The 143,218-nt window shown below is 47.4% G+C and overlaps 1 protein-coding gene and 1 long non-coding RNA gene across 5 annotated transcripts; one reads left to right on the top strand and one right to left on the bottom strand.

Moving 5' to 3' along the window:
• Positions 1 to 27,975: 27,975 nt before the first annotated feature.
• Spry4 (sprouty RTK signaling antagonist 4) lies at positions 27,976 to 40,603 on the bottom strand. Of its 3 annotated transcripts, none has more exons than XM_041660484.1 (2): positions 40,349 to 40,603; positions 27,976 to 30,085 (listed from the first exon to the last, which is right to left on the bottom strand). In XM_041660484.1, the coding sequence occupies exon 2, from the start codon at positions 30,036 to 30,038 to the stop codon at positions 29,136 to 29,138; it is 903 nt and encodes a 300-aa protein (XP_041516418.1). In that variant the 5' UTR covers positions 30,039 to 30,085; positions 40,349 to 40,603; the 3' UTR covers positions 27,976 to 29,135. The 3 variants fall into 3 exon arrangements, with proteins under 3 accessions (XP_041516418.1, XP_041516419.1, XP_041516420.1); XM_041660485.1 differs by lacking the exon at positions 40,349 to 40,603 and adding an exon at positions 39,415 to 39,520; XM_041660486.1 differs by lacking the exon at positions 40,349 to 40,603 and adding an exon at positions 32,821 to 32,939.
• A 181-nt stretch (positions 40,604 to 40,784) lies between these two features.
• On the top strand, positions 40,785 to 140,342 carry LOC121453136. 2 transcript variants are annotated; one of them, XR_005974974.1, is made up of 4 exons: positions 40,785 to 40,879; positions 109,477 to 109,561; positions 112,014 to 112,087; positions 140,268 to 140,342. It is a non-coding gene; the product is annotated as an uncharacterized LOC121453136 (long non-coding RNA). The 2 variants fall into 2 exon arrangements; XR_005974973.1 differs by lacking the exon at positions 140,268 to 140,342 and adding an exon at positions 114,166 to 114,243.
• The last annotated feature ends 2,876 nt before the right edge of the window (positions 140,343 to 143,218 follow it).

Genomic DNA, 143,218 nt, shown 5'->3' with positions numbered 1-143,218 from the left:
ATATTTCCAGCTTCGTCTTCCTCTAACTTTCCATTCCTCATACAGTGTGTACTATCTATATAAAGCTGAAATTCCAAGCTGTAGACTTGGTTCTTCCCCAGGGTTCGCGTGTTTGAAGTTCCTAGTGTGATGTATGAATACGTGGGGTGACCTTTAAGGGGTGGGGCCTACTTGAAGTTCCTTGGGTTGCTGGGAGCATGGGTCTCAGGGACATAGGAGTTACTTCTCATGAGAAGGCTGCTATGAAAAACTGGGTTTAGACACTCCCAGCCTGTTTGACATTCTGCCTAGCAATGAGATCTGTCACTGTCACTTGTACCTCCGCCATTGTGCCAAATGGTGTGACATCTTCACTAGAGACAATGCAGGTGCTATGTCTTTCAGTCTCCAGGACTGTGAGTTAAATAAACTCCTTTCCTTTATAAAGCTACCCAGCCGTGAGCACGTTACTGAAGGAGAAAGGTTGTATGGGAGCCTCCTATTTAATTTCTTTATTAATCCAAAACTTCTCTTTAAAAAAAAATTCTAAGATGGGCATGGTTGTGCAGGTCTGTGATCCCAGCTATTTCAGAGGCCGAGGCAGGAGGATGGAAAGTTCAAGACCCATCTGAGCTACAAAATGAGTTCAAGGCCATCCTGAGCAAATTAGTAAAATTCTGTCCCAAAAAGTCAAAAGAGGGCTGGAGATAAAGGTCGGTGGTAGAGCTCTTGCTTAGTAAGTGCATGGTCCTGTGTTCAAACCCTACTTCTACAAAATAAATAAAACTGGACTGGTGAGCTGGCTCAGTGGGTAAAGGTGCTTGCTGACGAGCCTAAGGACCTAAGTTCAAGACTCACATGGTGGGAGGACAGAACTCCTCCTACAATTGTCCTCTGAGCACACGTCACACCTGCACCGGCACTCATATATGTTATATACCCACAACAACAACAATATAATAAGAAGCAAATCAAATTAGATTAAAGATAAAGTCTAATATAGACTAACAACAACAACCAAGAATGGAAACGTGGCAGGTTGATTACAAGATGGACTCCTGGGGAGCAGCCCCAGTGTCTTTGGGAATTTTACAATTCGTTGAACAATTCTATCTGTGGCAGAGGTATTCTACGAATATTGATGCTTTGGGAAAATATCCCCACCCTTCTGGCTTGAGGGTCCTGTCTGAAAGACCCGAGATGGCTTAGAGATCTATATTTTGAGTTCCTGTGAAGCGGAGGGAAGAAGGAAAGTCATGCGTGTTCGCAAGCGTTCTCGCCCTTCATCCCTTCCACTCCCATTTTTTAATTACCATTTTTATAATATTTTTATACACAGTCTGTGCCACGCAGCTCCAGAGACCCAAAGGAGACTGGAAGCTTGTTTGATAAAGACAGAATGAGTCATACTCAGTGAACGGGAGTCTTCGACAGAAAGGCATTGTTCAACACAGCCAGTGTTGCTACCCTAACTCCCACCTGACTCCGTGACTCACACGGTCACCTTCAGGTCACCTTCAGAGTGGAAGAACAGCCAAGGGCAACTAGCCCACAGAGGTTCCTGGGAAAGCAATCAGCCTGGCCACTAACCACTGCCACTGTCCCGTGTAAATCTCAGGGAGGAGTTAACCTGTTTCCTCAGACTGTTCCCCAGCATGTCACTCAGTACTTTAAGAATCTTATATGGCAGGAAGTGATGCCGCAAGGCTTTAATCTCAGCACTTGGGAGACAGAGGCAGGAGGATTTCTGTGAGTTGGAGGGCAGCCTGGTCTACAGAGTGAGTTCCAGGCCAGCCAGGGCTACATAGTAAGACCCTACTTAAAAACAAACAAACAAACTTATGAATGAAGAGTTCTCTGACAGGGTGAAGACTTTCGTGTTTAGTGGGCAGGCATCCGTGGTGATATAATGCCAGACACTGGGGATGAAGTAATAAAAGGGATCGTCACCATCGCCAAAGGCTGACACCTCCCTGACGAGCATCGGGATAACTGGAGTTCTAGAGATGGGATGCAAGGCGCAGGATTCAGTGCCGGGATGGTGGGCATTTTCTACTGTCTGAAGTATCCTTTCCCCTCACCATCTTCTGGCAGTCCCTGAGGTAGCCACATGCCTCTTCCACATTCAGGTTCTGAAACTGGCACTGAGCCTGCTTCCAGAGTGGTTGGGTCTCCTGAGTGACCAAAATCACCCAAAGTCATCCAGCCCACGGCTTCAGTCATTGCCTGGGGGAAGGGCATTTGTCCCCCCCCCACCCCCATCTGAACCAGCACTGGAGAGAAAATCTCAAACTGTGCAGGAGCCTCTGGAAAGACCTCTGTCTTCTAAAGTGGCACACTTGGATCTGTCTGCATAATTTGAAAACAGAGGCGAAAGCAGAGCCAAGTACAATGCAGCATGCCTTTAATTCTAGTACTCCAGAGGCAGAGGTGGACAGAACTCTGCATTTGAAGACAGCCTGATCCACAGACTGCGTTCCAGGACAGCCAGGGCTATATAGAGAAACTCTGTCTCAAAGAAAAAAAAAGAAAGAAAAAAAAAAAGAAAGAATGGAAGAAAGAACAAAGGGGAGGGAGAGAGGGAGAGAGGCGGGGAGGGAGAGAGGGAGGGAGGCAGGGATGGAGGGAGGGAAAGGAAGAGGTGATTATTAATGCTTTGACTTTAAACCGGGGCTGTCCCGGCCAGTAGAGTGCTTGCCACATGAGCTTGAGGACCTGAGTTTGGTCCTCAGAACTGACTTCATATAAACTAGGCATGCGGGGCATGGGTTAGGAAGCAGACATGGCAGACCTCTATGCTCCCTGGACAGCCAGTCTAACCTAATTGGTACCAGGCAGAGAGAGATCCTGTCTCCAAAAACAAGATGTGCGGCTGGTACCTGAGGAACAACACCCAAGGCTGACCTCTGGCCTACACAGGCAAACAGACAGAGGTGTGCATGTGCCTGATAAACACGAACACACATGTGCACGCACGCGCGCGCACTCACACACACATACACAAGTTCTCTTTATTTTTAAAAAAGATTTATGTGCCTGTTTTATGTGTATGTCGTCTGCCTGACCATGTGCCTGCAGGGGTCCTTGGAGGCCAGAAGGGGCGCTGGACCCCCTGGAAGTAGAGTTTCTGGCAATTATAAGTCATTCAGTGTGGTGCTCTTAACTACTGAGCCATCCCTTTAGTTCCTAGAGAGGACTCTTAAAATAATACCCCTCAATATTTCTTCCGGCCTAGCACCCACATATTTCCTGCCCTATTTCTTCCTTAAAACAGCCTCCACAGCCACCCCTGCCCCTGTTCCTGTCCACCAAGGCTCATATTATCAGCTGGAATACTCTTCCTGTCTCTACCCTCACCCACTTACTCCGTGCTGGGATGGACCAGGCAGGGCACCCACTAGTCAGCTGGGATTGCATCCTGCTACTCCACCTGTGCTGTCCTGTGACTACAGCTCCGCCCTCATGTCCCCTGTGAATGCTGTGACTGCCCCTGTGCCACTGGCCCCGCTTAGTCCCCATCTGGTCCCAGAGTGAGTAGCAGACCAACTCACTAACTATGGTCTCTTTAAAGGGTGAATTAGGAAATACCTTCAGAGACTTACCTAACTTTTTGCTAAAATGGTGACAGTAAAAAAGAAAAAAAAATCTTTCTTAGGGTTGGTTTAAAGATTAAGGAGCAGGGGCCTGGAGAGATGGCTCAGAGGTTAAGAGCATTGCCTGCTCTTCTAAAGGTCCTGAGTTCAATTCCCAGCAACCACATGGTGGCTCACAACCATCTGTAATGGGATCTGGTGCCCTCTGCTGGCCTGCAGGCATACACACAGATAGACTATTGTATACATAATAAATAAATAAATATTAAAAAAAAAGATAAAGGAGCAGAATTCTATAAGAGCCCCCATTGTTGAGACTGGAAAGATCTCTGCTGTTAAGAATATGTGCTATGTACTATGGCTGGGCATCATAGCACACACCTTTAATTCCAGCGCCTGGGAATTAAAGGCAGAGATCAGGCAGGCTGATCTCTGTGAGTTCAAGTACATCCTAGTCTACAGAGTGAGTTCCAGGCCATTCAGGGCTACACAGTAAGACCCTATCTCAAAAAACGAAATTCAATTATAGTTAAACATTTAAAAAGGGAATCTTTTGCAGAGGACTGAAGTTTAGTTCCTAGAACCCATGCATGCCACATAGCTCACAACCATCTGTAACACCGACTCCAGGGGGCCCAACACCCTTTTCTGAACACTGCAACCACCCACACTTACATGGACACAAACCCACATGCACACATACACACATAATTTTAAATCTTTTTTTTTTTTTTTTTTAAGTAGACCTGGGTGTGGGGAGATGACTCTGGTTCAGAGCACTTGCTGCTCTTGCAGAGGACTCAGCTCACACCCCAGCACCCAAATCAGGCAGCTCTCACCTGCTGGTAGCGCCAGCTCCAGGTGACACTGTGCTTCCCTCCAGCCTCTGCAGGCACTGTCGCTCGCGAGTACACACCTCCACAAGACGCATACACAGAATTAAAAATAAAATCTGTTAATGATTCATTTTTAATTTTACTTTATGTGCATTGATGTCTTGCCTGCATGTGTGTCTGTGTGAAGGTGTCAGATCCCCTGGAACTACAATTACAGACAGCTGTGAGCTGCCCTGTGTGGGTGCTGGAAACCAAACCCTGGTCCTCTGGAAGAGCAGTCAGCACTCTTAACCGCTGAGCCATCTCTCCAGCGCTAAAAGTCTCCGTTATAAGTGCTGAAGTAAATACTGAGCTGATAAGATTTTGATGATGATCATTACTAATAGAACTAAAGGCAAATAGTAGCTGGGACATTTTCCTCCCACCTAGAGTGCCCTTGCTCCCCTTGTCTGTCCCAAAGACACTTTTCCTTCTGCTTTAGTTCCACTTTCTTTCTTTCTTCTTCTTCTCTAGACTTAGAACTGTTTGGCACACACCTGTAGTGCCAGCACTAGGGGGGAAGAGGGAAGAGGATCAGGAGTTCAAGGCCAGCCTCAGCTACAGGAGGCCCTGTTTATAAAATAAAATAGAAGTTGCAGGTAGCCTGGAGCTCACAGTGGCATCTCTCTCCTGGAGGGCCAGGGAGAAACTCTCTAGGTTGGTTTTCCTTTGTCTTGTCAAAGAACAAAACTGGAGCCTTAGCACTGAGGAAGACGACTGGCTCACAGTGCACACAGTGCCGGGCATCTTTCAGCCGGGCCCCTTTTGGCCCCAATACCAAGGCACAGAGGGTCAGGAAGTACCACATCCTAGCTCCTCTGGAGACAGGAAGTGTTTGGGAATCTGTGAAAGTACCCTTTAGTCTAGGGCCTTCCTGTCTTCCCACACCCCTCGTGACCCTTCTGAAGCCTCTTCCCAGGCCTCCCTAGGGTCTCAGCCTTGGCAGCCCAGCCTCCAAAAGGCCTCTTCCTCCAACATTAAAACCTACTCACTTACTCCAGATGCTAATAGGTGATAATGGCACTTCCGAGGGCTGGAGCCAGGTGGTCCCTCAGGGTGGGAACAGCAGGGGCCAAATGGAGCCACCTTTTGGTTCCTCGGTCACCCCATCACCCTGGGAGGTGACTCTTTTTAGATGTGCGGTCTCTGTAGTGGGAAGGTTTCTTTTTTCCAAGTTTGTGGAGGAGATTGAGGCTGTGACAAGGTGGGACAAAGACAGTTCACCCTCTCGCTGCCTTCTGTCCGGGAAAGACCTCTGTTTACAGGGTCCTGGGTTTTCTGTCCATCACCAGAGATTCTTGGTCAGGATGGCCTTCTCATGGGCCTTGACCAGATGCACTTCTTGCAGGGAAGGTATGCACAGCCACCCAGGATTTGCTCGAGCCTCCTCTGGACCCTGCACTCAGCACTGACCCAAGACCTGGAGGGCCTGTCATACATCCCACTAGCAAAGTAGCTGAAGTCAAGAAGTCCCTGACTGGCCAGCCCTGGGGAGAAGCTTCGGGTGCATGGCCACTTAATCTTTCCCCTTGAGTTTGCCTAGTGTTTACCTCTGGTTTCCAGAAAGAAGAAATGGTGTCAACAGGTCCCAGGACACACATACACACACACAGACACACACACACAGACATACACACAGACACATACATGACACATACAGACATACTCAGACACACACACACAGAGACACACAGACACACATACACGACACACACAGACACACACACACACACAGCGGGGCCTTCATCCCACCATGACTCCTATGTCCACTTGCCTCCTGCCTTGTCACACCTGCATCTTCTTCTGTTCTCTTCACCACGCTCAGCTCTGTGACTAGCTGGCTGTGACCTGTATCTACCTCTCTAGCATATCCCATAAATGCCTAGTACATTAATTTCCCTAACAACAACTACCACCTTCACTAAGGACTTCATAATCACAGTTGGCATTTAGTGAGCAGGTTCTATGGCTCAAATGCCCTAGAAGATTACGTTAAGGTCTCTAGGATTATCACCACGTTGTACCTGAGGGAACAGGTTGAGGGATTTGCCCAAAGTCGTGCATTAATAAATGGCAGGATTTTAGCGCAGCCAGTCTGGGTTCTAAGTGTGCACACTTATCATTAACTGTACCTGAAACCCATTTTTTTTTTTTGATCACTGATTAGAAAGAAAACACAAGGCTGGACAGGAGGGCATTTGAACCAGAGAAGATGAACTCTCTCTCTGGCAGTACTGGCCTCAGCAAGGGTCATCTAGGAGGAGAGAGTAAGATAAATCCAGAAAAGACCCACGCAAGGAGAGGGCAGACTGCATGCCGCAGACAGCACAGGAAGAGATCGGGAGACTCCACAGTTGGCTTGGGAGAATCAGTTAAGAGATATCCCAAAGACAAATGGGTGCATTAGGGGAAAAGACAGGATTGATGGCAGGATCCTGGGGGGCAGGGTAGGGGGAGGCAGAAAGAAAACAAAGACAATGGCTCTGCTATCCAGAACCTTCAGAATAAAGGGAAGAGAGGAGTACCATGGCCAAAAGACCCTGACTGTGAGCCATCAGGGTGTCAGAGCTATGCAGAGTGGGTTCTGGCTGAGGATGGCGGTAACACTGGGGTGGGGATCAGGGATGACAAGATCTCTGAGCTTGAGGCCAGCTTTGTCTGTATAGTGAGTTCCAGGAGACACAGGATGCCCTGTCCTCAAACACCAACAAAAAAGTGGATTTATGGAGAATGAAAGGTAGCTCAGTGGTAGAACACAGGCCTAGAATGCTCAAGGTTCTGTGTTTGACATGTACTACTCCAAAAAAAAAAAAAAAAGAAGCACAATTTCAAAGTAATTAATAACTGGGTGCCTTTAATTCCAGCACTTGGGAGGCAGAGGCAGGCGGATCTCTGTAAATTCAAAGTTAGCCTGGTCTACAGAGTGAGTTCCAGGACAGCCAAGGCTATACAGGAAAAAAGCCTCAAACTCAAAAAAGCCAACAAACGAAATCAAAAAATATTTTAAAAAATGTAAACGTAATAGCTTTAGAAAATCAAAGCCAATGTAAAAAAACAAAACAACCCCCAAACACCAAAGAACTCATGATGAACAAAAACCCCAAAACTTTAAACGAATAAGAAGCCTTGTGGCTGTCATGGAAGGAAAGCTCAGCAACACTGACCCTGTCTCAGATAAGATAGGGCTCCCCGGTTCCCCAGAGGAGCAGATGAGAATGTGGGTTGAAAGTTTAGCACCACTATCTGGCAGGGGTGTGGGTGGGGATAGAGGGATAAGGGTAGGCGGTTTCTTTGAGGTCTGAGACCTGTGGTTTTGGCACGAGACAAGAGTTGTGTGTGAATACCTGCTTCACTAAGGCTTTGAGTCCCTGAGATCCAGCATGAGTGTCTTTATTTCCCCCAGTCGGTGATGGATCCCACGTATGCAGGGCCGGGTGAGGTGATGGGATGCCACGTATCCAGTACTGGGTGAGGTGATGGGCTCCCACGTATCCAGGGCCAGGTGAAGTGATGGATCCCACGTACCCAAACCTCAGGGCTGTTGACCTGAGTTGGTCTCTCCCCCAGAAACCAAGCTCTAGCAAGGCCTGTCCATCCTCGTACTTGTTACCCCAGTCCTTGTCTAAACGCCACCTTTTGAAGTCCCCCACCTTTTGAGGTCTCCCCCAGCCACCCTCTGACATTTGAAGATTGAAGAAGAGCCTTCCATGGGTTCTGGAGTTAAAGGTCCAATGGGTAATAGGAAGCCCAGCTCTCAGACAGTTGGAAGTCCTTTAAATAAAATAAAACTGAGAACCAGGGGGTGTGACTCAGTGCTTGGTGCCCTGGAATAAGGCCCTGGATTCCCCAGCATCAAAATTAAAACTGAGAAACGTGTGCTGAGGAACCAGGTGGTCAGGGGACCCTCCCAGGATGAAGTGACAGTTAAGACAGAACCAGGGAAGACATTGCCCAAGGCAGGAAGCAGGGACAGGAAAGGCAAAGCCTCAAGGAACACTAAACAGGGCTAGTCCCTCTGTCTTCTACTCTAAAGCAATCCTCAGGGTGGAGTTGACTGGGGAAGTACATGACACCCCCCCCCCCCCACACACACACACCTTTAAAGGAGGCTGGGAACACTTTACCCCAGTGGCTGAACCTGGCTGCAGGGCTCACTCTCCCAGCTGGGTGCAGTGGGCTCTGTTTGCACTCCTGATAGCAAGCCCGGTCATCCAAGTGAAGGCTATTGCCTCTTAAAGAGTTCAAAAGCCCAAGACTTCTTTTTGGAAATAACTTGTAGCCTTTCACCAGCCCTTAAGGCAGTGATTTATGGCCCATTTCCCCAAAGGCAGACAGACCTACAGACACTGTTACTTCCCTTGATGGCAGGTTCCTACAATGGCTGGACGCTCCTTTTCCTCTTTGCATTTTATGACCTCCTGACTGCTTAATCCTGAAATAGTCTCCGTTCTGGGAAGGAGTGAATTTTAAGACTGTGTAGCTTCAGCTGCCTGAGACTCAGGAAGGGGATGATGGGCAGCAGGCAGGGCAGGTAGCCTGGCAGTTTGACCATGGGGGCGCTCTTTGCTTTCCGGATCTCCCCCTAGCTAGATGTCTTGAGAGGTGGCTCTGTGTGAGGGGTCCAGCAAATTCACTTCTCTTCATACAGAACAGGCTTCTCATTTCCAGAGCCCATGCAGTTACCCCGGGTATGTGCAAGTCAGAAGACAACACGTGTTTGGGGGTATAGGGAGCGTTGACAAGATCTGGAACCACCTTGGAACTTGTGGAGTGGACCAGGCTACTGACTGAGCTGCAGGAATTGGCCTATTTCCTTTTTCCATACAGGGTTTCTCTGTGTAACCCTGGCTATCCTGGAACTCATACTGTAGACCAGGCTGGCCTCAAACTCAAAGAGATCCACCTGCCTCTGACTCCCAGGTGCTGGGTTTAAAGGTGTGTGTCACCACTGCCTGGCCTGCTTCTCTTTCTTCATCACAGCTTCTAGTCTGTCACTTGTCCGGGTCAAAATTAAACGTTGAGCTGGTAAAGGCACTTGTCACCAAGCCCGATAACCTGGGCTCAATCCCTGCAACACCCACCTGGAAGGAGAGAACCGGCTCCTGCAGGTTGTCCTCTGACATCAATTCACACTCCACGGTGCATGCACACACACGTACATACACACAAAATAAATGTGTGAGGGCGTTGTTTGTTGTTGTTGTTGTTTTAAAAAGGACTGTCATTTTGGTATTTTGATCCTTTAAGGCAGTGGTTTTCAATCTATGGGTCATAACCCCTTTGGGGTTGCGTATCAGATATTTACACTACAATTCATAACAGTAGCAAAATTACAGTTATGAAGTAGCAATGAAATAATTTTGTGGTCAGGGGGGTTCACCGCAGCATGGGGTACTTATTAAAGGGTCACAGCATTAAGAAGGTTGAGAACCACTGGTTTAAAGTCTGATCCCACAATTCCTCAGTTCTACCTCAGTTACCGTGCACAGTTCCTCAGAGGAAAGGAATAACTGGTGTTTACTCCCCACCCCACAGGGGGAAGAACACCAGCTCGGAGTCAGGAAGGGCAGTGTTTGAAGCCTGACTCCTACACTGAGTCTCAGCATTCCTGCCCAGAAGGTGGAGTCCCCCACGCTGTTGCTCTTCTGAGAGGCCTACACCAGGACAAGCTTCCCCTTCTGGGGCAGGGCTTTCTCACTTCCACAGATAATGTATGCTTATTCATGCCACCTCTATGCAGGTGACTCTGCGAAACCACCATCAGGGCTTGTCTTAGGTAATGAACATGAACACCTTACCTTCAGCCACACTTTTGTTTTGTCTTCCTAGCTCAAAGGCCAGGCTTTCCAAGGACAGTCTCCGGAGTCCTGGGCCTGAGGCCAAGCTCAGCGAGTACATCGTGAATGGATATAATATTGAAAGCCTGTGCTGCGTTCAGTGTGGGGACCAGTGGGAAACCACTCTGTAACCCCAAAAGGGCTTGGAAGTAACTTCTGCTCCCCAGAGTGTGGTAGCAAATTCGGATGGGTAGAGAAGCCACAGTCCATGACCTGGAGAACAGTGACTCAAGAAAAGGCTCCTATCAGAGAAGGAGGTGCCTTATTAAGGTAGCTCCCTCTCCAGGACCTTAGCTTTGGCCTCGTGCGGCCACCGTCCTCTCCATGCCAGCCCCAATCATGAAAGATGACAATGAAGGCTTCTTTTGCAGATGGGGGAAGTGAAGCAAAGTCCAGCAATGGGTCTAAGTGCAAGCAGGGTTCGAACCCACGGGGCAGGGCTGCCCCGAGAATCTATGTTCTTTGGACGACCCACACTTTCTTCATTGGCTAAGTAGTCCCCCCGTGTCTTTCCAAGGATCTGTTAAACTTCTTTTCAGTACCTGTCCTTGGCCAGCAGGGCCCCAATGGAAGGGTCAGGACGGCTGTTCAGGGTTGGTTTCCAAACCACTTCTTTTTTTTTTTTTTTTTTTTTTTTTGATTTTTCGAGACAGGGTTTCTCCGTAGCTTTTGGTTCCTGTCCTGGAACTAGCTCTTGTAGACCAGGCTGGCCTCGAACTCACAGAGATCCGCCTGCCTCTGCCTCCCGAGTGCTGGGATTAAAGGCGTGCGCCACCACCGCCCGGCTCCAAACCACTTCTTGCTGGGTGCTGTTAGCAGCAGGTTCCGTCCCCGAAGGAGGTTGAAACGCAGGGCAAGTGGAAACTTCCCCAGTGTGGAGTTCAGAGGTGGAATTTTTTTTTCTTTCTCTTTCCCTTCTAATTTTGAAATAACGGCGGGGTGACGGCCCAGGGAGAGCTCCTCGGGGCTTCATGATTTATTCAACAGGTGGCTTTTTGCTGTTGAACACGCACTGCTGGAATTTGCTGGAGTCGGAAGTGGAGACTCAAGGAAACCCGTGGGCTCTTATCTCCCACCCCCAACTTCACCCAGAAGTGAACAATGACAATCTCAGGAGGAAAATGAGGTTTGCTCCCCCACCCCAGGCCGGGTGCCTGATTGCCAAAGAGATAGAGTCCCAGCAGGAAACAATTAACTGCCATTGTATTATTTAGGCTGGAGCCAGGGGGAGGTGAGGATTGGGTGGGCGATTTGCAAGTTTATTAGCCCCCTCCTGCCCTTCTCCACACAAATGTACACTAATCCCCCTGAGCCCGGTGTCGGCTAAGGCAATAGTAAGGTCAAACCGATTGTTTCATTCCTTCCTTCCGGTAGTTCAGCTCCGATTCTAGCTTCAGCACTTACTTTTGGGTGGCAATAGGTCCATGCTTCAAAAGCCTCAGTTTATCTATAAACTGGCAACCCCCACCCCCACCCCCAACACTTCGTGGGTCTGTCGAGAGACTTTACCCTGTCAAGAGTTTGGTACCTGGCCTGACACGCACAAGGAACACAGTAGACGTGCTAGCGTACGCGGTCACTACGTCCGGCTCTGCAGACCGCCATTGCGCTAGGTGTCAGAGACCATCCTGCCATTTAGTAGCGGCAGACAGGGAGTGAGCTACTATGACCAAACACCCGAGAAGGTGATTTCTAAGCCACAGAAGCGTATTTCTTACGGCTCTGGAAGGGAGGTCCGAAATCCAAACTCAGGCTCAGCTTCTAAGACGGCACCTGGAGCTCCGAGGGGGGCAGAATCTATGGTCTCCCAGGTAGAAGGAAGCAAAGGGCAAAAAGAGCTGCGTGAAGCCTCTTTTATAAAAGCCTTAATCCCACTCTTGATGAAGGAGCCCTCAGGACTCAGCCATCTCCTAAAGGCCCCGTCTCTTACTTGTACTGTGCCGGAGATTAAGTTTCAGCATGAATTCGGGACCGGCCACTTAACATTTAAACCGCGGCAAAGGAGATGGAACGTTCAATAATCAGCTGCAACAACATGGTGAGTGCACAGCCCATAGTGCTGAGACTATGCAATGGGTCCCTGGGAAGCCAGGCTTGCTCCCTTCAGCTTCACTGCTTCTCCCAGGGAAGGAAGGAGCTTGTGTTTTCACAGATGCATATAGACCCATACAGAGGGACAAGGCGACCTCACCGTGGTACCCGGCTGCAGAAGATGAACCCCTTCCCTTTCGCTTGAACAGATGATGCCTGTGGGGGTGAAGGAGGCCACAGACAGGAAGACCATCAGGAAAGACGTAGGTGAGAGAGGATGAGTCATGGCTCGCTAACACACAGAATGCTGATCCGTTTTTTAACAGAGGTGCTGAGAGTAGACAGCATTCTGGACACACGTGAAAGCAGCCCATAGAATTCTCCGGTATAATTTTTGCTGCTAAGTCAGGTGTAAGTTGAAAAATAGAAAGGGCAAGAATAAATAAGCACAAGATTTTCTTTTTATTTTTTGAGATGGGAGCTGTGTTTTTGGCCTGGAACTCACAAAGATCCAGCCGCCTCTGCTTCCCAAATGCTGAGGTTAAAGGCGTTTGCCACCAGGACCAGCTTAAAACAAACAAACAAACAAACAAACAAAAAACCCAAAAAACTTGAGTTCAGCATGATAGGTCACACCTTTTAATCTCAGTACCAGAGAGGCAGAGGCAGGTGGATCTCTGTGAGTTCCAGGCCAGCCAGGGCTGTACAGTGAGATCTTGTCTCAAAAAAATATATATATTATTTTAACTGCATGTATATCAATACAGTCTATCACGTATATACGGCATGTATATCAGTGTACCACACACACACACAGTACCTGCAGAGGCCAGAGGAGGGTGTCAGATTCCCAGGGACTGAGGTTATATAGGCGATGGGAATCAAACCCAGGCCCTTAGCCAGAGTCAATCTCTCTCCTGCCCCAAGACTGAATTGTTTAAAAAAACAAGCAAGCAAACCAAGCCATGTTTCAAGAAGGGATGCATACAAATGGATGGAAATAGAAAACACTATCCTGAGTGAGGTAAGCCAGACCCAAAAAGAGGAACATGGGATGTACTCACTCATATTTGGTTTCTAGCCATAAATAAAGGACATTGAGCTTATAATTCATGTTCCTAGAGAAGCTAAATAAGAAGGTGAATCCAAAAGCAAAACACATAGGCATCCTCATGAATATTAACCTTCATCAGGCGATGAAAGGAGACAGAGACAGAGATCCACATGGGAGCACCGGACAGAAATCTCAAGGTCCAAATCAGGAGCAGAAGGAGACGGAGCACGAGCAAGGAACTCAGGACCACGAGGGGTGCACCCACACACTGAGACAATGGGGATGTTCTATCGGGAACTCACCAAGGCCAGCTGGCCTAGGTCTGAAAAAGCATGGGATAAATCCGGACTAGCTGAACATAGCAGACAATGAGGAATACTGAGAACTCAAGAACAATCGCAGTGGGTTTTTGATCCTACTGCACGTACTGGCTTTGGGGGAGCCTAGGCAGTTTGGAAGCTGACCTTACTAGACCTGGATAGAGGTGGGCGGTCCTTGGGCTTCCCACAGGTCAGGGAACCCTGATTGCTCTTCGAGCAGATGAGGGAGGGGGACTTGATCGGGGGAGGGGGAGGGAAATGGGAAGCGGTTGCGGGGAGGAGGCAGAAATCCTTAATAAATAAATAAATTTAAAAAAATCGAAAAAAAAAAAGAAGGGATGGAAGTGCCTGGAGAATGCTATGTACCTGTGTATCCCACATTCTCTGGGCAGGATCTCCCTCTGCAGCCCTGGCTAGCCTTGAATTGGGAATCCCCGGCTCTTCTCATATTCCTGTAACAGAACTTTCTAGCCAAGTCTACCTAACTCAGCCCTGGTTTCCTGAGAGAAGCCTTCGTGGTGTGACCTTCTCACTTTGTTTTTACACTTTAAACTTTGTTTTGGCAGCTTTGACCTAAAGACAAGCAGTTGCAATTGCCCTGGGTGCTCCGGGGTCAAGGGGAAGCTTCCTGCCTTGACCTTTCCGTCCAGCTCCCCTTGACCCCTCCCTACCTCAGGCATTTCTTTGTCTGTAGATTACCATCCTGGTGGTCCCTGAGGATATGGAAGCTGGGAGTGTTAAGTCTCCCCTGCAGTCAAAGGAAGCTCAGCTGAAGCAGGGAGCAGAGGCACTGTCATTAGGAAAGAAAACAACACTCACATTGAGATCTCTATCTGGGCCATTTGTCTGGTGCCCTCCCTTCTGAAGGGCTTCCCAGGAGCCTAGCAGTTTCTTCCTGCCCTGGCCTCTGCCCTAGAGGGAAGGTTTTTTTTTTGTTTAGTTTTTTGTTTTGTTTTGTTTTTTCTTTCAGTTCTGAGAAACCCTGGGCTTGTGGCTCTTGTTCACCCTAGCCATGAGTGTGTTTTAGGTGGTCCATTCCTACAGATTTGTTATTGAACACCTTTTATAGTGTGTGTGTGTGTGTGTGTGTGTGTGTGCGCGCGCGCGCGCGTTCCTGTGCAGTAGGAGATTGCCACACACACACACCGTCTGCGCTCTATGCGCTAGAATCCAGTTTGTGAGCTTCGGGCAAAGGGCTGGAGGTTGAGGAAACACACGCAGAGACAGACTGACACACAGACCTCCAATCACTGGTACAAAAGCCCTTCTTTAATAGCACCATGGAGGCTTAAATACACTGCAGTCAATGGCCAACAGGTGAAAATCCCAGCCTCTGATCCTCTAGGCAAGGCAAAGCTTTTAGTAACTTCAATTAGAAGGCTCTAGACAGGGAAGAGCAGCTGAAGGCCAGGACTCAATTGGTCCCAACGGGAAAGCATTTCTTTATTAGAAGGTTCAGATCTCAAACTTTTCCTCCTCCTCCTTTTCCCCCTCTCTCTTTCCCTTCTTTGCAAACTCCCTCCTTCCTCTTACAGCTCTGGGGAGCTAATCATGGGAATCCCATGGGCTATGCTAAGTGCCCCAGACTTTATATTTCTTTCAGGATTTCAATCCAAGCACCACTTTCTCAGAGAAGCCATCCCTGATCACCACTCAAAGCCATCCCCTCTGTCTTGTTGCTAAACCTAATGTCTCCGTGCTGCTTTTTACTCTAAAATTAGCCTGAGCATCTATTTCTTACCTTTTTGTTGTTGTTGTTTTTAAAGTTTTTCAGACAGGAGTTTGCTATGTAGCCCTGGCTGTCCTGAAACTCATTCTCTCACTCTGTAGACCAGGCTGGCCTCAAACTCACAGAGATCTGCCTCCCAAGCTCTGTGATTAAAGATGTGTACCACTACTTCCTGGATTACCTTTTAAAAAAAAAAAAAAGCCCTTGTGTTTAAAAATGTTTAATTATATGTATAAAGGTGTGGCTTTGTGTACATTCATGTAGGCCCTTGAAGGCCAGAAGGGGATGTCTGGTCCCCTGAAGTCGTAGTTACAGGGGACTGTGAACAGCCTGACATGGATGCTGGAACAGAACTCAGGTCTCCAAAAGCAGTATGTATTCTTAACTGCTGAGCCATCTCTCCTACACATCTCTTACTTAGTTCTCATCTGCTTCCTTCTCTCCACACCTGTGGGTCATGACCCCTTTTGGTGGAGGGGGAGCCTCAAATGACCCTTTCACAGGGGTTGCCTAAAAACGTCTGAAAACACAGACATTTACATTACAGTTCATAACTGTAGCAAAATTAGTCATGAAGTAGCAGTGAAAATAATTTTCCGGTTGGGGGTCACCACGGTAAGAGGAACGGTATTAAAGGGTCGCAGCACTAGGAAATCTGAGAACCACTGCTCCACACCACAAGGCCTATCCACAGTGGTCTCTCCCACAACACAGCCCCAAAGCCTGGCTTGTGCCTTGTAATGTCTAGGCCCTTAGCACCAAGCGAGCAGCTGTGAGATACAGAGCCCTGGAATGCTCAGTCCCTACCCAAGTCCTTCGCCCCGTCTTTGATCTGTGCTTGTCTTGCTGTGTGATGATTGTCCTTGTGTAGATCTTGGAACTCGGTCACCCGTTATCATCAGGCAGGGAGGACTCTGAGTTGATCAACCCAACTCCAGCACAAGATTCAGATGACAGATCTTCGGCTATCCTGTGCAAGGAGAATAAGCCACATGGTCCCTCCTTTTTCGTAAGGAGCTTCCCAAATCACTCCAGACTTCCTGGGTTTCTGTCCAAGCTGTGCCCTTGGGCCAGAGACATCAGAGGGAAGACTGCAAACTGTCTCAGTAGGCCACCAGTTCAGGGCCTGCGCCAGCTGGCCCCGCTTAGGGAAGAAGTGTTAAAGACCACAGGCATAGGGCTCCTCCCTTCTTAACCAAGTGACAGATGTACCAGCTCAGGAAGCTAACAAATGCCTGGACTCCCAGCCCTCACCAGGTAGAGGCAGGAGGATCAGAGGTTCAAGGTTGGCCATTGCTACGTGAGACTGTGTTTTAAAATAAATAAACAAGAAAGATTTTTAAAAGAAAGGAGGAGCCGGGCGGTGGTGGCGCACGCCTTTAATCCCAGCACTCGGGAGGCAGAGGTAGGCGGATCTCTGTGAGTTCGAGGCCAGCCTGGTCTACAGAGCTAATTCCAGGACAGGCTCCAAAGCCACAGAGAAACCCTGTCTCGAAAAACCAAAAAAAAAAAAAAAAAAAAAAAAGGAGGAGCCAGGCGGTGGTGGCGCATGCCTTTAATCCCAGCATTTGGGAGGCAGAGGCAGGCGGATCTCTGTGAGTTCGAGACCAGCCTGGTTTACAAGAGCTAGTCCCAGGACAGGCTCCAAAACCACAGAGAAACCCTGTCTCGAAAAAAAAAAAAAAAAAAAAAAAAAGAAAGGAGGAAGGAAAGGAAAGAATAGAAAAAAAAACTCAACTTGTTCTAAAGTTTGAAGGTCGATAGCATATTGCCTGAGCCAGACTAAACTTGCAAGAGAAGTTTGGGGTGAGCTTAGGACTCTCAGCTGGCAAGAAGGTGTCTTAGAGAGCAAGAAACACTCCTGATACAAGGAGCCCCTGGCCTCCCCACCAAGCTTCAGGGGGCCATTATTTTCCAGGCTATCTTATTCAAGCCACCGAAGCTATGGGAGGCAGGATGAAGACTAAATCTAACAAATGAGTTATTTATATCTCTATCCCAGACCTCAGAGGGAAAATTCCCATACTTAGCCCTTCCTAGATGGCCTGTGACACAGGATATTTAAAGTAACAATGGGTTGAATTCTTGCTCACATTTTTGGCAGGGCTCCAGTCTGAAAGTCCACAAGAGAGAGATTTGTTGGGCTGTGTAGCTGGGGAGGGGACAGACTGTTTCTAATTTGAGATCTATTTAAGCTCTGAACTCCCCCCCCCCCACCAACCCTGGTTCTTCCTGGAATTACAAAGAAAATAAAATTCTGATTTTACAAAACAACATTCCCCGTGATCTACTTTGGAAGGTTTGGGGAGTGTCGCTCTTTGTCCTTCCCACTCCACCTGTGAGGAAAATGGGGTTATGTTCAAGGAAGAGAATGGTTTGACTAACGCAGTTAGCCAAGCCCCCAAGCCTCCCGCCTCCATTCCTTAGACTTGACGGTGCAAATAAGGACTGCCCGTGGAGGATGTTGTGACACTTGTCTGGAGGCGGACAGGGCTCCAGGTACAGTCACCGACCCACTTCAGTCACACCTGCAGGGAGGCGCTCAGAGAGAGGTGAAAATGACAACGGGGGTTCCTTACTCAGCCGAGATGAGAGCTGGGCGAATTCTTTTTTGTATGATCGACGTATATAACAGGTTGTACACGTGTAATAGATAGTGCTTGATGGAATAGTAACTGTCTTTTAGTTTGTTTTTGAGACAGGGTGTTATGGACCCCTGCCTGACCCTGAATTCAATACATGGTAGAGATTTACTTTCAAAATTCTGTGATTATAAGCAATTTTTATTTATTTGTTTGTTTATTTTAATTATTTATTTTTATTTTATGTACATTGGTGTTTTGCCTGCATGTATGTCTGTGTAGGGGGGGTTCAATCCCGTGGAACTGGAGCGACAGACAGTTGTGAGCTGCCATGTGGGGCTGGGACTTGAACCCAGGTCCTCTGGAAGAGCAGCCAGTGCTCTTAACCACTGAGCCATCTCTCCAACCCCTATAAGTAATTTTTAAAAGACGCTTACCATCCCTAGGCTATTTCTAAACCTAGGCTTCGTAAAGAAATAGAGATTGTGGGTAAGTAAGACCGCTTTTCCGAGAGGCACTTTTTGCCAAGCCCTTGGGGACCCACGTGGTGGAGGGAGAGAACTGGATCTCATAGCCGCTCTCTTGACCACGCGTGCACCCCGGCTTGCTCACACACTCACACTCGCTAAATAGACCAAGCTCGCCTCAAACTCACAGATTCGCCTGTCTCTGCCTCCCGAGTGCTGGGATGAAGTTGTGCATCACCGTCATGCTCGAGAGCATACCAGTTGTATCAGCTAGAGTGACTTTGGTTCCCAGTGACAAACATCCAGCTCAAAATGGCTTAATAGACACAAAATATTTCTTCCTTTGTATCACTAGAAGGCACTAGGTTTAATGACTAATGGACTAGCTAACTTCTTACTGTGTTTTGTTTAAAGCCCTGAGATTCTTCCTTTTTTTTTTTTTGGTCATCCATTTTGCTTCTAGTTTCACACCAGCTTGTTCATGGTATTAAGAAGATTACGGTCTTATTGTTACAAGAACACAGTGCTACCTGTTTATTTCGTCTCCTGTGTCTCAAGGTGATGAAACTTTGCACTGGGCTTATAAGGCTCTGTGGTAGAACATTTGGCCCAAATTCGCAGGTAGATTTCCTCTCCCACCCCATTGGCCAGTGCTAGGTCACCTGTCTGTTTTGAGCCAATCACTATCAAGGAACACAGGGCCAATGGGGGAATTCGTTAGACTCTTCCAGTCTCGCGGCTCTGGACCTGCGAATCATGGCTTAGTTGTACCCCAATCTGGTGCCCAGTGACTGGAACGATCTTGTGTAACAAACGAAAACTGGAAATGGATGCCAGCTAAGTTGTTTGACCAGGTAGTCAGGAGAGGGAAAATGTGGAAGCCCCACTCCTCAAGGGACTGTTCACAGTCAATGGTTGTTGGGGGTGGTTTCATTTTCCTCAGTGGATTAGCCACTGATAACCAACTACCCATGGCCGGGTAAGAAACTCTAATTGAACTCTGGGTCACACACAGAAGGCAGACATGAAAATTGGAGATAGACTTGTTGAAAAGGGGGATTTAGTCAGGGAGGAAAGCTGTCAGATGAGAGAGGGAGAGGGAGAGAGAGAGAGAGAGAGAGAGAGAAATTGGAGGTAACTAAGGAGTCAGAAAAACATATAGCCTGCAGACAAGGCAGTGTATAAAACCTCCCTTGGAGAGAGGAAGATAGTAAATACTGAATGTTGTTCCTTTGCGGAACTACAGCTCCCAGTGTTCCTCTGGACCACGGACACATTTCCCAGAAGCCTTTGCATTCCTCATTAAAAAGCGAGGGTCACTACGACCCCGCCCCTTTTCCTCTGTTTCCCGCCTCTCCTGTTGTGTCAGCACACCTTTACCTGCCCGTTATTACCCCTCCCCCATTAAAAGTGCACCCACGTGGGACCTCCGCGTGTCTGTGTTTTCTTCCCCGTGTAACGTCTTTACCCTCTAACCCACAGACAAGAAAGCCAGTCAGAAATTAGGAACAACACTGAACACATGTAATTACATGAGCACCGAAAAAGGCCCAGGCTTGGGGAGGACACCTAGGTGAGAGCTGTGGGACAAGAGGACAAAGGCAGCTCAGAAATGCCACGGAGGAAGGCAAAGAGAGGAGGGGAGCCAGAGTAGGTGTCAGGCCAAGGCAGGGAGCACCCTGGTAGGCTGGAAGGGCATAGCCAGGCAGCAAAGGGTGGATAGCATAGTATAGTGTCTTAGGGACATTGGTAAAGAACCTGTCATTCACATTAAGTTCAACGAAGCTCAAAAGTTTTGCTGTTTTATTCTAAAACTCCTTTTTATTTTACAAATTTTCTAAGGCTTAGAATTTATTTTTTATTTTTGTCTTATGTATGCGATGGCTGTTGTGCCTGCATGTCTGTCTATGCACCAAGTGTATGCATAGAGGCCAGAAGAGGGTGACAGGTCCCCTGGAACTGGAGTTAACACCCTGTTGTGTGCTGATATGTGGGTGCTGAGACTTCAACCCAGGTTCTTTGGTGGAGCAGTCAGTGCTTTTAAGAGATAAGCTATCGCCCCAGCCTATATTTTGAAATAAGTTTAGATTTTAAAAATTTGCAAGAGAAAGTAAGGAAACCCCCTATTTATTTACCCCTTCCCTAGTAACCACAGCACAGTATTGAAACAGGAAACTAACTGTACATGGGACTCATTCTATTCCACTTTCACCATCTTCTCATCAGAGGCTCCTCCCAGTTCCCGGGTCTGGTCAGGACACTATTTTACACAGCGCTGCCATGGCTCCCCACTCCCTGACTTCTGTCTTTCCTTGCTTTTCAGAACCATGACACCCAAGCAGCAGTGGGAAGGTGTTTTTTAGGCTATGCTCCAGTGTTTACGTTTATTTGCTGTTTTCTAATTATTAGACCAAGGTTATGAGCTTGGGGGAAGAACACCAGCGGTGAAGTGTCCTTGTGCTAGGTTTTGAGGGTGGACCTCTGTCACTTGGCTAAGGCTGTACTTGTGAAGTGGCTCCACAGGGAACTGGCTGGTCCTTCCCCACCCAGACCCCCTTTATTATTCTGTGAGAGGGTGTGAGCTGAGTTTTCTTTGGACCGCCAGCTCACAAAAACGACAAGGGAACTTATTATGAAATCTTGGCCGATAGCTTAGGCTTATTTTCAGTTAGCTCTTGTAACTTAAATTTCTTTCTTTCTTATTTTGTTTGTTTTTGAGACAGGGTTTCTCTGTAGCTTTGAAGACTGTCCTGGAACTAGCTCTTGTAGACCAGGCTGGCCTCGAACTCACAAAGATCCACCTGTCTCTTGCTGGGATTAAATGTGTACACCACCAACGCCAGGCATAACTTATATTTCTATTTATCTATATACTGCCCTGAGGCTTGCTCATCTCATTTATGTAGGTCCGTCCTGCTTTTCTGCTTCCTCTGTCTCTGGCTGGTGACTCTCTGCATCTCTGCCCTTCTTCTCAACCTCCTCTCTGCCCTGAAAATTCTGCCTAGCGATTGACCATTTTGCTTTTTATTAAACCAATCCTAGTGACAAATCTTCACAGTGTGCCAAAAGATTATTCCACAACAGGTGGTAGTCACTCAGTGGCCCACACTCAAGAGGAGAGGGAAATGTAAGATTTAAAGAGGGAAAAAGGGAAAGCCTGGACAAAAAGGTAATGGTCACTATTGAGTGAGAGCCTTAAGTTATACAACCCAGGCAAACCTGTGGTCTGTAAGGACAGCAGTCCTTTCTGCTTCCTCCTGTTGATTTTCTTGGGTATCTTTAAGGTGAATTCCACACCATCCATCTAGGATCTTGTGCTAATTCACATACCATCTGGCAAGTCTTCCTGTGCCCCTCAGTAACATCCTGACAGTGTGTATCCAATACACACACACATAGGGGGCCAACTGCTCCTGGTTTTTGTCACAGGTTTCCTGCAGCAAGGCATGCATAAGGAAAAGGGGTGTGGTCTAGATGAGGCTTGTGTGTGGTCTGGAAAGCAGAGAGAGGGGATGGTGAAGGTATAGAATAAATTAAAAATAAGGTGCTGCATAGTGACTCATAACCACCTACAATTCCAGTTCCAATGAAACTAATGTCCTCTGGCTTCCACAGGTACCAAGCATTCATGTACATAAATACATTATCTATTATCTATTTACATTATTTATCTATTGTCTGTGTGCATGCCTGTGCAGCAGGTGCATATGCACAACTGGTCCTTAGGCCTGAAGAGGGTTTGGATCCTCCTGGACTGGAGTTGCCCATCATGAGGGTACTGGGAATTGATCTTGAGTCCCTGTGCTCTTAACAGCAGAGCCACGTCTCCAGCTTGGACAGTTCCTCTTGACTGTCGACTTGAGATCTGTAAACACAGGGAGATACAGCCCTGTGCATGTCTGCGAGGGTGTTTCCAGAAACAATTACTGAGGAACCAAGACCCACCTTCTAAACAGGTGGCCCAGATTTAAAACAAAAAAAAAAAAACAAACAACAAAAAAAAAAGTGCCATGGAAAAAGATTACATGGCTTGCCTGCTTTCACTCCTTCACAAGTGTATCTATTAATGCCGCCGCCGCCAGGCTCTTCCATCCTCCGCTACCACCAGAATCCAGCTTCTGAGACTTCTTCAACATCGGGATGGGACTACTAAGGCATTCAGTTTTGTAGGCTGAGCAATTACTCGCTTCTTTGCCTTCCCAGAGTGTACATGGTCATGGTTGAACTACTTAGTCCCTGCCAGGTAGATCAGTAAGTTCCTAGTCCTTACCATGCAAGGCAGCCATTTCTCAGACTCCCAAGACCCTGACCATATCCACTCTGGGTACTGGCCCTTCCATTAGATGGAAGCAGAGGGCTTTAGTCACCCTGAGGTGTGGTGCTTGGAAAATGGCCACTGCAGCAGCCTAGCAGGTGCTGGGAGGGGGCTGCCGATGCTGAAAGGGTAAAGAGCAGTGCTGTGTGACTAGTTTCGTTCTCAGAACTGGCTTATTGATGGGTTCTTAATAGTGTTGTTTATTTCTAATTTTTTGTGTATGTGTGTTCTGCGTGCATCTATCTAGGTTCATACCTAGTGCCAGCAGAGGGCGTCGGTTCTCCTGGAAGCTATGAGCAGCCATGTGGGGCTGGGAACCAAACTCAGGTCCTCTGCAAAACCAAGCACTCTTCTGCTGAGCCAGCGCTCCAGCTTTAATGGGGGCTGCTGGGCTCAGTGGTTGCGACTTGGGTTCAAATCCTGTCTCGTGGACAGTGATCCTGGTTAGAACAGCCCGCACTACAAATTGTCATGGAAGGACCGGTGACGAGGAGCCTCTGAGGACAAAGGAAAGAACCCCCAAAGGCAGTGCTCTCTAGACAGGGTCTAAAACTTTGAAAAGACTTTAACATCTAGTGCACTGACTTTGGAAGACCTTCTCGGTTAAAAATGTCCCGTCTGCCACTTCTCAGTGGTGGGTTGAGGGTGCATCGGTAAATCTACCCATCTGAACCTTGATTTTCTGTCAAAAGTGAGGCCAATTATAACTTTGTTTCAAGACTGTAAACAACAACGTCCCATCTATGCTCCCCAGTGATGCTCTCTGCACTATTTCATCAGGGGCCTGTCCTTACCTGATGCTCCTTAGCAGCATCCAGTCTACAGCAGCTCCAATCGGGATCTCACCCTTTGCTGTGTGGCTGGCACAGAGTCCTCAGTCACCTCCTGCGAATCTCCAGGTCCAGCCAGCAGAGGGGATGTGGGGGGGGGGGGCAGGGCAGGGGCGGGGTGGGGGGGGGGGGGGGGGGGGAGGAGCAGGCCGGGAGGAGAGAGGAGTGAGGCTCCAAGCTTGTAGCAGTTACTGTTAGCACACGTGTGGGCACAGGAAGTAGAGCCCAGGGAGTTTTTCAGTCATCTCCTGCTTAATGCATCCAGATGCATCCATAATTAGCCCTTGCCTCTGGCCTCCGGGCCCAGGTGGGCTCCAGCAGGCTGCACTGCCGCCAGACAAGAGGCCTTAAAGAACACCGGGCAGACAATTGGAATGCCATTTATCGTGCGAAACACAATAAAACCCTGAGCTCTCTTCCTGTCTCAGAGACCCATAAATTATGAAAATTATACCTGCCTCGGGCCTTGGACATATTGTTTTATTAAAGTTCCGATGAATAAAACTTCAAGTCTCTTAAAAATGTCCTCCCGGCTTTTATCTGGCAGCACCTCCAGTGTGGGGCAGGCTGCCTGGGTCTTTCTTGGGGGTTCATGTTTTGGGAAGCTAAATTCACTTCAAGCTGTGAATTACCTAGGCTAGGTAGACGGCTTAAGAGCTCTGTATACTGGGGGCTCTGGACCAGGGTACCAGGCTGCAGGGGTACAGGGATATATTCTAATGGGTCAGAGATGCCCTCACCAAGCCACGCCCTTTGGGAGGGGGCAGTGCTGGAAAGTGATCTCAGGACCTTCCACATGCCAGGCAAATATGCTAGCACCAAGGCCCAGCCCATTCCTTCTTCGAAGAGTACTGTGTGGTTACAGACGGGAAGTGGGTTGATTCAACTTTTATATTTGGTCACTGGGACACTTTCCAGCTCCTCCATGCAGTGCTTCCCCAAGTACAGCTGCAGAGGCTTCAATTTAATTTTTACTTTCTGTATGAGTAGCAATTCCACCTAACACCCATTTCTGCATCCCGAAGCCAATAGTATCAGGCAAAAAGTAATGCAGCGAATCACCACTGGGGTCACCCCAAAGCCATTTGTAACTGGGAACTAAGGAGGGCCAAAGCCAGATGGAGGATAGTCTAGCAGTCGTAGAATTCTCTTCTGGAGACTCTCAGCTTCACCTTTCCCCAAAGGCCATTTGGGTGGGTAGGCCTTTAAGAATGTAACTTCAATTGGTGTCTTTGTTATTAACTTCTAAAACCCGACCCAACATAAAACCAACCAACCAATTATGAGGGACTCTGAGGAGTCAAGACTTGAGACACTACTGGGAACCAGAGGGTTACTTCTGTAGAGGTGAGACAGGTCACATGGTTAGGAAACAGAATTTGAGATTATCTTTATTCAAGTCCTACTGTAGATAGGGTTACACTGTAGAATGTGTTTTTGTGTTCTTTGGGCAATGACTAGGGGATCCTTGACATACGTTCCAAAGCCTCAATGAGGAACAGGATTGGATTTTACCAAGAATCCTAAATGTCATCATTGTGACCAAGAAAAAACACCAAGGCCAGGAATGGTGACATGCCTTAGGTCCCAGCACTCAGGAGGCAGAGACAGGCAGATCCAAGTGTGACAAGGCACCAAAGGACAAAGACAAGCCATTCTGTGGACAGGAGGCCTTAGAAGTCAAAAGACCTTGAGGTCTCAGTCCAGCACTGGGACCAAAATTTGGTCCCCCCCACACCCCTAGCTTTTCCTAGTTCTCAAACTTCTTATCCGTTTATATTACTGACACACAACGGCCAGGCATGATGACTTTTTTTTTGGGGGGGGGGGGTATTATAAGGCAGGGTTTTTCTGTGTAGCCCTGGCTGTCCTGGAACTCAGATTGCCTCTGCCTCCACTACCTGGCCTAATCACACACTTTCAATGCTAACCTGGGCTAATGGGTTATCTTGACTATCTCAAGATATAGGAAGAAAACCCAAACCTGACAACAGGTGACCCAGGAAAGATTTTTCCAGCACGCGGCATCCGGCAGCTTCACTAGCAGTGCTGCATTCTTCGGTGGCTTCTAGATGACCTTGGAGGTAGGTGAGGGTCGCCCCAGTGTAGACACCCAGCCCATTGTGTGCACGTGTTCGGGTGGCGTGTAGGAGCTTCTGCCGAGGGAGGACGTCAGGCAATGGAAGACGACACAAGAGAATGGCCATCACGTGTATATTTAACAATATATATTTATAGATATCTTCTAGATCAGTACATTCAGTTTGTAACTTGTTTTTTCTTCACAAACAGAAGAACTCTTACAATAGTAGACTTTCTAAAATAAATACTATTAAAATAGAGCTTCAAAATAAATATTTTTTACAAAGGAAACCTTCTGTGGTAACTTTTGTGGTGGGGTGAAAGGGGCTACAGTGAGGGGGGAAATGAAACAGGAATGTGGTGGAGTGGGCAATGGGGAGCAGCTCTACTGCTGCAGACGTGAAAGCAGCCACGGGACAGCAAGAGAACGCAAGCGGCAGAGTTACCTACAGCAGAAACGGAAACGCAGGATGGACGTGACCTACTCGAAGGCAAGAACCGGGAGGCTGGGGATGCCTCAGATGGTCTAGTAAGTTGTACAGTGCAAATCTGTGCTGCCCACACACCTCAGACATTTCTGGAGACCAGGCTGCTTCAAAGTGATGACCTGGGTTTCAGCCCAGACCAAGTTTGCATGTGTTGCTCCTTTGGGGTTGTGATCCAGGTGGGCCCCACCAATGCAGCCTGCCCGACCTCAACAAACCCACCTCCTGTGTCTGTGAAGTACCCAAGGCAAACACTGAGGACTGTTCTTTCCCCACAATGCACAAACCAAATAGCCAAGGTACTTCTTAGGAAATATCTTACATGCCATCCTCAACTGCCACCCAATCCCAAGTCTAGAAATGGGAACCAGCTAGAACTTTTGAAGAGCTAGGACCCAGCCAAACAACCTGCTAATGACAGCAAGTCACCAGGCTGAAGCAGCTACAGAAATGTTTAGTGTTTGCAAGAGCCTGTACTCCTGGGAAGGGGTGGGGACTCTACAGCTACACTACCACTTTTCTGTTCTGTGTTCTTTCCCGCTTGTAGGTGTTTGCAGAGAAACGAAACAAAAACTAAAAAACAACAGAGCTGAGGAAATCAAGGCTGTTCCCCTCACCCCTTCCCTTTACCACCAAGCAAGTGGGCCCCAAGGCAAACTCCTGGGGGGAGGGGGAGTTTTGTAGACATCCTTCACAAGCCCAAACAAGATGGGGGTGTGGAAATAAAAAGGCAAACCAAAACCCATAAAAATCCGTGTTTACAGCTATGTACACAAAGTAAGGGCTGGAGAGGGGTTGCCAGGAAACAGGGTCTGTGTGGTAGAGCATCAGTATGTATGTAAGTGTAACACGTGCATGTGTGTATACACGGTGTGTAACTCAACTGTCCACAAGAGGTGTACAGACCAAGATCACCAAAGTGCAACTTGCCACTGGGTTAGCTATCCTGTGGACACAGATTGGGGGGAGGGACCCTGGACAAAGCTCCCAAGTTTTTCAGGAAGGGTGCTCGTGTATGCTACCATTTTGGGGGCTTCCCTCCACATACCTCATCTGAGGAAAACATCCACAGCCCCTTCAGTAAGCTTCTAATACATTCAATTAGTGTTAAGTGGTTGGCTGAATGTGTTTCTATCTTTCCTTCCGGTCTGTGCAAGAACACTGCAAGCAACTGTGGCAAGGGCAGCTATACGGGTTAGCCATAGAGAATGAAGATGCAATATTTTATACTTGCCTTTTACAAGCCAGTAAATGTTACATAAATAAAGCTGAAAATAAAACCCTCCCTTTTTCCAACCAATAAATACCTATGGTTACAGTTAACTTATTCTAAATCATAAGGTGTTACTACTAGTTTCCAAGGTAGGGGTGGGGGTGAATCCTTGAGAAAGAGCATTAGGTACAAGCCACTCATAGCTACCTGCCTGCTCGCCTCCTTCCTGGGGGCAGCTCTGGTCCCACATGGAAGAGCCAGAGATGCCACACACGATTTCTGCCTAATGCTTTCCCAATTTCACCTGGGGCATCTCTTCTGACCCAGGCCATTTCTCACATCATCAAGAGGCAGGGACAGGGACAAAATACCACACAAAGCAAAAACCCCACACAAAGACTGGGGGCAAGGACCAGAGACACTATAGCTTTTTGCATGCAACAAGTACCTACCCACTGGACGTGCTGCACTTTCTGGGTCCTTTAGCACCGTGAGAGAAAGAGTTGCTACGTCTTTGGGGGCTGTCGGGAGGGGTGGGGGTTGTGCTGCGCACAAAAGTGGGGCTCAAATCCAGTCGCCCCCCTCCAGAGAACTGCTCCCCACCCACTCTGGGCTCCTCTGACTTCCCCACCAGGGCCTCCTAACACTAAAATAGACTCTGTTCATCCTCTCTCTATTTACATTAAAGACAGACACATCACTATACACAAAGGCTATGACAGCAAGCAGCAGAATCAGAAGAAAACCCAAACCCAGCTCGGCTCAACTGTCATTCTGCCAATGGGAGGTGCGGCCTCTTCTCTGCCATTCCTGACGGGCAGGGGAATTATGCTCCTTGAGGTTGTTTGCCCCCAGATTTTAAATCAGCCCTTCCTGGGGGTGGCCCAAAAAGAAGCAAGTTGTTGTATTATTATTGTTTAAACACCATTAGCATCTAGTTTAATTAAACATATAAAAACATCGTGACTGGATCCAGAGACCACAGCCTCAGACTCATTGGCAAAATGATATTTGGTCTCACTTGCGTCACCCAGGGCCCTCTTAACTCAGTGAGTTTCTGCAAAGAATCTGAGTAGAGAGAGCTCGGGACACAGAGCAGGCAGGCCAGTCTGTGACTCAGTTAAGAAGCAGAGGACGGTGTGATGAGTGGACACCCCCAAGTTAGTGACTGAAGCTAGGAGGAACACACTGCCCAGCGGCTCCTGCTGCTCCAGGGTGATTCTGTTCTCAACTGTCAAGTACATACAGCAGGAATTGCTACGGTGCACCTTCCCAAGAGGCCAAGGCCGACAGGCACGGACAGAGGAAGGAAAGGTAGAAGTCAAGGCTCTGAGGGTCTTCCTTGAGGAATCCCACTTTCCGTGAGCTGTTCCTCCCAGCTAGGAGGCTCCAGCAGGAGCCAGAGACAATGACAAAGTGGAAGGGAGAGACTGAGGGGCTGGGAAGGCCATCAAGGGGCCAAACTTCCAGATTGTGTCCACATCTTCTGAAATGGGAAGAAATCACATCCCAAACCACCACACCCCGATGCTGTCACTGTTGCTTGACATGAAAGTTTCAAGAACACGAAAACCCCAGAGTACATCTTCATCCTTCTGGGGACTCCAGGCTGGGTGGTAGTGGTCTCTGCCTGTTTGTTCTCAATCTAGAGTTTAGGAGAGGACAGATGAGTACGGTCAGCCTCAGGAGACTGGCAGGAGGGACCATGTTTCCAAGGGCAGTGCCGAGTTTTCATCCAAAGTGTCAGAAAGGCTTGTCAGACCTGCTGACCTTGGTGTCGCCACTGGCTGCCTTGCAGATGACGCTGTTCGTGTGCTTGCAGCGGCAACCAGGGCGTCTCAGACGGTCATAGCCGCGCTGGGCCAGCTTGACACAGCCTGTGGCCGGCAGGTAGCACAGCAGACACGGCAGCACCAGAGAGAGGGCACCCATGAAGGACCAGCGGGCGCAGCAGTTGGAGCGGGAGCAGGAGCAGGGATGGTCAGCGCAGGAGCCCTCATCATCCTCATTGGTGCAGTGGTAGAAGATGCCCTGCACCAAGCACATACATGTACCATAGTTGACCAGGGTCTGGGCCGAGCACAGGCACTCCTGGTTGCAGACCCAGCAGGAGGGCAACGTCCGAGGGGCCGCACATTCCTTGCATTTACACTTCCCACAGGCCTCACACAGCAAGAAGTGCTTGTCTAGCTCTGGCGGAGCTGCTGGGCCCTTGAGGTCCAGCGGCTTACAGTGGACCACCTTGGGCTGGAGGCGCACGGCCCTGGGTGAAGCCTGCTCAGCTACTGGTGGTGGAGCCATATGGTCGAGGAGCCTCTGGTCTGAGGAGGTGCTGCTGCTACTGCTGACAGAGCTGGGTCGACCGCTGAAGGAGATCCAGTGGTGAGTGACATCCTGGTCACAGCGGGCAGGTGTAGGGGCCAGCTCTGGGACCCCACCCCGGGTCCGCTTGGGACCCAAGGTGGGGGCCAGGCTAGGGTTGTCTATGTAGTCATTCTCCACGTGACTGGTCTTCATCTGGTCGATGGGTAAGATGGTAAGTGGGTGTTGGAGCCGGCTGTGGGGCACTCGGCTGTCGAGGAGAGGCTGCACCATGGCGGAGCTGGGAGTCAAAGGGACAGTACTCTGTGGGACCGGGCGCTCCATGAGGCTGACGGTCCTGGACTGCACCAATGGACAGGCTTCTAGGGGCCCTGAGAGAGAGAAAGGAAAAAAGAGAAAATGGATTCCCAGCATCAATACATGGCCTGTTAATACTCTCCCCTCAACCTTCTATCAGGCCTTGGGAGTCTAAAATGAAATGGGAACCAAATTTCTTCAATGAACTTCCTAGTAATTCCCAAGGCTTAAATTGTCAATAATGAGAAAAATACTGGTAGAAGTAACATCTCTTAGGCTGAGGTACAACTTGGTGGAAGACAGCTTTCCTAGCACGCTTCACAGGTTCTGGCTTTGGTTACCAGCATCACCGGGTGGGGTAAAGGGTGGGTCAGCCAGGCATGGTGGCATATGCCTATGATCCCAGAATCTGTGAAGATGGAAACAGGGAGACAGCTGTGAATTTGAGACTAGCCTGATCTACAGAGCGAGAGCCTGTCTTAAAACAACAGAACACTTTAGGCCTAATGGCGTTGATTGTAAACAAGTTACAACTTCTTTTAAAATTATTATTAATTATTTATTGGTTTTTTTTTTTTTGAGACAGAGTTTCTCTGTGTAGCTCTGGTGCCTGTCCTGGAATTAGTTCTTGTAGACCAGGCTGGCCTTGAACTTACCGAGATCTGTCTGGCCCTGCTGGGATTAAAGGCGAGCGCCACCACTGCCCAGCTTAAAATTATTTTTAATGTATGTGTAGGTCAGGGGACAAAACTTCTGAGGGAACAATCAGTTCTCTCTTCTTCCACCTTCATGTGTGAAAATGATTGATCATAGGTCCCCAGTATTGTGAACCTGTACCAACTGAGCCATCTCACTCCCGAGTGTGTGTGTATGTGTGTGTGTGTGGTGGTGGTAGGGGGGGGGATCGTGGCAGGTGAAGGGTCTCACTGTGTAGTCCTGGGCTGGCTTTGAACTCATGGAGATTTGCCTACCTCTGTAGTAGTAAGCATTAGGATTATGCCTTAATTTTGGGGCTGTAAAAAGGGGTTCTTGCAAGGATTAAGGGAGAAAACACACACCTGATACCTGCACACAGCCAGGCACACAGAAAGCACTAAATAATTCGTCACTACCTCAAAATACAACCACTTTGACGTCCTACGTAAGCATTTCCCAGTCCTGGAGGAACCATCCCAGGCACTGAGGACTGTGTACGTGGTCAATACAACAGTTCCTGTGTGCTCCCCCGAGTTCATCAGCTGGATAAAGAAAGAAGAGAAGGGCTGCATCTGACGCCTGCTCATCCAGGACATCAACCTATTACTCCTGCTTCCAAGAACAGCAACCTCCGGCAGTAGATAAGCCCTGGGTAGGTGAGCTCCCGACAACTTGCATGGGAAATCCTCTCAAGGGGCACTCACATCACCCATTTCCAAGTGCTGAGCCGAACATTCAGACTAAATGCTATTTACTAGAATAGCTAAGGCAACCCTGGATCAGTTTCTAATTTCACTGAGAGAGTGCAATTTTAAGTTGGCATCCGGCCAGAGATTCAACGGCAGCGCCTGACACGGAAACCCAGGAAGTCACTTAAATCAAAGAGCGGAAACGGCTTGGTTCAAATTTAGAAAGTGCACATTGTTTTCTATTAGAAGTGCCATTTCCTTGCCTGCTGACCTTTACGTTTGGAATTCGGACGGGAGATCAATTTAAAGAAATAGCAGCAGAAGGCCAAGACCTCTGTTCAAAGGAGACAATTTGGAATCCAAAGGAAGAGAATACACTCTGGGAAGATTCCACAAAGAACTTCAAGGGACTGGGGGAGGGAAAGACGGAGCAGGGGCAGAGGAGTCCTCATTAAGACAGCACACACTGAGGAGTGTCTGTTAAGAGTGGTGTTTCTGTAAATGCCTTCTCAAGATGCTAATGACAGCTCCTGTCTCTCAACTAAGTTTATCTTGCATCAAAGGTGTTGCCAAGGGGATGCGAAGTAGGTTTCTAGTTCCGCTTACACCCCCTTGCTGGGACTGTTAAGTCCATCTCAGTATCACAGAGAGTGACACTTGGCTCCCTGTATGGTGAAGTGTTTGCCGTGGTGGAGGGAGGAGGCTGATGGGACTCACAACTATGCTTGCCCCGGCTTGGAGACAAGGGTTTGGTTACAAATAGCTGAAGCGTTTTCTTGGATGCTTGCTTCTAGTCCGCATGAAATAAACAGCTAGCTCTAAATAGAAGGTTCGTGAAAGGGAGAGAAAGAAGAATATCCACAGCATTAGTCTGCGCAACATCTATGCTGCTAAATGCAAAAAACATCACATCTTGGGCTGGAGAGATGGCTCAGAGGTTAAGAGCATTGCCTGCTCTTCCAAAGGTCCTGAGTTCAATTCCCAGCAACCACATGGTGGCTCACAACCATCTGTAATGGAACCCTCTTCTGGCCTGCAGGCATACACACAGACAGAATATTGTATACATAATAAATAAATAAATATTAAAAAAAAAAACATCACATCTTTCCGAGTAGGGTCAGTCACCAGAAAGTTCCCATTCAAACTATTGTCTACACTATTTCCCTGTCTGTCTTGGATAAAGTCTACATAGTGGCAGGGGCCACAATGTTCTTTTCAGTGAAATCACAACATTATTTTACAAAAAAAAAAAAAAAAAAAGAAAAGAAATTTTTTTTTTGAGGCATGATTTCACATTTCATCTTAGGCTGACCTGAAGCTTACTTAATATATTAGTTATTACTACCGAAGCCCTTATTCCTTAGCTTCCCAATTGCTACAATTAAAGGAAAGAGCCACCATGGGCAGGCAGTTCAGCTCACCTCTGAGTGAGTTTGTTTTAACCAGACGGCAGGCCTTCCAAAGAATGGTCCCTTGTCAAGGCAGCTTCAGGTGAACTGTTGAGGCCAAGGCCGTATAGACACATCCTGGAGAGCATCTTCTCTCTAACACTACCTTTCAGCTAATAAATTTGTTCCAAGAAGTTCCCAAGGCCTTGCCTCTAGAAGAATGGCAAGTTTGGAGTCACCCGACCAGTCTAGTTAGAAGCCCCAACTTCCAGTCCTTTCTGGGGTCTTTGGTTAAAGGAAACATCGTTACATTGGCATAATATAAAGTGTCACAGATAAGACTTGCAGGTGCTAGCCAAGGGAGTGTCTCAGCCAGAACCTTCCTCAGTGGACAATGACAGTATGAGCCCAATTTCAGAAAGCCCTACTTGCCAACAAATTGCCTGTGGAAGTTTCACGTAGCTACATATTAACTCCTGTAGCTAGGGTTTTATCTCAGGACCAAGTGCAGGGCTGACCAAGGCCTAGAGAAAGGAGAGGTACTCTAAAGCAGGGGGGCGAACTGACTGCACACTCTATTTTGCCAAGCAGACTACCGAGACTCTAAAAACAGCTGCATTTCTTGCAGATGAAGCAAAAAGCGTTAGGCAACTTTCAAGGATGTTTAGCAGGCCTGGGAGCCAGCAAGCAGACTCTCCAAATCATGCAAAAGCCCCATCAGCAAGCTAGTTTGGAGCAGCCACCGGAGGCAGTGAGGCTACTGCCCCATCACCCTCCAGAGGCAGCTGTCAACATCTGGGCTAGTAAATGAGGCCTGCCTAGAGAGTGAGGATCTCGGCCCCCAATGACTCAGCTCTCTCAGGACACACGCACAGCTGATGCTTCCAGGCACCATCTCAGAGCGCCAGTGCCCCCACTTGCTTAGGCCTGCCCCGGACCTCGCGAGCTTCTGCTGAATTGCCATGGCTGAAAAAGAAAAACAAGTTCCTAAACTGCCTGTATGGTAACCCCTCAGCACAATTCCAGGTCTATTCCCTGCCCAGAAAAACAAAACACAACAAAAAACAAAACAAAAAAAAAAAAACCCCTAAGTCTGAGTTCCATTTCCAAGATCAGTCTCCACCCCAGACAGTTCTACCCCTCAGTTTGCACATCCTTGCAGGGGTTAAGAGCACTTTAATAGGTACCCTCTGCTTCTCCTCCAAGGAAGGAAGAGATTTATATAATATAAATGGGACAGGAGGCTTTGCCTCAGTAAGCTGCTGGAAAGAGCTTGATGGTCAATTTGGAAGATTCTGGAAGTGAGGCCAACCCTGCACTTAGCCTAGGAAGTACCTCACAGTCGGATGATTAGCATAAGGAACTTTCACTCCCCCCTCCAACAACAACAACAGCAGCAATAATAATAGCTAGTTACTACAAGTGACTAAAGAACACTTCTTGGTGTCAGGCTCTCTGCTGCACCAACACCTTAGGGAAGCGCTCCCATTCTGGAGATAGAAATGAAAGCGCAGGGCTGGGGAGATGGCTGGTCAGCACAGTGTTTGCCTCGCAAGCAGGAGGACCTAGGTTCTGATCCCCAAAGCACAGCTGTCACATTTGTAACCCCAGGGTAGGGGAAGTGGGGACAGGAGGATCCCCACAGCTCACTGGCCAGTCACGCCATCAGTTCAATGAAAGACCCCATGCCCATCTCCATAGGTAAGGCAAAGGGACTGGAGAAACAGCTTCCTCACTAAGAGTTCTTGCAGGTCTTGGGTTTAGCCTCCAACACCCACACGATGGCTCACAAATCATTCATATGGGGAAATCCGATGACGATCTCTCCTGGTCCCCATGAACGTGCGTCTAGTATACATGCGTGTAGTGTAAGTATATACATGCATACCGACTCCCCCCGCCCACATACACACACGGGCGGGGAGGCACTTGAAAGCACAAAGATTACAGAGGTAGAGCAAGAGGCATGTGTTCACAACAGGACTCCTCTCTAACATGGACCACTGTGACCAAAACAGACATGGAGCCCTACCTGGCAATGATTTGAGGATGCTTTCCCTATCCACAGGGACTCATGAAGAAGTATACAAGCACCAATCATCTTCCTGGCCACAGGCCCTTCAGCAGCCCAACTCCACCCCATTAGCCACCAGCTGTGGTAGAGTGGGGGGTGGGGAGAGGTTCAGTAGCAGATAAATAACTCCAGATAGTTCCTGTCACTTTGTCCCTCTTTTCCTAAGGGTTTTCATCAATACCCCATGGATTTCCCTTACAGAATTTCACTGTAACAGACCTTAAAGAAAAGGAAATCCTGGTGTGACAGGGATTCCCTCCCTAACAAGCTCAACTCTGGGGTTCCTGGGGCATCTCTGACGATAGAGTGCAGGTATGGAGGGAAGGGGAAGGAAGGGGAGAGGCCAGGAGCAAGGAGATGGTGAGGCTGATGATTCAGCAAGCTACCCACCCCACCTCCTTCCCACCACAGTCCCTAGATCTGCTGCTGCTGCTGGGTCTGGCGGCCCGGAGCCGCCTGTCTTGACCCTCACTGTCACTTGTACCTGCGGGGAGGGAACTGGACACAGGCTGTGCGAAAAGAATCAAGATGCAAAGTTAAACATCCAAAGCCCCTGGCCACCCTTACCTTGATTTCCCCTACGAAGGGAAGCTGGGGAATAGTGGGAAAACCTGCTGGTTGTACTTTAAAATCTACAAGTCAGTGAACGACAGCCTGGCAAGAAGCTCGGTTGCAATGAATGGGCAGTTTCTGTGCTGTCCATTCAGTCTTAGCGGGCTCTTCCACAGAAGGCTCGTTAGGCTGCCAGAGAGCCTGCCCACCTCTCGGCAACACCACTGCCTGGTCCTTTGTGTCGCTAACCCAGTTTAGTTAATTAAGCTATAGCCAGATGATGACTTATTGCTTTTAAGACCCTTAAGGGAAGGGGGGGGGGGGTAGGGAAAGCCAGGGACTTCCCCCTGGGTCTTATGGGGGAAGCCAATTTGTGAAGCCCATAGGAAGGAAGCAGAAAGTCTCTGGGCGGCTCAATTTGTTTGAGGACACACCCTTACCCACTCCCTACTTCACTAGCACTAGAGAGCTCACAGCTGGCCCTGTCAGGGATCACCAAAGGAAACAGTGCCCCGGTTTTCAGCCCCCTTTTCCTTCCCTTGTATCTGGGCAATTTTAACCAGCTTCAAGCTTCTGCGCTTTGCTGTGTATATACCCATATACTTGTCTGCCCAGTAGCCCATTACGAGGGATCAGATGCCAAGTCACAAAGGAGGGAAACAGAACAGATGGGGCCTGCTAACCAGCAGCACCGCACATTTGAACGGGCCAGGTCAAAGTGTAGAATGTGACCAAAAGCCTGCAGACTCCCAACCCCCGGGAAGGCTTCTTTTTAGACGTCATCAACGCGATCTTAATGTCTCCCAAACCCTCCACCAAGAAACAAAACTGACAATAGATTTTTAGCTTCCTCTTGGGAATTTAACAGGAAATGACTTCCCCCTTTCCCAGCCAGAAACAGACTGACAAGGAAAAATACACCCCTGCAACTGGCCACCTGCCCCAGGGCCCCCTTCCCTCCTCCGCTAGACCTAGAACATCTGTGGCTCTCTGCGGAGTCTTGCTTCCCCACTTCCTCCACCGACTAGAGGCCCTTCCTTGGAAAGATCAGCCCCCATCACAGCTGAACAGTGGGGCCTCTTAAGCTTGGCCACAGGTCGTGGACACATTCCCCAACCTAGTCAGCTGCCCAGATCTGCAGGGTAACCCAGTGAGAGCCAAGAGTACCCCCACCTTTTAAATCACGCAGCACCCTGTACTTCCTGTGCCTTTTATTCAAAGGGTCTTTAAAACCAGACCCTCCTCCTAAGAGCACAAGATTAACAGCGAGCTTACCAAAGTCGAGCCTGGTGCTTAGCAGCCCTACTACTGGCTGTCCCTGGTCTCTCAGGTTCTTGGAGAAGTTTGTTCACCAAGACCCATGCTTACCAGCCCTCGTCTGCAGGATTAGTCGATGTCTCCTTACAAAAATTGATTGCCATGATTCACTGTGTTATTTAAAAACACTGTTGTAAATTGGGTATGGTGGAGCCTGCCTGTAATGTCAACACTCCGGAGGCAGAGGCAGGAGGATTGATCCAAGTTGGAAGCCAGCTTGTGTACACAGGGAGTTTCAGGCCAGTCAAGACCTTGTCTCAACAAACAAATAAAAGCCCTCTCGTTGCTCGGCAAGGTTTGCATTTGCAAACCTAGCAGAGGCAGGGAAATTAAGAACCTCAAAGTTGACCGTCGGTGGTGCATACCTTTAATCCCAGCACTGGGAAGGCAGAGGCAGGTGGATCTCTTTGAGTTGGAGACCGGTCTGTGTGGGTCTATACAATCAAGTTACAGGGCAGCCCAGACAAACCCTGTCTCAAAAAAAAAAAAAAAAAAAGCCACGTTTATGGGGTTGGAGAGACGGCTAAGGGTTAAGAGCACACACACACTGACTGGTCTTTCAGAGGACCCGAGTTGAAAAGCGCCAGCTTTAGGCAGCTGTTCCAACGTTAGCCTGTGACTACAGCTCCACAGGCACCCAATGCGGGACTTCTGTGGGCAACTGCGTTCACGTGGAAGTGTGCATGCATGCACATGATTTACATACACAACAATTAAAATAAAAACTTAAAAGAGCTCAGGGCTAGTGTCTACAAGAAAAAAACACTGTTTCATTCAAAACCAGCAAGCCAGCTAGCCAGCCAACAACAAACCTGTTCCGTCTACTCTCCAAATGTCCTAATAGGTCGAGTGGTTGGCCGGAAGCCTCCCTCGGCTAGGCACAAGGAACGCTGTTCTTGGTTCTACCACAGGACAGACACCCTAGATTCAGAACCAAATTAAACCCCAAAGAGGGCCTTTTCTTCTTAGGCCATCCTGTAACCAACAATCAGGCCTTATCTAACACGGGTTTTAGGGAAAATGTTAGTGGGCACAGCTACAGTCTTTAATCCCAACACCTGGGAGGCAAAGGCAGGTGGTTCTTTTTGAGTTCGAGGCCGGCCTGGCCTACAGAATGAGTTCCAGGACAGCCAGGCTACATAATGAGATCCTGCCCCTAAAACAAATTAATTTAAAAATGTTATAGGAGTCCAAAACAGGGCAGAAAGTTGCCACGGTGAGTGGAATTTAAGGTCCTTATGCATGACCCAGAGTGACACTTCAAAAGCCAGTGTTAGCTGGGTTTTGTCTCTTCCCTTGATTTTGGATCACTTATTTGCCTTCATTTGTTTTCTGTTGTTTTAGAAAGTCAGCCAAACCTCTGGGCACATATAGTGCTAAGTTCGCAAGATAGTGAAAAAGACGCATGAACTGGGCAAAGGGTGATTTCCAAATTGCCAACTCTGGAACGTGAGACAGGCAAAAAGGACGGTGGATGCCCAGCCTGCCATCTGCCCTGAATGGATCCAGTCTGTGTTGTCTCCTCCCACCAACCTGAACTGTGGTGAGGCTACCATTTCAGAGGGAAATGTGGAAAAGGTTGTGGGATCCAGCAAGAAGGATGAATGTCCCAGAAGGAACTCCTGAACTCAGCTCTAAATTCCTGATGAGATATAAGCAAGAGATTAAAGCCCCTCCACCTAGCTGTACACTCAGGACTGCAGCAATCTAAATGCCCACCAACATGGTTCACCTGCGCAAGGATGGGGAGGATTTTCCTGGAGCAAAGGGACCCTCCCAAAGAACTGGAAATAGAAAAAAAAAATGTAACCTCAGGGGTGTCAACCCTCCAATTTTTCTTTCAGAGAAAGCCTGAGCAACTACAGTCCTTTCCTTTGCCGGACGCCCCCAGATTTGCAACTAAAGTGGGGTTAGAAGCAGAAAATCTCAGATGTTTGTGCTCCGTGTGTGAAGATTCTGGAGAACTCCAAACATTGTGAAATCCAGCAGCGCAATATTGAGTAGGGCCTTGGGCCAGACGGAACTTATTAAGAGATTGATAAAGCCCTATTTCCCAACTGCTCTAGGTCTCACCTTCCAGCTTTGTGCTGAGTAGAGGCCTGTCACGAAGGCTGCAGCCCTGGTCACCTACATAGTGGATATGCCCGAGCTCTTGCCCTCCCCAGATTCCCTTGCCTCCCCCTCAAAATGGGGGAGAATCACATCCCTGGTTGGTGACATTAAAGAGACTGCCATTGCATTGCGTCTGAGGACCCCAAGCAATCCTTGCAGCGTCGCAGGGTTCCAGGAAGCCTCCCTGCGCAGTAGGAGGCCTTCTGCCCTGAGCCAGGCCTGACAATATGGATGCCCAGCCAGCAGCTTTCCCCTCTACACCTCACGCAATTCCCTCCAGCCCATGTCGCCTAGAACGCCATCCCTTAGCTCTTCAAATCATGCAACCATCTTTCTGTTTCTAGTCTCCTCCTCTGCCCACAACCCCCAGTCCCCAATCAAAAGAATTGAGAAACCGTCTTCTTGCCCAAGAGAAGCTACTGTAAATGCTTTTTGATCGTCTGCTTTGAGGGGGAAACTGGGCACAGCCGTGGCCCCAGTGATGGAGCCAAGCTCCAGCTGCCCGGGTTGGCCAAGTCCGTCCTCCCCCTTCCCCCCGTGGCCCCGTCGACTCCAAATTTTTTAGAACATACCATCTCTATCCTCTATTCTCCGTGTTGTTATCAAGTCTGGTACCAACAAGGAGGGAAAGTGGGCACCTTATCTCTCCTACGCATGCAACCTCTTCCTTCAGCTCCCACACGCCCGGCGTTATGTAAACGCACCTTCAGCCCCCACCACAGCCTTAGCGAGAGGCCCAGGGGCTCTGGGAACTGGAAAAGATTGATGCCTGCGAATACGGGGGCACCGGGTGGCCAAGGAGCCTCGGGCCCAGAAGAGGCTAGGGAAAGAAGAGGCAAGGCAGTTGCACAGCATAAAATGAGGCAGCCGAGCAAAGGTCAGACGGTCTGGAACCGCCTAGCCAAGGAGAGGGAGCAAAAAAGCTTCAGTCCTTGGCCGGCCCCATGCTGACCATCCAGTGGAGAGGCATAGGAGAGGAAACCTAGTCCGCCACAACTCGGAACTGGTAAAGAAAAAGCTACGTCGAGCATAGGCCCCTGAGGAAAGGCTGGGAAGACCTACGGCAGAGCTGGCACCGTGGGCACGGAGCCCGGGGGTGGGCGAGCCGCCCAAACCTAGGGCGCCCCCAAGTCCCAACCGGTTGCTCCAAAGCGAGCCCGGGGCTGCGGGTTCCAGCGTTCAAGGAGAGCAGTGGCAGAAGAGGCCAGGCCAGAGGCAAACTCCCCGAACACTAACAAGGTTTCCAGAGTCACAGAGGGCGCGGAAGCTCGACTTGGCAATGCCTAGGGTCGGCAACGGCAGTGCCAGGCAACGAACACCCCTAGCACCGTGCCGGCCGGGTGCGCCTGGTAGCTGCAGCGTACCGCAGGGACTCGAGGAGGCGCAGACCGAGGGAAGGAACACCAAAGCGGCTAGAAATAGCGTACTATTGGCCCCAACCCGAGGGGAGCCGCGTCACGGTACCGAAGGGGTACTTTCGGATCTCCAAACCGGCTATGGACTTACTTTGAGGAGCTGTAGAGTCACAAGCATCGCTCCACGTCTGTGTAAATCCCCGAACCCAAATGGGTCAGTCGCTGTTGTACTCGCAGACGCCAGTCAGAGGAGCCGGTAAGGCTCCTTGAGTCCTGCAGCGCAAGCTCCGCCGCTGTCAGCTCAGCTCGCTGCCTCGGCGGCGATGTTGCAACCCTTGCCTGGGAAAATGGCTTTTTTATGAATGGGAGGGCAGAGAGCTCCACTGCGCACGCGCGCCGCCCGCGATTCTATGAATGGGTGGGCACAGGCGACCCTGTGCGCGCATGCGCTGCGGTTTTTTTTCTTTTCTTTTTTTTTATGAATGGGGGGCCGGAAAAGAGCTTAACCCGTGATTGCTGGGGCCGGTTGTTGCTCCTCCAGGGGCCGTCGTTCTTTTACAAAGAGGGGTGGAGGTTGTTGTTCCTTTTTTTTTTTTTCTTTTTAATGAATGGAGGGCGGCGGCGACAGCTGCAGCTGGCTCAGCTGCGTGGGTTGTACCCTCCTCCCAGCCTGCAAGAGGAGGTAAAGGCCACCTTCACGCCACTGCGGGCTTGGGCAGGAACCGTCGGTGTGACTAGAGGGTGGGGGGCGCTGCGGCCTCGGGATTCTGGGCCCAGAGCGGGGTGGGGGAGGACACACCTCGATCAGCATATCTCTTGTCGCCGCAGGCGATGGGGAGGGGAAGCGAGAGGACCCCTACTGGGAACCTTCTTCTTTTCGAGATCAGTGGCGCCTGGGGACGTCGGGGGCAGGGACCTTCCAGCCGCATTCGCCAAAAATTAAGAAAATGTCTTTGTCTATTTCAAAAAAGGGTAGGGTGGGTGTTGCTGAGTGCGTCTGGCTCTCTTTCTAAGTGCAGACCACTCCTCCTCCCATTTCTTGGGTGTGGACAGTATCTGGGCCGAGGCCTCTTCCGGCTCCAATACCCCCCGGGGCGATTCTGTCCACTCAGCCAGAGGCCTGGCCCTCACCTCTCAACCCCGCCTCTCTCCCGCCCCAGAGTAATGTCCGCAGTGCCCCGGGCTTCCGCCCGCCCTCTGCTGCCCTGGCTAGGTGCCCCTTTCACTACTCGCGCCCTTGTCGTTTTCCAGTCCTAAGAAGACGCTAGCCTTTGTAATCTTGCGGCCCCGTGCCTTTTGTTGCAGAAGGCAGTTTTCCCGATTGTTCCTTCTAAAAAAGAAAAGGGAACAGTGGTGAACTGGCCAGGTGGATGGGTGGAGCAGGCCTTGGCAGGATGCTGCTGGGGTGGCCACGATATTAAATAACAGGACTCTTGAGCCTCACAGAGAATGGAAATGGCCGGAGAGCCGTTCTTTGATGGGGGGTGGGGGGAGAAGCCGGTGAAAAGAGAAGCCCCTCCATTAGGCCTGACTCCTGAAGTTGGGCGCTCCAGCATCAGGCCCAGCTCCGCCCAGTAACCGGGAAGTCTGTAGTCTCCTTGGAGCCTGGAGTAGGGGTGGCTTTGATGCCGGCGAGGTACATCTTGCTGGTGTTTAGCCTTCATGGGTTGTGAGGCTATCTTTTTCCTCCTACGCCATCATAGGGCTGTGCTTGGCTGTTGTCGGAGGAACCAATAGCCCACGGGTGAGGTCTGGCTTGGGGCTGGGGCTCTGTCAAAAGCCGTTAGGACTGCTCAAGGTCATTGTGTCCTAGCATAAAAATCCTTCTCGCCGCTCGGACTCACGTCTCAGAGATTACTCAGTTCATGGAGCTAGAACAGACTATTCCCACGGACCCTCAACCTCCACCCAAAGCCAAGGAGGGAGAACTTAGGGACTTTCCTGTGTCCTTATCACTATTCCCATTTGTCAGATCTACAAATTGAGGCCAAAAGTCCTGTACCTGGTGAACAGAAGGGCTAGTAATTGTGCTGAATTTCAAGGTTTCTCTACCTTGAGACCAATCCCCTCTCCACCATCAGGATCCTAGAAACCTGTTTCTTGTCATTTAAACAGTTAAACAATGGCACTTTTTCTGGCTGGTGTTCACCCATGGTCCTTACTGGATTACAAAGATGAGAATAAATGACTCCTTTTTTTAAACAGTCTGTGGAGGGTGTAGGGGAAAGGAATGTTGTCCTGTTTCCTTCAGTAAAAGAATTCACCAGAAGACAGGGCTCCACTCTGACCCTGTCTTGAGGAAGGAGAATGCCCAGCCTAAGGTGGGGAGTGGGAGGAGCTCCAGTGCCCCCCTCCTTCATCCCCAGGGTCTGTGCGATCATAATGCCTGAGAGGCACTGACAGCAGTTGTGAAGAATCCATTTGCTTGTGTGCTGCTCTCTGCAGTGGTTGGGGCTCAGGGGGGACAGATGCCCCTTCCTCCCTTGTGAAGCCCACTCAGTCTTAGGACACAGACAGAATGAACGCAGTTAGAGCACTGGCAGGTGCTCTGAGAGAGAAGTCAGCCCTCTTGGAGGTCATGGAAATGAGGCGCTTGTATGGATATGGGGAGGCGTGCACACGCGTGTGGAGAACCGACGTACTGTTGTGTGTCTTCTTCCAGCTCCTTAGAAGAAATAGATTTCTTTTTCCTTATGTGTGTGACTATTTTGCCTGCATGTATGTATGGAAACCATGTGCATGCCTGGTACCTTTGGAGGCCAGAATAGGGTGCCGAGTTCCTGGAGTGCTGTTACAGGTGGTTGTGAGTTTCCATGTGGATGATATGAATTGAACCTGAGTCCTCAGCAAGAGCAGCAGGAGATTTAACTGCTCACTAAGCCAGTCCTCCAGCCTCTCACTTTGGTTTTTGAAACAGGCGCTCCCTCCCACCCCCAAATGAACCTGAAGCTCACTGCTTAGCTAGATGGCCCAGGGCCCTTCCTGTTTCTGTCTCCCCAGCACCGGGATTACAGATGTGTGGCTTTTTAGATGGATTCTGGGAATCCAGACTTGGCTCTTCAGGCTTAGTCTGGGTTCCTATTGCTGTGATGGAACACCATGACAAAAGCAACTTGGGGAGGAAAGGGTTTATTTGACTTAGATGTCCTGAGTCACAGTTCACTGAGGGAAGCCAGGGCAGGAACCTGGAGGCAGGAGCCACTGCAGAGGCCATGGAGGCAGGCTGCTATGTTGGTTTGCTTGTCATGGCTTGCTCAACCTGTTGTCTTGCAGAATCCAGGACCACCAGCCCCGTTGTGGCCCCATCCACAATGGGCTGTTTTCTCCCCCATCAATCATTTTTTAAAATTATTATTAGTTAAGAAAAAAATTAGAAAAAAATCAGATCTCTGATCTTATAGAGGTCTTCTCTCAATGGAGGTTCTTGCCTATAAAGTGACTCTAAGCTTTGCCAAGTGGACATAAAACAAGCCTGCACACAAAGTAAGTTTTTTTTTTTTTTTTAAATCTTCCTAGCCCCATGGGTGGCAGATTTCAATTTGGGTAGCAGGAAGTGTCTCAGAAAGCAGCCTGTGGTTTTGAATTGCAACTGAGGGCTGACCAGCGAGTCCACGGAAGGTTTTAGAGCATGTGTTAAGCAGAGGCGTCATGGGTGGAGGCACCACCACACATTAGCAAAAGCCTGGCACGTGGACAACTTGAACAGAAAGTCTTCAGCCACAACTTGATGAGCAAGGATGAGGTGTGCTAAGTGGGTTTAACACCTGATTTTAACTCAACAGCAGTCCTGGAGCTGATGTTGGGGTGTGGGGGGGGGGGGAGAAGACAGAATGAAAGATGACAGGGGAATCAAAACATTTGTTTCTTAGAAGGTAGAAGCCCTCACGTTTGCTCTTACAGTTGGGCAGCTGGTAGGCTTCGCACGTGCCAGAGATTTGTCCCAAGTCAACTGACAGCTCATTCCAAAAATGCCAGTGGTTTCCTCTGAAATAACATTCTGGGTTTTTTTTTTTGTGTGGTTTTTTGTTTGTTTGTTTGTTTGTTTGCCTGTTTTTATTTGTTTGTTTTGCTAGCATCAGATTCTAACAACCATTCAGCCTGCCTATGTTGATAAGTCATTCCAGCCAGCCCTGGTACCAGGGCAGTTCATCACCTCCAGACAGTGACTTCAGTTCTGGGCTCCCCTTTTATCAACAACTTCCAGGAGATTCATTTGAAGAGGGAGGAGAGGCAGCAGTTCCAATTCAATGGCAGCCATTTACAAAGCAACATTTACTGCTTGCTGCCCCTGACCTCAGTGTGTTTTCACCCTTGGGGTCTCCTTTTTGTTACTTTGGCTTTTGTTTTTGTTTTGCAAGTCTTTTATTATGTAGCCCAGGTTAGTCTCCAACTGCCTCAACTCCTTCTGCCTCAGCTCATTTCCACTACCACCTTGCTTAGATTTATTTATTTGTTTTTCAAGACATGGTTTCTGTTCCTAGAGCTTGCTTTGTAGACCAGGCTGACCTCGAAATCACAGGTACCCCCCCATCCCTGCCTCAACCTTTCCTAGTGCTGGGATTAAAGGTGTGCTACCACTGCCTCTTTTTTTTTTTTTTTTTTTTTTGAGACAGGGTTTCTCAGTAGCTCTGGCTGTTCTAGAACTTGCTGGACTCAAACTCAGAGATCCACCTGCCTCGTGCCAGAATGAAAGGCATGTATGTCCTGGAACTTGATTTGTAAATCACCTGACTGGCCTCAAGCTCACTGAGATCTGCCTGCTTCTGCCTCGCAAGTGCTGGGATTAAGGTGTTTGCCACAACCACCTAGCTCATCTGTATTGCTTTAAAATGCGTGTCTGATGGTGGTAATGGTAGTTTGTGGTGCTGAGGATCAAACCCTGCACTCAGACATACATAATAGCAAGATCTCTAGAGCTGATCTACATGCCCAGACCCTGTAATGTATCTTTGGAAAACTATCCTGGCCAAGGTTGGTGGTATGGGCTTGGAATCCTAACTACGAAGAAAGCCAAAAGTGGAAACATTGTAAATTTAAATCTTGCTTGAGCTATGGGGTGAATTCAAAGCCAGCTTGGTCAATTTAGAGAAGGCTGCCTCCAGATGAAAACTGAAACAGACCTGAGGTACAGTGTAGTGGGAGAGCAGGCAGCCATAGCCTAGGTTCAACGCCTAGTGCTGAAAAGAAGGGGGCAGGGGTTGGTGGGAAAGGCCTGCCATTGTGACACACCCCTTTAGTCCTGGCCTTTGTAATTTAGAAAACAGCGGTGTGAGAGAGAGAGAAAGATGCCTCTGGACAGAGCGCAGGTGGAGGGGTATTATTATTATTATTATTGGAAAGTGAATGGGAAAAAGGGGAGGGGAAGACCTGGGTCTGGGGACAGGAGTAGCAGAAGACAAAAGAGAGAGAGAGACAGAAGGACAGACAGATGGAGACAGAGAAAGAGATGGAAGAAGGCCAGGGCCCTTTTGAAAGGGAACATAGTGACTGTGCACAGGTGGTGCTCTTAGTGGCTACAGCTGAGGACGCAGACCCCAAGGTCAGGCCAGTACACAAGCCCGAGTACTAACACTGGCAGTCTTAGCCCTGGGTTGGCTGAGGCAAGAGTTCAAGGCTAGCCTAAGAGACACAGTGAAGTAGAAGGCAGCCTGGACTATACACAAGGAGAGCCTGTCTCAAAAAGAACGAGAAGAGCTAAGAAGTCTGAGGTATCGCCTTATGTGTGTGTTAATTCCATTAAAATTATTCCATAGTTCCTTTAGAGCAAACCCACTACCAGATGCTGAGGTTATGGGCTAGAAGAGACAGACACTATTCCGTCCTCGTGGAGCCTATACTCAATGTGAGCAGAGAAGAACAGGGGGGAGTAATACAAAGTCGTTTGTCTTACCCACATTTTTGTGCTCCGTGGACGTTTCTCCAGCTTTTCTCAAACTCTAAGCAACAGAAGCAGAGCTCCCTGTGCCCGCATCTTCTATTAGAACAGTTCAATAAGGGAGAGACATTGAATTAGTCATTCTTTGGTCAAAGAGTGGTGTAATTATAGTTAATATCAGCAGCACATACAAAGTAAGACTGCAGGTGAGAGGGCGCAGCCTGGGGCTCTGGGAAAGTGTCCCTGTGGCCCAGAAGTCCAGGATGCAGGCCAGGCTGGGATACACAGGGCAGTCCTAGTAGTGTGGTGCGAGGCATGATGGCAGATTATCTGTCATCCCAAGTCTTGGGATGCTGAGGCAGGTAGATTGAGAGCTAGCAGATAGCCTGGTTCAACAGGAGTAGATCGAGTTGGAGTTCAAGACCAGTGTGACTGCCTTTAAATACCCAGTCTCTAATGGAACCCAGTGCTGCACACAGTAGGCACATTATCTGCAGTCCTGGCCTTGAATGTTTTTGGTTTTGTTTTTTTTTTTGTTTTGTTTTGTTTTTTTTTTTTTTGGTTGGTTGGTTTGGTTTGGTTTGGTTTGTTTTGCGAGGGAAGTGGGACAGTTATTTGAGAAAGGTCTTGTTATATAGCCTTGGCTGATTTCAAACTGGAAATTTTCCTGCCACGGTCTCCCCGGTATAGGTATTCTGGTGTGTGTCAACATGCCCACTAGTCCTTAGTCTCTTAGGCTCCCGTTCAAGACACAGCCGTCTCCTGCCTAGTGCCATGCAAGTGCTAAGTGCCATGTGCTTTTTAGTTGACTTGGCCTGGAGCCAGCTATACAGCTTCTCTGTGATCTTCTAGTTGTTCCCTGTAGAGGGCAAAATTTGAGGATAGTGGACTTGGCTACGGCCATTAGTTTTCCCCTTTCCTAAAGAGCACTAAACAAATGCTGGTTTATTTATTTTTGTTTATGTGTATGTACATGTGTAAGTGTATGTGTACTCTGTGCATGCCTGGTTTTTTGGGGGGGGCCAGAGGCATTGAGTACCCTGAATTGGAGTTGTAGGGGTTGGTTGCGAGCCACCTGATGTGGGTGCTGGAAACGGAATCTGAGTCTTCACGAAGAACAGTAGCTACTCTGTCGACTCTTGACTGCGGCGCCATATCTTGATCTCGAGGACTTCTTTAAAGTACAATTTCCATTTTATTTTATTCTTTCCCCCCCCAGAATCCACTAAGGTCTTTTCTTTTCACTCTGCCAAACTGGGCAGTGGCATGCAGTGTAAATGTGTGTAAAGAAGCACTCTTTTTAGCTGGCGCTGGTGATACAGGCCTGGAATCATAGCTACTGGGTAGGCCGAGGCAGGAGGATGCCCCGGCCCAAGACTTGCATGAGCTGCAGAGAGTAAGTACAAGGCCTGTCTAGATTATTTGGCTTCCATTCCCTCCTACCTCAACATCCTGGGTGCTAGGATTTTATTCAGGAAGCCTCGTGGTAGAAGAAGAGAAATAGCTCTCTGGGGTTGTCCCCTACATGTGTGCTGTACCCTATGCACCCCCCCCCATATTATAGACACATGCACAATAATAATAATATGTAAAATTGAGAAACAAAGCCCAGCTAGTACTTTGCTGTTGCTTACAAATTGCGGAAATTTTTGATTCACCTAAGACTCTGTCTAAGGTGATGGAATGCCTGAATGAACTAGCCTGAGGATGCATCTCAATTGTTGAGTGGTTTTAAGTGAACTAGTCACAGCAACCTCATTGTCTTTTTGTTTGTTTGCTTTTTGAGACAAGGTTTCCCTGTGTAGGCCAGGATACCCGGGAACTCACTCTGTAGACCAGGCTGGCCTCGAACTCAGAGATCCACCTGCCTCTGCCTCCCTAGGGCTGGGGTTAAAGGTGAGCAACCCCACTGTAATGTGTGTGTTGTGCTTGAGGATCCCTATTGCACAGGCTAGTTCAGTAAGCATCTCCTTCGTAACAGGCTCTTCCCACAGTAGAATGGGACCCTTTGAAGCTTACAGAAGGACTGGACTGCCTGTCTGAACCCAGGAGTCAGCAACGCTCCACAGGCGTAGGCTTGACTTTCCGTGGAGAAATGAGGGCTGGCTTCTTTTTGACTGGTCAGCGATACTTTGGACCCTCTATCTACCCCGCATCCATTCATGCCACATCAGCTAACCAGGCACCAGGCCAGATCCTGAGGATGCTGCAGTCACTGCCTTAGAGGAGGGCCTCGCTTGCATCAGGCTTAGTCTAGTGAGAAGAGTCTGGAATGACTGCCAGAAGGGGTTAAAGCTGGGGGGGGGGGGGGGGCGGAGAGTTACAGATTTGGTGGAAGGAGATGAACTTTTTTCAAGACCAGGGGAAATCGGGAAGGCCAGGAGGCTCACAATGCCAAGCAAGGAGTTTGTTAAGTCAAGCGACCCCAAGTAATCACTCTGTATGTTTTGGGCCCCTGGATACCTTAGGCCTGGGGAACAAGTTATACATTTAGGGTGCTCCTGCCTCCTTCAGTGGACCTGGGCCTTGTTTCAGGGGGTGAGGTGGGGGGGGTGGCTTTAGTAGAGTCAGAAACCTTGGGCCCCAGGGAAGATTTTACAATGACCCTTAGCCTCTTGGCCACCTGCCAAGGAGACCAAACCTGATTTACTCAAAATCAGTTTTTATAGAACCATATAGAAAGCAGTTCAGCTAGGCAGGGATTTTTTTTTTCAAATCTGCTTCCATCAGAGGGATTTTTCTTCATAAGTAATCTTTTTATTGAAGTATAATGTGTAAGTTGGACCATATGTGACTGCCAGTATCCACCCACTTCTCATGTATAAAAATGCCAGTTTCGTGCGATTCAACATAAGTACATTCAGAGTAGGGCACACTCACAAGTGTACAGCCCTGGGAATTCTCACAAAATGAACATAGCTGTATAGCCAGTTCCAATTCAGAGACAGCTTTCCCCGGGCTGGAGATGCGGCTCAGTGAGAGAAGTGCTTGCCCAGCATGCGGGAAACCCTGCGTCTGATCCAAAATCGCAGAAAAGCAGAACCAGTGTGATCTGTAGCTACACAGCCAGTGTGAGCCCAGCCTGGGAAACACAATTCCCTGTCTCACGCTGAAAATAAACAAAACCCCTTCAGCCCTAAAGGCATGCCAGCTATTGGTTAAAAAAGAAAAGAAAAAGAACAAGGGCTGGGGAGATGATTCAGAACACTTGTTTTTCCAGAAAACCTGGGTTCAAAACATGGAAGCTCACAACCATCTATAACTTCAATTCCGGGGATCCAATGAATTCTTCTGACCTCTGTAGGTACCAGCTATGCATCCATGCAGGCAAATCGCTCATACACATTAATAAGTATATATATAAAAAAGTACTCCTTTTGGACTAGGAAAAGGCCCAGTGGTAAAGCACTTGTCTCTTCTGTGAAGCCCAGTGTTTGATCCCCAGCACCCCTCCCAAAACATACCTTGAATATGTGTATAAATCTGTAGTTGTATGTTGAATGCAGATTAAGCTTTCCAAAGTGATTACACAATACTTCCGGTGTTATTTAACTGCCTGTGCTACACTGAGGTCCCAGGCAAACATGAGAAGACTTGTTCTGTCATCCTAGCCTTTGGGAGGTGAAAGCAGGACAATTGAGAGTTCAAAGCCAGCCTTGTCTGTCAATTTTGAGCCAGCCTGGACTACATGAGACTGCATCTCAGGTAGCAAGAAGAAGAACCAAGGATCTGGAGAGATAACTCAGCTTTAGCACACTTGCTGAGAAATCACAGAGACATGACTTTGAACCCCTGACGCCAATATAAAAAGCTGAGTGTTGCCCCATCTGACTCCACAGCTTTTTTTCCAGGGGTGGAGAGGGGAGGGAGACTTGCTGGAACAAATATGAGAGGGCTCAGTGAGGTGGCACATGTCTGTCACCCGGCAGTTGGGAGGTGGAGGCAGGAGGGTCAAGGATGGGACAGTCCTGACTTAGTTTGGGTGCTGTGAGCACTCCCTTTAGGCAAGGTGTTTGTTGGCTGCAAACAGGGTTTGTTCAGAGTGACAGGCTCTCAGGCAGTAAAACAAGAGACTGAGCTGGGGGATGGGTGGGGAGTGAGAGCTGGTGACTCAGCTGAGACCCAGAGTGACGAGGTGCTGTAGCAGTTGCCTGAAGGAGAAGCGTTTGGGGCAGAGGGAGAGTAAGCTTGGCCTGGGAAATGGAAAGGGACTCCCTGACTTTGGAGGTTGACTTTCTGAGAGAAGGCCCAGGACAGGAAGAGACCTGGTCATGGAAGGCCTTTGAAGGCTGTGGTTAATACTTTGCGTTTTCTTTTAAGATCTGTGAACGGTCTTTGCGGGGAGTTTAAAGCCGGGAACCATCTTAAATACCATGATGATTGTTACTACTGATATCCTTGAAGAGCCTGAAGGTTTTCGCTCTTATAGAGGGGGAGGACGCTAAACGCCATGCCACGCCATGCCATCCCCAGGTAAAGCCTTTGTGTTGGCACACACCTTTGATCCCTGAGTTCAAGGCCAGCTTGGTCTACACAGAGAGTTCTAGGACAACCAAGGCCCTATCTTGATTTTTTTTTTTTTTTTTAACCTGGGACGATGTAAGGAAGAGATTGGAAGGGGCCAAAAGGGTTTTGGTAGCTTGGTAACCCCTCTTTGGCCCAGGGGTGGGATCACAGGTATGTACTACCATGCTGGATTTCTGTGGTCCCCTAGGATCAAACCAGGGTTCCATGTACAGTAGGCAAGTACGCTAATGGAGCTGTATAGTCCTAGGTAGGCATGTTCGAGGGATATTTATTTTTTCTTCTGTCCCAGAACTCAGGAGGCAGAGGCAGGTTCGAGGCCAGCCTGATCTACATAGTGAGTCCCAGAACAGCCAGAGATACAGTGAGACCCTGTGAGAGAGAGAGAGAGAGAGAGAGAGAGAGAGAGAGAGAGAGAGAAATCTGTCAAAGTATTTACTTTGTGGGGGAAACAGAATACAAAGTAAATCACTGGGCAACAGATGGTAAATCTGAAACAAGCTGATGTTCTTTTGTTGACTCTGAGGGTGGAGAGAGGTGTGGAAGTGTAATCTTGAGAAACTGAGGCATAAGGCTTGCAAGTTTGAGGCCAGCCTAGGCTACATAGGGAGACCCTCTCTCCAAGCAACCACAGACAACATCCATGGAGTAGCCACACAGATAGCGCTGGTAAGGGGCAAGAAATTAGGAAGAATCTGCGATTGAATTTCTAAGGAGAATCGGAATTTCTGAGGAGTTTGCTTTTTCAGTAAAGGCCACACAAGTGCAAAGCAGGGAGCTGGCCTGACCTTCTGTAAGTCTGTGGTTCTAGACCTCTTCTAGTTTAAGGACTAGCAAGCAGTGGGGGAGGGGAGTGTGGTCAGATTGTCACCTCATGTGGAACTGGGGTGTGGACGGATGGTGTGCCTGGGTCTTTGTGTGGACACATTGACCTGTGACAGGAGCTGGAGAGAGACTTGTAGCTAAAGCTTTGGAGGCTGGTGGATGTGGGCCACCTTGGGAGTGCTGCCTGTGTTCTAGGGATGAGTGACCTTGCTGGGATCACCATAACAAAACGTTACAGACTGAGAGACTCGAAACCCAGAAATTGCCTGGTGGTGGCTGTGCATGCAGAGGCAGGCGGATCTCTGTGAGCTCGAGGCCAGCCTGGTCTACGGAGTGAGTTCCAGGACAGCCAAGACTACAAAAAGAAACCCTGTCTCAAAAAACAAAAAGCAAAACCAAACCCCACAAATTTACTAATTTTTATTTCTGGAGACCAAAAGTCTGAGGGTTCTAACTAGATTACTTTCCTCTGAGACTCTCTCTCCATTGAGCTTTAGATAGTTGTCTTCTCTTGTATCTTCACATGGCCTTCTGTCTGTCTGCGTCCTGATTAATTCTTATTGGAAAAGCACTAATCATATTGGTTGAGGGCCCACCCTGGAGTTCCCATTTTAACACAGTTCACAATTTCATCTTGACAGTCTCTATATATATGATCACATTCTAGATTACAAATGACTAGAACTTTTACATATGAATTCAATGTATGGATTTTTAAAAAATTTATGTTATGTGCACAAATCTTTTTTCCTACAGGTATGTATATCTGTGTTCCATGTATATGTTTGGTGCCCACAGAGGCCAGAAGAGGGTGTCAGGTACCCAGAACTGGGGCTACGGGTGGTTGTTAGCTGCTACGAGGGTGATGGGAATCAAACTCAGTCCCTCTGGAAGAGCAGCCAGTGCTCCTAAGCCCTGAGCTATCGCTCTAGCCACCCAACATATAGATTTTGGAGATGAAATGAAGGCCATAAGGACAGATGGGAGAGAGGAGTGTAACAGGAGAGTGCCAGAATTCAGAAAAGCTCAGACAGGCACAGAGAGAGTGAACTCAAGTGTTCCATGTATGGTGTTGAGCTCAGAGTGCAGGTAGGCTGCGGCTTTTCAGTGGTGCTCCGGAATACTGGGTGTGGAGACCACTTCAGCAGGGTGGGCAGGCAAGCTTTGGGGGGTGGAGCATAAATAAGCCAGTGAGGTGAGGGGCTGAGGAAGCAGAAGCCTGGCCTCTGCCTTCCGTTTCCAATGCAGTGAATTCTCTCTCTATAGTCATCGACAGAATGCATCCATCTCTTTTCCTAATTTTTCTGATTTTCCAAAGCCTTGGGTTTCTTTTCAGAAACTCTGAGGTAAAGGCCTGTGTTCTGGGACACGGAGTCCAAACTTTCCTTATGTGATTGAGTGCTAGGAATAATTCAGGGCAGGAAGAATATCCAGAATATTCTTAACTTCTTGGGGAAAGGGGAGATGGAGAAGGAGGAACAGGGGCAGGAGAAGTGAGCTGAATAGCTGGGGATATAGCCTATTTGGGAGAGTACTTGCCTCTAATATATGAAGCTCTGGATCTGGTCCCCAGCACTGTATAGACTAGGTCTGTAATGGTGGCACATACCTGTAATCCTAGCATTTGGTAAATGGAGGCAGAAAGAGCAGAAGTTCAAGGCCGTCTTCAGTTACCTTGTTATTGGTTTTTTGTTTGTTTTCCACATCTTTTTGTCTCCCAACCCACCCCCAGCTGAGGGCCGAACCCAGGGCCTTTTGCTTGCTAGGCAATCGCTCTTCCACTGAGCTAAATTCCAAACCCCTCAAGGTTATCTTTAAATATATACCAAGTTCAAGGCCTATTTGGACTATATGTGTGATGGTCTCTCTCTCTCTCTCTCTTTCTCTCTCTCTCGTTCTCTCTCTCTCTCTCTCTCTCTCTCTCTCACACACACACACACACACACACACACAAAACAAAAACCTACACTTCTGGGTGTTATAGCACTTGGGAGGCAAAGGAAGTAGAATCCCTGTGAGTTCAAGACCAGCCTGGTCTACATAGTTTTCCAATCCAGCCAGGGATACACAGTGAGACCCTGTCCCAAAACAGACAAAAACAAACAACACAGAAACTAACCAAATATGGCAGCGGGACCCTGAAGTTACAGCAGTGAAGGAAGCAGATGCAAGAGGATCCCTTGGGTGCGGGAGTCTAAGGCCATCTGAGGCAACTTAGCAAGTCCCTGCCTCCAAATAAAAGGAAGAAAAGGGCTGGGAATATAGCTCTGTGATACATGGCTTGCGTGCACGAGGCCCTGGGTTCCATCTCCAAGACTGACGATGAAGGAGTAAATTAATGATGACTGTCTTGCTGATCACCTCCTCTGAGTTAGTACAGTGTGAGGTCAGAAGGAAATAGCACTGAAGCAAATATCAAATATTTATTGACTGCTTATGCAATTCCATGTCCTGTGTTGGGCACTTAGTGTACATCCTGCTCTCAAGGACTGCTGGTGTGGCTTTTTATTGACAAGATAGTTTGATGACTCGCCAAAGGTCCCAGGGTGGTCAGTGAGCTCCCAAGCCCCAGCCCTTGCCTCTGCTCTAGCCTCGCCCCAGCCCTGTAGCCTCTCTGGGATGTGATCAGAGCTGGCAGGTGGGGATTGGGGTGGGCGTGGTGAGTTGGGTTGAGCTGAGTGTCACAGTTTTACTTCCTGTGGCCCATCCTGTCCTTAGCCTGGGAAAGGACACGTTGGAGTGGACAGATGTGGGCTGGGACAATAGTGCCACGTCACTGCTGACTCCCTGTGAGCCGCTGTCTGAAGCGCGTCACAACACCCTTTTCGTTGTCACATTCATATCCTTCTGGCCCCATTGGGAACAGAACAGCTGGGACTGTGTCTCATGAACCAAAAGCTGCTTCCTTCCTTCTCAGGGCCTTCCTCTGGCTCACCTGAGAGAACACAGCTGGTTTCTGAAGTGCTCCTCTTCACGTCCAGGATTTCCCCCTTGCTTCCAGAGAAAGGGAGAAGCCTGCCTCTGTGACACACCACAGAGCAGGTTTGAGAAGCAGCAGCCCCATGACCGTTTTCTTCTGTTTTGAGGTGAGGAGGGACGTAGGCCCGCTGCTGACCACTGAGTGAGAAAGTGCACGCATTATTGAGCTCTGCGTCCAAGGACAGAACCTGAAAGTAGAACCGAAATAGAAGGTTCTCCTAGTGTCTAGTCTGATGTAGCAAACAGAAGCATCGAAGACTTAGTCCGCAGAGCTCTCAGCATGTAAGGATGTTCGTTAGAATGTTCTAGTATCAGCAGTCTATTAATAGATGCCCATCTGGAGGGTGCTGATGAAATCTGTGGCCATTAACCAGTGGGTGGAGGACCTGTGAAATGTGGATATAGAGAAATGCTCAGGATAATTGTGTTGTAGGGCAGGGGTGTGAGGTACACATTTGTGATCCTAGGAGCATCAGGAGTTCATCCTGGGCTTAAGGCACACACACGTGCACACGTATACACATATACATACACTGAGCGGGGAGGGAGGGAGAGAGGAGAGAGAGGGAAGAAGAGATGGAGGGAGAGAGAAGGGGATGAAGAAAGGAGAAAGATTGATTATTTAGGAAATTTAAAACAAGGCATTGCACTCTGTGTGTGTGTGTGTGTGTGTGTGTTTGTGTGTGTGTATGTGTGTATGTGTGTGTATGTGTGTATGCATGTGTTTCTAAAACCATAATATTTTCTGGGAATACACAGGAGAAACTACTAGTTGGCTTCTTCTAAAGCATAGGAATGGCAATTGGGGTAGGGACTAAGACTTCTGTTCTTTCTTCTCCACTATTGTACATTAGCACCTCTTAAAAACAATGAGCATAGCCGGGCGGTGGTGGCGCACGCCTTTAATCCCAGCACTCGGGAGGCAGAGGCAGGCGGATCTGTGTGAGTTCGAGACCAGCCTGGTCTACAAGAGCTAGTTCCAGGACAGGCTCCAAAACCACAGAGAAACCCTGTCTCGAAAAACCAAAAAAAAAAAAAAAAACAATGAGCATGCGCTGCCTTTGCACCACCGTGGCAGCAATAAATAAAGGCTCAGGCAGGCTCACAGAACAAACACGTCAGACCATGGGGCATTGCATCCAGAAATGCCGAGGACGGAAGTCAACAGAGTGGGACCTGAGATGTACCTGAATGGCACATTGGTCTCCAGCTGTTGCCTACAGACATATGCTTTGGGTAGCCAGGGTGGGTACAGAGGCAGGGCCTGGGGGAAAGTCTTTGTTCATAAGATTCCCTCTGTAACTAAAAGAATTAAAGTCAAGGCCAAAAGTTCAAATCCAAGATCAGGGATTGGAGTGTCTCTGCCAACTAACCAAGCAGTGAGAACCCTAAGGGGTCATGAGTACTGAATTGTGTACATCAAAATGATGCACAAATCACCCTTTCCACCATCACAACAACCCACATGGCGGCAGCAGTGGTAGCAGCAACAGCCCAGTGTACACAGAAGAGCACTGAAGCTTGGGGGCTTGGAATGACTTGCCCCAAAATACACAGTCAATAATTTACAGCAGGATTTACCCCAGATGTGTTTGTTCCTCATTGCTTGCTGAATGCTGTCATGTTTGAATTTTAATCTACCAGGGTAGGACATTTTTAGCTATTTGTGCCTCTAATTCCAGTACTTGGAAAGCTGAGGTGGGAGAATTGCCCTCTAGTTCAAGGCCAACCTAGCCTATGCAGTAAACCTCAGCCAGTCATTACATGTTAGGCCTGGTGGTAACACGTACTTGTAGTCCAAGAAATTAACTTGAAGGCCGAAGAAGAAGGATCATGACTTCAAAGATCTCTAGGGCCAAATAATGAGTTCAAGGCTATTAGGGTCCACCTATTAAGACCCTATTCCACAAACAAACAAATGAGTGAATAAAATAATGGGACATTATAAGCTCTTTGCCATCAAGAAATCCCAAGGTTAGTTGGAAGGAAACCTAAGTCAACTTGGTGGTGACTTGCTTAAGGCATCCATCATGACTCAATTGGCTGCAATAAGTACTACTTTGTAAGTGAACGTTTCTTTCCTGAAGCCACTAGGTCCAAATGACCACACAGAGGCTTGTATTAATTATAAGCCAGTAGCTCAGGCCTATTACTAACTAGCTCTTTTTTTTTAATATTTATTTATTAGGTATACAATATTCTGTCTGTGTGTATATGTGCAGGCCAGAAGAGGGCACCAGACCTCATTACAGATGGTTGTGAGCCACCATGTGGTTGCTGGGAATTGAACTCAGGACCTTTGGAAGAGCAGGCAATGCTCTTAACCACTGAGCCATCTCTCCAGCCCCACTAACTAGCTCTTACAACTTAAATTAACCCATTTATATTAATCTATGTATTGCCACGTGGCTCGTGACTTTACCTCTCCACCAGCATGTCTTGCTCCCTTTGTGTTTCTTGGTGACTCCTCTGACTCCTCCCTTCTTCCTCCCAGCATTCTCAGTTTGACTGTCCTAGTTACTGGTCAGTCGGTTCTTTATTAACCAGCGAGAGTTAACATATATTCGCAGTGTACAGGATTATTCCACAGCACTACTTAGATTTTTAAAGCTGGGAAGAGGAGGAGGTCCTGATGCTGTTAATGAAGGTAGCTTAGAGGAAGAAAGCATTAACTAGATCTGGGTCTGGCAGGGTGGTACACTCCTGTAAGCTTAGCACTAGGAAATCAGACAGGAAAACTCCATCTCAAAAATGAAACCAGAGACGAGTACTCAAGTAAATAAATGTAAATCAGCTGGTGCTGGAGAGGTGGACTGGGCCAGCAAGTGGTGCGGGGAACATGCCGGATAAGGTGCATTTGCTATACATCCTGCTAGCTCTGTTCTGCTGAGACACCAGGCAGCTTGCATCAGCAGAACGAGAAGTGTAAATGAGCTGATGTGCCCATGAGGGAGTCTAGACAGCACTAGCAGTAATTTTTACTGGGTGTGGTGGGCCGTGCCTGTAATCCCAGCATTTGAGAGGCAGCAGCAACCTAGACTGCATTGCAACATTTAGGTCAGTCTAGGCTATATAGCAATATCCTATCTCAAAAAAACAAATAAACAATTCTGGGGTATAACCTAGCAAGCGAAAAACTGTGGGTTCAATCCCCAGCACTGCAAAATGATTCATAATAATTCTGCAATTGAAAACCGTCAGAGGAGCTATAATTTAATTAGGAGCCTTAGAAGATATCTTTGGGCACTGAACAGAAGGTACAAAAGTGATACTTCAAAGAGAACAGAGATCAAGGTCATTAGGCCAAAGGAGAGAGCGTTATATAAAGGAAAATATGGTGATGAAGGTCCAGTAGAGGACCAGAGGAAGAAGAAGGTGGGCCTGTATGACATTTGCCGCAGAGGAAGAGGAGGCAGGAGATCAGGTGATTGAGAGACAGACTGGAGCAGAAGCTCAGGCTAATGCTCTAGTTCAGTGTGGTGGCCAAGCACTAGCCCAGCATGCAGGAGACCCTGGTTCCCTCCTTAGCAGCCACCTCCAAGCAAAGAGACACTGAAGGAGATCAGCTAGACAGTCCTAGGAATTAACGTGCAAGGTAATCCAAGGGGACTGCTTGTACCTGGACAGGGTGGGGGATGGGGTTGGGGAGGAGAGGGGTACTGAGAGGTTTTGGTTGGCTGTTAGAGGTAGGGGTGGGGAGGAGAGAGATGATGAACCCCTCTTCTTCCCAGGATGGTAAAACATTATAGGACTTTTTTTGTCTGTTAGATTTTCTGTGCTTCTGGGAGTACATGTGTGTGTGTGTCCACGTGTGTGTGGTCGTCTGTTAATGTGTATGTGTTCATACGCATGTCAGTGCATGTACCGCATCTGTGCTTATATGTGGAGGCTAGAGTCTGACGTGAGATGTCTTCCTTAATTACTCCTCACTGTGTCTTTTGAGACAGGGTCTCTCTCAACCAGAGTTTATTGACTCAGCCAGACTGGCTGGCTGCAGGGACCAGCGGCTTGTCTATGCCTCACTAGCCCTGGGGTTGTAGATGTAGCCACACCTGACGAACAGTGACTGGAGACCGTAGCTTAGGGCCTCAGGCTCTCATATTAAGCCATTTCCTAAACCCTCCTGTCAGTTTTCTTGGTGGCATAATACATATGATTTGTTTGGATTAGGTGTTCATTTAACTTTTTTGGGTGGAGGCAGGAGGATGAATCCAGCCTAGTACCTGAAGTGCAGGCTAGGTAAATGTTCTATTACTGAGATACACACTCCTTCACTACCTTCCTCCCTCCCTCCCTCCCTCCCTCCCTCCCTCCCTTTTTTCCTTCCTTTTCTGAGCCTAGGTCTCACTGTGTAACACTGGCCTGGAACTCTCTATGCAGACCAGGCAGGCCGCCTCTGCCTCCCAGGTGCTGAGATGAAAGACAAGTACCTACTCTGCCCTGCCCCCCCATTCATCAGGTTTTTATTAAGCTATCTTTATTTTCTGGAGGGAACAGCAGTGAGCAGAGCTGGTCCCTGTCCTCACAGGAGACAGATTCTGAACAAGAAACAGTAAGGGCTTTTTCTGTGCCTTGAATATGGCAATGGCATATCTGTCTCCCAGAGCAGCCCTTTTCCCTACCACTGAATCTTCGAAGGACCATGTGCCAACTGGTGAGGGCATTTGTCAAACACTTTCTCACTGATTATGTCTTTGTCCTTTGAGAGGTGTAGCGCGGGCTGGCTTTAAACCCAGTGTTTTCGCATCAATCTTCCAGCATGTGCTACCAACCTGGCACTTGACTGTATCATTTCATTAAAAAAAATAGCTCACAGAACATGATATACTTGTATGAAAATACCTTTATGAAACCGTCAATATAGAGTGAATATACGCCAGTAAAAAATACCCAGGGTGGGGTGAGGTGGAGCAGTGACTCAGAGTTAACAGCACTGGCTGTTCTAATTGAGGATATGGGTTTGGTTCCAACAGCCACATGGCAACTCACAATGGTCTGTAACTCCAGTTCCAGGGGATCCAACACTGTCTTCTGGCTCTGAGGGCACTAGGCACATGTGTGGTACACAGACATGTATGCAGGCAAAACATTTATACATATAACATATGTGTGTATATGCATAGTAGGGAAGGAACTCAGTGGTTACAACACTTGAGGTGACAAGTACGAGGACCAATGTCCTTGTGGGTGTGGTGGCCTGCCCACAATTCCAACTCCTAAAAGGTGAAGACAGGATGTCCAGAGCAAACTGGCTAGACAGACAAGCTGTATCAGAAAGCCTGGGTTCAACTGAAACACCTTCCTCAATCAACATGTGGAACACTATTAAGAAGACTCCACGTGTTAATCTCAGGCTTACACATACACATGCCCACACAGGCAAACACTCAGACACACATGTATGCACATGACATACTGTGCTGGCTACTTCTATGTCAACCTGAGACAAGCTATCATAGCTATAGTCATCTGAGAGGAGGGAGCCTCAGTTGAGAAAATGTTGCTTTAAGACAGGGCTGTAGGCAGACCTGTAGAGAATTTCTTAATTAGTGATTGATGGGGCATGGTCCAGCCCATTGTAGGTGATGCCATTCCTGGACTGGTGGTTCTGAGTTCTATAAGCAAGCAAGCTGAGCAAGTCATGAGGAGCAAGCCAGTAAGCAGCCCTCCTGCATGGCCTCTGCATCAGCTCCTGCCTCCTCCAGGGTTCCTGCCCTGTTAGAGCTTCTGCCTTCACTGCTTTCAACTGTTAAATGGAACTGTGAGTGAAATGAACCTTTTTCTCCCCAAGTTGCTTCTGGTCATAGTGTTTCAGCACAGCGGTAGTCACTCCTAATTAAGACACAGATACATTAAAAAACAAAACAAGAAACAGTAAAAAAAAATCCTCAATGACCATTCATTCATTCTTGTTTAACTACACATATTTGTGGAGTGGCACTCACTATGGCTATGAATTCCCAATTCTTCATGCTCATAATCTATCAGAAGAGCCAGCAGTGTAAACCAATAGCCATACTGTGGGGATACCCAGTAGGTGTTGTGCGAGCTCAGTGGAGAGACAAAGCCACTAGCCCCTGGTGTTGATGAGGATAACGGCCCAGTTGTTTCTCCAGGTATTCGGAGGCCTGGTAAGAAGGGAGGCATTTGTTTTGTACAAAAGCAGGGACTGAAGAGATAGCTCAGGGCTTAACTGCACTTGAACTTGTTGCTCATTCAGAGAACTCTGGTTCAACTCCCAGCCCCCACATGGAAGCTAACAAAAAGAGCTTGTCATTTGAGCTACCAGCTGAGCTATCTCCCTAGCCCTGAAACTTGTTATTCAGCGACCTGGACCTGGCAACCCTCGTACGTCTTGGGAACAGTGGTGGTCAAGCGAGGAAAGTAAGGTTTAGAATTTTGTACCTTGTGAAACTATCAATCAAAATATGAAGTGAAGAATTCCAAATGCAGTAGTGCAAGCTGAGTGTCCCAACTACTGGAGGCCAAGGTGAGCAGACTGCTTAAGTCTACCTCGAAAAAGAATAAAGAAAGGAAAAAGAATATAAAGATTAAGGAATAAAAGTAGTTTTCCAGATACATAAGCTGAGAAATTTACCACCTAAATTTCTCTTTCTAGGAAACAGGAAATCAGGAAAATGATTAGATGCCAACAGGTAGGCAGGAACTCTCAGAAGTGAGGAGTCTGGTCTGGACTCCACTGGGTTGTCTTTTTCCTCTTTTGTTTCTTCTGCTGGTGTGGGGAATCAGACAGGGTCTGAAAGTACAAGGCAAGTTCTCTTGAGCTACAGTATTCCCACCTAGCAAGTTAGAATTACCTTTTATAAGAATATAGGCAGGGAAGTGTCTAGGCCTTTAATCCCAGCACTAGGGAGACAGAACTCTCTGAGTTCAAGGCCAGCCTAGTATACAGAGTGAGTTCCAGGACAAACACTTTCTGAAAAAACAAACAAACCAGAACAACAACAAAATAATAATATTATTAGAATGATGGTCTAAAATAGAGATTTTTTTTCCCACCTTAATTTTGATTTCTTCTGGAGAACACTGTTACTTGGGAAAGCTGAAAAATATGTAGACTCCCAGCTGACGGTGGTGGTTCCATTCCTACAAACCCACTGGAGGTTGAAGGCACACTCAATACACCTACTTTACTGAACATCACAGTAGCACCAGCTCCTTGGTGTGCTGGTAACTTCCCCATGTCATGAGAAGATCTGTCTGCATATTGACAGCTCAGGAAAGACTACAATTAGAAAGGAGGAAATATGTTTTCTACTTATTTTGGTAGACATATTATATTGCTTTGGAATGTTTTGCAGTTTGAAGCAAACCATTGAGCCATCCTAAGCTGGGCCGCCTGTGTTCTTTAAGCAGCTTGGTGTATTTGACAGGGCCCTGGGAGATGCTTAGTCAGTAGGTCAAAGGAACTTTACTGGGCTTGATAGCTCATGCCTGAAATCTCAGTATTTGAGAAGCAGAGGCAGGAGGACTACTATGATCTCAAGGCCAGCCTGGGCATCATAGGAAATAAATAAATCAAATAAGCAAACCAGAAATACTAGTTGACCTTAATGCTGTGTGCCTAAATCCAGCACTCCAGAAGCAGAGGCAGGAGGATTGCTGTAAATTAGTATCCACTCCAAGTTACCTCAAGAGTGAGTATCAGAGCTTCATTGTCAGACCCTGTTTAAAAAACAAAACTGCTGGGCAGTGGTAGTGCACACCTTTACCCTTTAACCCCAGCACTCGGGAGAGAACAGGGGCAGGTGGATATCTAAGTTCAAGGCCGGTCTGGTCTGATAGGAAGTTCCAGGACAACCAGGGTTGTGTAGAGAGACCCTGTCAATAATAATAATGACAATACTAATAATTCAGGATAGCCAGGACTATGTAGAAAGACCCTGTCTATAACAACAACAATAGCAAGGTTGAGAGGTGAGAAAGCCTATCTATTTCCCTACAGAATTCGGCAACATTCATTGTCCCTGTCTCCCACACAGCAAAGGGGATTCCTGAAAAGCTTTTATAGTAGAAAGGTCCCCTCTAAGCTGCCATTACCCAAGCACTCTGTTCTCTAATCACCTGGAATGATGGGAATCAATAAAGCGCAACACCACAGCTGGATAAAGGTTCTCTCTCTCTCTGTGTTTGTGTGCATGCACGCACGTGTACACACACACATGATCTGTGGCTTTAGACAATATTTAAGAGCATGTTATATTTCAGCAGATCTCCTAATGAAGCCAGAGCAGGGATCCATTCCCTAAATCTGAAGCCAAAGAGAATCTTTTGGCTGTGATCTTGACAGACAGGCACTTTCTTCTCCAAAATCTGCATTTCACACAAACCCATTAAAAATGTGTGTGTACACAAGCCAGGCTGTGGTGTGATATTGTTTACTGGGTTTAGTGGGCGTAAAAATGGGCAATCTCTCCAATTCCCAAGCAGCCAGGAACAAACCCTTCTCTCCGGGACCAGCCTGGAGTCCCTCCCCCAGAGCTGAGTTTTAAACAGTGGTATTCTAGAGTTAGCCGGTGACCTGGAAAATTGCTTTTGCTTTGTTATGCTGTTAATGGTCCATCAGTTTAAACCTCCCATTCTCAGAGAAACTTTCTCCAAAATGTATTGGAAAGGACCTAGCAGTTCCTTTTTTTTTTCTGTTTCTAAGAAAGAAAGGAAGAAAAAAAGGAAAAAGAAAGAAAACAAAGGGATTTTATCTGTCTGTGTTGCTCTATATCAGCCAGCACCCAGCACATAAACTACCAGTAGTAGGAACAGATACACTTTGTAGTCCTGGCTATCACGGAATTTACTATGTAGACCCCTTGAACTCAGAGATTCATCTGCCACACCACACCCTGTTTGGATATTAGTTAGCAAGTCCAGGACCTTGGGCAGTCTGGGCAAGTGCTCTACCAGGTCAAAAGTGATATTTTTTGAATAAATAATAGTCCCATCACTATTGGATTTGGGTGAGCACAGACCCTTGGATGACTTTTATTCCCAGAGACCAAGTCAGTGTGTGAGCTGCTTAGCTCAGTCGGTTTCCTCTCTCAGATGTAAGGTGAGGTTCATGACTGTCTGGGGTCTCGTACTGGTAATTCTTAAGCTGGCAATGACCGTGGCCTTTTAAAATGTATTTCATCATAGTAAAGAGCACTGGCTTCTCTTCCAGAGAACCCAGGTTCAATTTCCAGCACCCACATGACAGCCTGTAACTCTCTGTAACTTTAGATCACAGGATCTGATGCCTTTTTCTGGTCTCCAAAAGTCCTGGACATACAAGTGGTGCACAAACATACATGCAGGCAAAACACATACACGTAAAATAAAAATTTTTAAAAACTAAAACAGTGATTTCATCATAGTAGGGTGCTTGCTTAGATTGTCAAAGCCTTGGTTTTTGTCCCCAGTGGTTTTGGACACTATTCCTTGCAAATGTAGTTTCCATCCAGATTTGAAAATGACTAGATTCTGTTCCCACTTTCCAGATAGGTCACTGAGAGGCTCCGAGAGACCCCCAAGGATGTCTTTCAGGTGGACGTAGGCAGTAGCACTGCTTCCACATAAATTAGGTGTGATCGTGGACACTTGTAATCCTAGTACTGTGTAGGTAGAGAGAGGGAGACCAGCTGCACAGGTGTTCAAATGCTGCCGAGCTGGGCAGTGGTAGTGTACACCTTTGATCCCAGCACTCAGGAAGCCAAGGCAGGCAGATCTCTGTGAGTTCTAGGCCAGCGTGCTCTAAAGAGCTAGTTCTAGAATCACCAAGACTACACAAAGAAAACCAAAACAGGACATATTATTGTGTATTTATGTGTGTGGTGTGTCTGTGAGTGCCTGTATGCATGCCTGCTGTGGCAAGAGCGAAGAGGTCACAGTTCAGTTTTCAGGAGTCTTTGCTCTGCTTTGCCTCCTGTAGGTTTGCAGGCCTTCCTGCTTCTTAAATCCTGCTTCCCATCTCTCTGCAGAAGCACTGGGATTCCAGGTGAATGCCAGCTGCCACATCCAGCTTGTTCCTGGCGTGGAACTCCTGTTTCAGCCTTCCTGTGTTCCTTCTGGTCAGATCTGTTTTTAGACAGGGTCTCACCATTTCAATCTGGCTGGCCTGGAACTTACTTAGTGACCAGGCTGGACTCAAAGTGCTGGAATCAGAGGTGTGCACCACCACACACACCTAGCCTCTCCACCACACCTAGGCTCTCTTCTGCATTCACTAACCACCCTATTCAAATGTGCATTCTTCCTTTTCTTCCAGTCTCTGCTTTAAGAAGACAGTTCCTTCCAGGAACTTCCCCTTGTCCACACCTTCCCCTAGGCGCTGCCTCAGGCCCCTGCACAAATGGGAAGGTGGTGACCAACTGAAAAGGACAGTGGTGGCCTCACGTGGGAGAATGTGAAGGGCCAGGGAGTCTTCTATTCCTAGGGCAGTTGTTTCCTCTTTGTTCTGCCAAATGGTTTCTCTGACTGAGGCAGAATCTCAGGGTTTGAGAGATCATCTCTGATGGATCCAGAGAATCAGCAGGAGACAAAAGAGGGGGGGCTGTTTTTATAGGGCTGAACTCTGTCACTTGGAACCAACACCCTTGGTATCCAGGACAAGACTAGTGACACCCACCGTGTTCTTCTCAGCTGCACTGTCCTTAACAACCCTTGTCACCTGAACATGCCTCTTCTTAGAGGCCTTCTTAGCTACTGCTCTTGACCAAGTTCCACATTCTCTCTGTACCTGTTTCCTTATCTGCAAAGTGGGAATAATCACTGTATCTATTTTATTGGGGAGTTTCTCTTGTATGTTAAGTTAGATGAGATGTGGTTGATGTTAATGGAGTATTGTATGACGCTAAGTACTCAGGACCTGGCTGTCTTGAAACTCAAACTTCAGATTGTCTCGGTCCCTGGTTTCAAATCCTCTATCTATCTATCTATCTATCTATCTATTTTTGAGACAGTGTCTTACTGTGTAGCCCCAGCTAGGCTAGAATTTGCTATGTAGAGCAGACTTGCCTTGAACTCAGAGGGATCCACCTGCCTCTGCCTCCTGGATGCTGGATTAAAGGAGTGTGACATTACTACTTGGCTATTCACTAAGCATGTCCCTGAGCCTTCCTGAAATTTCAGTGACTAGGCTTTCTTACTGGGAGCTCTGACTCCCTAGATCTAAGGTGAGTTGTTTTTTTGAGGTACTGTTGAACTAATTTGGGATCCCAAGTCTGCACCCTTAAGAAGTCAAATTAGGCAAGTTGTCTTTGAGAAGCTATTAAAGCCGTCAAACTAATAGTTGCAAAGAAAGATTTATTCCCAATGTCCACATTGGGAAAGAGGCAAAGAGATCCAGTGAACCCCTGATCACAGTCTGTACGGTAAGAACCAAGTTCAGTTAACAGTGTTAGAGTTCCAGCTATGCCAAGCAAATTCTCCTGGGTACAGCTTCATTCTCAAGAGAACCAGGGTTTTAGACATTTTTCTTCAATAATTCAAATCTGCATCAAGAGAGGACACCAAGAGGCATGGGAGATCCTGGGGCTGTCCTTTGGGGGGTGAGGGCAGCTGAGGTACTGTCTCAGCTTCCAGCTCTCTCCTAACCATATTGCTTGAATACTGCTTGAACCCTTTCGCAGTTTTTTAGGGCTGTTTTTTTTTTTTTTTGAGATAAGGTTTCTCTTTGTAACAGTCCTGGCTGTTCTAGAACTGGCTCTCTAGACCACGCTGGCCTCCAATTTACAGAGATCCACCTGCCTCTGCCTCCCAAGTGCTGGGATTAAAGACATGCAACTCCCCCACCCCGCCAGCATAGGCTAGGATTTTCATTTTAGGTAAACTGACCACCTCAGAGTTCTTACAGAGAATACCTGTTCTGATGGGCACTTTAGTCTACAGATGTGAAGTACTCCGCCTACCCATACCCATCCTTAAAACCTGAAAAGATCTTAGCATCCTGGGGTCAAGGACCCTGTCTGCTACATCATTGTTGTACAGTGGACCAGAGTGATGACCAACACTTAGTAGAAAATAATTATTAAGTGACTAAATGAACAGAATCCCAGGAGGGCAGTTGAGTGTTTTGTGTTTTGTATTTTTCCCCCTGATCCTAAGCATCTGATTCTCATTACTTCTACAGCTCGGAAAGTCTCTCTCTGCCTTGGCGTTTTATAAACCTCGTGTACGCACATCGACATTTTAACCATAAATCCACAGTTTGGGGGCTGGAAAATTTGAGGAAAGGGGATTGGCAGAAGGGGATTAAAAAGTATCCTGAGGTCCAAGGCTCGTGACTCGCTGCTCTCTGCTTGGGAAAGGGCGACCCTGGACTCTCCGTTCATCCCCTCTGTGGGAGATAACTCCGGAAGCAACAACCGTGGGATAACTCCGGAAGCAACAACCGTCAGTGGGGTTGGCCACTGTTTCCCCGCTGCCTGGTTGGGGGGGCGCACACTCCAGGGGAGGGGTCACAATCTAGGTCGTGGCCGGGAACCCCGGGAGGGGAGAAGCAGTTTAGGTATTCCTGCCCGGAGGCGGCACTTAGGGGAGGCTGGAAGAACAGAGTTGGAGTGGGGGTGGGCACCGGGAAGGGCTGGGGGGGGGAGGGGCCTGTGCTTGTCTCTTTAAGAGCCGAGCGCTGCCCCCGCCTCGCAGGCGCCCGTAGTCTCACAAAAGAACAGGATGTTGTTGATTTGTCACCAAACCACAGAGAGGAAATGATTGTAAATTTCCTTTAAACATCCCCACCGCGCTCCGGCCGCCCCCGCTTCCGCCTCCGCCGCCCCCGCCGGGCCCAGCACAGCGGGGCTCCTGCGCTCCCGTGGCCGCTTAGGCTCCGGCTCTGCAGCAGGGCTCGCGGCGCAGGCTCCCGCTAACCTAGGAGGGAGTACCTCCTGCGTTTGTGGGAACATCCCAGCCCCGATCCAGCTGCTTGCTGGGGAACATTTTTTTTTTTTTTTCTGCAGCAGCTGCAGCCAGGGATGGCCCTTAGTCCACGTGGGCGCGCACTGCTATTCGATTGCACTGTTGCTGCTGCTGCTCTTGCAGGGTGCCCTACCCGGGAATTACCACCCCACCGAAGCCTAAGCAGGGGTCGCTGTCCTTGGCTTTAATGTCGAGGGAAACTGAGGCACGCGGGGATGACTTAAGTAGCGGGAAGTCACAGCTTCTTCCTTCCCACAACTGGTTTAGGTCAGAGCTACGCACCTCATTTTTGAGCTACACTGCTAGGGAAACATTCTAGAAATAATGGTCCCAAGAGCTGGTGGTCGTCTCTGTTACCAAGCCAAAGTAAGACTACGTCAATTTGAGTTACTTCATGGGGAACACACCTACCCAGGCAACTGGCCTCCTCTACTTAAGATTTCGTGTGGGTTAAGGTGTCTCCGGTGCCTGTCTGCCACTTCACCTCCTCTGGTCCCAAGCCTCTTGTCATCGGTTTAGGATCTCAGGAACTGTCTGATTAATTTAATACTCCCTCTCAACCTGTGGCTTGACCCATAAGGGAGTGGACCTGCCTGGTCCGTGCTCTCGGAAGGGGCTGCCTTAGCTGTACATAGTGTTCCTGTGCAGCAATTACTGTTTATTCTGGAAGACTTCTAGACTATTAAAAGCAACGGCTGATTACCCAGACACTGTGCTAAACCAAGGTGTTGCCCTTAATTTTTTTGTTAAAACCCTGAGGTAGGTGATGCTGTTTGTATGGATTGGCAAGAAAGGCTCCAAGACAGAATCTGAACCGGACCAGCCCTCCCAGCCCCGGTTCCTTTTTCCCATCACATTCTGACTACTGGTGGGGTCCCTCTTCAGTACTCTTGAGCTCGTCAAATTTGGTGCCGAACAGATTACAGGGAAATATTTGTCGGGTCTTTTGTTTCTTCAACCTCTAGAGGTACCTGGTCAAGTCCTTGTGCCCCTCTGTCTGAGAACTGACGTGGGTGGTTGAGGCTCTCAAACTGGAGCTGCAGTTTTCCAGCCTTATTAAGTCTTCTCCTTGTGTGGAATCTGAGCAATTGCCTCTACTTGACTCTGTGTATGTGTGTTGATGTTGGGAATTGCACCCTGGTCCTTTGTATGCCAAGTCAATGCTCTACAACTGTACACCCCCACCTTCCACTTTACTTAAATGATGAGGTCCCTTTAACAGTTGCCTGGTGCTGGACTTCAGGTTAGATAGCTTCTGCACCACAGTGAACTCCGTTCAGACTCCCAGCTCTAGGAGCAATGACAAGAGTTGCTGAGGTGGGTGAGGTGTGACTGAAAAGTTTCTGCGCCCCATAAGCCTCTCCGCCGGGGCAACAATCCAGATCAGACCAAATTAAACCGAGTTAGAAAAAGCCCAGGTTTAATGGATAAAAAACGCTCCTGATTTTCCAGCCCATGAAAGAGGAGATGGGAAAAGAAGACCTGAAAACCATGTGTCTGTTTTCTGTGGGGGCAGTTTAAGTACCCTATGGGAGTGGTCTTGAGCATCTATGGGGGAGGGGTCATTTGGCAGGCTTTGTGAGATGCAGCAAGGTTTGGAGAGAGATGGGGGAGGGGACTTGGTATGGAGCGTCCTCCTGAACATTTCAGACTCTTTGGGTATATGGATGCCAGGGGCTGGGGTGAAGCTTCCACCAGAACACTGATTTTGGGTACCAGTGGCATCACATAGAGCAGTTAACGTTAGGTATTTACCATGTGCCGTGCACTATGCCAGATGCTGTGTCTTTTTTCTCATTTGCTCCTAAGAGATGAGCAGTTGGTACTGGGTGATGTCATATAGCTAACACTGGTGAACCTGGGGTGAGACTTGTACTCCCAGGATCCCCTGGGTCTGTGCATGAGGACGTCACCCAGGCACTCTGGAACTCGGACTGCAGTTGCTTGTCTTCAATCATGGCAGAAAGACAAGAGGGTTCTTGGTGCTGGGGGAGTTGCAGAGGGATTTGCAGCCCGCCTTGGCTCCTGTGTGCTGCAGCTGTCATTCTTCAGCTTGGAGCACATTTGTTGCTGGATTTCCAGACTGGGTTTCAGTGTGTCCACCTGTCCTTTTATAGAACGCTAGTCACAGAGGCATGGACATTCCGAGTGCTCACAGACAGCCATTGGATTATCGTTCCCCAGATGTAGCCTGAGAGGGTACCGGTTAGTGTCGGGGCACTGAGCAGGCAGGCCCAAACTAGAGCAAACTTCCAGGAGTCAGAGTCCCCACTCAGGTCTAGGTAAGTGAGAACCCAAAGGCAGGTAGGTCACTTGATGCTTTCTGGTATAAGTTTCTTGGTTGAAGAATAACTTCGGGTCAGGCGGTGGTGCACACCTTTAATCCCAGCACTCAGGAGGCAGAGGCAGGCGGATCTCTGTGAGTTTGAGGCCAGCCTGGTCTACAAGAGCTAGTTCCAGGACAGGCTCCAAAGCTACACAGAGAAACCCTGTCTGAAACAAATAAACAACCCCCCCCCCAAAAAAAAAAGAAACCTTTGGGCTTAGATGGGCTTTACAGACAATACGAGAAAAATGGATCTTGTGCACTCATAGAGTTGATATTTACTTTCTTTATTCTTTAGAGATTTAATTTTTTTTTGTTGTTTGTCGAGGCAGGATTTTTCTGTATAACAGCTCTGGCTGGCCTGGAATTCACCGAGATCTACCTGCCTCTGCCTCCCAAATGCTGGGACTAAAGGTGCATACCACCATGCATGGCTTAAAATTTTTTATGCTTTTAACGTGTGAATATGTGTGTGTATGTGTGTGTGTGTGTGTGTGTGTAGCGTGTATGTGCACACACATCTACATGAGTTTATGTGTATCACGTGTGTGGGAGTTAGATGACTTCAGATACCCTGGAACTGGAGTTACAGGTGTCTGTGAGTTACCTGGTATGGGTGCTGGGAATCAAACCTGGATCTCCTGCAAAAGCCTGAGTTAATATTTATTAAATACCCAAGTACATGCAGGTGTCATTGTCATAAGTTTTAGCAATAACAGTCAATAAAACCCAATTCTGCTCGGAGGTTAACAAGATCCCCAAATTACATATCTATATACCACGTGTCCCAATGTGGGCACGTGTGTCTATATATGTATGTTTGGGGACTAGCAGGCTGGGCTTTAGGTTATGAGAGAAATGAAGAGTGAACAGGAGCTGCAGTGTGTGAGAGAATGGGGGGAAGGAGCTAGCTCTTCTACAGTGCTCAGGAAGCCTCCCTGATTGGATGGACTGGAGGGAGGACGGCACAGGGATTTTAGGAAGAAGCTTGCTGTAGACAGTTGGGATGGCAATGGGAAAAGGCTGGTGTAGGGCTGCGTTGAGCTGCACCTGTGTGGTCACGGTCACTGTGCCAAGAGCTCTGTGAAGAACACAGCTCAGAGAGGCTATGTGGTTTGCCCATGACCAGGCAGCTAGTACAGTAGGTAGGTAGACGAGGTGATATTTAAATGGCCGTCTCCATCTCCTGGGTGCTGGGGTTACAATCATGCTCCTGGCTCTCTCTGCTGGTCTGAATCAGCAAGCTTCCTCACACTGGGGGCTCTTCTTTCACAAAGAAGCTGGTGTTTGATTCATGATTTGGTTCTTCTGGTTTCGTCACATTGGCGAAGGAGATTACTGGCCCAGGAGAAGCATGATTGAAACCAGCCTTAGACTCAGTTCCTTCTTGTGAATGGGAGGGAAGTAGAATCTTTGATTCTGAAAAACCCCGTGTTGTGTTTATGGCAGAAGGGGGAGAAACACCTTTGGATTGCTGTAAACAAGAGAAAGGGGAGAACTGGGACAGCCTAGATCCCTCAGCCCCCCACCTTCATTTTAATTTCCTTATGATAGGCCCAACACAGCGTGCTGTATTATACAGCGGTAATTAAAACACTCGGATTAGCGAACTGAGATTTATAGGGCAAACAGGAGCCAGAAGAGAAAACGACAACCTCTCTTTTATTCTCAGGCAGATATCCAAATTGCCATTTGCTTGCGTTTTCTTCCTGATGGTGTCTCCTACCCCGCTTAGATTCCCTTCCTCCCTCTTTATTTCCAAGTGTCTGCTCTGGCTGCCGTTCAGTGGGGCCTGTGGAGACCAAAGACCTCTACTCCTCTGCCCAACAATCTGGGGAATGTGAATCAGGATCCAGCAGGTTGCACCTGAGTGGCAGAGAGGCCGAGAGCGGAACCCAGGGCCAGGCTGAGCAGGTGCCGGACCATCCCAGAGCACCTCCCCAGACCAAGTGCCGTCATACTGTACTGTGTTCACGAAATTGTCTTCAGCTGTGGCATCGAGGAATAAGGCATCATTAGTGGAAAAGAGAAGATACGGTTCTACAGTCTAGAGCAAGGGATAGTTGGAAAGGCTGACGAGAAATTTTCAGCCAGGTTAATTTGTTCAGGGGTCAAGATAGTTATTGAGTGTTCATTATAGGACAGATGTTCTAAGTATTGGAGGAATGGAGCTGTAGTTTACCTATCCTGCATCTACCGTGTGGATTTCTCTCTGCTCGGATAAGAGAGGCTGTGACAGGCAGTCTGTTACAGAGTACAGAAGAGGTTGAACAGCCTTGGTCAAAGTGTGATCTGCGTTCTGGTTCTGCAAGGTGGGTTTTGTTTTGTTTTTTAGAATCAGGGTTTCCCTGTGTAGCTCTGCCTGTCATAGAACTCACTGTGTAGACCAGGCTGGCCTCAAACTCACTGAGATCTGCCTCGCAAATGCTGGGATTAAAGGCATGTGTCACCACTGCCCAGCACAAAGTGGTCTCGTTAAAATAAGAACATTGAAGTCCTTAGTGTTTGAGGGGAGCAATCTGCACCTCAGAAGATAATCATTCCTTTCCCAGGGCTGATCTCACCCCAGGGTCTGTGAAGTTTGCCGTTCCTGGAATCCAAGGTGACCATGGACTAGAGACCTGTGGACACTCTCTGACCTTCCGGAGCAGGGCTTTGGAAACACTGATAGTCGGATGCCTCAGTTACTGTGCTTCTGCCTTCAGTGTCGGAGGGGGCTGAGTGGGTTAGATAACCGTTGTGGTTTAAATGGATGTCCCCGAGTGAGTCATATGCCTACCTGTAGTAATGAGCAGATGACTGCCCCAGAGTAAAGGAGACAAAATCGAGAGGACAACGGAGATGCCTGGCTTCTGCCCAGCTTTTGGTTACACATGGACCCAAGTGTGGAGTCAGTGTTGTTTGGCCAAAGTAGCTTTCATGAGCCTGTTATAAAGACAGCCCAATGTGGTCCAGACTGACATTTGACCTTGAATTTGACATCTCCTTTTTGTGACACTACCCCCCACCTCTGAGGTAGGGTTTCTCTCTGTAGCCCTGGCTGTCTCAGAATTTGCTCTGTAGACTAGGCTGGCCTTATACTCACAGAGATCCATCTGCCTCTGCCTTTTGAGTACTGGGATCAAAGGTGTACATCACCGCTGCCTGGCAGTTTTGGTAATTTACTAGTCTGAATCTGCGTTTCTCATAAAGGAATAAAATGGAAAAAAAAAAGTTTACGTGAAGCACACACGTAGTCAAACCCCAGGACCAGCCAAGGTCTGGGTAGGTGTTAGCTAGTCTACCTAGTAAGTGTTGATAGTGGGGTGACAGAGGAGGGATGAAATAGTGGGGTGACAATTGCAGAACGAGTTCTGAATCCTGTTGCCTGGCTTTTCCCCCAGTGTTCTTGGGCTAACCATATACCAAGACTGCTGCAGGAGTGCTAGGGACTCTCACCTAGAATTCAGATGGGAGTGGATTTCGATGCTGATCGGGGATGTAAGCTATAGGATGGAGTGGAGAACTGCCAGTATTTTGAGTTTGTTCTTCAAGGTTATTTTCCACACACTTCGTGTTTATCCAGATAGTCCACAGCAAGCCCTGCAAGAAGCTGGGGCTGCCCTCCCTCCCCCACTGGACAAACAGAAAAACAGGCACTGGATGTGTGAGTGCCCTGCCAAGGTCACCTCCAGTCTCCTGAGGAGGTTTCCTGTTGGCCAGTGGCCAGCAAGGAGAAATCACAAAGGAAGGAGGCTTCGATTGACTGGGGCAGGCAGGCAGCATGGAGGGTGGTTTCTTGTTCCCCAGAAATCCCAGAAGCAGGGTCTCCTCCACCTGCAGGGCCCAGTGCTTTCCAGCTCAGCCTCCCAAGTGGCCCACGATCCCACCAAAGGTTCTGGACCTGCTTTGGGGTAAAGAGGAGGAGATCATTGAGCATACAAGGGAAAAGCAATCAAGAGAGGAAAACAGGACAAAAGAACGTGGGACAGAGAGCTGGAATGTAGACCAGTTAGTAGGAGGCTGGCCTGGCATGCACAGAGTCTGGGTTTGGTCCCCAGCACCGGTGACACAGGCCTGCCATTCCAGAGCTTTCGAGGTATAGACAGGAGGATTAGAATTCTAAAGTCATCCTTACCTACATAGCAAAGACACAACAGCTGGAAGGAAGGGAGGGAGAGAGGAAAGCAGGGAGGGAGGGGCTGGAAGATACAGGATGGAGAGTTTGAGCCCTGGGGCCAGACAGACCCCGACTTACTGGTTTCTCAATACCTGTCACCTTGGGCAAGACATTGTACCTCTCAGAGTGTCCAGCAGCAGGGTAACGGTGCCAAGCCATAGGGTTGTTGGGAGGGTAAAATGAGATGTCTGCCATGTATTTACACAGTTCCAGGCGCAGGGGAGGCCCTCTACTACCGTGTTACTATTGAAGAGGAGGTGGGAGGGCTTCAGGCCGATCTGCAGACCTCCTGATGTTGGACCACCTCTTAGATGGGGCATGGATGAAACACCGTCCACATGAGTTTCTCAAGTCGGCAGCTCAGGAGATGCAATCTTGTCTTCTCAGATCCACAGAGCAGGGCCAGACACACCTCTGACGTGGCTGTGGGTACTGTAGTCCTGGGAGGGGCCTTCCTTCATTTCCCTTCTCCCTCTCACATTGATCATGGCCTCTCATGCTGAGACTCCTTCTGCCTCTTGCTTTTGTTTCCCGTATAATAAACATGATTGAGCTTGCCTTCACTCAGCATTATCCAGAAAAGGAAGTCTTGTCAGGGTGCTGCACTTCTTACTGAGCATCCAGACCATTGCAGATGGGTGTCCACGATCCTGGCTTCATGGGCAGTGGAAACCTGAAAAAGAAATGTTCAAGGTGGTAGATACCCCAGGCGAAAGTCTCCTACTTTCCGGGAGGGTGTTTTATTAAAACAATAAAAATGCCAGGCTTGGTCAATATTATTGTCTTTTGTTTGCTTGTTTCTTAAGTAATTAATTATTGTTTGAGATAGATTCTCCCTGTATAACCTTGACTGGTCTAGAACTTGCTAAGTAGACTAAGCTGGCCTTGAACTGGCTCCCACTTCCCTGGGATTGCAGGCAGAAGCCACCACACCTGGTGGTCTGTGTGGAAAGTATCACTGAGCAAACAGGTGCTAGGTACAGACGAAGGCTAAGGCTTCACTGATGCGAGCAGATCATTTTTAGGAAGCTTTAAACGTTCATATGTCTTTGCTCCTGCAACCATTTCCACATCTGCAATGAGAAAATAAAAGTGGAGGTTCCTGAAACCCTTCCTGGGACCCCTAGAAAGGAAGGGGACCCTGAGACACAAGTCTGTGGTGTTGCTGTCATGTTTGCAATGTTTCTAAGCTTTCCCGTTTCTTAGAACTTGACTGCTGTTATGCTTATATTGTTCTTTCCCAGTGACATTTTAAACATTTATCGCTGTTTATTATTACGGTTATTGTTGTGTGTGGGTGCATGGGCCATGGTGCGTGTGTGGAGGTCAGAGGACAAGTCCAGAGCCAGTTCTCTCCTCCACCTTTGCGTGTGTTCTGGGGAGCGAGCTCACGTTGGCAGTCTTACATCGCAGGTGCCCATGGCCCAAGCCATTGCTCTGGTCCCAGGTCTTTTTGTTTCAGATCATCCCAATTTTTTACTTCTTTTTGAAAGAAGGTCTTAATTTTTTTTTAACTGGAGTTCCTCTTTTTATTTTATACCTGAGTGTTTTGCTTGCATGTATGTATGTGTAATACATACATTCCTGATCCCCTTAGAGGCACAAAAGAGAACATCAGATCCTCCGGAACTAGAATTATCCAGGGTTGAGAGTTACCATGTAGGTGCCAGAAATCAAACCAGGGTCCTCTGTAAGAGCAGTAAGTGCTCCTAACCTCCAAGCCACTTCTCGAGCCCCTGAAATGAGCTCTTACATAGTCTAGTCTGATCATAGGCTTTGTGTAGCAGAGGCTGACTTTGATTACTTATCTTCCTCCTTCTACCGAGTGCCAGAACTAGAGGCATGTACCACCATGCCTGTTTTTTTTTTCAAAGATTTTATTTATTCATTAAGTATACAGTGTTCTGCCAAAAGAGGGCACCACATCTCATTACAGATGGTTGTGAACCACCATGTGGTTGCTGGGGATTGAACTCAGGACCTCTGGAAGAACAGCCAGTGCTCTTAACCTCTGAGCCATCTCTCCAGCCCCACACCTGGTTTTATGTATGTGTGTGTGTGTGCTGTGGACTGAGGGCAGCCTCAGCATTGTTCTAGATAGACAGTGCCTATATCTATATTGTTTTTGAGATAGGGTTTCTCTGTATAGCCCTGGCTGTCCTGGAACCCAATCTGTCAACCAGGCTGACTTTTAAACAGATTTTTAAAGCTACAAGATAGACTTTGCTGTGTGATGGTGGTGCACACATTTAATCCCAGCACTTGGGAGGCAAAAGCAGGTGGGGCTCTGAGTTCAAGGTCAGCTTGGTCTACAGAGTGCGTTCAGGACAGCAAAAGATACACAGAGAAACCCTGTCTTGAAAAACCAAAAATAAATAAATAATAAATAATAAATAAAAAGAGTGACTATTTCTGGGTATAGAGGTGTGTTCTTTAATGCCAGCACTCAGAGGTAGGCGGATCTTTATGAGTTTGAGGCTGCCAGCCTGGTCTACAAGAGCTAGTTACAGGACAGGCTCTAAAGCTACAGAAAAAAAAAAAAAACCTGTCTTGAAAAACCAAAAAAATCAAAAAACAAAACAAAAAACCCAGGTCCTATAGCTCCAGCGTGGACCTGATTAGCTCTTTGTAATATCCACAGTTAATTGCTGTGCTGGTCGCCTTTAATCCCAGTATTTGGGATTGGGGTGGGGGGATAGAGACAAGGACAAGCAGGTCTCTGTGATTTCAAGGCCATCCTATTCTAGTGAGCTTTAGGACAGCAGGGCTACATAGAGACATCCTATCTCAGAGAAGTGCCTTGTGCTTTGTTGTTGTTGTTGTTTGAGTCAGGGTCTCGCTGTGTAGACGACGATGCCGTAGGCTATGTTTAATATACAATGTTCCTGCCTCAACCTCTGAAGCCGTGGGATGACAGGTATAGACTGTCATACCTGGTCAGTGTACTTTTAGAGAGCAATGGAGCCCACTTAGGGTGGCATGACGCGTTTAGCCTGTGGGTTACTCAGTTGTATTAAACAAGACACAGGAACGGTATGTCCCTTACTGGGAGTATAAGCCCCCCAAGGGCAGGCGATTGACTGCCTACCGTTTTTAATGTCTACGATAGGGAATCCTAACTCCAGCATGGGACTTCGAATGTGTCAGTTAGCCAGCACCAAGGTCTTTGAGAGGTGAGGGTGAATGGGCTGCCTCTCCTTCCACAGGGAGAGGGCGTGGGGTTTACCCTGCCTCAGCAGTCCTGGTATTGTCTCTGGAACTGATTCTGACCATCCCTTTCAGGGACTCTGTGTCCCGCCCCTGCCCCTGTGCCCCCGCCCTCACCCCCACTCCCAGCCTGAATCTCTGAGCTGCTGTGAGGTTAGGAGACAGCAGAATGATCAGAGGTGAATGATTTTGAGCCATAAACCAGCCTGAAAAACAAGTTTGGAAGACAAATGTCTTTGAGTCTGCGGCGCTTAGCTGGGGTAGCCCTGAGAATTACTGACATTCCTGCCTGGAAGTTCCAGAGGCCCGCCCCCTCAGAGGCCTTCCCCCACAGTTCCCCTCTATTCCAGGAGGACTATACAAATGATGAAGTGGTCACCGCGTGTCTCAGATCCCTATGGATGAAGCCAGAGTGACCCTTGTCAATATATTACAGCAGCTACGATCCTATGGTCTGAGCAGGTGTAACTTGCAAAGCAGATGGCAAGATTCTAGCTTGGTCTCTCAGACCTGTGTGGACTCTCTTATATCTGGTGCCAGGTTCCAGCTCAGCCCTGCACCAGCATCCAGCTTGGTTCTTTTTGTGTTGATTGTCGGGCTGGCCTGGGACTATAGTGCCTCCTGGCTTTTCATGAGGCCTTTGGTGGGACAGGCTGGGGGTGTTCCATGTCTGCCCTGTCCTTTAAAGACACAGTGGGATGCTGCAGCCTCAGCCTCCAGCGCTCCCCCCACCCCCAGTCCTGGGATAATGTTTATATACAATCGCTGGCTCTGATCTCCACCCAGGAAAACCCCAGCTGCTATTGCAAATCTTTTCGCGTGTGATAGAAAGCAGGACAGCAGGCCTCATGCAGGCCTCCTTGGGCTTCTCTGGAGGGTGTTAGGAGAAGGCAGCAAGTGTGTTTTATTTATGTTTTTCCAAAGTCATCCCAGAACCGTGTCTAGGCAACTGAAGGCCTGTCAAAGCGCCGAAAAGCCTAATTCTGTTTAGAAGAGACAAAGGGATTAGGTGTCCCTGGGACTTTAACCAGAGCATTGTTGATGGTTATGATTTAGGTTTCACTTAGGCAAGGCAAGTGCAGAAAGGATGCCAAAGATCCGGGCTGCCAGTGTTGTGGCGATGTTAAGAACCCGGCACACAGAAGGTGTTGGCAGGGATATGAATTAGTGTGGCCTTTGAGGGGAGACGCTGGCAACATGTTTCATAACAAATGAGCCTGACCTTGGATGCAGCCATTCACACATTAGAAATGGTCCTACTATAATAGCTACGCAAGTGTACAAGGACCTGTGTTCAGAAGTGCTGACTGCAAGGCTGGGGATGTAGCTCGGTGGTAGCATGTGCTTGCTTGCTTGCATAGCACTTTCAAGGACTTGGGTTCAATCCCCAGCACTGGAAAAATAGTATTCACTGCCCTAAAAAGAGAAACCCACCTGAGTCTATCAAAAGGAGACAGGTTCGGTAGGTTATGGTTTATCTAAGTACTGGACTACTCTATGGTAATTAAAGAAGCAAAAAGGAAATAAAAACAGGGCAACATACAGATGGTACTTAGGTGAGCCTACTATTCCCAGGGCCATCATTTGGGAAATTAGCTCACTTATCATATTAATTAAGCCTTCCTAATAATACTTTGGTTTCTGTTGTTAGAACTTTTTCCTATTGGGAAAAGGGATATTATGTAAGTTGGCTAAGGCTCCATCACCACTGAGTAGAGGTCTTTGCTCAAACTTTCTGCCTCAGGGACAGTGACCATAATGCCTATGCAGACATGCTTTTGAAGTGAAAGATGCCGGTAGCAGAGAAATAGGGCATGATCTTATGTATGTAAAAAAGAAGCTGTCCACATGTCCATTCATTTGTAGAAGGAGCCATCTGGAAGCACACATAAGGATTTAGCCATTCTTTGTAGGAAGGGAGAAAAGTGAGCTATATGCAGGACTTATAAAGATTGTTTTAAGGTAGATATTTTTATTTTTGCAGTCCTCTGCTCCTTTATGCAGTGTTGGGGATTACGTCCAGGGTCTCATACATGGTTGTTGTGTGATAAATTTTTTCTGGTGAGATGCAGCACACAGGTCTACTCACCCCCAGAGAGAAATCCCACAACAGAAAGCTTGGCAAACCAATGAGGTTTACTGTGGTGGTTTGCAGGAATACGCGTGAGGGGTTACTTACACAAGCAGAAGTGACTCACAGACAGCTGTATCATCAAAGCCCCTAGAAGTATAGATGACAGCTCACAAAACTGGGAACCTGGAGCATACAGCACAGCCTACAGGCAGCTCCAGTTGGTCAAAACCTCTTCCACCCAGCTGGCCTGGTCCAGAACTGTCCTTGCAGCTTGGCTTTGCTGGGTCTGAGGGTGACTTTTAGCTTTTATTGTTTACTCTGGCAGAGAGGAGTCTATTGAATCTGATCAGTTTCAGGGACTTCCTGAAGCTGTTTTGCGTTGTTTACCTTCCTGCTTAAGGAGCATCCCTTTAAAATGGAATGTTTCTGTCTCAGAGGAAACTGTAATATAATAGTGGTAGGCAAGCTTACACCTCCAGCTCTCCATATTTTCTTGAACAAGTGGTTTTTAGGAAAAAAAAAACCTGAAATAACTGAAGTAATACTAATTGTCTTTGTTCTTTTGTGATAAAGATCATGACCAGAAGCAACTTGGAGAGGAAAGCGTCCCTTACCTTGCACATCATGGGTGACAGTCCCTTGAAGGAAGCCAAGGCAGGGACTCTGGCAGGAGCTGAGCCAGAAGCCCTGGGGCAGTGCTGTTCACTGGCTCGCTTTTCAGGACTTGCTGAGTCTGCTTTCTTAGGCCAGCTAGGACCGCCTGCCCAGAAGTGGCACTGCTTACAGTAGGCTGGACCCTCCCCTCCTCCATCAGTTATTAGTCAGGGACTGCCAGAAGTCTGATTCCTGGAGCTGTTTTCTCAATTGAGATTCCTCTTCCCAGATAATTCTACCATGTGTAGAGTTGACAAGAAACTAGCCAGTATACTAGTAATAACAAAATCATAACGTGTGGCTGAGATGGCTCAGTCAGTAAAGTACCTTCCTCAAAAGCCTGAGGACCTCAGTCTGGATCCACAGAAACATAAAAACCTGAGTCTGCTCACCTAGCGTCCCAGTGTTGGGAAAACAGAGATAGGCAGATCCTAAGTGCTCATTGGTCAGTGAGTCTAGCAGAACTTCTGGCTCAGCTGGAGACCCTGTCTCAAAAAACTGTGGTGGAGAGCAGTTGTTGAAAGACACGTAGTGGAGACCTTAGGTCTCCACATGCACTCACGTGCCCATATAGCCAGGCATGCCCCTCCACACTCACATGCCCCTATAGCCAGGTATGCCCCCCCTACACTCCCATGCCCCTATAGCCAGGTGTGCCCCCTCTCACATGCCCATATAGCCAGGTGTGTCCCTCCACACACACTCACATGCCCATATAGCCAAGTATGCATCCCCCCTCAGTACAAGAAAGCAAATAACAATCACTTAGTTTCCCTTTCTAAATAGCCTACTAGAATGAAGAGACTTCTGTAATCCTGAGGCGGCAAGTGACTCTCATCATCCTCTCCAGGGTAAAATGTGGAACCATGCCTCGTGAGTGACGTAAGTCACCTGAAGGGAGCAGAGAGATTGCTCTTCTGATTGGCTGAAGGCAGCTGAGCTGATGACTGCTGTCCTTGTCCTCCCCTGGGAAGCCTTGGAGATGGGGATTGTCCTGACACACTGACCTCCACATTCCCTCCTTGGTCCCCTCCCCCTGGGTTAGGTTTGTTCCCTTCATGTAGTGTTGGACTTCATGGAGATATCCAGGATTACTTGGCCTGTGTTGAAACCCCTTCAGGATCACTCTGCAAAATAGATTCCTTAGGCATTCTATTTTAGCTTCTTTACAGTTTACAAATATTTTTTTAAATATTTATTTATTTATTATGTATACAATATTCTTCCTGCGTGTATGACTGAAGGCCAGAAGAGGGCACCAGACTTCATTACAGATGGTTGTGAGCCACCATGTGGTTGCTGGGAATTGAACTCAGGACCTTTGGAAGAGCAGGCAATGCTCTTAACCGCTGAGCCATCTCTCCAGCCCCCTACAGTTTACAAATCTTATTCCCATTCTTTATTTCAGTGAACTGGGGGTGGGGCCTGATACTCTAATGCCCTTTATACAACCTCTCTTTCAGAGTTAAGGCGTACATGAGCTTAGGAGAGGGCTATCAAAATGTCAGGTCCCCTACTTTTGCTGTGCTGGGAATGGAACCCAGGGCCTAGAGTATGCCAAACAGGTGCTCCTCCACTAACCTATACCTCAAAGCCGTTTTTCTTCAGTCCTTGATTGCTAAAAGTTACCGTTGCCATCTTCAGATACTGATGTCCGAAGTATCACATCACAGAGAGTATAAACACACACACACACACACACACACACACACACACACACACACACAAAAGCTGTTGGAGCTGCAGAGATGGCTCGACACCTAAGAACAAAGACTGTTTTTGCAGAAGATTGAATGTGGTTCCCAGCAATCACATGGTGGTTTACAATCCTCTAGTTCTAGGGGTTCCAATGTTCTTCACACATGGTGCGGAGACATACATGTGGGAAAACACTCATAGCACGTTAAGAGTAACAGTTCTACTTTATTGTGTCAGATCAAAAAGCATCCATGTTTCTGTGTTTTCTTATTTTTATTCTCAAGGCGAGTTTAGGGAGTTCTTTATTATTATTGTTATTGTTATTATTATTGTTTTATTTTCTTTCTTTAAGGGTCATTTTAAAAGATCTTTTATTATCTCTGCAAAGAAGCTAAAACTGTGGGAAGGATCCTCCATGTTTTGTGAAGGAAAAATGAGAGGTGGATTTCTTCCTCAGGCATATCTGCCTGTCTCTGTCCACAAAGTCTAAGAGCTGAGCCTTTCCATGGAGGGAAAATTTAAAAAAAAAAAAAAAAAGATGGGGGTGAGGGAAGTCATACAAATACACCTAACACACTGCTAGCAACTTAGGGTTGTTTCCTTTGCTTTGTGTAAATGAAACCCAGAAAACCAAATTGACCACCAGAGAGTAAGTACAATGTTTAGATCCTATTTTGATTGTTCCTCTTGCGTCATCATCATCATCACTGTCGTCATGGTAACTGTCTTTCTTGGTGTTATCCCACACTATTTTAGGAGAGTAGTATCCTTGGGGAGAGTCCTAGACATGAAATTGAATAGGTCCAAGAGCATCACTCATGCTAATGTTTCTGTGTTTGTCAGTACACACTGCTTTCTAAAGAGCTCTGTGTGTGGTGTGTGTGTGTGTGTGTATGTGTTTGAGCGCGTGCATGTGTGCGAACATGTGTTTCAGTTTTATTTATTTTCTTTATGAGATCTTGTGTCTTGTATTCCATGCTGGATAGAAGTCACTGCAAAGAGGAGGGTGACCTTGAGTTTCAGACCCTCAACTGCCTGTTGGAGACCCACCCAGACTCCTCTCCCAGTCTTACCTCGAGAGGTCGGGGAAAATCACCCAGGAATGTTTTACCCAATAAACTTGGTCTTTAATTTTTAATTCGGCTTGATTTGGATTACTGCATCAGTGGATAGACTTAACATCAGGGTATGGAAACCTTTCAGGCTGGCCATGAACTCAGATATCCTCCTGCTTCTGTCTCCTGAGTGCAGGAATTAAAGACACCCACCACCATGCCTGGCTGTAAATTTAGAGTTTCTTTATTAGGTTAGTATTCAACAGCATCCTGGAGGAGTATATTAAAAATGGAGATGCTTGGGGGCTGGAGAGATGGCTCAGCGGTTAAGAGCATTGCCTGCTTTTCCAAAGGTCTTGAGTTCAATTCCCAGCAACCACGTGGTGGCTCACAGCCACCTGTAATAAGGTCTGGTGCCCTCTTCTGGCCTGCAGGCATACACACAGATAGAATATTGTATACATAACAAATAAATAAATAAATAAATAAATAAATATTTTTTTAAAAAATGGAGATGCTTAAGTCCTAGCAGGTATCTGTTGAATCAGAACGTTTGCGGGTGGCCTTAAAAACCTGTGTTTTAACCCAGCCCCACCCCACCGTGGTCCCAAGGCTGCAGGTAGGGGCTGAGAATCGTTGTTAGCTAGCTTCATCCTTCCAGTTTCGCCTGCCTCCAGTGGTACCCTGCCCTCAGCACTCTGCAAGCGCTGCGGTGTGCAGGGGTTGGTAAACATGAGACTTGGGAGGCCTTGATATACCTTTGCTGTAACTTTTTACAAGTGGTACAGCTACTGTGGATGGCAGCCAAGGTAGCTCTGTCTACAGCTGAGCTCTCAAGTGCCGTTCTCCCTTCACTAGGGAAGACCTCATCACCACGGGAGAGGCCAGGCCCAGACTGGCTGCCTGTCCAAAAGTCTTACCCTTCTTGCCTGAATGTCCCAGAATTGTGGAGACAGGAGCTGGCTTTCTTGTCTTCTGGTTCCCCTGGAGAAGCAGCCAGCTCCTGCAGTGGGGAGCTTGCCTAGCTTCTGGTTTTCCCACTGCTGCCTTTGTTGAATGTTAGTGTCCCCTACACTTTAGATGTGGGGGACCTATTTGTCAGGTCTGTTGTTCATCTTGGCTGGGGCCAGCAAGGCTCAGCCCTAGGGCATAATCTCCCTCTCTCTATCCCTTCCTCCTGCCTCCCCCACCCTCAGCAGCAATCCTCTCCCAGGCCAGAGTTGTTCCCCCAACCCCAAAGCAAACCTAACAGGTTTTCTTAGTGTCTTCACAGCCGCTGGAAAGGAGAGGTGAGAAGTGAGGCTAGAAGGGCTTTGAATTCAGGCTGAAGGGAGCACCTTCCAAGCTGGCCTTTTCTGGTTTACTGTATGCCTATCCAGCACAGGGGTGGGAGCGGGGAGATGGAGGTTGGGAGTGGGGTGGGGTCAAACAGGGCCCAGTGATTCATGCCTGCTGCTCAAGAGGCTGGGGCAGGAGCAATACTTCGAGTGTAGGAAGTCAAAACTTGCCTGGCAACATAGGGAGACCCTGTTTAAGAAGAAGGGAAGCTGGGTGTGGTGTGGTGGTGCAAGACGAAAACAGGAGGATTGCTGTGAGATTCGAAACCAATATGGGCTGTACAGTTTAAGGTCAGCCTGAATTACAGAGTGAGACCCTGTCACTCACAGAAGACATTGCCGGTGTAAAACCTCTTGGACAAGTTTGGGAATGGGGAAAGTCCACAGTAATAGTCACCAATAGTTTTTACTTAGTCAGATAAGCTGCTCTCTACCTGTGGGTACAGTGCCTGATGGCCCGTTAGAACAGAGCGTGGGCTCAGGTAAACCTAGTTCTGACCCTTTCTTCTCACCAGTTGCCCTCTTGAGGCTTCAGGGTTCTGCTGCTCTTTAAGTGCTCAGAGTGGAAGCCCTGGCCTCTGACCTGATAGGCAAATGTACTCTAACTACAACTTAGCCCCAAGATATTTTATACGTATAGAAAGTGCTAAGAGGTGGCCACACGCTATATGACAGGCCTTTAATCCCAGCACTTTTAATCCCAGGAGAGGCGGGTGAGTCTTGGGAGTTCAAGGCCAGCCTGGTCTACAGAGTTCCAGGACAGCCAGGACTGCATAATAGATAATAGGTTTTCTGTACCCTGATAATAGGTTTCTTCACTGATGCAGTAAGCCAGACCAGGTCAAATTGAAAAGCAAAAGACCAAGTTCATTTTGCTAAGGCAAAGCCACTCCCAGGTGAGTCCTCCAGCCCTTAGAGATGGAAGCAGGAGAAGGGGCAGGAGAAAAATCACATGGTTGATTTAAGGCAGGGCACTTATGTACCCTGTAGGTGAGCGGTGATGACGTGCCCAGTAAACTGGGGTTGTGCCCAAGTATGGTATGCTTTTAGGCAGGGTCTTGGGCCACTGGCAACTTCAGGGGAGGAGCCGCCAGCCTTAAAGAATGTAGAACTGGGCTTTTGGTGCCTCTGTTCTGTTGGAGATTCTCTGAGAGAGCCGGGGTTTGGAGACAGAAAAATAAAGCTTTTGCAGGAATCAGCCGGAGCTTCCAGCAGAACAACCGAGAGACCCTCTCTCAAACGAAACAAAAACTAAGTGGCAGTGCTGTGGTTGCTTTTGTTCATTTTGTTTGTACAAGGTCTCAGATAGCAGAAGCTGGCCTTGAACTCCTTCCTACTTCAGGGTTACAGGCACACACAGTCACAACTCACAAAGATGTTTGTATGTTTATGAGTGTCTTTCAAAAGGGAAGCTTCTGTTTCAAAGAAACCAACTGAACCTTTGAAGGGAATGCCAGTCCTCTTAACCCGGTGTAGGAACAATCCATATAAAAAGAAGCAATGGGATCTAGTGGTGGTGACCTGTGCCTTTAATCTTAGCACTCAGAGGCAGAGACATGAGGATCTCTGAGAGTCTGAGGTCAGCCGGTTCTCTAGAGTGAGTTCCAGGACAGCCAGGGCTACACAGAGAAACCCTGTCTCTAAAAACAAAACAAAAACAAGAAAAGCAATGAGAAGTGCCGGGCTTTCCTTCTGAAAAGATGCCTTCACTCCCATACCTTGGAATGAGCCTGACAGCCCTCCCCATCCCTATACCAGGACACAGACTTTCCTTCCTGAGCCCTTATTTTATGAATAGCAGATTTTTAAAGTTTTGATTCTTGTTAGTCAATTTCTAATATTTAGCACTGTTACCAAACCATTTTTCAAGGGTAAAATATGAATTACCAGACTGATAATCCTTATGGCTGACATATCAATCCTAGCTAAGTTGTTTATCTCCTCATTTAATTGTTCAATTTTTAAACCATCCATTGTGAATTCATATAGAGACCTAATTCTCTCCATCATATTATTATTTCACATTTTTAATATGGGGAAACTTCTTTTCTTTTTTTTAACTAATTTCCCCCTTTGCAAATTCCCAGTTGTCTCACCAGATCTGTTGATGGTGGCAGTGAAGCGTGAGGGTGGCTGTCGTTGTGCAGCACAGTTGGGCAGAGAACACAGATGCCACACAGCCTGGCAGAGGGCAGCTGCAGCTGCTTGTCTGCAGATGTGGGCTGAGAGTGTGTGGTGGTCACGACAACAATAGAAGCCCTAGTGGGCATCAGGGAGGCTACCTAGTGTGGCAGCATCCCAAGGAGGGGGAGTCAGCTGTCTGAAAAGTGGGCACAAGGAGTCGTGCGGAAGAAGCCTGTGCGGCGAGAGCTGCTTGAAGGCAGAGCCGGCTGGTCATGGGCAGGTAAGTCCAGCAGTGTTTGGAGCCTGGAGTTTGGGGCCTTTGCAGTTGGGTGGCAAGTCTGGAGATTGTTGTAGAGAAGCTGCAATAGGAAAATCCCAGACTCACTCAGAGGGCTTGGAGAAAGAAAGGAAAAGCCAGGTGGCACAGTGCCTCTGGCAGGTGGAGTTCTGGTGGCTGCAAAGCCAGGAGCAAATAGATATCTTGTGAATTTGTGCTCCAAATTGAATGCCATTAGGTAAGGTGAAGCCTAATTAGTCTTTATCAATAAAAATCTGGAGTCAGATATGAGGGTAAAAACCTTAAAGTTCAGATAAGCAGGGGAACAGCCACTAGAGACTTCCTATCTCTTGCATTTCTTCCTACAAAAAAGGGCTGAGTCCTCCTTCCTGTCTGTCCACAGTCCTCCAAACCTCTATGATTAATTTTAGTCAGCTAGTGGCTAGCTCCTCCCTCTGACTCAAAGTAAGCTTTATTTTCAGAATGAAATCAAAATAATCACACAACACAGAATCTTACTAGGGAGCCCAGGCTGGCCTTGAATTTGACATCTTCTTAGCCTTCTAAGTGTTGGGATTAAGAGTATATACTACCATGGGTAGCAGGGTGCTTGTTTTGTTTGTTTTTAAGACAGGGTTTATTCTGTAACCCAGGATGGCCCCAAATAGTAGGTGTAGTAGCTCTAGTTGGTCTTGAACTTGAATCCATCCTGCCTTAACTGTCCAATTACTGGGGTTACAGGCATGATATCTGGTTTAAGGATTTTTTTAAAAACTATTCATTTATTTTGTTTCTGTGTGATGTGTGCTTGTGTGCGTGTATGTGACATGCATGTGGAGGTCACAGAACAACCCATAGGAGTGGGTTCTCTTTTTCCACTGTGTGAGTCGTGAGGATGGAACTCAAGCAGCAATGCCTTCATCTGCTGAGCCATGTCCCTGGCCCCAGGGATGCTTTTTAATAGCAAGGGTTAGCAAGGTCTCTGGAGGGCGGAACCCTAGTGATGTGGGAGACCTAGACTTTCAAGTACCCCAGAAGGTAGGTGTTTGAGGTGCTTGTGCAAAGTCCCCGAGGATGTCTTGAAAGGACTGTAAGCAGGAGGTAGCCTGTAGAGAAGGTCTGGGTGTGATAGCTGTAGGACAGTGTGTATGTGTGTGTGGTGGGGAGGGGATAGATCTTGCAAGACCTTGTAGGATGCTATGAGAAGGAGGTGATTGGACAGTGAGGAAGGACAATCTGGATTGGGGTAAGAGAGATCCTTGCCCACCTGGAGGACAGCAGAGGCCTCTGTGTTATAGGGGGATGCAATGAAGTGTGTGCCAGGGAGCTTGTATCAGGCAGGAGGATGCAGGTACAAGTGGCTAGTGGGCAAAGGCTAGGGGCTCTCGCCAAAGAGGGTGAGGTGGGGCCCCCAGGTCCCTTTTTCATCTTTTTGGGCAGCGTTTCTCAGAGCCTTCATCCTTGTATGAAAAGTCAAGCCATAGAGGGAAGAATGTCTTCCCGTTTAACTTGAAGAACTACAGAAGACGGGAAGAGAGAGTTAGCTCAAATAAACTTGGAGCCGGCCTTGCTTGGCTGGTTGCCCTTCCTATAAATATCAGCCTCCCAGGCCTGGAAACACAGCGGTCAGGGCTTTTGGAAGCTATTGGGGAACATCCTTCCTGGTCCAGTGTCCGGGAGTTGACTGCCTGCACACATCTGCACGCAAGTGCCTAGAAGCAAGCTGTGGGGGGGGGGGGGGGAGGCGGCGGGGGATATAGTACCAGAAGGTGGCTGTTCTGAGACCCACTCCCTTAACCCTGGTGGGCTGCCTTCACTTCCTGTGGGGGCCCAGGCAGCTTGCTGGCCGGTCTTCAGCAGAGAAATCTGTAAAAGTCATTGGCCTGGTTTAGGAGAACAAATCCTTTGTGAGGGGGCTGTTGAAACAGAGGGGAGGTCAGCTCCCTGCCAGAGCAGGGATGGTCCCCTGTTTGGTGGTGAGCCGTGCCACCGCGAGTGGGAAGTAGGCGGAGGAGCTAGTATAATAGCTTGGCAGCAAGCGAGTTAAATGGCAGATGAAAACCCACAGAGTAACCAGACATTCTTCCTTGCATGCAAGCTCCTGCCGAATGTTGGAAGAGGAAGGAACATTTTTCTTGCTTTTTAGACATGACATCCTGTGCGGGGAAGATTTGGAACAGATGGGGACCAGCAGGGCCTCCACTGGATTCGCTTGTTTCGCCACAATTTTCCCCTGTCCGACAGCCAGGAATGTCTTCCCTACCCACTTCAGTGAAGTTAAACAAGGGAAAGAGTAAAAAGGTCCTGTAGGTGGGCTGTGTGGCTCAGTGGGTAGAGTACTTGCCATTTGAGCATGAGGACAATGTACTCCCCAAAACAGGCATGGCAGTGTGAACCTGTTTCAGTGCTAGAGGGGCAGAGGCAGGAGGATCTCTGGAGCTTGCTGGACTGCTCATTTGGCTGAATCAGGGAGCATCATCCCCAACCCCATCACACAGACTAGAAAACCAATCCAGCTGGATGTGATAGCACACATCTTTAATCTCGGCACTCGAGGGGCAGAGGCAGGCAGATTTCTATGAGTTTAAGGCCAGCCTGGTCTACGGAGGGAGTTGCAGGCCAGCCCGAGCGACCATAGTGAGACCCCACGACAAAATCAGAGAAGAAAACTCCAAAAAGCTCAAGCCTTCTGGGTCCAGCTATAGAAAATGAAATTCAAAATGGATTTAATTTGTGATTTCTTGGTGGTATCTCTTCTAAGGAGGGGGAGAGACCCCAGTCAGGAGGGGGCGGGAAGAGGTTGCCTGGCACAAGAGGAGGAGTGTTCGGAAATCTTCCATGCATCATGTGGGGAAGAAGAATAGTGTACCATCTCAGTTTGAGGGTGTAGGCTTTGGACCCCAGGTTGGGTAAACTACAGAAAGCCATCAAAGTAGGATAGAGCAGTCAGGCCTGGTGGGGTACACTTGTAATCCCAGCTCTAAGGAGACTGAGGCAGGAGGATAGAGTTTTTGAGGTCATTCTGGGATATGATGAACCTGTCAAATGGAGGGGGGGAAAAGGGCAGTAGTATTTCATGGGGTCATGGAATACTCAGATGACTGCAACATTCTCCCTGGTGGAGCCATGTCACCAGATCGCTGCGTGAGGTTGGCTCTTAAGCCATTGCCAGTCAGTTTTGCTGGGGACTATCCAGACTGGAGCCTCTGTTTCCTGAACCTAAGCTAGCTCAGGCAGTGCAGATAGCTGGCTGCTTTATTTTGTTTTGAATGTATTTACTTTATGTGTATGTGTCCCACATGCATGCATGGGCTCCTAGGGTTAGAAGGCATCAGATCTTCTGGAACTAGATTTAGCAGCCTATGGAACAGGAGTTACTGGTGGTTATGAGTCACTACATGGGTGCTGGGGATTGAACCTCAGTCCCTTGCAGGGGCAGTAAGTGGTCTTAACCACTGAGTCATCGCTCCAGCTCCCCTGGCTACTGTTTAGTGAGTCCTCCAAAGAGACCATGGCCAACTCAGCATGAGAGAAGAGAGGAAAGGGGTGATTTCTGTTTTCCTTGTCTTTTCCTCCACAACTCAGGTAGGGCTTTTCTTTCTTGAAGGGAGTATCTTTTCTTTGTTTTTTGAGACAGGGTTTCTTTGTGTAGCCTTGGTTGTCCTAGAACTAACTCTGTAGACCAGACTAGCCTCGAACTCACAGAGATCTGCCTGTCCTGCCTCCCGAGTACTGGGATCAAAGAGCATCATGGCCACCGGCAGTATCTTTCCTTCTTGAAGGGGATATTCAGTTCTGAAGTCTAGATGGACATCTTGCATATCTTCGGTTCTTTTGGGGAACACTGCAGAGTTTGGAGAGTTGTGTTGAGGGACATCCTGATGGATGCTGCACGGAGACAACCTGCCATTCTCTCCAAGGAGAGAGATAAAGGTACTCATTGACTGTGTGCTAGGCTGTGTGCTGCCAAGATGTGTCAGGGGAACAAAATCTAATATACTCACATCCTTATGCCATGAGATACATGCTTCTGTGTGTGTGTGTGTGTATGTGTTTATACCTCACTCAGAGCAGCAGACTGGCCTCGAACCTGTGATCCTCCTCCCTCCTTATGTTCCATGTATAACTGGCTCATGGTCCCCCGCCCATGTATAATTTAAGACATAGCACGTGGCTTCCATCTCGCCTTGGTGGCTTGTAGCAGCCCCTAGCCCTAGTGAAGTAACAGCTGCTACCTCACATGCTCCTTGTACCCTTAGGTATTAGAGACTTTGCTCTTAAGGTCCCCTTTGGCTAGGTCATTCTTCCTCCCGGCACTCCCCTTCCCCATCTTCTGCCCCACTGTTTTCTGCATGCCACTTCCTTCCTCCCAACATACGATGTAGCACAGTTAATAAAAACCCAGAGACTAGAAATTTGGTTCAACCTGAAGGCCAGAAAAGCAAAACAGCAAGCTACTGGCTCCTACCTCTTCTGCAGTCCGAAACGGTGACCCTGCCTTGAGGAATCTCAGAATGAGACAGTGTATGAGGGCCGTCTCCTCCCATTTTATCTTCCTCTCTAGTGCCGGGATTAAAGGTGTGCACCACTGTCTGGTCTGTAAGGCTGGTTTACTCTCTGAACTTCAGGCAAGCTTTATTTACTAAAATACAAATGAAATATCACTATGATATGAAGTATTTAAATTTTTATTTATTAATCATAGTTTGTGTTAATATAAATTAATCAATTATGAAGTAATTATGTATATTAATTATAAATCAATTCTTTAATTTTAGTTTCTCCCTATTAAAATGAAATTGCCTCAGGACAGAGCTTGGGCCTGGCATGGTGGCACATACCAGTAATCCCAGCACTTGGGAGCCATAGGCAGGAGAATCAGGAGTTTAAGTTATCCTCAGTTACATAGTGAGTTTGAGGCCAGCCTGGGTTACAGGAAAGCCTGTCTGAAATCTTCTTTTTATTATCTATATTTTGTGTATTGGTGCTTTACCTGTGTGTATGCCTGTGTGCTGCATATGGGTCTGCTGTTCACAGTGGTGGGAAGAAGGCATCAGATCCTCTGGGATTGGAGTGACGGATGCTTAGGAGCTGGGAATAGAACCTGGATCCTCTGGAAGAGCAGCAAGTGCTTCTAATGACCGGGCTGTCTTCCCAGCCTCTCCCTGCTCTTTTAGTGAGGACTTTCTCCTGCACATTGACAGGCCTGGCTTACAGGGGAAACTGAGGCATGATATCTGATCTAGTGGCTCATATGGGATACCTCATGACTATCAACAGGAAAACTTTTCAGAGGTCAGGTTTTTTACAGACTATTTATGTATTTGCGGGGTGGTGTTTATTCGTCTCTGGGTGTGTTTGTAAGTCGGAAGTCAACCTCAGATGTCATTCCTCAGGAATACTATAATCTTACCTTGAGCCAGGGTCTCTCACTGTCCTGGAGCTCATCAAGTAGGCTAGGCCGACTGGCCAGTGAGCCCTGGGAACCTAGCTGTCCCTGCCTTCCCAGGAATGGAATTGCAAGCATGCTCCAGCATGGTCATCTTCGCCACATGCACGTCTGTCAAACTCAGGTCCTCGTACTTCACCATGCAAGGCAAGCACTTTTTTCACTGAGTTGTCTCCCTGGTCTTCCCCCACCCTTTTCTTTTTTCTGTTTTGCTAGGTCTCACTGTGTAGCCTTGGCTGGCCTGGACAGCTCAGAGATTTACTTGCCTTCACCTCCCGAGTGCTAGGATTAAAGACGTGGAGTACCATGTCTGACTCCTTGTGTGTTTGGGCAGAGTTTTAGTAAGTTGTTCAGGTTGACCTGGAACTCGCTACTGGGTCAGGTTGGTCTCCAACTTGAGATCCTCTTGCCCTAGCTTCCTGAGTGTTGGCTTATAGGCTTAGACCACTGTGCCCTGCTGTAGATAAATTTGTAAAGCCCCAGGATCGGGTCAATGCACAAACAGACACGTCTATGAAGTCCCAGGCCTACTTAGGGAGTTCAAGGCTAACTTGTGCTACAAAACATAGTCTCAAAAAGCAAAATACCCAGAAAGACAAATATTATATGTACTCACTAATAAGTGGCTTTTAGATATAAAGCAAAGAAAAACCAGCCTACAATTTACAATCCCAGAGAGCCTAGACAATAATGAGGACCCTAAGAGAGACACACATAGATGTAATCTACATGGGAAATAGAGAAAGACAAGATCTCCTGAGTAAATTGGGAGTGTGGAGATCATGGGACAAGGTAGAAGGGAGGGGGGACGAAGGGAGGGGAGCAGAGAAAAATATATAGCTCAATAAAAACAATAAAAAAAATATGTGCCCAAAATATGAGTTAGGGCACATGCCTCCCAGGCAATATTGTCACTTTGTCACTAAGGGAAAGTGACTTGTTATCAGTTTTCTCAAGAAATGCTCAAATATGCTGAGCATGGTGGCTCACAGCTTCGGAGAGCAGAAGCAGCCTGATTTCCATGACATTGAGGTCACAGTGACAGAGAGCCAGGCAGGGGAGGGCTGCAGAGTAAGACTGTCTCAAAAATGACAACAAACAAGAAATATTGAACATGACTCCAGCAACCTACAGGGAAAGGAACTGCTTGGTTCAGTTTACTGTGGTCAGATTTATATATAATAAAATTAACACTTCTTAGTAAAATGTCCTATGAATTTTAAGAAATACTTACTAAACCACAGTCAGGGTGGAGAATATTTCTACAGTATCCAAAACTTCCTTTGGGGTCTGCAAGATAGCTCAGGGGTGAAGATGGTTGTAAAGCATGCACTCAGACACACAATACCTACACACACACATACACAAGTATACACACATATATATGCATACACATACTTCCACATACACATACATACCTATATACACACAAAAAAACCCACTAAAAATAAAAGCTTAAAAAAATTTTCCATGGTAGCACACTCCTTTAATCCCAGCACAAGGGAGGCAGAGGCAGGAGGATCTCCGTGAGTTCAGAGTCATTCTGGCCTATAAGAGCTGGTTCCAAGACAGGCAGAAATGCTATATAGAGAAACCCTATCTCAAAAAACAAAACTAAACAAATAAAATTTTCCTTCAAGGAGGCAGAAGCAGGAAAAGTCAAGAGATAGGCTTTTTTTTCAGATAGGGTTTCTCTGTGTAACAGCTCTAACTAGCTATCCTGGAACTAGATCTTATAGACCAGGCTGGCCTCAAGCTAACAGAGATCTATCTGCCTGGCTCTGCCTCCTGAGTGCTGGGAATAAAGGAGTATGCCACCAGGTAACCTTTTATTCCTCTGTGCTGATCGCATCATCTGCCTGCACAATCTTTGTAGCAATGACTTCAGTTGTGTTAAATATGCATGTTTGTTTTACTTTCACACTGAGAATTCTTTGGGCCTGAAGGAAAGACCATTTTGCTTTATTCTCAGAACCGAGACTGGCCTAGCGTGCGATTTATCTTAGTGGTAATGAGTTAGCCATTGGAATGGGGGTTTCAATGTGCCAGTGATGACAGGAAACATTCCGGTAGCCATTCCGGTAGCCACCCCTCTCCAAGATCTTTCCCTGGATTTATGGATGAAGAAACAGGTTTTCAACCTGTCTTGTACTTCAAGGATAACACGCCACCAGGGACTTGTGGAAAATCGTATGGCACCATGGCCTCCAGCTGCTTGGGGGAAGCTCAGCAGTGCACTTTGTTGCCAAGGCTCTCAGCATCGATTGTCTCTTCTGGTCTCTTGGGGCCACCTTGCATCTCTGCCTGCCCTGTACAGTCTCTTGAAGTCAGACCCCCTCCCAGCTTCCATTCTACAGGAAGTATAGAGAGAATGTGGCACTTTAAACAAAACGTCTTCAGATGGGAGCTGTGTGACACAAGAAAAGAAGGCTTTTGAGCTGCTGCACATAAACCTGAGTGCCAATGAAAAGCTTTTTATTTGGTTCCCCAGTCAGACTTTGAGAAGACGGTGGGCTGTACGGTCTGGGAGCAGCACGCTACGGGCAGCCAGTCAGTCGGGTCAGGGACTATGAAGGGTGTGAAGGGAGAATCACTTTGGTGCAATTAGGACAGCCAAGAGTCTGGGATGTCAGTAAACACAGGCAGGACACAGAGAGCCTTTTGGGGGTCCGGGGAGTAGAAGGCAGCACCTCATTCCCTGTGTGTCTGAGGAGGAAAATGCTTAAAGTAACCCGTGTTGGCAGCTTTTATAGCTTCCTCCTCATAATGTGCTGGGCAGCCCCTGAACAGGCTGGTGTTTCATTTCCATGTAACATGGCCTGAAGGAGCAGGGCAGCTCTCTGCAGCAGCTAGCCCAGGGCCCCACCCAGAGCCCTGCCCATGGAGTGAGGGGATTGATTGCTTTGAGCCATGGACAGGGACAGGACGCTGGTGACTGCTAGGTAAACCAAGAGGAAGGTGAGGAGCAAGGTTCCTGGCCTCCTCCCCAAGCTCGGTTAGCTTGTCATGAGCTTAACCCTAAGGTGTTTTAGTAGCCGTGCCAACAAAGGCGGTGGCAGGCAGCAGTGGGAAGGTTGCCATTCTGGGAAGCAAGGCACCAGTCTGTGGTGTCGAGCGTGCATAGGAACCTTAGTGTGGGGAATCCACAGAAAGGTCTTTGTGCCCCGTGCTGTCCTGGCCAAGACACTTTCCATGACTTGACTTTTACCCACACTTATAGTCTCTTCTCTTTGGTAATATGTTCATCTGTATGTGACATACTTTTTTTTTTTTTTTTTTTTTTTTTTTGCAAGGGGCATTCGACATAGGCATTCTGTATGTAACAGTCCTGGCCATCCTGGAACTCACTCTGAAGACCAGGCAGCCTCGAACTCACAGAGATCCACCTGCCTCTGCCTCCTGAGTGCTGGGTTTAAAGGTGTGTGCCACCACTGCCCAGCTTGAACGTAGACTTATATGCATGGCTAAATATGGTACATTAGTGACTTGGGTGGGCACATTATGCAATTGTACATTGGAGGGAGGCACAGCAAGTTGCTTTAAGACATTAGCAGAGCTCAGAACTTTTCTCCTAGGCGAGGGTAGGTGTTACTGTTTTACTCTGTCAGTGGCGATGCTTTCTACCTATTTTCTCCAGATAGTGTTTTGAAGCTGTGTCTTTGTGTGCATGTACATACGCCCAGGACAAATGCAGGGCTTTTCTCATAATAGGCAGGTACTCTACCCAGAGTTACATCGCTAGCCCTTGGTTTTGTTTGATTTTGAGAGAGGGTCCCACTATATAGCCCTGGCTGTTCGGGAATTTGCTATAATGATGATGCTGGCCTGGAGCCCACAGAGATCTGCTTGCATCTGCCTCCCAAGTCCTGGGTTTGAAGCGTGTGTTAGAAATGTTTCTAAGTAAATACTTAATAAGTGAGTTTTCTTAGTTTTTGTTTGTTTTGTTGATTGTTTATGTATAGGAGGCTGGAAGTGGAGGTGGTTCACTAGGTCCCCCAACACAGTTCAGCAAGGGAACCGTATGATCTTCAGAGGTTAAGTTATTCTCTTAAAGCTGGGTGTCGCTCAGCTCCGCAGTCTCACCCTTGCCTACTTTGCCTCGGATAGGCAAGACCCCGTGTTTTGTCCCCAACCAGCATGGACAAGAAAAAAAGCAGCCACTTGATCAAATGCACATAGCTATTGTAAGTTTTCCAGATCTGTTCAGCCTTCCTGTGGTTCTAAGACCACCTCTAAGGCCGAGGCTCTGAACGTAAATGTGTGTATTTGTATGAATTAAGGCACGCACAGACTGTGCCTAGACGTTTTCCTATTCTGTCCCTGGAGACCTCAGGGCCTGGGCATTTAGCCCAACTCTTCATTCAGTAGAGGAGAATTAGGTCAGCTCAAAGGCCATCTGCTATGTCCTGTGTTTCCAGCCTGTTTCTCCCTCCCCAGGAGGGCCGGGGGATCTGGGCCATGCCCTGCCATGAATCCTCTGTCTCATCTTAGATATCTCTTCCCAGCTCTCCTCCAGATGTCTTTGTGCATCTTCCGGCCACTCGGCTCTGCATTCACTTGGGTCCCTCATGGGCACGGTGCAGCAGGAGCAGTGGTGAGCTTGGCCCGAGCCCCCTGGACTTCGTCGTCACCAGCTTCTGGGGCTTGGCTCACCCTCCCATTCCTGTTCCCAGTGGCTGGTTGCCAAGGCCAAGGGAGAAAGCCCGGCGTGCAGGGAAGATCTGGAAGATAAAATTTCCCCTAAGTTCTCAGTGGAGAAGGTGTCTCCCTTCCCCTCAGCTGGTTTTGTTTCTCTCTGATCAGCCCTGTCTCTCTTGCTGCCTTCCTTTCTACTTCCCTTCGTAGCTGTAGCTGTCATCCCAGCCTTTTGTAGAAAACTGACAGTGTGCTTGTTCCTCTTGCCACACAACATCTGGAGCATGCACACGTATGGGATTGTGTGTGTGTGTGCGCGCGTGCGCGCACGTGTTTCTCATTGAAGATAGAACTCAGGGCCTCAAGCGGCATGTTGTGCCGTCACCCTACCAATGACCATATCCCCCAGTCCAAGGTTCCTGTTTCTTTCAGAAACCAGTGTCTCTGAAGTGGCATGTCCAGGTTTTCCTGGGCTGTGTGTAAAGAGAGTGGAAATGTAGGGCTGTAGTTGTTCGACCTTCCTGCCACCCACTCCAGAAATACCATGTCGTTCTCAGATGACCCTGTCCATGTGCTTAGGCATGCGACAGCATCTTTTGACTTTCTTGCATGAGCCTCCAGAGCAGCTGGAGCCAAGCCTTTACTTCCTCGGCCTTTTGGTCGCCTTTGATGGAGAGCTGACCTCAGGGTCTGGGGCTGTGCCTGGGATGGTCACGACTTGGAGATGATTAATTGGAAGGAGGACCAGAAGCCAAGGTTGCTAAATGGCATCCCTACCTCCATCCTCATTACGTGCAGGGCCTTATCCCCTGCTGCCCTCAGAGGCTGCAGACAGATGCGTTTCCTTTCAGGAAGCCCCTTGGGCCAGCAGGAGAGGGAGGAGAGAGGATTAATCGGCTTCCTCCTCAGGCTTGTCCCTCCTTAACTCCACAAAGCTGAGGCCTCAGCTAAGACCTCTGGCATGCAGGGAGGGAGCAACTCCCCTCCCTAAACAAACAGGTGGGAAATAGATAGGAACTTTTAGGTAACCTGTGTGGGTCAGCCAGGCCTGACAAAGGGACTTTTTTTTTTTTTTTTTTTTTTTTGTTTTGTTTTTCGAGACAGGGTTTCTCTGTGGCTTTGGAGCCTGTCCTGGAACTAGCTCTGTAGACCAGGCTGGTCTCGAACTCACAGAGATCCGCCTGCCTCTGCCTCCCGAGTGCTGGGATTAAAGGCGTGCGCCACCATCGCCCGGCTACAAAGGGACTTTTCAAAGGAAGAAAATACCAGTAGGTTCAGATGTTCTGTTTTTTGTTTGTTTGGTTGATTTTCCAAGACAGGGTTTTCCCAGACAGGGTTTTCCCAAGTAGTCCTTACTGTCCCAGAACTCACTCTGTCTCTCTGTAGACCAGGCTGACCTTGAACTCACAGAGATTCACCTGCCTCTGCTTCACAGGTGTTGGGATTAAAGGCGTGCACGCCACCACCTCAAGGATGGCTGGCCCCCGGGTGACACAAAGACGTCACCTGATGAAGGGTGGTTCCAGATGTAGCACCAGCTGCAAGCCCCAGGAGCATGTTAGAAATGTAGAATGGCTCAGTGGTCTTCCAGAGGATCCGGGTTCAGTTCCCAACACCCACATGGCAGCTCGTAGATCTAGGAGATTTGACACCCTCACACAGACATCCATGCAGGCACATGAAATAAAAATAAATTGTTTTTTTTTTTTTAAAAAAAACAGCTGAGCCGGGCGGTGGTGGCGCACGCCTTTAATCCCAGCACTCGGGAGGCAGAGGCAGGCGGATCTCTGTGAGTTCGAGACCAGGCTGGTCTACAAGAGCTAGTTCCAGGACAGGCTCCAAAACCACAGAGAAACCCTGTCTCAAAAAAACCAAAAAAAAAAAAAAAAAAAAAAAAACCAAAAAAAAAAAAAAAACAGCTGAAATGCAGAAGAATCCAAGAATCCTCAACTCACAGAACCGGAGTCGGCCTTGTCATGGCTCTGTCAGCGCTTTGCATGTGCTGATGTTGGGAAGCCCTGGGCCTCCACCCAGGAAGTCCACCCTGCCCTGCTTGTTCTTTTGCCCATGTCCCACATCACTAGTCCAAGAACTCTCCCCACTAACCGTGCAGCTGAATTCGCACATCCGATGAAGTCCCTTTGTCTTTCCTGGTGCAATGGAGAATTTAAAAGTAACCCTAGCACTTATCCTCATGGTGGGAGACACCTTTCAATTCAGCAGTGGGGAAGCAGAGCCAGGTGAATCTCTGAGTCGCAGGCCAGCAAGGCCTATATAATGAGACCCTGCTTCAAAATAGATACACAAACATGTAAATCCCAGGACAGTGCGGTAAGTGAGCCAAGTAAATCGTGCATAGGCTATGGCCAGGTCCTTGGGGGGATGGTGGTTATAGGTTGGATTGTAACCCCTGCAAGGAATATAAAGTTTTAAAGCAAATTTTTAATGTTTTAATTATGTATAGGTGTGTGGTTTTGTGTGCCTGGTATGTGTGTGTGTGAGAGCAGGTGCCTGTCGAGGACAAGGGCATTGTAGATCCTGGAGCTGGAGTTCTAGGTGGTAACTGCTTGATGCGGATGCTGGGAACTGAACTTGGGTCCTCTGGAAGAACAAGTTCTCTCACCCTCTGAACCCTCTCTCTGGCCGAGGATATAAAGTCTTAGCTTCAGTGCCTTGGAGTATACCCTTAATTGGGTATAGGGTCATACAAGAGTGGGCTGGCCCTCAGTCCAAGGCGGCAGGGTTCCTCAGAGGAAGATGAGATGATGACCACGCATGGGTAGCATATGAAGGAGGCTGACGTCGGGTCTGTGAGAATATGTTAAGGATCAGGATTTCCCAGCAAATACTAGAAGAGAGAGACTTGGAACAGAGTGTTTCCCAGATCTTTTGAGAGAGTGTGGTCCCCGCACACACCCTGACTCACACTTCCAGTTCAAACACTGTGTTCCAGGCTCCATTCCAGGCTGTGACTGTAGCTGTGGTCAAGTGCTTCCCGAGTATACAGGAGCCCCCTGGGTTTGAATCCCAGCATTGCAGAAGCTGAAATGAAAACTTGTGGCACTGTAGGGTTTAAACACCGCAGCAGACAAGCTGGAATTGACTGCATTCCCTGAAGCGGCAGGTATCTGGACACTTTTCTGATAAGCATTTGGGCCCTCTGCCTGGGAGGGGTGTGACTTAAGTACCAAGTTCCTGTCCTCAGGGGACTCAACTGACTAGGGGAGGGCAGCTGATAAGCAGAAAAGAAATTTGCAAACATCTAGCTTTGATGGTCAATGCTTTGAAAGGAATAAACAATGGCTGGAGGGAGTGTCCTGAGATAAGGGAGTCTAGGATGGGAACTAGCTAGCTCCAGACAACAGATCGGCTACTACAGATCGGCTTCCTAGTCTTCCTTTGAGGGTCACCATTTTATCTTTGTCCCTATCACTTTTTAAAATGAGCTTTAGGTGGCATCCCCTGTCTCACCCCCCAAACAAGCCTGAGAGCCAGACGTTTGCCATTCCACAGCCGTGGCCCTGTGGCTGTCCCAGTCCCTAATTACAGAGTCCACCCAGGCGTTGCTGGAAGCAGCAGTCTAAACAGGCAGGATTTTAGGATGTCGGCCTGGTCCTCATCCCTGTCATCAGGTGTGTCTGAGCTGTCTTCCCCTCCTCCCTTTCCCAGTGTCTTTCTTGACTGTGCGGCTGTTCCACAGCAGGCCACATGCTAGGTGATGCACTCACAGCTAAAAGGACACAGTTCCTGTCCCCACTCCAACCCCCTAAGCAAAGGTCCATAGACAGACAAAGATGCTATCTGTACCAACATACACACCCAAGGGAAGTATCACCGGGCCTAGTCTGGAAAGGGAGCAGGCACCTGGTAGTGTGAGGAGGTGGCCTGCATGGGAAGGTTTCCTAAGGATTCAGTGTGGCAGTCAGTAAAGAGGCAGAAGAATCCACACATGAAGAAGCAAGCCTTGGGCAGAAGGGCCAAAGCCCCCTGGGAGAGGCACAAAGTTCTTGTCCTAGTCCCTCCTCACACCTCCCTAAATAAAGAGCCCAGCTGTTGCCAGCCCTTCAGCCTATCCCTGCCCAATCCAGCAGCCACTTCTCAGGCTCACTCTGTGTCACCTGTCGGCAGCAGTTGGCACAATTGACTATTCACTTCTTCACGTGGCTCCCAGGGCTCACCCTCTCCTATCCCCCTCCTCACTGTCCTCTCCTGTCCCCCTCCCACTGTCCTCTCCTGTTCCCCTCCTCACTGTCCTCTCCTGTCCCCCCAACTGTCCTCTCCTGTCCCTTCTCACTGTCCTCTTCTGTCCCCCCAACTGTCCTCTCCTGTCCCCCCCACTGTCCTCTTCTGTCCCCCCACTGTCCTCTCCTGTCCCCCCCACTGTCCTCTCCTGTCCCCCCCACTGTCCTCTCCTGTCCCCCCCACTGTCTTCTTCTGTCCCCCCCACTGTCCTCTCCTGTCCCCCTCCTCACTGTCCTCTCCTGTCCCCCTCCCACTGTCCTCTCCTGTCCTCCCCCCACTGTCCTCTCCTGTCCCTTCTCACTGTCCTCTTCTGTCCCCCCCACTGTCCTCTCCTGTCCCCCTCCTCACTATCCTCTCCTGTCCCCCTCCCACTGTCCTCTCCTGTTCCCCTCCTCACTGTCCTCTCCTGTCCCCCCAACTGTCCTCTCCTGTCCCCCCCACTGTCCTCTTCTGTCCCCCCACTGTCCTCTCCTGTCCCCCCCACTGTCCTCTCCTGTCCCCCCCACTGTCTTCTTCTGTCCCTTCTCCTCACTGTCCTCTCCTGTCCCCCTCCTCACTGTCCTCTTCTGTCCCACCCCTCATTGTCCTCTCCTGTCCCTCTTCCCACTATCCTCTCCTGTCCCCCCCATTGTCCTCTCCTGTCCCCCCCACTGTCCTCTCTTGTCCCCCCTCATTGTCCTCTCCTGTCCCCCCCACTGTCCTCTCCTGTCCCCCCCCCACTGTCCTCTCCTGTCCCCCCTCCTCACTGTCCTCTCCTGCCTCCCCACACTGTTCTTTCCTGCCCCTTCTCCTGCAGCTTTCTCAGCTCTTCTCTTTGTCTTCCTTCTGTCCTTCCATGTGCTGAAGTGTCTCCTCTCCTTGCTCTTGTTGCCTTGACAACGCTCCATCTTACATCTTTAAATGCTTCGATGGCTCCACTCTGCACCTAACCATGCTCACAGCTTCATTATCTCAGCTCGACAACATCTCAAACTTAGTAAGGTCTGATTCCTTCTTTCTCAGACTTAGGAGGTATCTAACTATCTTACCAGGTACTTAAGGATCAGATCTTGAATTCTTTATTGACCCTTGTCTCCCAGTCCCCTACATTCAATGACACCAGCAGATCAGTGTGGAATCTTTCCACACCTTACCCCTCCATCCTGCCATCTTGATCTCAAGTATCACCACTATTTCCTGTCTATCTTATCTCAGTCAGTTTGAACTGTGCCTGTGGCTGACTCTGCCCTTTTCAACTTCTGAAATGTCATCAGGTTATATCCCGCCGCTCAGAGTCTTTCAGTAGTGGTAGCTGGCTCAGTGGGTACAGTGCTTGCTGCTGAGCATAAAGGTCTGAGTTCGGATTCACAGCTTCCACATAAAAAGCCTGGCATGTCAGGTCATGCCTATAATCCCAGAGCTGGGGCGACAAGAAGATCTAGGGGCTTGCTGGCCAGATATTCATGAGCTTCAGAGTTCATGTTTCAAAAACTAAGGTGAAGAGTGTGGGGCCCAGGGCAGCCTGACCACACATGGGGCCCAGGCCGCACAGCTGCCATAATAGGCAACACCAGGTTCCAGGAAAAGCCATAAGATGGCACCACACAGGAACAGACCATCCAAAGGAAATTCCTGACATTACAACCATTGTAGATAGGATCACTGCCAGCACACACCCATCGCTATTCATCAGGACACCCCTAGACAAATGTCAGCCAATCAGGGGTCCTGAACCTTAGAAGTCCCTCACTCCTATCGTTACTACTATAAAAACCCAACCCCAACTGAGTTTGGGGCTCTCTGATCACTCCAATACATTGGACACATGGGGAGACTGAGTATGCAAACTTGTGTAAGAATAAAGGCTCTTTGATTTTACATACAGAACTCGGTCTCCTAGTTGGTTTTGGGGAGACTCCGTGATCTGGGCATAACAGAGCAATCCAGGAAGACAGCTGAGGTTGATGGCTGGCCTTCTCTCTCTTGGTTGCACATGTCACTCAAACTCAATGCCAGTCTTTACAGTAACGCCAAGGCCCTACTTGGACTACCTCTTGACCTCATCTCCTCTCTCTTTTCCTTGCTCTCTTGTTCTCCCTTCCTCCTCCTTTTTTTCCTTTATTTTATTTTTTTTATTTTTTTGGTTTTTTCGAGACAGGGTTTCTCTGTGGCTTTTTGGAGCCTGTCCTGGAACTAGCTCTGTAGACCAGGCTGGTCTCGAACACACAGAGATCCGCCTGCCTCTGCCTCCCGAGTGCTGGGAAAAAAGGCATGCGCCACCATCGGCCGGCCTTTATTTTATTTTTTAATATGCTCAGACTCATCAGAAACTGGGACTGCGCGTCATCACACAAAGCACTCTAGCACCGAGTCCCATCCGCTGGCATTACTGCCTCCCCAGTTCCTAGAGCACTCCCGGCCTGCCATTTTGAGGAATTTGTTTACTGTGCTGTTTCAGCTTTCACAGGCTCTCCCAGGAGCTACATCCCACAGTCAGACCTCAAAGAATTTGTTCTTCCCCCTTCGCCTAGACCCTGCCCCATTCCCATCTCAGCAAGCACCACTTCCTCTTCCTGATCAGGTCTTGTGGAAGGATCCCCACCTACAGCTCACTTCCTCAGGTCATCTGATTCTCTATCACCAGGGCACACACAAGTGTTTGGCTTGCTTATCTTCTCAGTTAAAGGTAAGCCCTGGGTGAGCTTCCTCCTCCTCTTCTTGATCTTCCTCCTCCTCTTCCTCTTCCTTGTTTGTATGATGTGTGTAGACAGTGTCTTCCACTGTTTTCTGCCTTATTGCCTTGAGACTGGATTTTTTCCTGAACCTGGAGCTTGCCATTTTTTGGCTAGTCTGCGGGGAGCTCCCAGGATCCACCTGTCTTTGCCCCACTAAGATGCTGGTATGGCGAGCACAGCTGGGGCTAAGCCTAACTTTTACATAGGTTGTGCAGATTTGAACTCAGGTTTCCAGGCTTGCAATATAAGTGTTCTTGCCTACTGAGCCATCTTTCCACCACTTTCTCGAGACAGGATTTCCCTGAGTAGCTTGGTCTTCCTTCCATCCAGCACTTTGTGATCCTCCAGCCTCTGTCTCCCGAGGCTCAAACAGAGTATGTGCCACTAAGCCCCACACCTGGAATTCTTTCCCTCCTCACTGCTAAACTCCTGGCATTTATTTTTTATTTTTCAAGACAGGGTTTCTCTGTGTAATAACCTTGGCTGTCCTGGAACTCTCTTTGTAGACCAGGCTGGCCTGGAACTCACAGAGATCCGCCTACCTCAGCCTCCCAAGTACTGGGATTAAAGGAGTGTGCTACCACTGCCTGGCATTCCTGGCATTTATAATGGTGCTCAGGACTGGAGAGATGGCTCAGTAGTTATGAGCACTTGTTGTTCTTGCAGAGTACTTGGCTTCAATTCCCAGTGTGTGCATGGTGGCTCACAATCAATTGTTACTTCAGTTCCAGGGGATCCAATGCAGGTTCCAGAGGAAACTGTCCAGCTATTGACCAGTCAACTTTTATTAACAGTGAGGGCAGCATATTTTCCTTGTGTAAGGATTATTCCACAGCCGAGAACTCTGAAGTGAGCGCTGGCTGTATTTACAGAGGACCCTGGTTGTATTCTCAGCACCTGTATGACAGCTGGCCACTCTAACTCCAGTTCCAGATCCAGTGCCCTCTTCTGACTTCCATGGACACTGTATAACATGGTATACAGAGATAAATGCAGGCAAACACCTGCACACATAAAATAAAACTTAATAATAATTATGGCAATAATAACAATAAATCCAGATTCTCTTTATGTAGCCTGGTTGTGTTAGAACACTGTGTAGACCAAGTTGGCCTCTAACTCACAGAGGTTGGCCTGCCTCTGCCTCCAAAATGCTGGGATTAAAGGTGAATTTTTGTTTTGTTTTTTTGAGACAAGGTTTCGCTGTAGTTTTAGAGCCTGTCCTGGAACTAACTCTTGTAGACCAGACTGGCCTCAAACTCATGGCGATCCACCTGCCTCTGCCTCCTGAGTGCTGCGATTAAAGGCATGTGCCATCACTGCCCGGCCTTAAAGGCTAATTTTTTTACTTTTAAAAACATCATGAAGATACTTGAAAAGAGAAATGACAGACTAGGGTAAAATATTCTTAAAGCGTAATTCTCATGAAAGATTTATGTATAGGATATATAAAATGCCTTAAAAATGAAATAATGAGAAGACTTAACTAAAAATCATGTGATTGTTGGGAGCTGTGAACCCCCAGATCCTGAATTTCTTGTAAACAACTTGTTTTCCCCTGATCTGAGTGCCTGCAGCTGCTCTGAGAATGAGACCCTCAGGAGTTCCTAATGGCAGGGGAGTGGTTTCTTGTGTATGGCTGGAGCATGGCTATCCCTATATAAGCTGCCCCTGGACACAATAAAGGGGGCATTGTTGGGGCATTCCTGTTTCAAGGATGACCCGTGTCTCTGTCTGTGTGTCTTTGTGTGTTTCAATCTTCAGCCCCTTGTCCGGTTCACGAATTGTATGGTAGCGCATAGAGCACAGACGGGCGTCGGGTGCTACCTGTGATAATTAATCTTTATTAATAGTGGGATTTACAGGCACCTAGGAGATACACCTCTGGGCGTGTCTGTTTCCAGAGAGGGTTAATTGAGGAAGGAACCCTCCCCTGGAATGTGAATGGCACCATCCTGTGACCTGATCCTGGACTATAAAGAAGGGAGCAGAACACATACATTTCTTTCTGCTTCTGGCACTGTGTCATGTGACTGACAGCTCACTGTCCTGCTGCCGTAGCTAGGGCCGCTTTTGCTGCTGTACCCTCCCTGTTCCCGATGCGGTGTCCTCTTAGACTGTGAGCCAAAGCATGCCTTTCCTTTCTTCGGTCACTTCTGTCAGATGTTTGTCACAGCCCTGGTGAAATGATTTGTCAAGACACTTCATTTAAGACTAACTAGGAAGCCGGGCAGTGGTGTCACATGCCTTTAATTCCAGCACTCCGGAGGCAGAGGCAGTGAATCTCTGTGAGTTCGAGGCTAGTCCGGTCTCCAAGAGCTAGTTCCAGGACAGGCTCCAAAGCTACAAACAAAACAAAACAAAACAAAACCCTGTCTCAGAAAGACCAAAAAGGAAAAAAAAAAAGTCTATATCAGGAACGATGCTTAACTTGCTGGTTATTAGTGAAATGTAATTAAAACATAATGAGCTACCAAGACATGCCTACTAGAATACATAAAAACCAGGGGCTGGAGACGGCTCAGTGGTTAAGAGCATCTACTGCTCTTCCAGAGGACCCAGGTTCTTCAATTCCCAGCACCCACCTGACAGCTTACAACTGTCTATAAATCCAGTTCCAGAGGACCTGATACCCATGGCAAAACACCAATGAACATAAAATAAAAATAAATAAACTAAAAAAAAATACACAGAAATGAAAGAGACTGACTTTACTGGTGTTGACAAGGCAGAAGGTATGTATTCATCTGGATGCAGTCCTGGCAAGAGCGTAAAATGACTCAGCCACCTTTTTGCTTTTCAGTTTTTACATAAACAGAAAAAGAGTGCCATCGTGACGTCTTCTCACATGTGTGTCCAGTCCTTTCCACATTCTCCTTTGCCACTATCACTTCTTTCCTGCCACCTCCTGTTGGTACAACCACTGTGGAAAGCAGTTTCTACAAGGACTTGGTGTCCATCTCTTGTGTTCTATAGCCGTTCCATTCCGAGTTATATACCTGCAAGGGGAGAAAGCGAGGAAGCAGTTTGTGTGACTGCTCACACACACAGCTGTGTTTCTGGATCTGAGACCCAGAGGTAACACGAGTGACCATTTATAGAGGGCTGAATGAACAGGCAGGGGCAGCCAAGAGGCTCTGTCGAGAACGTGCAGTCTGTTTCTGCACTTCATCTTCACGGCAGGATGTTTAGGAGACACATTCCAGCCTTCTTCCATCACTTTCGGATACTTCCCTGTCTCTTTCTCTCTGTCCCTGTTTTTCTCTATCTCTATTTCTCTGTCTCTGATTCTCTCAGTGTCTCTGTCTCTCCCAGTGTGTGTGTGTGTGGTGTGTGTGTGTGTGTACGTACACATGTGTGCCACTGCATGAGCGTGGACGTCAGAAGACAACTTGCAAAAGTTGGGTCTCTCCCCATATGAGTCCTGAAGACTGAACTCAGGTCATCAGGTTTCATAGCAACTGACTTAATTCACTGAGCTGTCTCACCATCCCTACTCTTAGTATCGATCTCTCTGAATTCTTGGAGCATCCTGGATGTGTTCATGAGATTCCATTACCGCACCTAGGTTGCCTTTTCCTTTGTGACTTCTCATCGTGACCTCCTTAGCCTGGGCGCATGTGTTTCTTCTCAGGACTTCTCCCTCAGAGTACGGTGGTCTTGTCTGTCTTACTGTAATTCTTAACATGAAAACATGACAGATAACACATTTATGAATGTGTATGCTTAGAAATAGTCATTCCTCAAAGGCAGGAGATGCCTACTCTGTAGATCTTTCTCCCCTGTGGGGTGCTGAGAATCAAATCGAGAGCCTGCTAGCTATGATCCTTAATCTTGATTGTTAACTTGATGGGGCTTACATTCACTGTGGAAGCAACCTGGGCATGTCTGGGAGGGAGTCTTTAGATTGGGTTTATTGAGGTTCAAAGAAACACTCTAAGTGAAGGTTTAGAACTGAATAAAAAGAAGGCAAGCTCCGCACCAGCCTCCCTCTGCTTCCTGACCTCCCGTCAGGACCAGGCGTTTTAAGCTCCTGCCTCCAGGGCGTACTGACATGATGGACTGTACCCTTGCACTGTGATCCAAAATAAACACTATTTCTTTCTTTTATAAAAATTTATTTTTATTTTATGTACATTGGTGTTTTGTCTGCGTGTGTGTCTCTGTGTGAGGGTGTCAGATCTTGAATTTACATATAGTTATAAGCTGCCATGTGGGTGCTGGGAATTGAACCCGAGTCTTCTGGAAGCGATGAGTGCTCTCATCCTCTGAGCCATCTCTCCAGCCCAGCCCTCCATTTCTTTAGTTGCCTTTGCCAGCTAGTTTCCTGCAGCTGTAAGACAAGGGACGACTGCACTGGCTGAGCTCTGAGCTCCAGTCCTAGTTCTTCCTTCTCTTTTGTCTTCTTTTTACATTTTTTATTTGTTTTTGTTTTTCAAGGCTGGGTTTCTCTGTGCAATTCTAGCTGTCCTGGAACTCACTCTGTAGACCAAGCCAGTCTCCAACTCAGAGATCCGCCTGCCTCAGCCTCCTGAGCACTGGGATTAAAAGGCATGTGCCACCATCGCCTGGGAACATCTTTTATTATTTATGACATTATATGAATTGACTCTTATTAAGCTGAACAAATGTTCCATTTCAGTAATAATACCAATGACTATAACTCAGATGCGTTTCTGGGTTAATGGGGCAAGAGCTCTTCCCTGCTGCTCTCACAAACACCTGGCAAAAGCGACCTCAGGGAGAAGTGGTTTCTCTTCACACGCGGCAGGCAACACCTGGCCCCACCGCATCCAAAGACAGGCAGGAGAGAATGAAGAATGGGTACTTCTGCTCAGCTTATGTCCCCCACCCTCTCCAGGATCCCAGCCAGGAAGTGGCACTTGTCCCACCTCAGGTACTGAGGTGACAATGGCCCCCTACAGGCATGCCCAGAGCCTGGTCCCCTAGGTGACTCTAGTTCTGTCAAGTTGATTCAACAATAATCATGTGTACTGTTAGCTAGAGATTTTTTCCCCCTAGTTTCCTTATTTTTGAGACAGGGACTTATGGTGTAGCCCAGGCTAGCATCAGACTGAGAAGCCTCTTGCTGCCGTCTCCCTAGTGCTGGAATCACAGGTGTCCACCGCTACACCTAACTTTCTTTCTGCTTTCTTGCCTGCCTGCCCACCCATCTGCCTGGGTGCTGGGATTACAAGTGTGAGGTCGAATACAATTCTATTTTATCTTTATAGTATATACAAAGGAAACTATTCATTCCTAAATAGATATTTAGGTTGTTGCAGATCTCTTTTATTTTGGCTTTGTCTCACCTAGCTCAGACTGGCCTTGAACTCCTGATCCTCCTGCTTCTACCTTCCTCCTGAGTGCTGGGATTGTAGGTATAGGTATGTGGTTCTCTACATTGCTGAAAATATGACGTGGTATTAATATCTCTTTGAGATTATCTATCTATCTATCTATCTTGTATCATCTGTATGTCTGTATTGATGTGGGGTGTGTGTGTGTGTATACCACAGTGCATGTGTGGAGGGCAGAGTCCACATTTGTCTCCTTTTGTCTTTATTTACATGGGTTCCAAGGATCAAACTCAGATCAGGCTCACAAAAGCAGGTGTCCTTTCCTGTTGAGCGTTCTTGCCAGGCCAAGATCCTACTTGCAGTGCCTTTAGATTTACCAAGCAATGGGGTCGTTGGATAAAAGGGTAGTTCTAGCTTTAAGGTTTTACCATTCCCATGCCGTTTTCCAGGGCCTGCTATCATTCTCACCAGCAATGCAGTTTCCCTTGTACTTGCTGTTTTCTGTTGCTTTATAATAGCTCTGCTGATTGGCTCTGGTAAGGCAGTGGCTTCTGCTGCTCTTTCCTCCTCTTCTCTTCCTCCTCCTTCTACCCCTTTCCTTCCTCTCCCCCTCCTCATCCTCATAGAGTCTCTATATGCAGCTCAAGCTGGTCTCAAATTTGGGATCCTCTTGCCTTTACCCCCCAAGTGCTAGGGTTGAAGGTGTATGCCACGACACTCACCTATCCAAGCATCTTTGCATATAGCTGTTGGCTATTAGTGTGTCTCCTTTAGAGAAATGTCTGCTTTTAAATTGGACTGTCATTTCTTTTTGTTGTTGTTGTTGTTATTGCATTATGGAAGTTCCTTACATGGTTTAGAAATTAACCCCTGACCAGAGACACAAGTGACAAATATTTTCTCTTTTTCCTCATAGGCTCCCTTTAGCGATTCTTAACATAGTCCATGGCCATTACAACATCAAAGAGTCCTGAGCCAAATGCTCCTCGACAGGAAACTGGGTAAGTAGATCTCAATCCATGCATATAATGCAGTTACTTGTGTGAGTTTAGAAGACAGATGGCTCTGAGCAGATCAGTGTGGAGATACATAAATAAATGCAACGTTGAGCAAAATGAGCTGTTTTTTTTTTTTTTTAAAAAAAACACATTTATTTTATGTGCATTGATGTTTTGCCTGCATGTATGTCTGTGTGAGGGTGTCAGATCCCCTGGAACTGGGGTTACAGGCAGTTGTGAATTACCATGTGTGTGTTAGGAATTGAACCTGGGTCCTCTACAAGAGCAGCCTGTGCTCTTAGCCACTGAACCATCTCTCCAGTCCCAAATGAGAAGATTTTTTTTTTTTTTTTTGGTTTTTCGAGACAGGGTTTCTCTGTGGTTTTGGAGCCTGTCCTGGAACTAGCTCTTGTAGACCAGGCTGGTCTCGAACTCACAGAGATCCGCCTGCCTCTGCCTCCCAAGTGCTGGGATTAAAGGCGTGCGCCACCACCGCCCGGCCAAATGAGAAGATTTAAAACCATGGAATATGGCAGGGCTGTGGGGTGTTCACCTGGAATGAGTGACGCTGTGGATTTTGTCCCCAATATTAGAAAATGACAAAAACCAACCCAAAATTCCTACAGAATAAGATTCTGATTTCAAGAAACAAAAATTTATAGATATGGATATGTGCTATTGTTTGTTTTGTATTTGAGAAAGCCTTGTTATGAAGTCCAGCTGGCCTAGAACTGCTACCAGTCTCTTGCCTCAGCTTCTGTGTGCCCAATTACAAGTGGGCAGACATCTGGTGCACACTTGGGAGCACACACACACATACATACACACACACACACAGAGTCACACACTGTATTGATGTATTCTTTCTTTTTTTTCCTTCCGAGACAGGCTTTTTCTGTAGCTTTGGAACCTGTCCTGGAACTTGCTCTGTAAACCAGGCTGACCTTGATCTCCCAGAGATCCACCTGTCTCTGCCTCTTGAGTGCTGGGATTAAAGACGTGCGCCACCACAGTCCAGCATTGATATATTCTTAAGCAAACCTAGAGCTATGGGTGTAGCTCAGTGGTGGAGTGCTTGTTCTACATGCATGAGGCCCTGGACCTCAGAAGGGAGAATCAAAACCGACAGCAATTTCTTAGACCCAGAAAGACCTGGGGCATTAGAACATGCTGGAGGAATCTTTGCTTTCATTCTCATGTGGTGGATTTGACTGTTCGATATGAGCTTGCTTTGCTTCTGTAATTTAAAAAGCACCAAGGAAATGAGGAAAACATATCTGACTGGGAAGATTACTGTATAAATGTATTTCAGACGTCTTGAAAAACGCGATTCTTAGGCTGATTATGCCATTGTGGATTTTGGTAGCATCTTCCTAAAAAATGTCACTTTCACTTTTCTGGTCTTGTTTTTACCTTCAAATATCCTTTTAGAGGCAGAGTACACAGAGACCTATGTCCAAGGAAGCAAGACACAGTGTCCACTAAGTCAGAGGCCATAGACTGAGGTTTCCTTCCCATGACTTCCAGCCCAGGGTACATACTAGAAAAGCCCGGTTTCAAGCAGATGGGAAAGGTAGCTGATGAGCTTTGGAGGCATAGATTCCTTTTGACTCCTGGCTTTATCAGCTACAAGCTGTGTGATCTTGGGCACGATTTTTTGTTAGGTTTTTGAGAAACCAAAGAAACTTAGAACTCTGTATATAGTACGGTCTAGCCTTGAACACAGAGATCTACCTGCCTCTGCCTTCCAAGTGCTGAGATTAAAGGCGTGAGCCACCGTGGACTGGCTGGCTTGGGAAGATTCATTACCTCCCTTTTTGAGTGTGGGTTCCTCATCACCCTCGGAAGTGGTTTAGTTACAGCAGTATTATCGGATTATTGAGAGGTATAAATGTGAAGCGCCCCAAAGACAGTGATTCCTAACTGTTTGTTTTTGTTTCTCTGGGGATGGACAGCCCAGCAGCTGGAAGAAATTAGGGTAGATTAAAGGAGTCAAACGAGGAAAGGAAGAGTTTAATACAGATTGGAGATACAATTCCATTTCCTAGTCACTGTCTCCCTCCGCCTTCTCCCTCCCTTTTTTTTCTCCTTTTAATTAAGCCTCCTGTTGTTAAGTGCTAGCAGATGTGTAAGTGGTAGCTCAGTAGGAACTGAAGGAAGGGCCTGAGGCAATGCTTTGCAGTATGTGGAAGGATGGGGGGCTTGCATGGACTGGTGAGAAACAATCACAGAACAAGGGACCGGTTTGTTCTTTGTAGAGCTGCATCCACTCAGAAAGCCAGGGCCTCTCAGATAACCCTTCAGCTGTGGGTTGCCTGACTCGTTATGAAAATACCCAGCCATGGCTAACCCTAAGGAACCCATAGCCCAACTACTATCACAGTAGCCCTAAGGCCCAAAACTCTGGGAATTTCTGAGCAGAGTCAGACTTTTCTCCTGATTTCTTTGTGCCCAGAATGTCTCTGACCAAAGGTGCTGACTACGAAGGCATCCCGAGCTTTTCCACCTGCCTGGCAGAAAATCTCCAGGGTGAGTCCTGTGTGTGCATGTGTGTGCATGTGAGAGGAGGGAGAAGGAGGGAGGAAAGCAGACAGAGGCTGGGAGGGAGAGGGGAGGAAAGTGGCCATGGGCGTGCCTTGGAGAGTACCTAGCATCCCACGTAGGTCTGCATAATGTAAATATCAGATATCCAGGATATCTGATATGTGATCCCTGTGATAGGGTCATCGAGCCCCAAAAGGGTTGAGGCCACAAGGTTGAGAAAGAACTGTTCTACACCGCACTTGCAAAGTAACAATGATATCTTACTTAGTCAGTGTCCTGTAGTTGCGAAGAGACACTATGATCATGGCAGCTCTTAGAAGGGAATGCATTTAAAGGCTGGCTTATAGTTTCAGAGGTTTAGTCGTCATGGCAGGGAGCTTGGTTGCATGCAGGCAGACATGGCTCTGAAGATGTTCAGAGTTCAACATCCCGATCTGCAGGCAACAGGGAGAGATGGACCCTGGGCCTGACTTGGGCTTTTGAAACCCCAGAGCACGTGCTCAGTGACACACTTCCTCCAACAAGGCCACACCTACTTCAATAAGACCACACCTCCTAATCCCTCTCAAGGGGTGCCACTCACTAATGACCAAGCATTCAAATATATGAAATACATGAGCCTGTGGGAGCAATTTTTGTTCACGCCACCACAGATGGTAATAGTTAAAAAAGTATAGTGTTTCCATGTGCTAGACACTGTTCAACACACACACACACACACACACACACACACAGTTATGTATTTTGGTTTTTTTTGTTTTTTGTCACACACATTTATGTATTTTGGTTTTTGTTTTTTGAGACAAGATTTCTCTGTAGCTTTGGTGCCTGTCCTGGAACTTACTCTTGTAGTCCAGGCTGGCCTCAAACTCACAGAGATCCACCTGCCTCTGCCTCTCGAGTGCTGGGATTAAAGGCATGTGCCACCGCCGCCTAGCTATATGTATGTTTTTAAATTCTTTTTTAAAATAAAGTATATTTATCCTAGGTGTTTTTCACATCATGTATTTTGATCTCCTTCATTAGGGAATGAATCCCTTTGAATCTGCCCTCTGCCCCTGAACTCCCCCCACCCCAATAAAACAAAATCCAAGAGAAACAAAGGAAGAAAATAAAATGAGAAAAATAAAACAAAAAAAAAAAGAGGAAGGAATTAAAAATCTCTTCATGAGCTGGGCGGTGGTGGCACACGCCTTTAATCCCAGCACTCAGGAGGCAGAGGCAGGTGAATCTCTGTGAGTTCGAGGCCAGCCTGGTCTATAAGAGCTAGTTCCAGGACAGGCTCCAAAACCACAGAGAAACCCTGTCTCGAAAAACCAAAAAACCAAAAAAAAAAAAAAAAAAAAAAAAAAAAAATCTCTTCATGGAAGCTGCAATGTGACCCAACAAGTCACACCGTATACCCCTTGGTCCATACATGTCTACTTGCAAGTGTTCATTGATCTGGTCCGAGGCCCCTGGTCTCCATGATATAACTGATGCCTGGGCCCCCACTAGGATTCTTCCTGGACATTGCGCTGGTACCCTATGCTGTGGAGATCCTGCAGCTTTTGGTCTGAGGGTCAGGTTCCTTCATGTGCTCCAGCAGATCATAGATGGGGTAGATGTTGGGGCAGGCCAAGTCATCACCCTGGGTCTGGCCTTGTTCAGCTGTAGGGTTGGTCTGCCAGATGGGAAATGGGGACAGCTTTCCCATGGTCACAATTTCGGACCTGTGCTAACCATGTTGGCTCCATGGTGCTGTCCTGGCGAGGTGGGGGGTCTGCTCTCCCAGGTGTTGCAGTTGGTGGGGGTCAGGGATCAGGGATGGCCCTCCTGCTCTTAGGATCACCGGATCAGCTCTCCCACCTGCCCCACATGTTGATTGGGGGGAAATCCCGGGGGGGGGGGAATCCCTACCCTGCCCAAGTGGGAGAGCCATCCCTGCCCCCCACCAGCTGCAACATTCTGAGGAGCAGGCCCTGCACCTTGCCAGGACAGCAGCCATGAGTCAGATGAGGGGTAGGGCTAGGTCTTCCACACTCCTGTCCTGAGGGTTGGCTCACCTATGCTTTCATCAACAGGGTCATCTCTGCTGTGCTGCCCAGATAAAGTACCAGGCTGGCCTTCCTGTGTGTTGCCACTGGCCAAGGGGTCAGCTCCTTCACCATCTTGACCCACTCCCTTCCTCTCCTGCTTTAAATTTGCCTCTGTCCATAGGTCTGAGCCATTCTCTCTCTCTCTTTACTGTTCCTCTGTTCACTGTAACAGTGGCCTTCTGGCTGGTGCTGCAAGCTACCAGGTAGGCCTGTGTTTTCTCTTTGAAGCCTGGGGTGGGCAGCCAGCCTGTGTGTAGGTCTCCCAGTCTTGTTCAGGTCACTGTGACACAAGACTAGGCCATGCTTTCTCATCACAAGGAGATTCTTACAGTGCCCTGGTTGGTGTGGTTGGCTGCTTTCTGTCCACCCCAGCCAAATGACATGAGTGGGGGCCTGACTGTAGTTCCACTGTGGACCAGTGTTAGAATCCCATGTTCCTGCAGACCCCAGAATCTGGGGGAACGTCTCCCCGCCCCACTTTTTTTTATCTTTACAGTAGTCCTGGAAGCAAAATATCTTTTTTTTTTTTGATTTTTTGAGACAGGGTTTCTCCATAGCTTTTGGTTCCTGTCCTGGAACTAGCTCTTGTAGACCTGGCCTCGAACTCACAGAGATCCGCCTGCCTCTGCCTCCCGAGTGCTGGGATTAAAGGCGTGCGCCACCACCACCTGGCTGCAAAATATCATTTTTTTCCAGATGGGAAACATGAGACATGAAAAGATTAAATAAAATACCCAAAGTCGCTAGTAAAAACAACGAAAGCCTGAGGTTAAAGAACTGGCTGAGCTTGAGGGTCCGCAGTGTTCGTTGTAGCGCCCGATTATTGCCCCTCAAACTTCTGAGCCTGCATTTAAAAGTGGGAGCTATGCTGGCATCCGAGAGGGCTGACTTCTCTTGAGATTTCGGCAAAGGACAGGGTGCGGTCCCTATCACACATTTGCACACATTTGCCTGGTGCCCTGTCTGGCCAGCGCCTGAGTAGAGCAATGCACCTCAGTCTCCACTAGTCCCCTCAATCCTGATCAAGTCCCGCTCACTTTACCTAGTAACCCATTTTTTTTTCCTATGTGTGTTTGTATTGAATCTGGGCATTGAACTTGGAGCGTCATGTCCCACCAACGCACATTTCAGCTCTGCTCCTTTAATCTTCAGTTTCTGGGCCTGCCTTCCTTCCTTTCTTCCTTCCTTCCTTCCTTCCTTCCTTCCTTCCTTCCTTCCTTCCTTATAGTCCTGGCTGTCCTGGAACTCTCTCTGTAGACCAGGCTCCCCTCTAATTTAAAAGGATCCACCTGCCTATGATTCCCGGGTGCTGGAGTTAACCGCGTGCACCACCACCGCCCGGCTCCCCCTCTATGCACGCACCACCATCGCCTAGCTCCTCCTCTAGATTTTTAGAAAAATGGAGAGTACATTACTGTCCCCCTGCTAAGCAGTGACATATCTCTCACTGTGACTTCAGCCTCATTTTTAGTGTGAAGGGGAGGGAATCTGGACCAGGCCCTGTTCCCTTCTGAACTTGGCTGTGTCCTGGGGCTGTCCTTTTGGTATTGCTTTATTTCCTACTGTGTGGTTTGGGGAGATTCTGCTAGAAGGCCAGTTAGAGACTGTGGTGGTCAAATTAGCCAGCCATGCAGAAGGCATCCAAAGAGAGTGCCAAATAGCCAAACTACAGCTACAGGGCGCTTTTGGTGAAGGCTCTGGCCAGAGAGACGTCACCCAGGTTTTTTGTCTTACTGTGTAGCCCAGGTCAGCCTCAAACTCTCCACCTCATCGCTTCTGTTTCCTGTGGGCTGGGGTTGCAGGTTGGCACAATCACAGTCAGCTCTGGTGAAAAATGAATTTTTATTATATTTTGAGACAAAGTCTCATTGTGTATCTCTGACTAGCCTTTTACTAGCAGATCAGGCTGGCCTGGAACTCAGAGATCCACTTGCCTCTGCCTACTGAGTGCTGGGAGTGAAAGACTGATAAAAATTTGAGCATTCTGTTAGCAGCTAGAAGTTAAAAAAGTTTTGAGTCTGTGAGATGGCCCAGTCTGACCCACACACAAGGTGGAGAGAGAGAACCAGCTCTTTCAGGATGTCCTTTGCCTGTGCACACACACAGAATAAATGTAAATTTTAAAAACTAAAAATTTTAACAGTTTTATTAAAAAATTATACTTGGAGAAAATGCCTTGCTTTTTCTAGCTGGGATCACCAAAGGTTTTTTTTTTTTTTTTTTTTTTTTTTTTTTTTTTTTTTATGTCTTTCTTTTCATTGTTACAGTCATTGTAAGAAAATTGTACAGTTTTATCCGATTTTTCTGCTAAGTTTGAACACCCCTAATATTCTCCTTAAGTGGTTTGGGAGATGGAGCAAGAGGTAGTAGGGCAGCTGAGGAAGGGGCCTTTGTCTTGTCTATTGTCCCACCAGGTGAGTTGGGGGCCTGAGCTCCAAGGAGCTTTTGTGTTTCCAGCTGTGCCAGGGGATTAGAGGCTTAGGCTGACCTCGGGAGTGGGTTTTATTGTTACATCTTCTGAGACTGAAGCCATAATGTTATGGTTTTTGTTTTGTTTTGTTTTTAACTCAGCACCATCTGCTCCAAGATCTCCACAGGCTTAGGGCTTTCCCCCAAGTCCCTCATTCTAATGAGTGCCCATATCTAGAAGAGCGAATTCACTCTGGGCAAGTGACAGATGTGTACTATGGAAAATACAGTCAGTCAGCTATCAACCCGGTCGGTCTGTGACCATTTATGTCACCTCAGCAGGGTGAAGAGCCTAGCTCTCTGCTATGCAAAATAATAGCCTGACTTGCAAGACTTGGCCGCCCTGTATCAGACAAAGGCCTGCAAAGAGTTTGAAGTAAAGAAGTTAGTGATAGTAGCGGAAGCTAGAATGCACGGCTGGGATCGATGCCCACGTGAAGGCGCGGACGCGATGCACCATGGGAAGCCGAGTTTCCTTTGATAAAGCTCTGCCTTGAGAATCGGCGCAGTCCTGAGCGAATGTGCATGGTGCAATTAGAGGGACACTTTGATGGGAACAAAGCTGCTTGTGTAAGTGTGTGTGGTGGTGGGGTGCCCAGCTCTCTTCAGCAGAGTCCGGAAATTCATTCTGTAACAATGAACTGTAATTCCAAGTCAATGACACCTTCTAAATCCTCTCAGACTCTGCCCAAAATTATAGAGGAGGGATGGCGAGTCAATTCCGTTCAGTCAGAACTGGATAGCTGTGTACTTTACTCAAATGTCTGGGATCTAATGGAGATGGGCCGGCAGCCAGGAGCAAAGCGAGTCAATACAGGACTTGGAAGAACGCGGCTGCTGGGGGCAGATAATGAGGAAAGGGTTGGGATTTGAAAGCATGACCTCGGAGTCTTCCTGTGTAATGAACACGGCATAATGGAGGCCTGAGGCCTGATCCCGGGTGCACCTGTGTCTGAGCCAGCCGGCCAGCAGCCTGACTGTATCCTCGACAACGTGGTGAGCCCGGGGGGAACCTGAAGGCTTTCAGACTGCCTTGTCTGTGCAGTGAACAGAGAAGGAAACAAGTCATTTCCTCTATGGGAGATAGGCATGGGTCTTAGCGGTCAAGGACTTGAACTTGGTTTAGAGACCTAGTGCCCACCTAGTGCCCCGTTTGCTAACTGTACAGACCTGAGCTCTTTTACGCTGGAGTCTTCGGTTGATCTGTAAAGTGGGGGAAGGAAATTATAGCACTTATCCTACAGGGTTATTATGAGGACTGGGTAAGACAAGGGATTTAAAAAGCACTTTACAGTGTATAGGCACTACACTTGAGTACTTGACAAATATATCTGTTACTAAGGAATATGGTCATGGGGTTGGGGTAACAGGCCCTGTGCTTGTTCACCAGTGCCAAGGGGAGTTGGGGGAGGGAAGAGTGGCCCAGATGACTGAGGGGTAAGGGTGCTTGCTGCCAGGCCTCATAACCTGTGTTCAGTCTCAGGGACCCACGTGGTAGAAGGAGAGAACTGAACCCAGAAAGTTGTCCTCTGGCTACATGGGCACCACAACACATTGCACACATATATGTATGTGTATACACACACACAAACGGATATAATAAAAGTTGGAAAAAAGGGGAAATGGCCACTATATTGATGGTTTGTCTTGTTCCTGTGACAGGACCTACCCACAGAAGCGACTTCAGGAAGGGGTTGTGTGGACTCACAGTGTGAGGTACATTCACCGTGGCGGGGAAGATATGGTGGTAGGATGACGTGGCTGAGTGCAGTGAGGAAGCAGAGATGGTTGCTGGGGTTAGAACTTGTGTTTTCCTTTAAGTGGTGCTGCCCATGGCTCTTTCCACTCTCAATTAATACAGGCTGATATTCCCTCACAGACATGCCCAGAAGCTCCCAGAAGCTGGCCTCCTAGGTGGTTCTGGATTTCTGTCAATTACCACTGTTAAAATATAATGATAACTATGTTTTAATTTGTCCGTCTATGCGTTCTGGACATGGCTTCTTCTACTTTGTTCTCCACTGGTAACCTCGGAAAGGATATAGAATGAACAGGTCTTTAGAACAAGACGCTCACAACCTTGACCTTGAAATCCAGACTCACATAGCCTCAAAAGGCAGTTTTTCTGAAGTTGAAGTGGTTTTCTGGCTGCAGAGGGACCGTGATATTTGATTTTCTCCCTTACAGAACCTTGAATATCTCAAAGGAATGCTTCTTCCGGGCTGACATGCTGTGAGTCACCCAGGAGACCATCTCTCTAGCAAGTGATGCTTCTGCTCCTTGTTCTGAGACCACATTTTAATTCAGAATGACCTTGAGCCTCTGTGGTAGCTTGACTGAGATAGACTTCTTCACTTCCTTGAAAAGACTCAGCTAGTTTGGGGATGTCAGGCACTTCACTTGTTTGGTAGCCTATGTTTCCTGATGGTAGGGATGAGGGTGTGGTGTCCTTTTGTGGAGTTGACACTTTCCAGAAGGTTGGACACGCCTTCATGAAGCTGGAGAAGCAGTGAATTCTCCTTGGATCTCCGTGGCATGCTGTATTCCCTCACCTGTCTGTGTGGAGGGTATGTATAAATATCCTCCCAGTCATACGGCCACCGTCTTCACTAGAACAGCTGTGCCCACACGCAAAAGATTATAGCTGAGCTTATTGACCCTTGACCTGACATCACAGAAGAAGAGTTGGGAGGGTCATGGGGCCCACACTGGAGCATCCAGCTACTCTCAGCTCCTCCCAGCCAGTTGTATACAGTTCTGCTCTCATTGCACAAGGCCTTGGGGCTCAGTGAGGGGCTTGTTTACACTGTAGGGGAAGAGTACAAGGGGAAGAAACTCCTCCATGACCATTGGGGAGATGTTGTCTTTGTGGGGAGCAGTCCTTCCAGTGTGGCTGCTTTCAAGCCATCCACGATTCTGCCTATAGTCTCCCTTCTTTGCTCTGTAAGTAAGCCTAGTAAATTCATTGGTTTCCCAGAATGCACACTGGTGGAATGGTACCCTGTTTTGTGATTGGGACATTAGGATGAGGGGTCTGGCTGTTTACATCTTCTCCAGGGAAGGTGTTTTGCCATCAGAAGGCTGGACTCTCCCAGGTTTCTGTGCATCTCATCTGTTTATTTCTTTTCTATAATCTCTGTGGTGTACATGGATTTTTATTTGGGCGCTAGCTAACAAAAAATGGCATGGAGACTTCTTATTAATTATGAAAGCTCGACCTTGGATTAGGCTTGTTCCCAACTAGTTCTTAGAACTTAAATTAACCCTTTTTTTTTTTAAATCTGTGTTCTTTTATGTGGCTTGGTTGCCTTTACTCTGTACTCCCCATCCTGCTCACTCTCTTTGGCTGCTGATCTGCCTCTCTTAGAGCTCTCTCTGTCCAGATGTCCCACCTATACCTCCTGTCCAGCTATTGGCTGTTTAGCTTATTATTAAACCAATCACAGTGACACTTCCTCACAGAGTGTAACAGAATATTCCACAACGCTGTGGACCAATGGTTTGGGGCACCTTTGTCATCTTAACAGTTTTTCTTAGTTATCTGTGTACCTCTAAGCTTGGCACCCCAGGCCATGGATAGACGTTTCTTCCCAGGAGTCGTCTCACAGTAGGAAAGGTGAGAAATCTCTAATTGATTTTTATGCTCTTTTTAAAAGTGCCACGTCTTTGGAAACCTGAATCTGCTTGACCATACTACCAATTTGGAATATTAATGGTGTAGTTTAATTTTTTCTAGTGTATTTATTTGTTCTGCGTATGGGGGTGGAGTGGAGTGGGCACAGCATAGTGTGCACAGAGGTCAGGAAGCAACCTGTGGGAGTTGGGTCTCTTTTCCCATATGTGGGTCCTAGGTATTGAACTCAGGTTGTCAGGTTTGACAGCAGACACCTTTACCCATTGAGCTCCCTCCTCTTCCCCACTTTGTTTTTCTCTTGAGACAGGGTTTCACTATGTAGCCAAGGCTAGCTTTCAACTGTGATCCAAGTGCTGGGATTGCAGGTGTGAGACACCAAGGCTCCTAAAGAACTTTTTTTTAAGGAACAAACAAAATTTGTTACTATAACAGATTACTTGAAATATTGGACTTACATAGAAAAAAAATATATTTTTGGCTCTTTGTATCCACCACCTGCTTTGAGCCAGAATCTAACTTGTACCTTAGACTGAGCTTAAATTCATTACACACAGAGTGGCCTCCAATTTGTGATCTTCCTGTCTCAGCCTCCCAAGTGCAGGAATTACAGGCATGTATCAGTATGCTTGGCTTGACTCAGGTTCCAGGCCATGGTTGAGGGTACCTTTTTTTTTTTTAAGAAATAGTTTTTGTATAGAAATGTTTTATCTGCATGTATGTTTGTCACACATGTGCCTTGTGCCCACGGTGGAGGTCAGAAGAGGGCATCGGATCCTTTGGAACTGGAGTTACAGGTGGTTAGTTAGCTGTCACGTGGGTGCTTGGAATCAAACCTAGTTCCTCTGCAAGAACAGCCAGTGTTCTAAACTGCTGAGCCATCGCCTCAGCATGATAATTTGTTTGGAACCTCTGTGGACAGCGCTTGCTGGTAATGATGGGAGCATGCAGTAAGTCGAAATGCTTGCCTTATGGCCAAGAAGTTCGCAAGCAAGCAAACAACAACAAAGAGGCAGGGGTCCTGTGGTCCCTTCTTCCTAAGGACCTCCCAGAAGCCTTTTTCCCATAGGTTCATTGCATCTTTCAGTAGTTCTACCCCTGGGGATCAAACCTTAGCAAGTGGACCTTAGAGGGCTATTTACTGCATGTTTCCTGGACTGGGGGGCAAGGGGCTAGTCGCAACTTTGAACAAGCCATAATCCAGAGGTTCAGGTACCATGACAATGGACCCAGTTTTGTCTTCTCTTTTCATGGTCATTAGAGGTCCCCAGGTTTGTTTGTATTTCAGCCTTCTGTTATTATTGTTTAGTTTTTTTTCTTTTTCTTTTTTTGAGATAGGTTATTACTTTGTAGCCCAGACTGTCCTGGACTCAGATGTACGTGCTAGAACCACAGGCACAAGCCACCACACACGGCATTGTCTTTTATTTTCTCTGTCTTTTTTTAACAGTTATTTTTGTGATGTTGGGAATTGAACCTAGGACTTTGTGTTTTCTCAACAAGTGCTCTACCACTAAGCTGTGCCGTTTGTTCTTTAAATACACTTTTTATTTTGAGACAGGGTCTCACTAGGTTGTCCAGGCTCGTCTAACATTCTCTTTGTAGCCCAGTCAGGTCTTGAACTCTTGTTCCTCCTGTCTCGACCTCCTGCATATCTGAGATTAGAGGCCTGAGCATTCTTTTTCCAGGTACTGCCTTTTTCCTTCTTTTCTTCCATCCCGATTGCTTTGTTTTGCTCTTAATGTCACGCATACGGGACCCGCTTTGTTCTCATGGACTGTCCCCGTAGTTAGACCACAGTTATCTTGGCACTGCCTCTCCTCTTGGGTTCCCCTTGCAGCTTAGCATCATTTTCATGTCTGATCAGCATGGCAACAAATTAATGATGTTGAATATACAGGATCAAGGGCAGACCCAGCAGCTTGCCTGACACTGACCCTGCAGGCCTTTTGAACACGGATGAGCTTTTCTCAAAGCTTGTGCAACAGTAGCATCCTGCAGGGTGCACATCAAAAGTCAAACCAAGACCAGATACACAGAGAGAATGTTCCATGCCACAGCCCCTACTCCAAGACTCACAGACTATCAGTGCATACCAAAAGCTGAAAAAGGGTGATGTCAGATATAGTTTTCTGAACGCATTTGACTACAAGGGGTCTTCACCCCTGCCCCACCATACACCACTTAGTACAGTCTGTCACTGGTCTTCTAGGAAGCAGAATTTGAGGTGAGCTTGTGTGGGTGTTCAGCTTGTTACAGCCTATTTAGCATTTTATTCTGTGGTTCATATTCCTCTGTTGTTGATTAAGAGGGGAAAATGATAGAGGATGTAAAACACCATGAAAAACATGTGTCTTGCCAGTTACTTCTAAGTCTGCCCATGAGGCATGGGTATCCTCATATTATGGGTGGGTCATGTTATGAACTAAACTCAGGTATATTCTCAAGCTCCCAGGAAACCTCACGCTTATGAGTATTCCCAGTAACAGTAGGAATTGGAATGTTGTAACAGTCCCAAATATCGAACTCGGTGCCCGGTTCATCATAAGTTGCATCGTGTGCTGCCGTCCTCACAAGAAACCGAGGCTGGATAACACCGTTCTTAAGAAAGTTCAGCGTGCCAAACGTAGAAAAGTTCCTTAAGGGGCTACAATAAACAAGAACTAGAACCTAGTGTCCACCCAAATGTGGCTGACCCCAGAGCCATGTACTCAACAGTTTCACTGTTACTATATTTTTTCTCCCATACCTGTGAAGTCTCCAGACATTTTTCCATGTGAGCTTTGGGATTGACACAGTGCTCCGTCAAAATGAGGACATCAACAAATTAGATTGCTTGCTCCCTGAAGGGGCATTTGTCCCTCCGTGGAGGCTCTGCTGCCTATCCAGCAAGTAAGTGTGTGGGATTAGAGAGCCAGATGTCATGTGAGCGGGACAGGACGCGCACCCACAGGCTGCACATCCTTGACAGGCTCGCCTTCCCAGCTTGCCCACGAGTGTCCCCTACCTACTCTGTTCTATTTTACCCGTTCTTACAAGCTCCTCTTAGTTCTCATCTTTCTGTGTGACCTCAGCTTGTCCCCAAGGAAAACCACTAACTACTTGGCTCTGCATTCTAGGTCTGTGGTGACCTGCCAGCTGACATCTACAAGGCTTGGAGGTGACCTACTTTGAATGAAATGCTGGCTTTTCAGTTGCATGTTCAATAGGCTGAGTTGGCAGCGTGTCAGCGGACTTATGTCATCTAGGGATTGTGTCAATTTCCTCCCGCTTTGGCTTCCTGCTGGCAGATACCCTCAGGGTGCTCTTGGAAGCCAGAAAGTGTGGGAGACCCCTGAGGGAGTGCAGGAAAGGCTGGACAGAGAGAGGTGCTGGGAAGACCCAGACCTAATTGTCAAAGGGGGAAACGAAAAACATGCCTAAGAAAAGAATCTTCTAGAACAAAGTGACAGCACCCTACAGTGAGGTGACTCCCCACGGAGCAGCTTTCCTCCAAAATGAACTCCCTTCTCACCCCAGTCTTGTGTCTCTCCCCTCGTGCCTTCTTCAGTCGGGGTGTTAAAGCGGTATTACTTCTCAAACACACTAATGACCTACAGGGGTGAAGGCAGACTGGTTTCTACCCTTCTGGCTCTGATTCCATAATGCCCCTTCCCTTTCCATGATTCGTCTTGTAGGCCTTTTCTTCAGGCTCTGTTAAATCTCTCAAAGTGTAGCTGTGTTTGGACCCAGTTTCCCTTCTGCAAAGGCCACACATCCAGGTTCCTGCCCTGTTGCTGCCATTCTGCAGCCACAGTGGATGAGACCTTGAGTTTAGATAGTGCATGCTCAGAGCTTTGGTCTATCATCTGGGGCACAATAATGCAGTGAGCTTGTCCCCTGAGGAGCGGCTTCAGAAGTGCAGGCCCCCCTTTCCCTGTCAGAGTTAGATGAGAGATTCAAGATAGCAATGAGGACATTTAACTGGGGCCACATAGGGCCATCCTCAGATGCCTGCTCAGCCCCAAGGTCCCCTCCAAGGACTGCCTCTCTGGTTAGAATTCTTTTTTCTAAGTTGGTTAAAAGCTTGGGTTTATAATTGTGAAGATTAGTCTCGGATTTTCCCGCCAGAAACTCTTTTCTTAATGAGTACGTGTCTCCGAGGGATAAGAGGCCGTCAGCTGACTTCCTCCTTGGCGTCAGTCTGTCCTTTTTCATTCACCGGTGTTGCATGGTCCTAAGTGTTTGTTGTGCACTTTGTTGCCAGGTGCTCACAACAGCCAAGGCTCTAGCCTTAGGGTGTTGATGGTCAGTGATGGAGAGGGAGTCAGGAAACTGTGTGCCTCCCTCTGAGCATCCTCTGTGCCCAATGATGCTGATGCTGTCATATGGAAGGAAGGAAGGAAGGAAGGAAGGAAGGAAGGAAGGAAGGAAGGAAAGGCGAGGACTACCTGACATGGTGACATTCTTGAAAAGGACCCAGGTTCATTTCCCAGCACCCATCTGGTGACTCATAACCATCTATAGTTCCAGTTCTAGGGAATCTAGCATCCTCTTCTGACCTCCTCAGGCACCAGGTAAACACATGATGCACAGACATACATGTGACCAAAACACGCATACACAAAGTAATGTAAAATAAATCAATCTAGAAAAAAAATGGAGTCTGATGCTGAGTTCTAGGTTACAGACACAGAAATCAAGCAAGCACATTGCTGTTCCCTGGAAACCAAGGGGAAGATCATCACCATATAAATAATTTGAGTTTTGAAAATCTGGGACCCATGTGTGATAGACGAACAAAAGATGTCCAGCATCTGTTCCTCCTCTGGTTATACCCTGCCCCACCAACCTTGATATCATCTACTAGGTGTGTTTAGCACCCCAGCATGTATCTGCGTGCTAGCTGTTCAGTGAAGTCTGCAGTCCCTTGGCAAGTCTGTTCTTTAGAAGACCGGCCACCCTTCCTGCTCCTCATTCTGTAGGCATGGTCTCCCCACTTCCCATTACGGTGCCACAGCCCTTCATGCCTAAAGTTAGAACCAGATTTTGTGTAAGTAGCATCACTATGGTTTGCCCAGTGGTTCAAGTTACAACGTGTGTTCCCTCTACCCATGGCTTTTCCTATATTCACAAAACTACTCTGAGCTTCAGTTCATGATGTAGTATTGTCATCTGTCAATCTGTTTGTGTTGATTTCATTGGTTAATAAAGAAACTTCCTTGGCTCATTTGATAGGCCAGCCCTTAGGTGGGTGGAGTAGACAGAACAGAATGCTGGGAAGAAGGGAAGTGGGTCAGATGCAATGAAGCTCCAGCCCAAGATGGACATAGGCTAGACTCCTACCTGGCAAGCTACTGCCTCGTGGTGCTACACAGATTATTAGAAATGGGTTAGTCGAGATGTGAGAGTTAGCCAAGAAGAGGCTAGATATAACGGGCCAGGCAGTGTTTAAAAGAATACAATTTCCGTGTTGTTATTTCGGCTATAAAGCTAACCATGGAGCCGGGTGGGACGAAAAGCAGGCCTGCCCGCAGCTCCTTCTACAAGTTCACAAGTAACAGATGGACCATTCTAGAAATAAGCAAATTACGCTTTTAGTTACTTTTATTGAAGGGCATGGTTATAGTTCTGCTTCTGCTGCTTTTCTTTATATGTTACTTTGCCTGGCTTAAAGATAAAGCACTATTATAGGTGGGAAGATGGGGGACGCCATTGTATGTATATGAATTGAAGCTTACCTGTGGGTTCAGGTATCCACTGAGGGTATTGGGCAATCTCCTTTGTGGATAATGAGAGGCCACAGTCCATGGAGGATGGCGTGGTGGCTCTCAGAAGTTAAAATGCCTCAGCTAGTTCATTTTCTGACTAGAAAGCCACATTTTTTTCCCCTCACCGCATGAAATTGCCATTTCCATCCTGGATACCAATAGAGATACTTGTTTTTTAGGAAGGGCTGGGGCATTGGAAAAAATCTCCTTACCTAGCATGCATGAAGCCCCAGGTTCAATCCCTAGTACTGAACGGGAAACAAAACAAACCCTACAGTCAAATCCTGAATCTAAAGGATTTTTCAGCCCCCGAAATCTCCTCCTCCTGCCTGTTGTTCTTGTCCTACCCTGATGAGACTCTAAAGCTGGCCCTGAACTGCAGGCTGGGTGGGGTTCCCAGTGAGTGTTCTGTTACTGTTTAATAGAGGGTGTGTTGTGCCTCTCTTGGCAGTGAGACCAAGTACTATTTTAGTGGGTAGCTGGGCCCAGGGTCGATACCAGCACAAGATGGGAAAACAGTGGCACAGGATACTTCTCCCAAGGCAGAAGAAAAGTTTCACTGGAGACATTCCCCCCCCCCCCCCCCCGGAGCTGCCTGTCTCCCAGGAGTCATCCAAGGTTTGGGTCTTGGGGCCGAGGGCTCTTGCACAGACCCACAGAGTGAGTACTGGAGTGTATGGAGGGGCATTGGATGGACTTGAGAATGGTTAAGCTAGCGATTTCAACAAAGGTCAAAGCCAGTTGTAGCCTCATCTTCTGTGAGCTAGGAGTAGGCTCAGCCTTGACCACCCAGTTCCTGCTCTCACAGAGGGTATGTCCCAGGAATGGACATACAAGCAGGCAATAAAATCAGTGTGATGAGTTTTAATTTTTAAAGTATTTATTTTTATGTGTGTGTGTGATGTGTATGCATGTTTGTGTGCAAGGGTGTAAGAGGGCCATAGCATACATGTGGAGGTCAGAAGATAGTCTCAGGTCGTTTGCCCTTCTCTTCTACCTTTTTCCTGAGGCAGAGTCTCAGCTCAAGGCACTGTGGCTTTGTGATGATCTGCAACCAATGGCAACAGAGGATCTGTATGTGTTTTGATTTTCTTTTTTAGTTACATTTATTTGTTCATTGTATGTGTGTGGTGGTTTGAATGAGGATGGTATCCATAGACTCATTTGTTTGAATGCTTGCTCCACAGTTAGTGGAACTGTTTGGGAAGGATTAGGAGGTGTGACCTTCTTGGAGGAAGTGTATCACTGGGGGTGATATGGGCTTTGATATTTCAAAAGCCTATGCCAGGCTTAGTCTTTCTCTCTGCTGGCTACCTGTGGATCAGGATAGAAAGCTCTCAGCTACTGCTCTAGCGCCATGCCTGTCTGCTTCCTGCCCTCATGACCAAAGACAAAGCCTCTGAAAGTGTAAGCAAACTCCCAATGAAGTAATTTCTTTTATAAGAGTTGCCTTGGTCATGAAGTCTCTTCACTTTAATAGAACTGTAACTAAGACAGTGTGTGCACATTAAATGTGGACACATCACATACATGTGCACACATTAAAGGCAAGTTTCAGTCATCAGCTCTCTCCTTCCACCATGTAGATCTGGGGATTGGACTGGTCAGGCTTGGTGGCAAGTATGTTTATCTGTTGACTCATCTCTCAAATCTCTCTTTCTCGCCTCTCACCCTTCCCATATATATGTCTGATTTTAGACCAGGTCTCTCTATGGTGTCCAGATTGTAGGGGGAAGCTGTTTGTTTGTTCCCCGCTGCCCTGACCCAAAATATTCATACAGAAGCAGTATTAATTACAACACTGCCTGGCCTATTAGCTTATCCATATTTCTATCTCACTCTTATTCTTAAATTAACCCATATCTATTATTTTATGTTTTGCCATGAGGTTTGTGGCCTACTGGCAAGGTTCCGGCTAGCAACTTGTGTTTCTCTCCTCTGGCAGCTCTGTGGTGTCCCCCTGACTCCACCTTCTTTCTCCCAGCATTCAGTTTAGTTTTCCTGCCTACCTTTATTCTGCCCTATCACAGGCCAAAACAGTTTCTTTATTAATTAACCAATAAAAACAACACATATACAGAAGGACTTTTCACATCACCTCTTCTTTTCTGTCTAAATAAAAAGAAGGTTTTAATTTTAACATAGTAAGATTACATATACCAAGACAGGTATCAAGCAAGAATTACAGTTAGAATATTTATATCTACTTTATCTTTTCTTATAATTAAGGAAAACTAATTATAACAATCTATTCTTCAACTCCATCAAAGACTCCAGAAGGATATAATATTACCTAAGTTCCTAAGTTTTTAAAACATTTTAGATGCCATATTCTGAAGGTCTCTGAAAGATTTGAAGAATACCTATCTAACTGAAATATATTTCTATATATCTAGAAAGCATAACTAACATGATTACAAGCTTGACTATTATAGATGATTATCTATTAACCTATATTTCTTAATTATACATTATATTTTAAATGAGCTACACAAACATAATACCTTAATCAAGAGCAGAAATATATTTATAAAACAAAAATGATTTTAAAACTTGTATCAATAAACCAAGATCCATACCAATGCAAATCTCTATTGCATATCCCCCTTTAAATATAAACGTTTACAGACATTTATAAACAATATTTGGGAATTTGAGCATAGTTTTCTCCAAACTGCTTTTTGCTTTTTTTGGGTGAAGTAATTTTTTGGGGGTGTTCACAGTGACCTTTTGGGGTGGTCTTCTTGGTCCATTAAACTACATTAGTCTGGAAGCAATCCTCTGGTTCTTATCCTCTGTGGAAACAAAAGAAGAATATCTTTTCCAAAGCTACAAATTCTTAGATCCAAATTTTGTAGCCAAGATACCGTTAAAATATATATGTTATAATAATATAGATAACACACACACACACACACACACACATATATAGGCTTAGCAGCCTATACAGTGAAATGTCTCATTGTACTTAGCTCCTTCACAGTCAAAAAAATTGAAAGAAAATACAATAATATACATAATCCACATTCTCTATGTATATACCATCTTTATGAAGCTTATTTTTCTTTACTCCTTTTAATCTATGACTGTCTGTACTCTGTCTCTTTAAAGACTTTGTTTTTTTTAAATGATTTACTTCTTTGCATAACTCTCTATATTCGTTTTCTTCTCTCTACCAAGCCTATATATTTAATCTAATACTGTGACCCATTTAGAGGTCTTGTTTATCTGAATCTCTTTATTGTGTATCTGTAATTATTTTCTGACCAGAAGTGCCTTTTTAAAAAAATGCTAGGCAGGTGTGGCTAGGGCCAACTCAGCCCTGCCTGCTTGTTTCGCCTAGTCCAACATGGCAGAGGCATGCTCGTTGCCTCTGAGAGCCATGTACATTACTTCATTTAGGCACACAGCAGGTCTATGTTGCCATTAAGCAAGTTGCAGACCCCATTTAAATGCTCCATAGTTAGACCTCCCAAAAGAGGCAGAGCCATTTGTGCTGAGGAACCAGGAAGCCTCTTAAAGGACTTATAGTTTTTGCTGCTACCACTGAGTCAATAAGCCTTCTCTTAAAAGAATCATCTACCAGAGCCCGCTCGAGAAAATGCTGCTACCAAAAAGCCATGCTTAACTCTGTTCTTTGTGTCTAGAATTCCTTTTTAAGCTTTTTTAGGTTTTACATGGATATAGTTGACCTCTTTGGTACACCAGTGTGTAGTAGGGAAGACTACTTGTTTCCGGCTGCTCAGCCCTGAAATAATCACATAAAAACTATATTTTTAAAATTACTGCTTGGCCAATCACTTAAGCATATTGATAGCTAGCTCTTGTATCTTTGGTTCATCCATTTCTATTAATCTGTATATCTCCACGTGGCTGTGGCTTACCAGTAAGGTTCTGGTGTGTCTGTCTCAGGCAACAGCTATATGTCTTCCCTTTTACTCCTCCTTCTTTCTCCCAGCATTCAGTTTAGTTTTCCCACCTAGCTCTAGTCTGTTAAGCCATTGGCCGAAAGCAGCTTCTTTATTTATTAACCAATAAAAGCAACACATATACAGAAGGACTTCCCACAGCAGACTTTGAACTCTTGGGCTCTTCCTTCCTTAGCTTCCTTGAATATCAGGGAATATAGTTGTAGGTCATCACAGCTGGTGATAATCACCCTGTGCCCCCTCCCATCTTTTTGTGAGACATGGTTCATATATCCCATGCTGGCCTTGAACTAGCTATGTAGCTGAGGATGACCTGAATGAGACTTCTGTCTTGAGTACTAGGATTAGAAGAGTGTGCCACCATTCTTAATTTTGTGTAGTGCTTGGAATTGAACCTGGGGCTTTGTGCATGCTAGGCAAGCACTCTACCAACCAAGCTACATTCTCAGCCCCAGTAATTTACGATATTTAACTTTTGTTTATTTATTTCAGGGGCATGGCAGAGGACAGCTTGCTGGAGTCAGTTTTCTCTTTCTACCATGTGGGTCCTGGGGATTGAACTGAGGTCATCAGGCTTGGTTGGGAGCCAGTGTCCTTATCCATTGAGCCCTCTCACTGGTTTCTGTAATACTTTTAAAAAGAAATCAGGTGTTTAGATTTATATGTTAATTCATGGTTATTCTTTCTCTCTTGTTTTATTTATTTTTTGTGCTAGGATTGAGCTTAGAGTCTTGTATAAGCTAGACAAGTGCTCTATCATTAGGCCATATTCTCAGTTGTAAACTCTTTCAATTTTTAAATGTCAGCAACAAATCCTTGTTTAAAAATTGCCTTGTGTTGGTGCTAGAGAGATGGTTAAGAACACTGCTTGGTCTTCCAGAGGACCCAGGTTCAGTTCCCAGCAGCCACACGGCATTTCACAACTGTCTGTAGAAACACCAATGCACATAAAGTAGAAATAAATCATTAAGAAAAGTAGCCTTAGGTCAAACAAAAGTTGTCTTGAGTTTAGCAGTACTTGGGCCGGTGCAGGTGTGTCATCTGAATGTCTTCATTTCTTCAGATGACAAGTTTAGCATCCCAGTGTAAATGAGGGGAAACACTATGTCCCCATAGAGCACAGGGAAGCTGTGTATTTGGTGGTGGTGGTGGTGGTGGGGAGATGTTTTTGACCCACATAGCTTTGCCCCACCTGCTATGAGCCAGGCAGAGCGGGGCTTGCCCTCTCTGGGCTGAGTTTTCCTATTAATAAAATTCAGATGTGCTAACAGCATCCTCATCTCCATGGTGCAGAGATTATGAGAGGGGCACAGAGGAGGCCCCTACCCTGGGCCTGGTATGGAGTGTGTTCATGAAACTGTGATTGCTACCATGATTGTTTTTAGACTGTGGTGGTTCCAGCAAAACCCATATGTTTCTGGTAGTGCACTGGGGCATCTGTGAGAGTCTACGCGGAGTCTGTATCCTGCCAGCTTTCACATGGGCGTAGTGAAGAGAAGCGACTGGGAGTGTACGCCGAGTCTGTATCCTGCCAGCTTCTACACGGGTTCAGGGAAGAGCAGAGACTGCATAGATGGGAAGACTCTTAGTCACCTTTTGGCACTAGGTCTAATTTTTTCTGAGTAAAGAACCTGTAGGTGTGTGACAGAGGGAGAGGAACACATACACACACACACACATACACACACAACACATACACACACAACAGACATACACATACGACACATACACACACACCACATACACACACAACACACATACACACACGACACATACACACACAACAGACATACACACACAATACATACACACATGCACACACTCACCCCTACTTCTGAGGCATGTCTCAGCCCCTTGTTTTCTCCCCGCCCCCTCTATTTCCTTTCCCGAATCACTGCTATTTGTGACATTATGGTTTAATCTTCCTCCCTGGCTGAAAGCTGCAGGAGTCCTGAGACTTCCCCTTCCTCCATGCGTAGAGGGAAAAGGGAAGAGTGCACACTCTAGAGAGGTTATTGAATGTACGAGTTAAGTTTAGGATTGTGATCTGTTGTTGACTCTGATGTGGGGATCAGAGTCCCAAGAACTAAGGGAAGCAGTTTTAAGTGCTATTCAAAAGGCTAGTGAGATGGCTGAGTGGGTAAAGGTGCTTGCCGCCAAGTCAGAAGACCGGAGTTCGATCCCAGGGTCTGACCAAGTAGAAGGAGAGAACCAATTTTTGCAAGTTGTCCTTTGGCCTGTGCATACACTCCCCCCCCCCCAAATAAACAAACAAATACAAAAAAGAACATGTCATTTAAATGCAGTTCAGTTTGGTCTCTGGTAGATTCAAGTTTACATACATCTTTCCTTCCATCTTTGCTTTGAGGGAAGACGCAAAGCCTGCTCACTCCAGCCCTGACTGAGAATGTATTTCTTCTTGGCCTTCTGATGCTCACATTAGGCTGACCTCGAGCTCATGGAGAGCCACCTACCTCTTCCTCCCGAGTGCTGGGATTTAAGGTGTGCTTCACCATTGCCCAGTTTCATCTTCTCATCTTAGGGAGCAAGAAACTGAAGCGTAAGGACTCTCGGAGTAGCCTAGAACCCTCAGGTGGAAACAGTACGGCCAGCCTGTGACTTTTCCACGTGCTTGATTTCACATCATTGAATTTGGGCACTGTGATATGTTATGGATGGGGAGAGAGGAGGAGATGGGGGTGAGGGGAGAAAAACTTTCAGATTTATTTTCCTAATTTTCCCTGGCTTCGGCTAATATTAAAATTATTTTGAGCAGAGGCGGAAGAGAGAACCCAATTCGATATTAAATATTTGCAATGGAAAATTCACAAAGTCTTTCTGAATGGAAGATATTTCCGAGCGAGTCCTGTGGGACTCATACAGCCAGTTGTTCCCTGCTGCAGCATGCTTCCTGTGGTTGCTACACTGTTCTCAGAAATGAGCATTCGTGACTTTGAAGTGCTGGGGTTATGCCGGGTGGATGCTGAGCTATGCCTTGGCTTCCCTGGCAGTGGATGAAGAAAGGGGAGAGGGTTGCGAATGGTGCTCAATTGTCCAACTTGTAATTGTGTGATTTATGAAAATTACATTAAAGTAGGCGCCTCCAGTCGGGATAGACTATATCAGCCACGGTAGCAGATGCTAAGTTAGCGTTCTCAGGGTACCCTCACCACACCAGGCATCCCCTACGCCCTCAACCTTCTAATCCGCACAGCTTCTCTGGAGTGAAGTTCTAGACACCTTGAACTTACAGGTCAAAGGAGCCGGGGAGCAGAAAGATTGGGTGCTGGGCCCAGGCAATGAGTAGCGAGACTGGGAGAAGAAAGCCAGATTGTTGGACTTAAAAACCCCATGCCTCAAACTGTCTGCTAAAGCGATTTTCAGAGCTTCCATTGGCCCATAGAGGGGCCACTGCACACTTCCAGACCTTGCCCTGGGGAGGCCAGATTCCGATCATTGGGGGTGGATCTCTTAGTCCGACTCGGGCTAACCTGTCATCTGCTGTATTCCCATGGGTGGTATCTGTCTAGCATGTATCTGGGAAGTTAAGGAATAGCGGTGTTGTCCTTTTTGAGTCTGGAGGCTTGTACTATGGACTTCCCAATGAGTGTGTGAAGTGGGACCGTCCCTGCCCTCACTGAATCTTTTTAATTTGAGCTATCAGTGGCTCTGCTGATATCTGGTTCCCGACTAGGGAACCTGGAGCATAAACTCCAGGAGGCCAGGGACCTTGTGTGCCAAGTTCACTGCTGTGTTCGCAGAACTGTATCTGGGTGTCGTGGGGGCTCAGTACATATTGTTTGAGTCTGTGTCTGATGGGCCCTCTGCTTACACTGTTGCCTTCAGTCTGTGTCACTTTAACTATACTGTTTTCTGTCCTGTTTCTTTTGCATAACATGCTGTCTACCCTCGCCCCCAGCCCCCAGTTTATATTATGCTATTCCTGCTGTGCCTTTTAGCTCCTTCCCCATTTCAGGTCTGAGCTTAAATGTCCCCCTTTTTACCTGCATTTCCTTGCTGTCCATATGCAAATGCTGTTGTGCTTGGATTCATAATATCCTTCAAGACATATGCCGCAGTTTATAGTTACACATAGCGAGTAAAGCTCTACATTTAACTTAACTCTTGGCAAAGGCAGATACTTCATCTGTTACTCCCTAATACCGTCCCGGGGCTTAGGACAAGGGCTCAGGAAATATCTGTGAGCAGATGAGTTCTTTTACCTGCTGACATTAAAAAAAAATCCCTGGAGTAGTAGAATCTGTTGCAGCTAATATTTGTGGTTGCATGAAGGTGTTTCCATCCCCAGTGCTCATAACTTCATCTCAGCATCCCTAGTCCCACAGCATCTCAGAAAAAGTGATGCATTTTCCCTCTGGGTTTGCACAGCTCCGTTGGCTTCTGCACCCCTAACCCTAGGTCTGGGACCAGTGTTGCTGCTTTGAAGGCCTTAGGCTTCCTGAGTGTCCTCTATAAAAGCCTTTGCTTCCAGTAATTTATTCAGTGTCTGCCTCCTTCCCTCCCTCCTCAGCACACAGTCCCCTGCCCCTCCTAAGGATCATGTTAACCCAGAACTGAATGAATCATTCACTGGAAACCTAGAGAAAGGTGGAAACATCCAAACCCCTAATGCGTTCTCCCCAAGCAGGAGGTGGGCATGGCAGAAATCTGAGGCTAGACAAAGAGCTCCAGGGTTGGAGGTCAGAGCAGGGGGAAGTGTCTCATCAAAGCCCCTTCAGGCTGTGCACTGCTCCTGGTCTCATGAATGGCCACTCTGAAGAAGATGAGACATGCAAGAGTGGCCAGAAACTCTGCTTGCATCCCTCGTCTTGCTCCATCCTCCTCTAGTCTTCCGTTCCGTTGACCAGAATGGCTCATGCTGTCTCACTGGGCCTTTCCTTGCCAGTATTGACTTTCAGCTCTCGCCACCGACATCCTGTGGACTCCACGGTTCCGATGAATAGCAAGATCATCAAAGAGGGGCATGAATGAAAAACGGCTTTCTGTCATGCCTTCAAAGTGTCTTTTCAGAAGTTCAAAGGCTGTGGAGAGTAGGCAAGGGAATCAAAGGGGATGAGGGAGGGCAGTGAATTCTCAGAGGAATCATTGGGGTTTTCACTGTATATTTTCTACAATACTTGTGATGTAAAAAAAAAAAACCCAAATACCCCAACACACATACACGTACACACACACACACACACACACACACGCACAAATGCACGCACGTGTGTGCACACACACAGGCTCTCTATGAGTAGATTAGATGAGAAAATGGAGCAAGCCACCTTGCTGGCCTAGGCCTTCGTCTGGGTATATTAAGTCACCCATTTTATATCTGCGTTTCCTGTTTGGACCTCGATCGAATACTTTGATCTGGGCAAAGGCTGTGTCCAGAGATAGAGATTGAATGCCGCTTATGTAGTTCGATGAACATGAATAATTTAATCTGTGCAGAAATTCCCCATTACCTCTTCCATTTGAAGACAAGCTAGCGTCCAGCTGCAGCAATGAATATGCAGAGTTGGGGAAAGACCTGGCCCAGATCACAAGTTGCCAGAAACTTCTGTTCTGATGAGCTGGAGAACTGGGTTTCTGCTCCTGGCTGCAGGTGGCTATAATTGGTATCCCAGGAGAAACCCTACCGATATTCTTATGCGGCTTGTGCCCAACCCACCCAGAAGTGTGTCAACACAGTGTCTGGCATGTAGAAGGTGCTTGAGGGAAGTGAACATGTGGTCTGAGAAAAAGCTTTATTTGCAGAATCCTGGAATCTATTCTCTCCTGACTGTCTTTCTTGGCTTAGTCAGGCCCAGGAGTTAAGGGCATTTTGGGGGGATGAGAGTTGAGTTCCTACACTGCCCAAGTCTGCAGAGGATTTTAATCACAAGAGATTCACTCTGGTTCAAGCCGGGTTGATATGGGAGGGATTTCTCTTGATTAAATATGGAAAACCAACTGTAGATTTGGCTTTTGCTTGGCTGGTTTCAGCATAAGAGGTGTGCACACAATTCTTTAGGATGGTCCTATTTTCTCCCAGCGTGGCTATTTTTCCCCCCAGCTTTTTCCTTTTCAAATAGTGTCCCCTAAAGTGGCGAGTATAGAAGAGGGTGTGTTTGATGGTGAAGAACAAGTTCCTGGAGCTAGAAACAGCCACGGGTCTAAGCTCTATGTCCACACTCATCAGCTGTAGCACCACAGACGAGGCTTGGTTTCCTTGTGAATTAATTTTGTTGTTTTGGGAATTGAACCCAGGATTTTACAAAATATTAATTATATGCCCTTCCACTTACTCTCATCCCCAGTTTTTTTCTTTAACTGGAAATGATAAGAATTGATATAGCTAAAATTTATGTTCTTCTCCGTTCTCTCCATGTTCAGCTCACTAACCTGCTAGATAATGTATGAGAGCGAGCCTTCCTTTAGCTCCATTTTATGAGCGAAGAAACTAGAAGGCCTAAATGCTACTAGCCAGGCAGCATGGCTAGTACTATCGACCTTTGAAATATCTTATCTCGCTTCACATAAGAGAACTTATAACTTACAGGGTTGATGGGGAAATTAGATGCAGTGTTGTTCCTTAGAACGCATGGCAATTCTTCGCATATGGGTCATTTAATTTCATCTTTAGAGGAAAAATATGTTATTCTGTGCTTCAGGCCTGTATTCTGTGCTCTCAGTGACATGAGCAGAGATGGGACGTGTCTTTCTCTGGTTTCATAGAGCTCTCCAAACTGGGTCTTTACTCCTTAGGTCACAGGGCACTCCATTGTTGAAACAGCATTTTACCTGAGCTATTGGGGTGCAAACCTGATGTGCCCTCCCCAGAGCTGGGGGGAATTGACAGCCTCTGAATCAGAGGTAGGGTTGCTACCAATTAGGGAGAAAGCACAGAGGTGCCTGCACTCACTAGAGAGGCTGCCTTCATTTCTCCGGAAGAAGACACTTTAGATTGGGGAGCTACGTGAGAAAGTGGTCTCCAGCCGGCCTCTTCTCAATCCTGCCTGGTTCTCCTGCACCAAGAAGCAAAGAGGGGAAAAATCTAAACTGTTGAGGAGGAAGTAGGTCCTGAAGGCCTTGCTGTTGCCTTGCTCAGAGGAGATTAAGTCCAGAAGTCCCTGTTAGCTCCCTCAATCTGCAGGAGGTAAGTCGGACATAATTACCTAACTGGCGTGTGGGCAGGCCTGGCAGCCATCCTGTGAGGGTGCTGGGCAAGCATTCACAACCACTAATGATGTCCCTGAAGGCCTTGGTGCTGCTCAGAGAGGAGGCCACCAGACCCAGAGTCCCCGTTCTCAAGGCCTGGGTGAGTCAGATCTCAACCTGATTCACCAGCTTCACTTCCGTACTCCCTGGTGGTCCTGCCCGCACAGCCACCACACCCAGGCTAGTGCTGACCACTAGGGCCAAAATTAGCCCCAGAGACAATATGGAAGTCTTGGTCTACACTGAGTTACCAAGGAGCCCGATACCACTTTTCTTGTTTCCGTGTCCCCCACCACTTTCCCCTTGCTTGGTTTTTGATGCTGGAGCATTTCCTTCCATGCTAACTGTTGCTGGGCACCTGAGATCAGGTCAGATGACTGTGATGTGGGTCCTCGTGCCACAAAGACAACAGATGCTAGAGTCTTAGCTACTTTCTCCTTGATGTGGAAGAGTCAAATCATTCCAAATGCGATTTGCCAGACCTGTCCGAAGACGAAGACTATGTCTAAGCTGCCATCCCCTCTCATCTTTCATGTTCTAATGACCGGGTGTGATGGCGCATGCCTAACACTCTGAAGGTTGAGGCAAGAGGATTGTGAATTTTAGATCAGCTGCAAAACAAAACCCAGTCTTGGGGCCAGGGAGATGATCCGTGGGTAAAGCATCTGCTACATTTGTATGAGACCAAAGATTCAGATTAGAACGCATGTGGAGGCTTGTAGGTGTGTGGCCCACTGGTTATTACAGAGGAGGCAGAGGCATTGCTGACTTTGATACGCTTTATTTTTTTTAAAAAAATCTATGTTTGTGTCTGCGTGTGTGTGCGTGCACACGTGTGTGCATGCGTGTGTGCATAAGGGGATGTGAGTGTGAGACCAGATGCCCACAGATGTGGAGAGTGATTTGAGGAAGACACCTGATGCCAACTTTAAGCCTCCACATGGGCAAGCACACAAATGCACCTACAACGCACGTATGAACGCATACACACACAGAGGCATAGAGACCTGAGTGCCACCCACGCAGGAGCAGAGCTGCTAGATTATGCCTGTCACCCCAGTGCTGAGGGAGCAGAGACAGGTGGATCCTCTTGGCTTGCTGGCCAGCCAGCCTAGCTGAACCACTGTGCTCCAGGTTCCATGAGAGACTTGTCTTAAAATGGAGGGCGAAGAGTGGTAGAGGAGGACACGCCACATCAAATTCTGTTGGATGTGTCCACACATGTTGGATGTGTCCACATGCGCATCTCATTGCCAGTTTCGTAACTCTGTCTCCGGCTTAGCTCTTCATTGCGACTCCCAGACCATCTTCTGCTGCAAACCCATTATTTATTTTCTCCCAACTCTTGTTTTTGATTCTTTTCTTTTTAGCCTTTACTAAAATGACTCATCTTAAAACCAAAATTATCTTCCTTTGGTTCTTCCCAGGCTTGAAGCTCTTCCTCCCTCTCCATCTTGAAGGAGCAGACTTGTTAGCCATATCTTAGGAACTGTTAACCATTCGGCTTCTGTTTCTACCATGCCGAAGCCCAACCACGGGGAATCTGAAGTCTCCAAGGGCTTTAAATGGGTCTCTATCAGCAGGAAAAACAAAACAGACAAACAAACAAACAAACAAAACCGACTACAGATCTCAATGTCTAAATACTTTCTTATAAATTATATATGTATGCTAATGTATGAGCATATTATGCATACTAGGAAAAGTAAACCAAAATAAATGCTTAGGAGATGGGTTAAATTTAGAAGTTGGAATGTTTTTCCCTAAGGGAGTCTCCTGCAGTCTTCTTTGACCTCACTGATTACTTCAGTCTATTTTATTTTGTTTTTAAGAATAATGTATATGTTATGGATATAGGTATGTGAGAGCAGATGCCTGCAGAGGTAGAGATTTGAAGAATATACCTAGTCTCAAGATGAGGCCTCTGCACAAGCACACACGAGCACCTACACACCTACATATAAATACACACAAACATACAGACATATCACACACTCATGCAAATGCAAAAATATACAACAAAAACAGACATCCTGTCTTGGAAGGGAAAAACGGGCTAGAGAGATGGCTTAGTCAGTGAAGTGCTTACCACATAAGCCTGAGGACCTTAGTGCATATCCCCCACACCCATGTAAAGATGCTCTATCCCCGTGCTGAGGTGTCAGATCCCTAGACAGGACCTTGTGAGCTCCCTGATGTGGGTGCTGGGAGCCACACATGGGTCCTCTGCAAGAGCTGTGCGCTCTTGACTGCTGAGCCATCTCTCCATCTCTTCAGCCCCAGTATATACTTTTGTGGGGTCAGCGTTATTGAGATACTTAAGGCATTACAATCATTTTTGTCTGTTTGTTTTTGTTTTTTTGAGACAAGGTTTATCTCTGTAGCCCTGTCTTTCCTGGAACTCACTTTGTAGACCAGGCTGGCCTCAAACTCACAGAGATTCACCAGCCTCTGCCTCCCGAGTGCTGGGATTAAAGGCCAGTGCCATCACTGTTGCCTGGTCTGTTGTTTGTTTCTGTTTTATTGATTTCTGCCCCTATCTTAATTGTCATTTCTCCCCGTCTGCTGCTTTGGGGCTGGATTTGTTCCCTTGATACTTCTTGGTGTTCGTCTGTGTTGCTGTGTGTGTAGTTCACTGAATGTGGTGTTTTGTGTGTTGTGTGAATCCATTGTGTGAATGTACTATAATATGAACTTGTCCACTGAGAAACAAGTAAGTAGTTCTCAGTGGTAGGAAGACGCTGAGAGCATTGACACCCGAGGCTCTCTAGAGAGACGTTTTCTTTCTTACCGGTAAATGCCCTGGAGCGGGATTCCTGGGTCGCAGGTAAGTTGTCAGTAGGCCAGTGTGATGTTTTATATGCATAGAATCTCAGCACTTGGGAAGTGGGGTCAGGATATGGAGTTTAAGACTAGCCTGGACTATGTGAGGATGTCTCAAGAAAAACTAAACAACTAATGAGCAGAGAAGATGCCAATCTGTATTGTTAGTCCTTGTCACTATTTGTGTCCTTGTCTTCAGTGTTTTACTTGCTCCAAATCCTTGTCAACACTTAGAATTTTCAGAAGGTTTGTTTGTTTGTTTATTTGTTTGTTGTTTAGCTATTCAAGCGGAGAAATCCCACCTCAGAATATACCCAAGAGAGGTCCTATCGTACAACAAAAGTATATGCTCAACTATGTTCATAGCAGCATTGTTTGTAATAGCCAGAACCTAGAAACAACCTAGATGCCCTTCAATGGAAGAATGGATGAAGAAAGTATGGAATATATACATATTAGAGTATTACTCAGCAGTAAAAAACAAGGACTTCTTGAATTTTGCGTACAAATGGATGGAAATAGAAAACACTATCCTGAGTGAGGTAAGCCAGACCCAAAAAGAGGAACATGGGATGTACTCACTCATATTTGGTTTCTAGCCATAAATAAAGGACATTGAGCTTATAATTCGCCATCCTAGAGAAGCTAAATAAGAAGGTGAACCCAAAGAAAAACATATAGGCATCCTCCTGAATATTAACCTTCATCAGGCGATGAAAGGAGACAGAGACAGAGACCCACATTGGAGCACCGGACAGAAATCTCAAGGTCCAAATCAGGAGCAGAAGGAGAGGGAGCATGAGCAAGGAACTCAGGACCGCGAGGGGTGCACCCACACACTGAGACAATGGGGATGTTCTATCGGGAATTCACCAAGGCCAGCTGGCCTGGTCTGAAAAAGCATGGGATAAAACCGGACTTGCTGAACATAGCGGACAATGAGGACTACTGAGAACTCAAGAACAATGGCAATGGGTTTTTGATCCTACTGCACGTGCTGGCTTTGGGGGAGCCTAGGCAGTTTGGATGCTCACCTTATTAACCCGAATGGAGGTGGGCGGTCCTTGGACTTCCCACAGGTCAGGGAACTCTGATTGCTCTTCAAGCTGATGAGGGAGAGGGACTTGATCGGGGGAGGGGGAGGGAAATGGGAGGCGGTTGCTGGGAGGAGGCAGAAATCCTTAATAAATAAATAAATTAAAATATATATATATAAAAAAAAGAAATCCCACCTCAAAGTGGAGAGTATATTCAGTAGTAGAACTCTGAAGTCTCTCTCTCTCTCTCTCTCTCTCTCTCTCTCTCTCTCTCTCTCTCTGTGTGTGTGTGTGTGTGTGTGTGTGTGTGTGTGTGTGTATGCGTACAGGCACATCTACTCACGTGTCTGTCACAGAGTACCTGTGGAGGTCAGAGGTCAGCTTTTCTGGACTCGGTGCTCCAGGCTAGCTTCCCCTTGAGTGTCTAGCTAATTCTGTCTCCCTCCTATCTCACTGTAGGCATGCTGGGATTATAGATGCACGTATGATCCCAGGCAGGGATCTTGAACACCAGTACATTTTGTGGGTGGGTACAGCAGTGCTTGTATACACTGAGACATCTTGCCAGCCACTTAGTTAGTTTTTGGGGTAGGGTTTCACCACACAGTTCTTATCTGGTCTGAACTTGTAGACTAGGCTGACATCACATTAATGGTGATCCTTCTGCATCTGTGTCCCAGGCAGTGGGATTCCAGACAGAGTCACCATGCCCAGCTGTTGCTGCTCCTCATCCTCCTATGAAAAAGATCTATTACTTTGGTTGGTTTAGGAGTTAAGAGTGCTTTTTGTAGAGGACTAGATTTTTTCCCCCAAGTAACCACATGGCAGCTCACACCTGTCTGTAATTTTAGTTGCAGAAGATTCAGCTTCATTTTCTGAATTCTGTGGGTACTGGACATGCACGTGGTGCATGAAAAAGACCCACATACAGAAAATAAAAATGATTCTTAGAAATTGTATTATTTATTTATTTGGTTTTTTGTTCGTTTGTTTTTTTGAGACAGGGTTTCTCTGTAGCTTTGGAGCCTGTCCTGGAACTAGCTCTTGTAGACCAGGCTGGTCTCGAACTCACAGAGATCCGCCTGCCTCTGCCTCCTGAGTGTTGCGGTTAAAGGCATGTGCTACCACACCAAAACAAAAACAAAAAGCCCATTTGCTTTTTTTTCCCTAATGGTCATAGCTTGATATTTTAAAATATATTTTAATGGTGTCCTAGTTTCATTTCATGACCGAACCCAGCTTAGGGAAAAAAGGATTTATTTCATTTTCCTAGTCCATCATTGAGGGAAGTGAGGTCAGAAATTTGAAGGTAGGCCTGCTCACTATTTCACCTCTGACTAATGAGCTCACTTCATAGCTAAAGTATTAAGTGCAAAAAAAAGTGTGTGTGTATCTGTGCATCTGTATATGTGTGTGTATGTGTTTATCTCTGTGTGTGTGTGTTTATAAGACAACCTGCAGGAGAGTCAGTTCTCTCTTTTTATTGTGTGTGTCCGGAGGATTGAACTTGGGTCACTGGACTTGGCAGCAGGTGCCTTTACCCGCTCAGCCGTCTTGGTAGCTCCACTACTGTGATTTTAAACCCATCAACCCGTTTTCTCTAACCGGCTCTGAGGCTTACCCAGTTTGTTTTGTTTTTCTTTGCAGATGTGACCTTTCCCACTTCCTGTTCTGTCCCTGCCTTGCTTTCTCTTTATCTTTGTGGAGCTCTTCATCTTAAGTGCGCTTGGTGTCTGTGTGCTTGTCTGTCGGCTATTCATTGACCTTCCAGCCCCATCAAACATCTCATCATGATGAAACTTCGACTCTCTACTTGGCCTCTGCCTTTCTGGGTCTGCTCCCTTCGACGGCCTTCTCTCTCACTATGGGCTATGTTCTTCCACTTCTTTGCAGAGCTGACAGCTCTGGCTTTGGATGTTGTGAGTTCTGTATTGGAGCATGCTGGACTTTTGCATCTCCGTAGTTGTTGTTTGAACTTTGTTGGTCTGGGACGCAGCGAGTTCCTTGGAACTAGTGTGATCCCTGTGAGCCTGCTTTTCAGCACGGTTAGGGTAAGTCTAGAGTAGTGTTTATCTAAACCAGAGGTTACTGCACTATGCCCCACAGTCCAGCGACCTGCGTTGGGAAATAAAGTTTTATTGGGACACACTACGGCTATCTGTTGACATCTTGTTTGTAGCCGCTTTAATGCTC

Source organism: Microtus oregoni, unplaced genomic scaffold, assembly GCF_018167655.1.
Source record: "Microtus oregoni isolate MIOR12 unplaced genomic scaffold, Mior012 000011F_ref0000422, whole genome shotgun sequence".
Taxonomy (NCBI): Eukaryota; Metazoa; Chordata; class Mammalia; order Rodentia; family Cricetidae; genus Microtus; species Microtus oregoni.
The sequence above is the reverse complement of the archived record's forward strand: the minus strand, read 5'-3'. Positions and strand labels throughout refer to the sequence as shown.

Coding starts and splice junctions, on each gene's coding strand:
- Spry4 (XM_041660484.1), bottom strand. CDS start 30,038: ATGGAGCGCCCGGTCCCACAGAGTACTGTCCCTTTGACTCCCAGCTCC.